A 121,896-nucleotide genomic window follows, 5' to 3' on the forward strand; every position below is an offset into this window, starting at 1 on the left:
GACCGAGCAATAAACCGCTAAAGTTGTGGAGTGCCGATTTGTAAAAAAGGGCCTGGTCACTAGGGGGGTATAAACCTGTGGTCCTTAAGTGGTTAAGATCCAACAATGTAAAATATGATTTTTTGCCATTTTTCAAGTGGTCTTAAACTTTTGATCAGGACTGTACAAGAGGAATACAGATAATATAGCATATATAGGGGGAACAAAAAATCCACCAGGATAATCAAATTTACCAATACTAATTAGTGAAGCATCAACTATACAAAAGAAGGTATGAAGACCCTTAAAAAATGTGTTGTGCCAAAGTGCTGAGTGCCAAAAAAGTGCGACAGTGCAAAAAGTGATAAGGTCCAATCACACGTATAAGTCCTCAAATCAAGTGTCTCCAGGCTTTTAAATCTAAAACAAATAAGATTAGTGATGAGTGATTCCTGAATCTAATCTGTTACTCTCCCTTGGGTTAGTCTCAGAGTAGGAATCTACGTATAGAAGCCAGTGAAAGTGAATTCCTCATTAAGGCCCCGTGGAACCTGTAAACCCAGATTAAATATCCACCTAGATTCGGATCGGCGCAGTCTCTGAGAGACCTGTGTGCCCCTAATTTTGCCTTGAATTAAATCCAGTCCAAGAAGTGAGCCGCCACCGATGTGAGAGGTTTGTCCCCTCTGCTTCTATCTCGTGCTGACAACCAAATGTTGGATGTGTGCTGTTGTACTCTCTTCCTCAACTCCTGCATGGTCTGGCCCACATATGTCATTTCTTCAGATGAGTCGGGTGAAAACTTGCATAATGAGGTATGCTGTTGGTTGCAGTACGTTCTCGGAAAAGAGATGTCACAATATGGCAATCCTTCAACCCAATTCGGAGATCCAGAAAATCAACCTCTGATTCAGAGATTTTGTGTCTCATTGAAATAGCCAATAAATTGCTCACAGACCTCCCTTGATCCCAGGAAGGTGTGGTGGGCTGGGTCGCCAGTGGCTGAGTTGGACAAAAAAGATTTGGCAGCAGCCATCCCATCGCTATGGGAGATATTGGAGTAGAGTGACTCAACATCACATGTAACCATCAAGGTGCCAGGCGGCAAAACAATGTCTTTTAATTCCTCAAAAAATTGAAGTTCCTGCTTGATGATAATCCTCATGTCAAAGGCCCTTTTAAGGAGCTGATCCAATTTTTTCTTGAACGTGATGGTAGGATCTTTGTCCGCTTCTTTGATCAGAGTCTTCGATATTAGGCTGAAGGGAGCTTGGCCATGGTCGGGACAGGGCATCTATCCACACACAACTGATGAAATAATTGAGGATTTAGGGACCACTCTCCCTCTTTCAGAGTCTGACGGCTGAGGAAGTCGGACAAATAATTTTCTTCTCTTCTGACATGTAAGGCCATAAAGGAAACAAGGTTCCTCTCTGCCCAGAAGATGATTTTTTCGCTTACAGCTGCTAGGGAGCGACTCCTGGTTCCTTGTTTGTTTTAATAGGCGACCGCAGTAGTGTTGTCTGAGAAGACTTTTATACTTTTTGGTGATGTAGGCGTAAAGAGAGCGACCATGACGTTGTATACTGCTGAGTTCCCTTAAGTTGGAGGAGGCTTCTAGCAGATCCATTCCCCAGGTGCCTTAGACCACACTTCCGTCTGAGTGACCTCCCCAACCTGTGCTGCTGGCATCTGGTTATGATCATTTGATCTCCAGGAAACTCCCGTCTGAAGGTGTTTTCGGATTCTCCACCACATAAGAGATATATTTACTGACTTCGGGATTATCACTCGCTTTTCCAGGGCCGAGGAGGTGCCATCCCAGGACGATAGGAGGAACGCCTGAAGCGGTCTTGTGTGGTATTGGGCCCACCTTACTGACTGGATTGTTGATGTAAGGAGACCCGGGATGGTCATGAGGTTTCTCACCGTTGTCAATTTTTGGCTGCAGAATAGCGAGACTTTTTCCTGGAGCCCGATCTGTTTGTTCTGTGGAAGAAAAGACATTAATCGGTGGGAATCTAATGATACCCTCAAAAAGGTCTTCCTTTGTTCCGGATTTAAGTCAGATTTTTTTGAAATTTATGATCCACCCTAGAGTGGTAAAACATTCCTGAACGTCTGCTAGGTGGGACAGAAGGGTCTCTGCAAAGGGAGCGGCTACCAGAAAATCGTCCAGGTAAGGTATAATTTGAATGCCTCTTAGGTGAAGGGTTTTGACGACCTCTGCCATAATTTTTGAGAATACCCTTTGAGCTGAGGAGAGTCCGAATGGGAGGGCTGTGAATTAAAAGTGACACAGACAGTTTTTTTTATAAAGACAGCAATTATTAAGTACTTCTGATGGGTCATAACAATTGGGACGTGGTCGCCATGAAGCAGTCTTGAGGCAGGACATTTATGGCGGATTTCACTTACCATCTTGAAGCGCTTGTAAACAATAAACTTGTTTAGGCCTTTTAAGTTTACAATCAGTCGATAGGTTCCGTTGGGTTTCTGGATTAAGAAGACAGGGGAGTAGAACCCCCTGCCCTGTTCTTCCACAGGAACCTGACAAATTACGCCTTTCTGAATTAGAGACATCATTTCTGACTCTAGGCAAGATTGTTTCTCTTGTTGAGGCAGTATTTTGTTGATCATGAAACGTTCTGTCAGTACTGAAAGAAACTGTAACCTTAGGCCTTGACTTAAGGTGTCTACCACCCAAGGCGACGCTCCCATATTTTCCCAAACTGAGGAAAAGCGGATTAGTCTGCCCCCCACCTGACCTCTGGCGTCATTGCTTTGAGGATAAGGCATTTTCAGGGTTGAAGAGAAACCCTCTACCCCTACCTCTGGAGGGCTGCCATCTCTTTGAACTCTTTCTTATTAGGATCCCCTTTGGGCTTTCTTTGATTTTGAAAATAGCGGTTCTACATGGTGAAACCCTTCTTTTTGTCCGTAGCTTTGTCCAGAATATTGTCTAAGGCGGAACCAAATAATCTATCGCCTTCACACGGGATGGAACATAGGCGGTTCTTTGAGCTCGCGTCCCTGACCAGGTGGGGAGCGAGACAGCTCTTCTTGTGGCATTTGATAAGGCTGCCGATCTGGCAGAGAGTTTCACTAAGTCCGCTGATGCATCAGCAAGAAAATGAGACGCTTTCTTGAGATATGGCAGGATAGCCAGCATTTCTTGTCGTGGGGTACCAGCCGCCAGATAATTTTCTAGCTGGTTCAGCCAAACTGAAAGTGTTCTTGCAGTACTTGTAGAAGCTATACCTGGCCGTAGCATAGCTGTGTTAGTCTCCCATGATTTTTTTAAAAGGCTTTCGCACTTTTTGTCCATGGGGTGTCACCACCAGACATCTGAGAAGCTCTGACAGATGTTCTCCAGAACCTCCTGCTTGAAGTTCCTTTCGTTTTGCTTTCGTTTTCTCATCTCGTTAGCCTCTCTCAGCCGTCATGTAGTTGCACTGATTGCATCCCTTTAAATCCCTTCCCATACTGCATCACTTTGCGGTTTATACAACTTCCTGGAGTGTGCTGATGCTAGAAGCTGTTACTACTGCATCCACAAGATAAATCTGTTTTCTTTATTTCTGTTTGCCTGTGGGCTTGATCCTAGGTGACCCTGACTCCCTCCGTATTAAGTGTAGGGAGCCGGTGGTCGTGTCCCCTCACTATTATAGGGTGTTCAGGTGCATACAGTCGAGGAACGAGGATATGCGATTTTCTACCATTGAGATTTTTGCATAGGCTGAGCAGTAAGGGAGAGTGCTAGGGCTCTTAAAGGGCTTACCCTCCTGTTCCTTAGTTTTGGATCAAGTCAGTTCATTTGTGTCTTCTAGTTTTCTGTAACACCATCCGTGACATGGGGTCCATGAGGAGGCCAGTATCCTCAAAAGGTAGCGAGGTTCTTTTAGAGATCAGAACTACTGGTACATCCACCTTTGTTTTTTTTTCCCACAGGTTCGAATCAGAGTCATCAAAGGGGTATTTGCGTTTAAAGGAGCCTGATATAGCAACCCTTTTTTCTGGATCTTTCCATTCCTTCGCAATAAGAGACTTGACATTATTGTGAATGGGAAAGGTTATTTTATTCCTTTCACCTAACCCTTGGTACATTTGGTCCTGTACAGAATAAGCCTCCTTCACCTCCTCAATATTCATAGTCGCTCTGATAGTTTTTAAGAGCCCATACGTTTCTTCCGGCTGAAAGAGAGGTTTCCCCGAGCCGTCATCAGAAGAAGAGGAGTCTGACCCGGAAAATACTTCCCCTTCATCCAATTCAAACCCGGTGTCAGAGGCTAGAGATCTTTGAGAGGTGGATGGTCTTGGGGATGACGGCATTCTTAGGTCTACTGCCGCATTAACTTCTTTTATTATTGACCTCGAAGGGAAGGAGATTCATGAGACAATCTTTTGTGTGCATTTGGGGCACAGAGGTTTTTTAGATTTGGAGGAGTGCTTTGCGACAAATGGCACATTTTTTCCGCGCCAGGTCTCCACCAGGCGGTTTTTGGGTCGAGGTCTCTCTGGCCTAAAATCAAACAAAAAAAAAAATAGGGAGCAAATTTAGAGACAAGCAAAAAACTATTTGAGAGGCCAGACCCTTCACCGGCTGTGGAAAGCAGCAGGCACCAAGTGCAGCAATACAGAGCATAGTATAGCATATACAGCTTAAGCATATCTCTCCTCTGGGAGGAGGCTTACCGGGCTGAGGCAGAGGGATCCACGGGCTTTTTGGCGGTGTCCATGTCTCCAGGGGCCAGCATGGTACCAGTGCAGCACGAGGACGCCACCACTGAACCTTTAAAGGGGTTGTCCCACTTCATTAAATATGTTTTATCTAATTTATTTACCCCCACAGAACATATCTTCCTATCTATGTCATTATCAAAAAGCTACCTTTCTTTCAATAAATCCAGATATGCAATCCCTTTGTTTATTTCAGTATCCCATGGATACTGCCTCTTCTGGCCGGCCGCATGGCTGTGCCGCGCCTGCGCACAACCGCTGAACACAGTCATCGGGCCGCCTCTCTATTCGTACGAGTACGCGCACGTCCGCAGTTTATCCTGTGTGTCGGAGATAGCGCTGCGCATGCGCGAACACCCGCCAATAAGAAGAGACATGGGAGGAGGAGGGGAGGGGCTGTGGCCACTGCGCCACCAATGATGATAACTGACCTGTAATACAAATACAGGAGGCGGGTGCCGGAATCAAATAGCCGGCACCCGACCTCTATGGTTAACTGCCGCTGATCGCAGCCCCCTATCATAGAGGTCGGGTGCCGGCTATTTCACTCCGGCACCCACCTCCTGCATTTGTATTAACATTGGTGGCGTAGTGCGCCCCCCCAACACCCCAGTATAATAAACATTGAGTGTGGGGCCCCCCCAGTATAATATACATTAAGTGCGCCCCCCCAGTATAATATACATTGAGTGCGGCCCCCCCCCCCAGTATAATAAACATTGAGTGCGCCCCCCCCCCTCCCCCCAGTATAATAAACATTGATCGCGCAGCTGCCGGTCTCCTGTACTTGCTTCAGGACCTGTGGTGACGTCACTGAGCTAATCACATGGTCTATTACCATGGTGATGGATCATATGATGTACCATGTGATGACCACAGTGATGTCACCACAGGTCCTTTGACAGGTCCTAAAGCAAGAACAGGAGACCGGCAGCTGCGCGATCAATTGGTGGAGGTGAGTTAATTTTTTATTTATTTTTTTAACCCTCATTGGCACTTCCCACTGCGCCACCAATGTTTATTATACGGGGGAAGGGGCGCACTCAATGTTTATTATACTGGGGGGGCCGCACTCAATGTATATTATACTGGGGGGGGCCGCACTCAATGTTTATTATACTGGGGGGTCCGCACTCAATGTATATTATACTGGGGGGGCGCACTCAATGTTTATTATACTGGGGGGGCGCACTCAATGTTTATTATACTGGGGGGGCGCACTCAATGTTTATTATACTGGGGGGGGGGGCGCACTCAATGTTTATTTTACTGGGGGGGGGGGGCCTCACATACATTGTCGGCTCCAGAAGGATGACTCATCCACATGAACGAGCACGCAAGGACTGAGCTCTCAGGGTGAGTCATGAGGAGGCGTGGCCAGCCTTCACTCAACTACAGGAGCCAAACCAGGAAATTATCAGGACATCTACTGCTGGTAAGATTGAAAAAGCAAAGTGGGACAACCCCTTTAATGGAATTTTTCAATTCTGCGCCGCTGGAGCTCTGCCTTCTCGCGAGATTCTCTTGCCCAAGGAGAATCTCGCCCGCTGATGTCAGACGTTGGATTCCGCGATAGTTAGGCCGCAAAACTATTGCGCGCACCTGGGGATACCTACAAGCAGGGCTTATTCCAAGGAACAGGAAGGGAGGCCATGCGTCCCCGAGGACCCGTTCCCTGCTCCAGCCCTTCCACATAAGCGTGGGGAAGGACCCCAAGGGCTGAGGCGAGGATGGGCGAAAAAGAAGGGTTTCTCCTGGCACTCCAGGAGCAGCTTCCACGTGCATCCGAGGACAGGAAACAACGACTGACTAGGCAAGGGGGAGGAGGCTCCTAAATCTTCTGCTTCTACGTCGTTGTTTCCTGTACGGGGGGCGGGGACATCCTCCTATGAGTGTCGTTGTGGAGGCGTCGGGGAAAATATAAGTTATAATATAAATAACTCATTAAAAAAAAAGTCCCATAACAATCTCCTGGCACCCTGACCGGGTACCTCAGTCGATAGATGCTCCTAGTGCTTTCCGAGGACTGCAAGCACTCCACTTGACACCATACACACTGCAGACCCCACGTACCGCCGAAGCTTGGTCGAGGTCTCACCGTCTCCTTCCCACCCTGGACCTACGACAAGGCTCCAGGCTCCAGTGGGTGAACCTCTCCTACATCCAGAGAGCAGGAACAGTTCTTACAAGAGCTAGTAGTTATGCCAGGGGAGTATAGCAAATCTTCAGCGTATAGCAATCCCCCAGTGTCAATCAGTTACCCAAACACCAACATCATCTTGGTAAAGGGTAAAACAGGAACTCTTTATTTGAACACACAAGCATTGATTTATACACATCTTCCAACAAGGTTACCACCCACAGGGTTTTGCAAAAACAGCCAATAACCACGTACAATACACTCAGATACTCCCACACAAAATCCTCCCCTCTGCCTGTGATGCAATCAACAAAATACAATGATCATTGTCTGAGAAGCAATGAACTAACACACTGGCGTCTGAGACGCAATCAACAAAATACAATTACCAACAACACAAAGGATACAACCCACCTAGAATCCTCCCCTCTGCCTGTGATATAATCATGGTACAATATGGTTAACATAATCATCACAGGCTGGCGAATACACAATTATCTCTCAGGACAAAGGGACATCGCCAATACACACAGAGACAATGGAACAGACCTCACTACTCAACATATACAATGTCCCACCCTTTACAATACACATAGACATTTAACATCCCAAAATGGCATGAATTAGATCAGGGGTACAAGTTAGTACAAGTCCATTGTAAACAAAGGAAGCCTGGCTGATGAGAGGGCCCATAATCCTGGGGCAAGAGGCTAGCAAACAGGCCTCTCCAAAACCCAGTGGCGAGGTTGGTTTCGCCACACAGCTCCCCCTCCCAGGGAAGACTAGCCAGGTACCTGCTTTCATGCTGGTCGGTACCTGAGTTAGTCTGGCAGTCCACCCACAACCAAATACTGGACCTGTTGAATTTTGGGGCCTGGCTCTGTTCTGTACATCCCCAGCTGTTGAGTGGGCATTTGCTACTCCTTGCTTCCTTGGTGTTTTCTAGCTTGGAGCTGTAGGTACTTGGTGGGCAGAGGCCGACTGCGCTCTGCCCGGATGCCAGCTCTTCCGATACACAGATAACCAAATAAACAAGTATCTAGGTGAGATGCTGGGGAAAGGTCACCTCCTAGCAAATCCCTGACTTCTCTCCCTACGCTGCTAAGCCCACATTCAGACCTTGAAGGTAGGAATAATGTGTCCTTGTGCCTGGACTGCAAGTACCCTAGAATCCCTGAGATGGTGAAAGGGAAGAAGGGGCAGAAGACACACAAACAGCCTAGACTGCAAATAACAAAAACAGAAACCAAACTTATCTGAGCTGGAACAGAAAATCCTTCCTTCCTTCCTTGAATCCAAGGCCAGACTGAATTCTATAACCCGCACGGCCCTCTGGGAGTGAAAGCAATTTAAGCCAATGACCCCACCCAGAGCACCTGAAGGAAGGCGGATCCAGCATGATTCCAAAACAAAACAAATTATTAGACACGTGCTGCCAATCTGACAGACCACCGCAGACCGTCCGAACAGGGCATGGCAGTACCCCCCCTTCTACGGGTGACCTCTGGGCACCCTGGACCAACCTTATATGGGTGGGCTCTGTGAAAAGCCCTAACCAGTTGGCTGGCACTGACATCCAGCGCCGGAACCCACATCTTCTCCTCAGGGCCGTATCCCCTCCAGTGTACCAGGTACTGAAGGGAACCCCGAAGAACTCTAGAGTCAAGAATCCTGGAGATCTCAAACTCTAAATTTCCATCGACCAGAATAGGAGGAGGGGGCAATGGCGATGGTTCCACCGGTTATTTTTTTCAATAAAGATCTATGGAATACATCATGGATCCTCCAAGTCTGCGGAAGATCCAACCAAAACGCTACTGGATTAATCAGCACAGATATTTTGTACGGGCCAATAAATCTTGGAAGCAGTTTCCAAGATAGCACTCTCAATTTAATATTTTTTGTGGACAACCACACCAGATCACCCACACACAGGTCCGGACCAGTCACACGTCTCCAGCCATTCGGCCAGTCAGTAGGTCTCCAGGTTCTGATTAGTACGCTCCGTCTGTCCATTCGACTGCGGATGGAAAGCCGAAGAGAACGAAAGTTGAATGCCAAGCCAAGAGCAGAACGCCCTCCAGAACCTGGAGACAAACTGCGTACCCCTATCAGAAACCACATCCGAAGGAATACTATGCAATTTCACGATATTATCAACAAAAATTTGCTCAAGAGTCTTGGCATTAGGCAGACTAGTTAACGATATAAAATGAGCCATCTTGCTAAAACGGTCAACTACCACCAAAATTACATTTTTCCCGGAGGAACTCGGTAGATTCGTAATAAAGTCCACGGACAAGTGCGTCCAAGGACGAGACGGAATAGATGAAGGAAGGAGTGAACCAGCCGGTCGAGTATGAGCAACCTTAGATCGTGCACAGGTTTCACAAGCTGCCACGTAATACTCAATGCTCCTATGTAACCCGGGCCACCAGAACCTCCGGGACTCAAGGTCACAGGTGGACTTACCACCAGGATGTCCGGCAAGGACAGTATGGTGATGTTCCTTGAAAACATTTGTATCACAGTTCTTCGGGAATAAACAACCTCCCTGGGGGACAAGAACCAGGAGCCGCCTCCTGGGCTCCCAACATCTCCATCTCCAAATCAGGATACAGGGCGGAAACCACAACCCCATTAGCCAAAATCAGAGCAGGATCCTCTGAATCACCTCCCCCAGGAAAACTGTGAGAAAACGCATCTGCCTTGATGTTTTTAACTCCCGGACAAAAAGTAACAAAAAAATTGAACCTGGTAAAAAACAGTGACCATCTGGCCTGCCTAGGGTTCAGACGCTTGGCAGATTGCAGGTAAGCCAAATTCTTATGATCCGTATAAAACAGTAATGGGGTGAGAAGCCCCCTCCAACCAGTGACGCCATTCTTCAAAGGCCAATTTTTTAGCCAGTAACTATCTCCCACATCATAGTTCCTCTCGGCGACCGAGAGCTTATTGGAAAAATATGCACATGAGACCCACTTGCCAGGAGAAGAACCCTGCGACAGCACCGCTTCCACCCCCACTTCTGATGCATCCACCTCCACCACGAATGGCTGAGACACATTGGGCTGCACCAGAATGGGAGCAGACGCAAAACACTCCTTAATAGTCGAAAAAGCCTGCAATGCCTCCTCCGACCAAACAGAGACGTCAGCGCCCTTCTTTGTCATATCAGTCAGAGGTTTAACAATGGTGGAATAGTTCAGAATACATTTTCTATAATAATTAGTAAACCCCAAAAACCGCATCAAAAGCTTTCTGATTCTCTGGTCGGTCCCATTCCAGAGCCGCCCGGACCTTTTTGGGGTCCATACAAAATACCAGAGTCGGAAAGCAGATATCCCAAAAACGAAAGCTCCTGCACAGAAAACACACATTTTTCCAATTTGGCATATAATTTATTCTCCCGAAGGATCGTCAAAACCTGTCTCACATGATCCTGATGGGTCTTCAGATCAGGAGAGTAAATTAAAATGTCATCTAAGTAAACTACCATGAACCTCCCCACCAAGTGATGAAAAATGTCATTGACGAATCGCTGAAATACCGCTGGCGCATTTGTCAACCCAAAAGGCATAACCAGATTCTCAAAATGACCCTAGTGCGTATTGAAGGCCGTCTTCCACTCATCCCCTTCCTTGATTCTGATCAGATTTTAGGCCCCCCCTTAAATCCAACTTGGAGAACACCCTGACACCAACAATCTGATCAAAAAAGTCTGAGATCAAAGGAAGGGGATACGGATCCCGGACCGTAATACGGTTCAATTCCCGAAAATCAAAACACGGTCTCAGCGATCCATCCTTTTTCTTAACAAAGAAAAAACCTACTGCCACTGGAGACTTAGATGGCTTAATATGACCTTTTGCCAAACTCTTGGCGATATACTTTCACATGACCTCTCTTTCAGGTTGGGAAAGATTGTAAAGGCGAGACTTAGCCCCTGGGATGAGATTAACTGGACAATCATAGTCACGATGAGGGGGCAATTCCTAGGCCCCACCCTCTGAAAAGACATCCGCTAAGTCTGAGAGATACTGAGGTAGAACCGCAGTGGACACACCAGAGAAAGATGTGCCAAGACAATTTTCCGAACAAAATTCTCCCCAACCAATAATTTGTCTTGCCTGCCAATCTATAATTGGATTATGTTTTGTCAAACATGGTAAACCTAAGACTATAGGAGCAGGCAAATCCCTCATGACAAAACAAGACATAAATTCTACATGTGAATCACCCACCCTCAACTGAATACCATGTGCAATATGAGTGAGACTCCTTTGAGAAAGAGGTGAAGAATCTATTGCAAACACCGGAATCTCTCTTTCTAAAGTGCACGTACTTAGACCCAGATTTTGAAGAAAAAGAAAGTCAATAAGGTTTACCCCAGCACCACAGTCAATGAATACCTCAACAAAAAAAATTCTTGAGTCTAGCGCCACCATAGCTGGAAGGAGAAAACGAGAATTACAGGGAGCTTGCATACCTGCTTGTTCCACTACTCCATTCACGCTACCAAGATTCAGGACGGTTTCTTTCTCATTATCATGCGGTTTAACAAAAGGACAAGCAAAAACAAAATGACCACTTTTTCCATAGTAGAAACATAGTTTATGTAATCTCCGAAAGTTTCTCAGAATGGAAAGATATCTGACCCAACTGCATGGGTTCCTCCCCTACCCCAGAGCTATAAGTAGTATCACCCTGGGCAGCAGGTGAGACGAAGCCACTCGCAGAAGGGATCCCTTGCGCGGAGGGAGCCTTACTCCTCTCTCTGATAAGTCTATCTAACCATATAACCAAAGACATAGCATTCTCTAAAGTATCCAGGTACTCATGAAAAGCCAGGGCATCTTTCAACCTCTCAGATAACCCCTGACAAAACTGACTACGTAACGCGGGGTCGTTCCACTCTGACTCAGTAGCCCATCTCCTAAACTCTATGCAGTAAACCTCTGCAGTATGTTCACCCTGTAATAAGTTACGCAATTTAGATTCTGCCATCCAGACCCGATCTGGGTCATCGTAAATCAATCCCAGGGCTTTGAAAAATTCCTACACCGACCGGAGCGCCAGAGATTCGGGCGGTAGAGAAAAAGCCCAGGATTGCGCGCCCCCTTTAAGCAGAGACATATTAATTATACCAACCCTCTGACTTTCATCACCTGACGAGAATGGACGCAGTCGAAAATACAATTTGCATGATTCTTTAAAGCGGATAAAATCATCCGCACCCCCTGTAAATTTCTCGGGAAGAGCGACTTTAGGCTCCCCACCAATTTGACCTGCACCTGATGCCAGAACACTCTGAAACCGTGTGACCGAACTACGCAGATCCGCAACCTCTAGGGATAATCCCTGCATGCGGTAAATCAGTGCATCAAATGACGCCATCACAAAACCGCTGAGTAATGGCAGTCACAGTATGGCGGGTTATAATGTCACGGTGGACTGGATCTCAGATACACAGACAACCAAATAAACAAGTATCTAGGCGAGATGCTGGGGAAAGGTCCTCCTAGCAAATCCCTGACTTCTCTCCCTATGCTGCTAAGCCCACATTCAGACCTTGAAGGTAGGAATAATGTGTCCTTGTGCCTGGACTGCAAGTACCCTAGGGAGAAGGGCAGAAGACACACAAACAGCCTAGACCGCAAATAACAAAAACAGAAACCAAACTTATCTGAGCCGGAACAGAAAATCTTTCCTTCCTTCCTTGAATCCAAGGCCAGACTGAATTCTATAATCCGCACGGCCCTCTGGGAGTGAAAGCAATTTAAGCCAATGACCCCACCCAGAGCACCTGAAGGAAGGCGGATCCAGCACGATTCCAAAACAAAACAAATTATTAGACACGTGCTGCCAATCTGACAGACCTCCGCAGACCGTCCGAACAGGGCATGACAGGTAGCCAGTGGGGAGTCAGCCTCTGGACAAGAGGATAGGGGAGGGCAGAGGCCGACTGTGCTCTGCCCAGATGCCAGCTCTTCCACTGGGGCAGCCTGTGGGAAGTCCAGCTCTGGAGAAAAGAATAGGGGAGGGCAGAGGCCGACTGCGCTCTGCCCAGATACCAGCTCTTCCACTGGGGTAGCCTGTGGGAAGTCTGGCTCTGACGAAAAGGATAGGGGAGGGCAGAGGCCAACTGTGTTCTGACCAGATGCCAGCTCTTTCGCTGGGGGAGCCTGTGGGAAGTCAGCCTCTGGAGAAGAGGATAGAGGAGGGCAGAGGCCAACTGCGCTCTGCCCAGATGCCAGCTCTTCCGCTGGGATGGGGTCAGGGAATCCTACCCCCAGGACCTTGTTGCGGATCAGCTGTGGAGAGGAGGGATCGTTTACCTCCTCCTCCTGGCATTCCTGCGGGGTTGGTTGGACTCTGTACCGGCCGTCCAGCCTCCCAGTAGGCCTGGTGCAGAGACTGCGGTCCCATCTGCATTATTGGAGTTAGGGGTGCTGTCCCCCTGTGACCAGTTGTCTCCTCTCCCTTCAAAGTACACTGCCGCTGGGGAGCAGGACCAACTGTCCCTACTCCCTGAAACTCCGGGTGCCGTTGGGGATCTGGGCCGACTGCCCAGCATCCCTGTAGGGCCGGTGGAGAGATCTCGGTCCCATCTCCACCTGCCATATGGGTTTCCCCCCAGGACCAGTCTATGAGGTCCCCTACCTCTGTAGCTGGTACTGAAGCAGGGGATACTTCAGTCGGGTCTTCCCAGCTGTAGGGTTGTAGGTCTGGGACTGCCACCCAGCTCTCTGTCAGTGTATATTGGGACCGAATTGAGCTCAGAGGTATTGGTAATCCTGCTCCAGCTCCCACTCCTTTGACACTAGAGATGCCAGGTCTTGTCTCACCTCTCTTGCTGTAGCCCAATCATGCAAAGCCTCCCTGTAGTCATAGATATCCCAGAACCGGGACTCTCCAGCATCTCTGAACTTCGGTTCTGCGAAGGCCTCAAACAACAGGCCAGGGCCATTATAATCCTGACCCTCGGGTCTGTCGCGCTCAGCCATCCAGGGGGAGTGCCGAATCACATCCCAACAGAGTGCCTGGTAGGCGTTGTCTAGCCAACGCTCCTTCCATACCAGGCTCTCCAGTTCTGTCATCCACTCATCCAGGGACTTCTCTCCCAGAAGGGGCATTCGCAGGGCCACTCGTATCCGCAACTGTTGCTCCTCACTGGGGAGACTCTCACCTCGCCGCCGCTGGGCATTTTCCAGGGCATCATACCAGACTTCCTTTCTGTCTGCATCCCTGTAGTCCGCGGCTGCCTCCCCCTCCTCGTCATGGAACGCTGTCCAAAGACTAGTTGATTCCATCCCGCTGTATCCAGGGGCGCTGTACGGATACTAGTGTTGCCCTCAATTTTGTAAATCCACAAACAGTGTCTACGAGCTGCTTCTTCTCTTAATAGGACGGCATCACAATGTTGCTCCTGGCACCCCAACCGGGTACCTCCGTCGATAGATGCTCCTAGTGCTTTCCGAGGACTGCAAGCACTCCACTTGACACCATACGCACTGCAGACCCCACGTACCGCCGAAGCTTGGTTGAGGTCTCACCGTCTCCTTCCCACCCTGGACCTACGACAAGGCTCCAGTGGGTGAACCTCTCCTACATCCAGAGAGCAGGAACAGCTCTTACAAGAGCTAGTAGTTATGCCAGGGGAGTATAGCAAATCTTCAGCGTATAGCAATCCCCCCAGTGTCGATCAGTTACCCAAACACCAGCCTCAACTTGGTAAAGGGTAAAACAGGAACTCTATTTGAACACACAAGCATTGATTTATACACATCTTCCAACAAGGTTACCACCCACAGGGTTTTGCAGCCAATAACCACGTACAATACACTCAGACACTCCCACACAAAATCCTCCCCTCTGCCTGTGATGCAATCAACAAAATACAATGAGCATTGTCTGAGACGCAAATAACTAACACACTGGCATTGTTTGAGACGCAATCAACAAAATACATTTACCAATAACACAAAGGCTACAACCCAACCTAGAATCCTCCCCTCTGCCTGTGATATAATCATGGTACACTATGGTTAACATAATCATCACAAGCTGGCGAATACACAATTATCTCTCAGGACAAAGGGACATCGCCAATACACACAGAGAGACAATGAAACAGACCTCACTACTCAATGTATACAATGTCCCACCCTTTACAATACACATAGACATTTAACATCCCAAAATGGCACGAATTAGAGGTTCAAGTTAGTACAAGTCCTTTGTGAACAAAAGAAGGCTGGCTGATGAGAGGGACCATAATCCTGGGGCAAGAGGCTAGCAAACAGGCCTCTCCAAAACCCAGTGGCGAGGCTGGTTTCGCCACATGCGTGTACATGCATCCATATGCGAACAAATGCATCCTCACTTTATATCAAAGAGATAGACTGCTTTCAATGAAGAGTGTAGGTTAGGATGTGATAAAAAAATACAAATAGACATGTAAAAAAACTATGGACAAATGTGTGTACTTGCATTCCCCTTCCGGTCAAAAATATGAACTGATTGCAGTGAAATATAATATAAGAAAATTTAGACTAGCATATCCAAAATCACAGGTGCACATTCATAAAGCTAGAATGCAGACAGCAAACAAAAAATATATGGCAGCACACCATTACACATGCAAACATCAGAACTAGAGATTATTCTGGATTACTAAACATACTAAACATGAAAAATGGAAGCTCTTTGTGGACATTTTTGATCAAACGTGTGTTGGGCCCATCTACCGGCGTCAAGGTAGCTTCTGCAGATTGGTACCTAACATTAACAGAACTGCCTCTCCTGGGCCTAACCTAAACCTGCAATGTTCAGGGTGGTGTAGGAACAACTTTGTATGTGGTAGTCTAAATTTTCATGACGTATGTTTAGAGGGTAGCTCCTTTAGATTGAGCACTTCCCACCCATCTGCCCAGGGCTTCCGAGTAGAGTATAGATATAGTTGGTTCATACACCTCCCTGAACATTGTAGGCTTAGGTTTGTCCCAGGAGGGGCAGTTCTATTAGTGTTAGGAACCCATCTGCAGAAGCCACCGTGATGCCTGTAGATGGGCCCGACACACGTTTGATCAAAAATGTGAGCAAAGTATAGTAGGTATAGTACCACTTTTTAATCCAGAATAATCCCTAGTTCTTTTGTTTGCATGTGTAATGGTATGCTGTGATGCAATGAAATACTGTATAATTTCATTGCATCTGTTCTGTTGAAAATAAGCTGCTTACATTGAGGAGTACAGGTTGTGATAAGTAGGAACCAGGGCACATCTATTTACTGGAAAATACAGTTTGGCACATATGTAGCCATGGTTAATCAACCCACCCCAACTAGAGTCCATCTTAGACATCTTGGCAATGTAATCACCCCCTCTCCAGTGTTTTCTTCCTGTTTATAATGCATCCTGTTTATAACACATTTAAAAAAATTGGGATTCTATTCTTTTATGTAACATCTATCAGAAGATAGTAGCAAGATGTAGTTTTATTCTCAATTCTAGATGTCAACTACAGGTGGCTGATTAATGTACCAAGTGAGTTCAGACATTTAACCTGTAGGATACCAGCGCCCAGGCTCGGACTGGCCCACAGGGGTACAGGGGAATACCACGGTGGGCCCCTAATCTCCCACCCCCTGCACAAGTGGCAAATAACACATTAGATTTAGTACACTACATACGTATATTCAATGTACAGCACATCAACCAGCTTATATTCATATAAAAAAAAATTATTTATTATATTTGAATGTATCCGTACAGTGGGCCCCCAAAATAAATTTTACTGGAGGTCCCTAGGTACCCCAGTCCGACATTGCCAGCGCCGTACATGTCGGGTGCTGGAAAGTTGGTCAAAAATCCCAGCGTTGTACAGCTACGGCACTGTGTACACCCGATCCCTGAGTGAAATAGCTCGGTAACCGGGGTACGATGGCTGCTCTGCACAGCAGGCAGCCATCTTTCCTATGGGCACAGGGAGGTTTTTCCGTTCCCCCCTGCAGCCCCAATTGCTGCCATTGGCTGGTTTCTGCAGATTGGCTAATCGCAGACTGGCCATCGCGCTGCCTTCCGGTGACGAGCCTGTGAGATCCAGCCCCCTGGGTCTCACAAGCCAGAAGCTGTATGAGTAATACACACAGTATTAGGCCGAATGCACATGGCCGTTTTTCACAGCCGTGAGCGGTCCGTGGAACCGCGGCCTGGATTCCTGCTGAGAGTAGGAGCGCACGGCGTCATTGGTTGCTATGACGCCGTGCACTCCCTGCTGCCGCCGCACTACAGTGATACACTGGTTTGATCTATACCAGTGTATTACTGTACTGTGGCGGCAGCAGGGAGCGCACGGCATCATAGCAACCAATGACGCTGTGCGCTCCTGCTCTCAGCAGGAATCCAGGCCACGGTTCCACGGACCGCTCACGGCCGTGTGCATTCGGCCTTACTCATACAGCCAATGCATTCCAATACAGAAGTACTGTAATGCATTGTAAAGGATAAGACCCCCCCAAAAGTTCAAGTAAAGTTTTCCCCCAAAAAAATTTAAAGTTTCAAGTAAAAATAAACAAAAACGTAATTTTCCCCAAATAAAGTTAAAAAAAATTGTAAACATTTGGGGGGGAAAAAAGTATACATATTAGGCAATTGCCGCGTCCGTATCGACAGGCTCTATAAACATATCACATGACCTAACCCCTCAGATGAACACCGTAAAAATAAAAACTGTGCTAAATAAACCATTTTTTGTCACCTTACATCACAAAAAGTGTAATAGCAAGCGATCAAAAAGTCATATGCACCCCAAAATAGTGCCAAACAGTCATCTCATCCCGCAAAAAATGAGACCCTACCTAAGATAATAGGCCCAAAACTGAAAAAACAATGGCTCTCAGAATACGGAGACACTAAAACATGAATTTATTTTTATTTTTTTATGATATTGTGTTAAACTTACGTATTAGGTATGGTCGCGTCCATATCGATCGGCTCTATAAAAATATTACATGACCTAACCCCTCAGATGAACACCGTAAAAATTTTTAAATAAAAACGGTGCTAAATAAACCATTTTTTGTCACCTTACATCACAAAAAGTGTAATAGCAAGCAATAAAAAAGTCACACGCACCCCAAAATAGTGGCAATAAAACAGTCTCATCCTGCAATCTCCCAAAAACTGAAAAAATGATGGCTCTCAGACTATGGAAACACTAAAACATGATTATTATTTTTTTGCTTAAAAAATGAAATCATTGTGTAAAACTTACATAAATAAAAAAAAAATAATTTTACATATTAGGTATCGCCGCATCCGTGACAACCTGTTCTATAAAAATATCACATGATCTAACCTGTCAGATGAATGTTGCCAAAACAGCTATTTTTTGTTATCTTGCCTCATAAAAGTGTAATATAGAGCAACCAAAAATCATATGTACCCTAAACTAGTACCAACAATACTGTCATCCTATCCCGTAGTTTCTAAAATGGGGCCACTTTTTTTGGAGCTTCTTCTCTAGGAGTGCATCAGGGGGGCTTCAAATAGGACATAGTGTATAAAAAAACAGTCCAGCAAAACCTGCCTTCCAAAAACCGTATGGCATTCCTTTCCTTCTGCGCCCTGCCATGTGCCCGTACAGCAGTTTACGACCACATATGGGGTGTTTATGTAAACTACAGAATCTGGGCCATAAATATTGAGTTTGGTTTGGCTGTTAACCCTTGCTTTGTAACTGGAAAGAAAATTTTAAAATGGAAAATCTGCCAAAAAAGTTACATTTTGAAATTGTATCTCAATTTTCCATTAATTCTTGTGGAACACCTAAAGGGTTAACAAAGTTTGTAAAATCAGTTTTGAATACCTTGAGGGGTGTAGTTTATAGAATGGGTCATTTTTGGGTGGTTTCTATCATGTTAGCCTCGCAAAGTGACTTCAGACCTGAACTGGTCCTTAAAAATTGGGTTTTTAAAAATTTCTGAAAAATTTCAAGATTTGCTTCTAAACTTCTAAGCCTTGTAACAGCCCCAAAAAATAAAATATCATTCCCAACATGATCCAAACATGAAGTAGACATATGGGGAATGTAAAGTAATAACTGTTTTTGGAGGTATTACTATGTATTATAAAATGGATCCAATAAACAACAACACACATATACGTAAATAACAAAATATTTTATTAATTCATCACATAAAGGACAAAAACCGTAGACATGAACTAGATAAATAGATAGCAGCAATAAAGTGGCGACACTGCATGTCAGCGCCCCACCAAGGTTACAGTGCGGGTGTATCCCCCAAGCGCACGTCACTTACTAGCCTGTGCCAACCACATGGTTAAAACGAGAACATTGTTCTCATACACCGGCCAGGTAGAAACGTGGGCTCAAAATAACAATATAATTGTTGCCATGCTAGCTGTAATAGGAATATGAAATGGATGCAGTGTGTGGAAATTCACCCCAACAACAGCACCATAGCGTGCAAAAATGCATCAAACATATAACACTGAACTGCCAGCATGGAAAATACATATAATATCAAGTGAAGGGGAACCAACCTTGAGACCCTGGTGAGCGCACCCCTGACGCGCGTTTCGCTCAGCTTCTTCAGAAGGGGCAAGTCTATTCAGTACAGCTACTCCACTTTTAAATCCCACCACAGCTGGGAGATTGCCCCGACCACCTATCACACTATACCTAACTTGCTTGCCTATTACATCGCCTCCGCCCATCCCCCCTGCAGCAATCAAACCGCCGACGTCACCACTACATCACATCCGCTTCGTCATATCCGCCCAAAGTTGCCGGCACCAAGCCTGTTGAGCACATCACTTCCGCCCATCCTGTCAGTAGTCAGGTCCATACTCGCGCTGTCAGTGGTCAGATCCGTACTCGTATCTCATCGCCCCATCTTACATCCTCACACCCGGTCCCAATTAATATTGAAACACCATTTATTAACTTAATGGCAGATATTGTGGGGTAAACTAACACTACTATATCCTTAACCCTGACGCCCGTCACCAACCCCAAGGTTCATTCCCCAGTACATAAATGCAGATACACAGTGGTAAGACTGCAGGAATATTGATAATCATAACTCCATCACAAGTATCATACATAGTATATGCAATAAATATTGATTATTAAAAATATATATATATAGTGGATATTAGGCATATATTACAAGGTGATTAGTGCAGCATAATGAATAATTGCACAATTCATAGGTGTGTGCAAACACCACCAGATTTTTGCACAGGACCCAATCACTAATAGCTAACCTCAATAAATTAACTTAATTAGAATAAATAAGTACATTATGACCTTTACACACATACACAACATATCCACACATCCACACTCATACCACCTGGTATGAAGCCACATATACATATATGTCAATCCTTTCTTTTTTCTTTTTTGTGACCACATATCCACCTATACACCAACCTAACCCTAACCATAAATATAATACCATGCCTCATACATGGTTATTTTCTTATGCGCCATCTTACTAGATGAAGCATTTCTGTTATTTTTGTACACAAATGTGAATCAAAACCCTAAAATAAAGTGGAAAGTGAAAAGTGCTCAGTGCGCATGCCGTGACGTGCAAGAGTGAAAACTAAGAAAAATAATACGTAATAATAAATAAGAATAATGATTATACCAAAGTCATTATAAATGCAAGTACATGTGACATAAATACCTAAAATTGCATTCCTCCAAAAACACAAAATAAAATATAAACTACATAGGTGAATAACCATCTGTGAAAATATACGACATATTGATCACACTATGACATATCCGCTATCTTTATACGGGTACCAGTATAAAGTGGTCACTACAGTCCCAAAAGTCTTGAGATACAGGCAGGGCATCGGTGGTGACAGGAATCGGGTACACATCTCTCAATCTGCAGCATATGAAGTCACGTGGGTACATCCCGAATAGAACACTAAATAAATCAAGACCTGTTAAAATACAAAGAATAAAACCATTAATAATGACAGTTAAAACCAATTAATAAGTCCTGGGTATTGGACCCAGACCAGGAGCAGATGAAACCCAGGAGGCCTACTGGTCCGAGCTGAGGGCACAGAGGAGCACCACACTACAACATGACTAAAGGGGAGGAAAGGAAAAGAGGAAAAAGGGGGGGAGGAAAGGGGGTGAAAAGGGGGGGAGGGGAAATGGGGGGGAGAGGGGGAAGGGGGGAAAGGGGAAGGGAGGGGGGAAAGAAAGAGGGAAGGGGGGAGGGAAGAATAAGATACCACTAAACCAGAGGTCCAAGAGGAGGGAGGAATCGTTATCACCCAAATTGCTTCATCAGAGGAATGGGGCAAAACTATTGTCCTCATTCAACCCAGATGGTGCAACTATATTCAACAGAAATATCCATTTTGTTTCTTTTTGAGCTAGTGTTTTCTGCCAATCACCTCCTCTTGGGGAGATAAGTACACGGTCCACACCTCTAATCCTTAACAATGTCCCATCCGAGTTATGTTTCTCTTTAAAATGTCTCGGTAAGGTCTTCAATTCTGTGACATCTTGTTCTTCTCTTGCTGCCTCAATGGAAAGGACATGTTCCCTCACCCTTCTTCTTAACTGCCGGGATGTCAATCACACATAGATGAGATTGCAAGGACAAATTGCCCAATACACAACACCTATTGTTGTGCAGGTGATGGTGTGTGTGATCTTAAACACCTTATCCCCTGCCGCATTGTGGAAGTGGGTTGCTCGGTCAATATTGGCACAGGCAACACACCTCCCACATTCTTTGCTCCCCCAAGGTGGCCCTTTACTGCCAAACAGCCTCATTTCCTTGCGGACATAATGGCTGCGGACCAGTTGGTCCCGCAGATTTTTAGACTTCCGGAAGGTTATTGTAGCTGGGGATCCGATGTCAACATACTCCAATATTTATTTAACACCGTGTTTACCTCTTTCCACTTGCTGGTAAATCCTGTGATGAACCTGATCTGTCCCGAATCCTGCCGAGTATACTTCTTATAGAGTAGATCACTTCTCTTAGATAGACAAGCTCTCTTGTAGGCCACCTCTATGCACCGATTCCCATACCCTCTCTCTCTGAATCTTCCTCTCAGGTCCTCAGCCTGTGTCTCAAATAGCCCATCTGACGAACAAATTCTGCGAGCTCGCAGGAACTGCCCCACAGGTATGCTTTTTATCAAGTTTCCTGGGTGTGACGACCCTGCATGTAACAATGCGTTCACAGAGGTTTCTTTACGGTATAGGTTGGTGCCTAGATGGCCGTTGGTGTCCACCTGAAAAAACACGTCCAGGAACTCAATATCCGTGCGAGCTACCTTAAAGGTAAGTTTTATATTTTTATTGTTGTTATTCAGTAACCGGATATAGTTCACAAATTCATCCTCAGTCCCATGCCAGATAATCAGTATATCATCAATATACCTACCCCAGTATTGGACCTTACTGGACTCTGGCAGGGGACTAGATTGGAGGATGTCCCTCTCCCGCAGTCCCAGGAACAGATTTGCATATGAGGGTGCACATGCTGCCCCCATAGCCGTACCCTGGAGCTGTAGGTAGAAGGACCCCCAAAAAGGAAGAAATTATGGGTGAGGACATAATTAAGAAGAGTTAGAATAAAATTACACATCTCCTTACCCATAGTCGTGGTCTTCAAAAAGAACTCTGTAGCTTCCAACCTGTCATGATGTTTAATTGACGTATAAAGCGACTCAACGTCGCATGTAGCTATCAACATGTCATGTTCAAGATGTATTCCCTCTATTTTCCTCAAGATATCCGTTGTGTCTTTTAAGTGTGTGGGTAACCCCTCCACCAGCGGCTTTAAAAAATGATCGATGTACTTACAAACAGCATCATTTAGACCATTCACCCCTGACACGATGGGCCTACCAGGGGGCTTCATTGGGTCTTTGTGGATCTTAGGCAACAAGTACAGGGTTGGGATCACAGGATAGTCTGGTAGCATATGGGAACTCTGTTTCGCAATAGTTTTGCCCCATTCCTCTGATGAAGCAATTTAGGTGATAACGATTCCTCCCTCCTCTTGGACCTCCGGTTTAGTGGTATCTTCTCCTTCCCTCGCTATTCCCCCCCCCCCCCATATTCTTCCCTCCCCCCCCCCATATTCTCCCCCCCCCCCCCCCTTCTTGTCTGGGTCCAATACCCAGGACTTATTAATTGGTTTTAACTGTCATTATTAATGGTTTTATTCTTTGTATTTTAACAGGTCTTGATTTATTTAGTGTTCTATTCGGGATGTACGCACGTGACTTCATATGCTGCAGATTGAGAGATGTGTACCCGATTCCTGTCACCACCGATGCCCTGCCTGTATCTCAAGACTTTTGGGACTGTAGTGACCACTATAGGGTCTGGTACCCGTATAAAGATAGCGGATATGTAATAGTGTGATCAATATGTCGTATATTTTCACAGATGGTTATTCACCTATGTACTTTATATTTTATTTTGCGTTTTTGGAGGAATGCAATTTTAGGTATTTATGTCACATGTACTTGCATTTATAATGACTTTGGTATAATCATTATTCTTATTTATTATTACGTATTATTTTTCTTAGTTTTCACTCTTGCACGTCACGGCATGCGCACTGAGCACTTTTCACTTTGCACTTTATTTTAGGGTTTTGATTCACATTTGTGTACAAAAATAACAGAAATGCTTCATCTAGTAAGATGGCGCATAAGAAAATAACCATGTATGAGGCATGGTATTATATTTATGGTTAGGGTTAGGTTGGTGTATATATGGTCACAAAAAAGAAAAAAGAAAGGATTGACATATATGTATATGTGGCTTCATACCAGGTGGTATGAGTGTGGATGTGTGGATATGTTGTGTATGTGTGTAAAGGTCATAATGTACTTATTTATTCTAATTAAGTTAATTTATTGAGGTTAGCTATTAGTGATTGGGTCCTGTGCAAAAATCTGGTGGTGTTTGCACACACCTATGAATTGTGCAATTATTCATTATGCTGCACTAATCACCTTGTAATATATGCCTAATATCCAATATATATATATTTTTTTAATAATCAATATTTATTGCATATACTATGTATGATACTTGTGATGGAGTTATGATTATCAATATTCCTGCAGTCTTACCACTGTGTATCTGCATTTATGTACTGGGGAATGAACCTTGGGGCTGGTGACGGGCATCAGGGTTAAGGATATAGTAGTGTTAGTTTACCCCACAATATCTGCCATTAGGTTAATAAATGGTGTTTCAATATTAATTGGGACCGGGTGTGAGGATGTAAGATGGGGCGATGAGATACGAGTACGGACCTGACCACTGACAGCGCGAGTATGGACCTGACTACTGACAGGATGGGCGGAAGTGATGTGCTCAACAGGCTTGGTGCCGGCAACTTTGGGCGGATATGACGAAGCGGATGTGATGTAGTGGTGACGTCGGCGGTTTGTTTGCTGCAGCCGGGGATGGGCGGAGGCGATGTAATAGGCAAGCAAGTTAGGTATAGTGTGATAGGTGGTCGGGGCAATCTCCCAGCTGTGGTGGGATTTAAAAGTGGAGTAGCTGTACTGAATAGACACGCCCCTTCTGAAGAAGCTGAGCGAAACGCTCGTCAGGGGTGCGCTCACCAGGGTCTCATGGTTGGTTCCCCTTCACTTGATATTATATGTATTTTCCATGCTGGCAGTTCAGTGTTATATGTTTGATGCATTTTTGCACGCTATGGTGCTGTTGTTGGGGTGAATTTCCACACACTGCATCCATTTCATATTCCTATTACAGCTAGCATGGCAACAATTATATTGTTATTTTGAGCCCACGTTTCTACCTGGCCGGTGTATGAGAACAATGTTCTCGTTTTAACCATGTGGTTGGCACAGGCTAGTAAGTGACGTGCGCTTGGGGGATACACCCGCACTGTAACCTTGGTGGGGCGCTGACATGCAGTGTCGCCACTTTATTGCTGCTATCTATTTATCTAGTTCATGTCTACGGTTTTTGTCCTTTATGTGATGAATTAATAAAATATTTTGTTATTTACGTATATGTGTGTTGTTGTTTATCGGATTAATTTGAGTTTTGCTCACACATGGTTTTCTCACTGTTTTTGAGAAGCTTTTCGGTTATAATATGTATTATAAAAGTAGAGAAATTGAAACTTGGAAATGTTCAATTTTTTACAAATTTTTGGTAGATTTGGTATTTTTGTATAAATAAAAATTATAATTTTTTTACTTCATTTTACCAGTGTCACGAAGTACAATATGTGACAAAAAAACAATCTCAGAATGGCCTGGATAGGTCAAAGCGTTTTAAAGTTACCACTTACAGTGACACTGTTCAGATTTGCAAAAAATGGCCGGGTCTTTAAGGTGAAATAGGGCTGAGTCCTTAAGGGGTTAAAATTTATTACAAGCTCCTTCATGTGTGAAAACACAACATACACACCTCTCACACTAAATAAAGGTTTACAAATTTTACATGTCACACTCTAATAATATAAAAACGGCCCGTCCACCCGAACGAGTATACTCAGCTGAAGAGGCATACGATATGCTTGCCTCCAATACAGAGTCTGCCAGTGAGGGAGAAGAGGATGCCACTTTCCTCTACCCCCATCATCATCATCAGCTGAGGAACCATCTAGAAGGCACCCCAGAACAATAGCTGAGGCAGCCCCCAAGAATGAGCCCACATGGACCTCAGATCCAATTTGTGGGCAACTCAGGAATTCAGATAGATTGTGCGGGCTTCAGAGAAATTGATTTTAAAAATCTTTTTCTCTGAAGATTTTATAAATTTGATGGTAGCCCAAACATATTTATACGCCCAGAACCTCAATGCCATACACTTGACCCCCAGTAAATGCAGCAGAGATGATGGCCTTTTGGGGGCTCTTGCTGCATATGGGCTTTGTAAAAAAAAAACTAATATTAATCAGTATTGGAGTGCGGATGTCTTGCACCACACTCCAATTTACAGTAATACCATGGCCCATAATCTATTCCAATCAATACTTACATTTTTGCATTACAACAATAATGCACAGTGGCCAGAATGACCCCGCATTTGATCGCCTGTTAAAAATTATGCGTGTCCGTCAAGGACACGCAAAGTTCAAAACGCAAAGTTTTCAGAAGTGTACATCCCAGAACAAAATGTCTGCATTCCCATTACTTTTTAAAAGGAGGGTAAGATTCCACCAGTATCTGCCCAGCAAGCGGGCAAAGTATGGCATAAAACTTTATAAAATCTGTGAGAGTAGTTCTGGGTACACTCACAAGTTCCGGGTTTATGAAGGGAGGGACAATGGGATTGAACCCCTAGAATGCCCCCCCCCCCCCTTCCCCGTCCTAGGAGTTAGCGCACCCACTGCTAGATAAGGGTTACAACCTATACATGGATAATTACTACACAAGTCTACAACTGTTCCGGTCAATAAGTTCCAGAGGTACTGTGGCGTGCAGCACAGTACGCAAAAATCAGAAAGTCCTCCCTTGATCCCTGGTAGTGCAACCACTAAGAAAAGGAGACAGCCATGCACTTCTCAATGAGAACATGTTGGTGATTAAGTACAAGAGGGATGTCCTTTTGCTGACCACCATTCACAGTAAAACCACCTCCCCTGCCCCTAAATGTGGTACAACTACCCGTCCCCAAACCAGACTGCATTCTGGGCTACAACAGGCACATGAGTGAGGTTGATCTTTCAGATTAAGTTCTGAAGCCCTACAGTGCCACATGAAAAACAAAAGTGTGGTACAAAAAGCTGTCCGTAGACACATTGTACAGATGGCACTGTACAATGCGTACGTGCTACTTAGATCTAGAGGCCAGACAAGAACATTCCTACAATTTCAAGAGGTGGTAATAAAGGCCCTTATTCTTCCAAACCGAGCAATTGAGGGCCCCAGTACTTCTGCAAGTTACAGTGCCCAAGTTGTACCAGGGCAACATTTCCCTGGTGAAGTTCCCAAAACACCGAGGAAGGGAAGGACCCAAAAAAGATGTAGGGTGTGTTCCAAAAAAGAAACCTTTTACCATTGCAAAATCATATTTTGCACTTTGCCTCTAGAGCCCTGCTGTGCGCCTATACAGCAGGCTACAAGCACATATGGCGTGTTGCCTGAATGGGGAGAAAATGAGGAAGACATACTGGGGTGCATTTTCCCCTTTAACCCCTTGTGAAAGTGAAAACAATGAGGTCTGCTAGTCATTTTTCATTTTCACAAATGTGTGGTTTGAAATCCTTTAACAAGTGTTTCTGCCTTCTGAGAGACACCTGTTTGCTGAAAAGTACCCTTTCCACCACTTAAAATGTTCGCATGGGGGTGCTCTTTCCAAAATAGGGCCACTTCTTGGGGTTTTTAATTTCTGGGGACCTCAAGAATTTTTTAACATGTGAGCATGGCACATAAAATCCATATCTGTTTATTCAAACCTGCAAAAACCATATTTTGCACTTTGCCTCTAGAGCCCTGCTGTGCGCCCATAGTGGGGTGTTGCCATATTCAGGGGAAAATTGGTAACAATGTGGGGTGTATTTTGTCCTGTTACCCCTTGAGAAAGTGAAAAATGTGGGTGTAAAGCAACTTTTTCTGGGAAAAAAATGTATTTTTCATTTTCACAGCCAAGTGTTCCTAATTCTGTGAAATTCTGTGAAATGCTTGGTGAGTCAAAGTGCTCACTACACACCTTAAAATACTACTTGAGGAGTGAAGTTTCCGGAATGGGTTAACTTTTTGGGAGTTTCCAATGTAGGGCCACCTCAGGGTGTCTTCATATGCGACATAGCTCCCAAAAGCCAATCCTGCACAATCTGTCTTCCAAAAGCCCTATGGCGTGCCTTCCCTTATGAACCCTGCCATGTGCTCATGGCATCCATTTCTGAGTACATGTTGCCATATTCAGGGGGAAATTGGTAACAAAATGTGGGGTGCATTTTGTCCTGTTAGCCCTTGTGAAAGTGAAAAATGTGGGTGTAAAGCAACTTTTTCTGGAAAAAATTGCAATTTTTCATTTTCACAGCCAAGTGTTTCCTAATTCTGTGAAACGCTTGGTGGGTCAAAGTGCTCATTACACACATTGAAATACTCCTTGAGGGGTCTAGTTTCTAGAATGGGGTCACTTTTTGGGGGTTTCCACTGTAGGGGTACCTCAGGGTGTCTTGTGTTTTCATATGTGACATAGCTTCCAAAAGCTGGTACTGCAAAATCTGTCCTTCCCTTTTGAACCCTGCCATGCGCTCAGAATCAGGGTAATAAATAGTGAGGTTAATTTTTCTTTTAACCCTTGCAAAATTTAGAAATTTTAACTCAATTTCCTGTTAATTCTTGTGGAACACCTCAAGGGTTTAGAAAGTTTGTAACATCAGTTTTGAATAATTTGAGGGTGCAGCTTCTAAAATTAGGTAATTTATGGGTGATTTCCATTACATAAGCACCTGAAAATCACTTTATAACTTAATTGGTGCTTAAAAAAATGGTTTTGGAAATTTTGAAAAATTGCATATAAAATTGTAAGCCTTCTAACGTCCTAACTAACTGAAATGACATTTTACAAAATGAAGCCAACATAAAGTAGACCTAGGGAAAATGGAAAGTAACAACTATTTTGTGAGGTACAACAAACAAAATGCACAGCCAGAATCCATGTTTTGCGGATCCGCAATTTGAGAACCGCAAAACAGGAAATGGTCATGTGCACGAGTCCTTACTTATTACTCTGCAATCAGTTCATATTTTTTTTTTTTTTTTTTTACAGGAAGGGGGATGCATGTATGCACCTATGGATGCAAGAGCGCACATTAGTCCATAGTTATGGAGTTTTCTTCTATGATATATTTATTTGTATTTTTATACTATGCCAACCTAGACTGCTTGCAATAAGGAGTGTATCTCTTTGATATAAAGTGGGGATCCATGTGTGCACATATGGATGCATGTACACACGTCCATTGTTATGAAGCTATGATTTATGGACTTATTTATACTTTTACTTACGGTATATTTCACCGCAATCAGTTCATATTTTTGACAGGAAGAAGGGGGTGCATGTATGCACATATGGGTGCAAGCGCACATATCTGTCCATGATTATGGGGTTTTCTTCCATAACCATTTCTCCATTTTTATATTTATCCTTAGGAATATGTTTCACAGACAAACATATACAATGAGATTAAGTTTTCCAGAAACAAATAACTATTTTTAAACATGTTCATGTATTTTTGAACAGCCCCATCTTGTAATTACATACGGTAGGTCTCTGGTCCCTTTATAAATAGGTATATAGTATATTATCACTTTAGCCAATGAGGAGGTACCGAACCGTGTTTGACGCTAGAAGTATGAACACTGTATCCAAAAATCGATCAATAACACTGTGGAAAGTACATGGAGTGAAATCGCTAGACCATAAAACTCTGGGAATCCTATTCAGCTCCAAAGACATGTGGAGCGAGGAGACATCGGCTGTAGCGGTCTGGAGTGCAGAGACACACAGAGCACAAGCACCACTTAGGGTGAATTATTTTTTTATAACGGATCCTGTGCATCAGTTATGCACATTTGGCATCCGTTTGAGCCATTTCTGCCTAAGATCAGTTTTTTGGGACACTGACACTGAAAAAAAAAAAAAAAAAAAAAAAAGTCCTGTATGTGGTACTCCCCCCCCCCCCCCCCCCATATCTAAAAAACTGATCTCAGATGGAAATGGCTCAAACAGATGACAAATGTGCATCACTGATCCACATAATTTGTTCCTTTACAGGATGGTGATGTGAGCTCTCACTTAGGGCTCATATGAACATGAGTATGTGTGTCCTGTGCTAATCAAAACAGCAGGTCCGCAATATACAGGAAACAGACTCATTGACTTAGAAAGAAAGAAATAAAATTTCCCCCCATCAATCTGCATTAAATACCCCACAAAGAAATTGAAAACTGAATTTTAGAATTATTTGTAAATTTATTGAAAAGGAAAAACTAAAATTTCACGACATAATTATTCAGAGCCTTTGCTATGACAAATTTAGCTCTGGGGTCTCCCAAAACTCAATCATCTTTGAGATTTTACTATACCTTCACTGGACATAATTTGGAAAGACGCACCCCTGTGTATGAGGTCTCACAGCTTCACAATGCATATAAGAGCAAAAACCAAGCAATGGGGAGGAAAGAACTGCCTATAGAGCTCAGAGACATGACTGTGTGGAGGCACAGATCTCAAGAAAGGTACAAAAACATTTCCCCTTCACGGAAAGTTCCTAAGAGCACAGTGGAACAGTGAGGTCTTCCTATAACAGGCTGTCTGAACAAACTAATAAGAGGTGCAGGGCCTTGATAAGTAGGATGACCAAGAACTTTGGTCAGAAACATCAGAACAGAAAGATCCTGTGTGCAGATGAGAAAAGCCTCCAGCTGGATAAACTTCACTGCAGCACTTCACCAATCTGGGCTTTATGGCCAAACAAAAAAAAAGCCTCTCCGTAAGGGCTCATGCACAGAACGTATTTTTCATAGGTTTTTTTTTATGACCCATATGTGAAACCATTCACTTCAATGGGGCTGTGAAAAAACGGAAATGACTGTGAATTCCATGTCCATATGGCCATTGCAGGAAAAATAAAAATAGAACATGGGATATTATTGTTCGCATTATGGACAAAGATAAAACTATTCTATTAGAGGCCAGCCCGTCGGTTTTGTGGACCACAAAATACATACTGTCGTGGGAATGTACCCTGAAAGACACATAAAAGCATGCATAAAACCACCTATAAGACTCAGAATGTAAAGAAACAAGATTCTCTGGTCGGATGAAACCAAGATTGCACTTTTTGGCCTTAATTCTAAGCGTCATGTCTGGAGGAAACCAGGTGCTGCTCATGAACTGCCCAATACCACCCATACATGGAAGCATAGGGGTAGCAGCCTAATGAAATCGAGGTGTTTTTCAGTGGGAGGGACAAGGAGACTGGTCAGGGTTGAGGGAAAGCTGAATGAAGCAAAGTACACAAATATTCTTAATGTAAACCTAGTTTAGGGTGCTCTGGACATCAGATTGGGATGAAAGTTCACCTTCCAACAAGAAAATGACCCTAAGCCAAGACAGGAGTGGCTTAGGGACAACTTTGTGAAAGTCTCTGACTGGTCCAGCCACATTGAACATGATTCCTGATCTGTATAAATTATAAAACGATAGATTGCTCACTGTGGGCTTATGAATCAAGTGACACAATGATTGTGATAGTTGCCAATCATTGCCCACGGGACCCCATATGCATAGAATGAGCTGGATGTAAATGAAAAAAGTTATGCTCAATGTTTTTTTCACATGACTCCAATTTTCTTAGCATGTTCAACATGTTCTCTTCAAATACAAATGCAGGATTTAATTAAGGCTACATTCACATCAGCGTTCAACATGGCAGGCTGTTCCGGTTCACCGTCTCTGGCATAACCGCATGATGCTGGAAACCACTGGATCCCCATGTATGCAGTGGTTTTAGTGCATTTATGTTGGAACAGGCGGCCCAATCTCCTAATGCTACTGTGGACCTAGTAGCTGAATGCATGACAAGACGGACTGGACTATCTAGTATTGCAGTTCTACTCCGTTCACCGTAATGGAAATGGATACACAGACTATGGAGGAATATGATGCATTTTCTGATTTAAAAAAATAGCATTAATCTAATATTCAACAACCAATTTAAACTTGTTTTAATATTTCTAAGAAAAGGTCTCAACCTCATATAGGACTGCAAAAGTTTTATAAAGAAACAAGTAATTCATCTGCATTTTCTTGCAGAATCATTGACGTATATGAAAATTCTATTTAATATACAGTATATTCCAGGACAGTGTCATGGAGTTCAGTTCATGTCTTCAGCCATGCAGTCAGGTTTCCCTTCTCCATTGTCTATATATCCTTAGCTGGAGATAGAGCAGAGACGAATTGAAGATATCACAGTTTCACTTTATAAACAAGACATAGAAGGCCATGGCAAAACAGGACAGAGCAACCGGCAAGTGCAGACGAGATCCAATTACGGCAGCTGGAAAAGAAATATAAAGCATTAGAATATTATAATTTCTTTTTTATGTTGTCTATTGGAGAGGGGGTGGTAGGGTAGTTTTAAGTTTAAGAGAGGGTTGTTGGTGTTAGGAATAAAATTTTATTTTTATGACTTTTATATCTTCCCAGAAAGAGCCGAGTCCTTACACCATTGAACTCTATATTCCACATTACCACCAATAAGTCTCCTTCTTCATCTGGTAGCTGTAAATATAGCCTACAATAAATCTCTTTCCTCTTCTGGTAGTCAAATATAGTATCCATGGGAAGAGTGACAAGCATGGGTCTCTAACAGCACAACTCAACAGGCCAAAGTGGACACTGGTGCCACCTGGTATTCAAAGGGAATATCATACTATAAAAAAAAAGTTTAAGTGTCTGTCTGATGGTTTGTAAAATCTGCAGGGGAAAAGCCAGACTTAGAAAACTAAGAAAGAAGCTGAGCTCACCAGTAAAGGCTGGTCCAGTCACTGTGTCTGGACCAAAGGGGTCTTTAGCAGGTAAGTTCAGCTTTTTTGTTTTATAAGCAGCCTGCTCGCTCCACTGAAGATTTTACTAACTGTCAGAGAACTCCTTTAATAACTTTCTAAGGGTACTTTTACACTAGCGTTAGTGTTAACCCGGGAGGCAGTTCCGTAGTCGGAGCTGACTGCCGGATCCGCCGATCAGTGCGACAACTGACAGCATTTGTAGACGGATCCACAAATGCATTGCAAGAACGGATGCGTCTCTCCGCTTGTCATGCGGATGGACGGATCCGTCTTGCAGTCTTTTTCACAGTTTTCCCGGTCTGCGCATGTGCAGACCGGAAGGGCGCATCCGTCCTTCAGTTGTTTTGCAATGCCGGATCCAGCACTAATGTAAGTCAATGGGAATTAATGCCGAATCTAGCATTCCGGCGACTGATCAGGCATTTTGGACGGACATAATACCGCAGCAATGCGGTATTACGTCTGGCCAAAACACCTGACAGTGACTGAACGGAAGGCATACTGATGCAAACTAAACTGATTTCTATCCATTCAGAATGCATTGGGATATGCCCGATCAGTTCTTTTCCGGCATAGAGCCCTTTTGACGAAATTGTATGCCGGAAAAGAATAACGCAAGTGTGAAAGTACCCTTAACCACTTCCAGACCGGGCCATTTACCCCCTTCCTACCCAGGCCTAAATTTGCAAATCTGACACGTGTCACTTTATGTGGTAATAACTTTGGAACGCTTTTACTTATCCAAGCCATTCAGAGAATGTTTTCTTGTGACACATTGAACTTAATTTTAATGGTAAATTTGAGTCAATATGTTTTACCTTTATTTATAAAAAAGAAAATCCAAAACCTAACGAAAATGTTAAAAAAAAATTCACTGTTTTCTAAATTTGAATCTCTCTGCTTTTAAGACAGATAGTGATGCCTCATAAAATATTTATTAATTAACATTCATCATTTTGGTAATGTCATTTTATTTTTTTAGGACACAAAGGTTTAGAATTTTAGAAGCAATTTTTGACATTTTTAATGTCAGTTCAGATCTGAAGTCTCTTTGTGGGGCTTACATAGCAGAAACCCTCTATAAATGACCCCATTGTAGAAATGACACCCCTCAAGTTACTCAAAACTGATTTTACAAACTTTTTTTTAACCCTTTAAGGTGTTCCACAATTATTAACCACCTCAGCTCCCCTAGCTTAGGCCTCTTTCACACTTGCGTTGTCCGGATCCGGCGTGTACTCCACTTGCCGGAATTACACGCCGGATCCGGAAAAACGCAAGTGTATTGAAAGCATTTAAAGACTGATCCGTCTTCAAAATGCGTTCAGTGTTAGGCTACTAGCGTTCGGGGCTCCGCTTGTGAGTTCCGTTCAAAGGCTCTCATAAGCGGCCTCAAACGCTTCCGTCCAGCCCTAATGCATTCTGAGTGGATGTGGATCCGCTCAGAATGCATGAGTCTGGCAGTATTTGGCCTCCGCTCCGCTCAGCAGGCGGACACCTGAACGCTGCTTGCAGCATTCGGGTGTCCGCCTGGCCGTGCGGAGGCAAACGGATCAGTCCAGACTTACAATGTAAGTCAATAGGGACGGATCCGTTTGAAAATTGAGCCATAGTGTGTCATATTCAAACGGATCCGTCCTCCATTGACTTTCAATGTAAAGTCTGGATGGATCCGTCTGAGGCTACTTCGACATTTTTACAATATAATGCAGACGGATCCGCTCTGAACGCAAGTGTGAAAGTAGCCTTACTATGGCAGCCAGGACGCTATTAAAGTCCTGGTTGCCATAGTAGTAGTGGGGAGCGGGGGAGCAGTATACTTACAGTCCGTGTGGCTCCCGGGGCGCTCCAGAACGACGTCAGAGCGCCTCATGCCACCTCATCCATGTGCGTGGGGCGCCCTGACGTCACTCTGGAGCACCCCGGGAGCCGCGCAGACGGTAAGTATGCTGCTCCCCACTACACTTTACTATGGCTGCCAGGACTTTAGCGTCCCGGTAGCCATGGTAACCATTCAGAAAAAGCTAAACGTCGGATCCGGCAATGCGCCGAAACGGCGTTTAGCTTAAGGCCGAATCCGGATTAATGCCTTTCAATGGGCATTAATACCGGATCCGGCCTTGCGGCAAGTCTTCAGGATTTTTGGCCGGAGCAAAAAGCGCAGCATGCTGCGGTATTTTCTCCGGCCAAAAAACTTTCCGGTCCGGAACTGAAGACATCCTGATACATCCTGAGCGGATTTCTCTCCATTCAGAATGCATTAGGATAAAACTGATCAGGATTCTTCCGGCATAGAGCCCCGACGACGGAACTCTATGCCGGAAGAAAAGAACGCAGGTGTGAAAGAGCCCTTAAACCCCTTAATGACCAGACCACTTTTTATAATTCTGCACTACACTACTTTCACGGTTTATTGCACGGTCATACAACTTACCACCTAAATGAATTTTACCTCCTTTTCTTCTCACTAATAGAGCTTTCATTTGGTGGCATTTCATTGCTGCTGACATTTTAACTTTTTTTTGTTATTAATCGAAATTTACCGATTTTTTTGCAAAAAATGAAATTTTTCACTTTCAGTTGCAAAATTTTTCAAATAAAACTACATTTCTATATAAATTTTTCTCAAAATTTATTGTTCTACATGTTTTTGATTAAAAAAAATGCAATAAGTATATATTTATTGGTTTGCACAAAAGTTATAGCGTTTACAAACTATGGTACAAAAATGTGAATTTCCGCATTTTGAAGCAGCTCTGACTTTCTGAGCACCTGTCATGTTTCCTGAGGTTCTACAATGCCCAGACAGTAGAAACACCCCACAAATAACCCTCAATTCGGAAAGTAGACACCCTAAGGTATTCGCTGATGGGCATAGTGAGTTCAAAGAAGTTTTTTTTTTTTTTGTCACAAGTTAGCAGAAAATTATGATTTTTTTTTTCTTCTTACAAAGTCTCATATTCCACTAACATGTGACAAAAAATAAAATTTTACATGAACTCGCCATGCCCCTCACGGAATACCTTTGGGTGTCTTCTTTCCAAAATGGGGTTACTTGTGGGGTATTTATACTGCCCTGGCATTTTAGGGGCCCTAATGCGTGAGAAGTAGTTTGAAATCCAAATGTGTAAAAAATGCCCTGTGAAATCCAAAGGTGCCCCTTTGCCCACCTAGGCTGCAAAAAAGTGTCACACATGTGGCATCGTCGTACTCAGAAGAAGTAGAGCAATGTGTTTTGGGGTGTATTTTTACATATACCCATGCTGGGTGAGAGAAATCTCTCTAAAAGTCAACTTTTCCCATTTTTTTTATACAAAGTTGTCATTTTAGATATATTTATCTCACCCAGCATGGGTATATGTAAAATGACACCCCAAAACACATTGCCCAACTTCTCCCGAGCACGGCGATACCACATGTCTGACACTTTTTTGCAGCCTAGGTGCGCAAAGGGGCCCAAATTTATTTTAGGAGGGCATTTTTAGACATTTGGATTCCAGACTTCTTCTCACGCATTTGGGCCCCTAAAATGCCAGAGCAGTATAAATACCCCACATGTGACCCCTATTTTGGAAAGAAGATACCCCAAGGTATTCCATGAGGGGCATGGCGAGTTCATAGAAGATATATTTTTTTGGCACAAGTTAGCGGAAATAGATTATTATTTTTTTTTCTCACAAAGTCTCCCTTTCCGCTAACTTGGGACAAAAAGTAACATCTTTAATGGACTCAATATGCCCCTCAGCGAATACCTTGGGGTGTCTTCTTTCCAAAATAGGGTCATTTGTGGGGTGTTTGTACTGCCCTGGCATTTAAGGGTCTCCACAATCATTACATGTATGGCCAGCATTACGAGTTTCTGCTATTCTCCTTATATTGAGCATACGGGTAATGATTATTTTTTTTTCTGTTCTGGGCTGAAAGAAAAAATGAACGGCATAGATTTCTTCATTCGCATCGATCAATGTGGATGAAAAAATCTCTGCCCAAAAAAAAAAAAGGAGGGGAAAGGCGTCTGCCAGGACATTGGAGCTCCGCCCAACATCCATGCCCACTCAGCTCGTATGCCCTGGCAAACCCGATTTCTCCATTCACATCAATCGATGTGGATGAATAAATGATTGCCGGGATTTATTTTTTTATATATACATAGTGTTTGCCAAAGCATATGAACACCGCCCCTCAGCTCATAAGCCTCGTCAAACATAATCTTTTTTTTTACTGCAGAGGAGAAATCTCGTCTTACAGTGCCGCATACACCGACTTTTGTGTAATCTGACAGCAGCGCAATGCTTCTGTCAGAATGCACATCAGTGCTGCAGCTGGTTCAATCGGTTGGTCCACCTAGAAGGTAAAAAAATAAAATAAAAATAAAAAATAGGCCGCAGCGCAATACATTTATTAACATTAACTTTTATAAACTTTATTGAACTTTTGGAACAGAACATTAACTTTTTTGCTTACTGGTGATTTTTTTTTTTGTTTTGCTTTTTTACATTTATAGGACAAACCTCTCCTTCCCCATGGGACAATGTGCAAAGCGCAAATCACCCAGAGATGTGGCGAAGTACATTATGCACTTTGTCCCAGGTGAAAGGAGAGGTTTGCAGCAGCAGCGAGTGAAAGGGCCCTAAGAGCCCTGTGTGCCTGTACTGTGTAACGCAATCCCTATGCTAAGTGTCCCTGTGTGTGGTACTTCCGGAAACACTCCCCTAACCATAGGGCAGGGTGGTCAGGGCAGTCAGGAAAGAAATAGCGGGCGTCACGCCTTATTCCACTCCTGCTACAGACACAACATTTTTTTCGGGGTGGCGGATGGTTTGAGGTACCAGCAACGACATTGGGGAAAAGTCGCTTGTGTAGACGGCTCACTACACTGGTGGTTGGGGCCACGGAACCTTCTGAATACAGGAGGTTCTCGATGATCTCTTCCTGAAATTTGAGGAAGGATCTTGTTCTCCCAGCCTTACTGTAGAGAACACCTTCTTCTGCGGGAAAGTAAATAGGGAGCCAACATTTGGTCATTGAAGTCCACCCCTCCCATGAGCAAATTATAGTCGTGGACCAAGAGGGGCTTTTCAATGACACTGGTTGCCCGTTCAATTTGGATTGTCGTGTCTGCGTGAATGGAGAAGAGCATGTAAACGTCACGCTTGTCTCTCCATTTCACCGCAAGCAGTTCTTCGTTACACAAGGCAGCCCTCTCCCCCTTGCAAGATGGGTGGTAATAAGCCGTTGGGGAAAGCCCCGGCGACTAGGTCGCGCGGTGCCACTGTTCTAAAAACAAATGCCTGAAGAGGGGCACACTTGTGTAAAAATTGTCCACATAAAGATGGTACCCCTTGCAAAATAAGGGTGACACCAAGACCCAGACTGTCTTCCCACTGATCCCTAGGTAGTCAGGGCAACCGACCGGCTACAGGGTCTGATCTTTACCCTCATAGACCCGAAATTTGTGCGTATAGCCTGTGGCCCTTTCACAGAGCTTATACAATTTGACCCCATACCAGGCGCGCTTGCTTGGGATGTATTGTTTGAAGCCAAGGCGCCCGGTAAAATGTATACGGGACTCGTCTATGCAGATGTTTTGCTCAGGGGTATACAAATCTGCAAATTTGGTGTTAAAGTGTAATATGAATATTCTGCTCCTGATGAAGGGGGTATTATGACCCCTGAAACGCGTTGAGCCGTATATTTTACCAATAAAGATGATTGATTGCGCACTTCTGGATTTGTCTGCTGCTTTACCAACCAGGCTGTACACCCAGAGCGTATACGTCAACCTCTAACAACTTACACATGATCTTGGCTTAGGGGGGTGACTTGCCACAGGTGTCTTGAGTTTATCCTGGTGGCAACCCCCCTGTGAAGTGAGTGGATTTTTACCAATGATTTTACTTTTATTATTATCTCTATGTTTTTAACATTCCTGAAGAATTGATTCCTTTTTATGCATCTATAACTATAGATGCAAAAAAAGGAATCAATTCTTCAGGAATGTTAAAAACATAGAGATAATAATAAAAGTAAAATCATTGGTAACATTTTAGTGTTGCACGATTTTATAATTGACCTAATACTATTACAAGCGTCAGCTTATTCTTGTACCTTTTACCAACCCACCACTGTGCCCTACTTACCAGTTTCTAGCACCTGTGGTTGGTGAATTTTGATTACCTCATCGATTAACTAAGACCATCACTTACTTATACTCTGTCTTTTGGGAGTTGAGCGCCAAACTCATCTACTTTTATACAGTGACCGGTGTGACACTCTAGGTGGGTGACCACCCCCTGTTCCCTACCCGCTACTGATCTATTTCGACTTACAAATGGGAGGCTAGTGAAGTACCGGAAGGCGCTGTGATTGATAAAAAATATCAAAACTGATTTATTTATTTTTTTATCGCCACAGCGTTTGTAAAGTGATTGTGCATTGATTTAAAAAATAATAATAATAATTTTGTCTCTGTGGCGGGGCGGGCGTGGGTTAACGCACGTGTGGGTGACCGATCAGGCCTGATCGGGCAAACACTGTTTTGGGTGGAGGTCGAGCTAAGGTGACACTAATACTATTATAGATCTGACTGATCAGTTCTGATCACTTACAGATACTATAAAAGTACCAATGCCGATTAGCGATACGCTAATCAGTGAATCAGTGACTGCGGTGCTGTGGGCTGGGCGCTAACCGATGCTAACTACCTAACAAAGGGGCCTAAACTATCCTAAAACCTAACCGTCAATAGTAGTGGAAAAAAAAAAAAAAGTGACAGTTTACATTGATCGCTTTTTCCCTTACTAGTGATTGACAGGGGTGATCAAGGGGATCATATGTACAGTGCTATGGAATGAATGGCGCTTAAATAATAAATAATAATAATAATAATTGGGGTGATGGGGGGGTGATCTGGGGGCTAAGTGTAGTGTTTGGTGTACTCACTGTGATGTGTGCTTCTCTGCTGGGACCTACCGACGAAAAGGACCAGCAGAAGAGCACAGAAGCCATTTAACACCTTAAGGTGTTATATGGCTTCCGATTTGATTTTTTAAAAGTCACCAGCCTGCCAGCGATGATTATTGGCTGGCAGGCTGGTGACGAACTTATGATCTAACGATTCCCGGCCCACACTGCACATGTGCGGGCCAGCTCTGCCCGTAATATCGCGTCTCGCGAGAAGACGCATTGGCGCGTCTAGGAGGAATAACAGGGCCGCCGCCAGGACGCAATACTGCGTGCGGCGGTCCTGTAGTGGTTAAAGGAAAATAGAGATGAAATTTCTAAATTTCACTTTTTTGGCAGATTTTCCATTTTAATCAATTTTTTTTCTTTAACACATCGAGGGTTAACAGCCAAACAAAAGTTTAATATTTATTACCCCGATTCTGTGGTTTACATAAACATCCCACATGTGGTCGTAAACTGATCTAAGGGCACACGGCAGGGTGCAAAAGAAAAGGAGCGCCATATGGTTTTTGGAACTGGTTTTTAGATGCCATGTCCCATTTGAAGCCCCCCTGATGCACCCCTACAGTAGAAACTGCCAAAATGCGACCCCATTCTGGAAACTAGGGGATAAGGTACAGTTTTATTGGTACTATTTTGGGGTACATATGATTTTTAATTGCTCTATATTATGTTTTTTGTAAAGCAAGGTAACAAAAAAAAAATTTGCTGCAGTTATTTTTTTACAACTTTCATCTGACAGGGTAGATCATGTGCTATTTTTATAGAGCAGGTTGTCACAGACACAATGATATCAAATATGTCTACTTTCTTTTTTTGTTTCAGTTTTACATAATAAAGCATATTATTTTTTTTTTAAGTCTGTTTTTGTGTCTCCATTTTCTGAACGCCATATTTTTTTATTTTTCTGAAGATGGTCTTGTGCAGGGGCTCGTATTTTGCAGGAAGAGTTGAAGTTTTTATTGGTACCATTTTGCCCCATTTTATTTTTTTTTACACTTTATGGGGCAGGGTGACCCAAAAAAATAAATTGAGGTTTTAGCACAGTTTTTATATATTTATTTTTACAGCGTTCACCTGAGGGGTTAGGTAAAAAATAAATTGAGGTTTTAGCACAGTTTTTATATATTTATTTTTACAGCGTTCACCTGAGGGGTTAGGTAAAGTGACATTTTTATAGAGCAGATCGTTACGGACATGGCAATACCTAATATGTATACTTTTTCTTATTTATTTAAGTTTTACACAATTTAAACGGAAAAAGTAGGAGACGATTTGATTGGTACTATTTTGGGGGGGCATACGCCTTTTTGATCGCTTGGTGTTGACTTTTTTTGTCACCTTACATCTCAGAAAAAAATTGGGTACAGTTTTTATTTATTTATTTGTTATGGCGTTTATCGGACGGGGTGGATCATGTGATATATTTATAGAGCTGGATGTCACGGACACGGCAATTCCCAATTTGTCTAATTTATTTATTTTCATTTTTTTTAAATTACTTACTCAGGCGCGTACACGGAAATGGCCGGTGCATGCGCAGTGAAACGATAGCAGCCGGTTTTTATAAAGTATGCAGCAACCGATGGAGGAATGAAACACATAATTATGAACAGACTGGGGGCTACTGTAAGGTAATGTCGGTTTTATGTGTGTTTTGGAGGTGACAGGTTCTCTTTAACCACCTCCCGACCGTATAACGCACGGATGTGTCCGGGAGGTGGTTGATTTACTCCTCCTGGACGCATCCGTGCGTCATCTCGCGAGACGCGAGATTTCGGTCACAGCTGGCCCGCACATGCGCATCGCGGGCCGGCAAAAGTTCAAGGAGCATTTCGTTAGCAACCTGCCAGCCAATTATCGCGGCTGGCAGGTTGCCGATTTAAAAAAAAAACAAACAATGATATGCCAGATAGCAGATCATATTAGTAAATATGATCTGTTATATGGCTTCCCTGCTCCTCTGTTGGTCCTTTTCGTCGGTTGGATCCAGCAGAGGAGCAGGCTACACAGTGAGTACACCAAACACCACATACTAGCCCCAGATCACCCCCCCTGAATCCCAATTAACCCTTTGATCACCCCTGTCAATCACTAGTGAAAGGAAAAAAGTGATCAGTGCAAACTGTCACATTTTTTTTTCACTGGTATTGACCGTTAGGTTTTAGGTATAGTTTAGGCCCCTTGGTTAGGTAGTTTAGGGATCAGTTAGCGCCCAGCCCACCGCAGTCCGTTATTCGCTGATTAGTGTATCTCTAATCAGCATTTGTACTTTTAGAGTATCTGGAAGTGATCAAAACTGATCACGGTCAGATCTATAATTGTATTAGTGTCACTTTAGTTCGCCCTCCACACAAAACGCAGTGTTTGCCCGATCAGGCATGATCGGTCGCCCACACGTGCGTTCACCTACGCCCTCCCCACCGCAGTGACAACATTTTTTTTTTTTTATCACTGCACATTCACTTTACACGAGCTGCGGCAATAAAAAAATCAGTTTTGATCTTTTTTATCAACCGCAGCGGCCTCCGGTACTTCGCTAGCCTCCCATTTGTAAGACAGGCTTGCTTTTTTTCTTGGGTAGTCTCAGGGAATACCCCTAAATTTAGTTGCCCAAATGTTAAACAGGGGGTATTCTTCTGAAGAGGCCTACAGGCTTCTGATCCAGTCGGATGAGGAATGGGAACCCTCATCTGATGAATCTAGGGGGTCAGAATATGAACCTGTAGAAAACAGTGGCTCTCTGACCCAAGGTTCGGACGAGGAGGCTGAGGTCCCTGATACCACCAGGCATACCCGGCGCCGTGTCGCTAGACTGCAGGTTGCGCAGGATCCGCTTCAACAGCAGCAGAGTGGGGCTGGTGCTGTCGGATTATGTGGTGAGGCATACACCAGCAGCGCAGCCCTTCCTGGACCTAGTACCAGCACTGCCGTAGAACATGGTGAAGTAGCGAGCACCAGAAGGTAGAGCCCCTAGAATCCCTGAGGTGCTGGCAAACCCTGATTGGCAGTCCCCAACTTCAGCCGCACCTGTAGTTCCCCCTTTCACCGCCCAGTCTGGAGTTCGGGTTGAGACAGCTCAGATCGGTTCGGCCCTGGGATTTTTTGAGCTGTTCTTGACTGCGGAGCTCTTAGACTTAGGGAGCATTCACACGACCGTGTTGGTTTTGCGGTCCGTAAATCACGGATCCGTGTGTTCCGTATGTCTTCAGTTATCTTTCCTTTTCCGTTCCGCAAGTCCGTATAATACGGACGTGGTGTTTCCGTGTGTCATCCGTTATTCACGGTCCGCAAAAAAAACGGATGGGTAATGAAATGGGGTTTCCTAGAATGTTTTCAGTCCAAGGGTCCGTTAAAAACGGATGACACACGGATGCATTTCCGTGTGCTATCCGTTTTTCACGGACCCAATGACTTTCTATGGGGCCACGGACTGCGATTTGCGGCCAAGTATAGGACATGTTCTAAAACACACGGAACGGACACACGGAACGGACAGCACACGGATGAGAATAAAAGGCATACCGCAATTTTCACGGACCCATAGAAATGAATGGGTCCATGCATTGTCCGTCAAAATTGCGGAACGGACACGGAACGGACACGGAAGAAAAACACGTTCGTGTGAATGCTCCCTTAGTTGTGGCAGAAACAAATCGGTATGCCACACAATTTATAACCGCTAACCCGGGAAGCTTTTATGCCCAGCCTTTCCGGTGGAAACCAGTCCAAGTTTCCTAAATGTACATTTTTTTGGGCCTTATCCTCAACATGGGTCTAACTAAAAAGCATGAATTGCGGTCATATTGGTCCACGAACCCAATTCATCACATGCCCATGTTCTCTGCTGCTATGTCCAGGACACGATTTGAGACCATCCTGCGTTTCCTGCACTTTAGCGACAACACCGCCTCCCGTCCCAGAGGCCACCCAGCTTTTGACCGGCTCCACAAAATTCGGCCCCTCATAGACCATTTCAACCAGAAATTTGCAGATTTGTATACCCCAGAGCAAAACATCTGCGTAGACGAGTCCCTGATACATTTTACCGGGCGCCTTGGCTTCAAACAATACATCCCAAGCAAGCGCGTCCGGTATGGGGTCAAATTGTATAAGCTCTGTGAAAGGGCCACAGGCTATACCCACAAATTTCATGTCTATGAGGGAAAAGATCAGACCCTGGAGCCGGTCGGTTGCCCTGACTACCTGGGGAGCAGTGGGAAGATAGTCTGGGACTTGGTGTCACCCTTATTCGGCAAGGGGTACCATCTTTATGTGGACAATTTCTACACAAGTGTGGCCTTCTTTAGGCATTTGTTTCTAGAACGGATTGGCGCCTGTGGCACCGCGCGAACTAGTCGCACGGGCTTCCCCCAACGGCTCGTTAGCACCCGTCTTGCAAGGGGGCAGAGGGCCGCACTGTGTAACGAAGAACTGCTCGCGGTGAAATGGAGAGACAAGCGTGACGTTTACATGCTCTCCTCCATTCACGCAGACACGACAATACAAATTGAGCGAGCAACCCGTGTCATTGAAAAGCCCCTCTCAGTCCACGACTATAACCTTCACATGGGAGGGGTGGACTTCAATGACCAGATGTTGTCTCCGTATTTAGTTTCCCGCAGAACCAGACGCTGGTATAAGAAGGTGTCTGTATATTTGATTCAATTGGCTCTGTATAATAGTTTTGTTCTCTACAGTAAGGCTGGGAGAACACGATCCTTCCTCAAATTTCAGGAAGAGGTTATCGAGAGCCTCCTGTACCCAGGAGGTTCCGTGGCCCCATCCACCAGTGTAGTTAGCCGTCTACACGAGCGACATTTCCCCAATGTCGTTGCTGGTACCTCAACCCAACCGTCACCCCGAAAAAGATGTCGTGTCTGTAGCAGGAGTAGAATAAGGCGTGACACCCGCTATTTCTGTCCTGACTGTCCTGACCACCCTGCCCTATGCTTAGGGGAGTGTTTCCGGAAGTACCACACACAGGTACACCTAGAATAGGGATCATCTCACCAGGACAGGTACACAGGGCTATTAGGGCCCATTCACTCACAGCTGCTGCAAACGTCTCCTTTCACCTGGGACAAAGTGCATAACGCACTTCGCCACATCTTTGGGCGATTTGCGCTTTGCACATTGACCCATGGGGAAGGAGAGGTTTGTTCTATAAAAGGTTAAAAAAAAAAAAAAAAAAAAAAAAGGTTAATGTTTAGTTCAAAAAGTTAAAGGTTATATGTTCTGTTCCAAAGTTAATAAAATTATTGCGTTGCGGCCTGTTTTTTTTTTTTACCTTCCAGGTGGACCAACCGATCGACTAGCTGCAGCACTGATGTGCATTCTGACAGAAGCATTGCGCTGCTGTCAGATTACACGCAAGTCGGTGTATGTGGCGCTGCAAGACGAGATTTCTACTCTGCAGTAACAGATACGTTTGCCAAGGCATACGAGCTGAGGAGGAGGCGGCGTTCGTATGCTTTGGCAAACACTTTGTATATAAAAAAAAAAAAAAAAAAAATTCACGGCAATGATTTATTCATCCACATCGATTGATGTGAAAGGAGAAATCTGGTTTGCCAGGGTATACGAGCTAAGTGGGTATGGATATTGGGCAGAGCTCCTATGTCCTGGCAGACGCCTTTCCCCTCCTTTTTTTTTTTGGCAGAGATTTTTTGCAGCCTAGGTGGGCAAAGGGGCACACATTCCAAAGAGCACCTTTTGGATATCACCGGTCATGTTTTAAAGATTTTGATTGCAAAGTACTTCTCACACATTTGGGCCCCTAAATTGCCAGGGCAGTATAACTATGCCACAAGTGACCCCATTTTGGAAAGAAGACACCCCAAGGTATTCCGTGAGGGGCACGGCGAGTTCCTAGAATTTTTTATTTTTTGTCGCAAGTTAGTGGAATATGAGTCTTTGTAAGGAAAAAAGAAAAAAAAATCATCATTTTCCGCTAACTTGTGACAAAAAAAAAATTCTAGGAATTCGCCGTGCCCCTCATGGAATACCTTGGGGTGTCTTCTTTCCAAAATGGGGTCACTTGTGGCATAGTTATACTGCCCTGGCAATTTAGGGGCCCAAATGTGTGAGAAGTACTTTGCAATCAAAATGTGTAAAAAATGGCCTGCAAAATCCGAAAGGTGCACTTTGGAATATGTGCCCCTTTGCCCACCTTGGCTGCAAAAAAGTGTCACACATCTGGTATCGCCGTACTCAGGAAAAGTTGGGGAATGTGTTTTGGGGTGTCATTTTACATATACCCATGCTGGGTGAGATAAATATCTTGGTCAAATGCCAACTTTGTATAAAAAAATTGGAAAAGTTGTCTTTTGCCAAGATATTTCTCTCACCCAGCATGGTTATATGTAAAATGACACATTCCCTAACTTCTCCTGAGTACGGCGATACCAGATGTGTGACACTTATTTTGCAGCCTAGGTGGGCAAAGGGACCCACATTCCAAAGAGCACCTTTCGGATTTCAACGGTCATTTTTTACAGATTTTGATTGCAAACTACTTCTCACACATATGGGCCCCTAGAATGCCAGGGCAGAATAACTACGCCACAAGTGACCCCATTTTGGAAAGAAGACACCTCAAGGTATTCCGTGAGGGGCATGGCGAGTTCCTAGAATTTTTTATTTTTTGTCGCAAGTTAGTGGAATATGAGACTTTGTAAGGAAAATAAATAAATAAAACATTCATCATTTTCCGCTAACTTGTGACAAAAAATAAAAAGTTCTATGAACTCACTATGCCCATCAGCGAATACCTTAGGGTGTCTACTTTCCGAAATGGGGTCATTTGTGGGGGTTTTCTACTGTTTGGGCATTGTAGAACCTCAGGAAACATGACAGGTGCTCAGAAAGTCAGAGCTGCTTCAAAAAGCGGAAATTCACATTTTTGTACCATAGTTTGTAAACGCTATAACTTTTACCCAAACCATTTTTTTTTGCCCAAACATTTTTTTTTTATCAAAGACATGTAGAACAATAAATTTAGTGAAAAATGTATATATGGATGTCGTTTTTTTTGCAAAATTTTACAGCTGAAAGTGAAAAATGTCATTTTTTTGCAAAAAAATCGTTACATTTTGATTAATAACAAAAAAAAGTAAAAATGTCAGCAGCAATGAAATACCACCAAATGAAAGCTCTATTAGTGAGAAGAAAAGGAGGTAAAATTCATTTGGGTGGTAAGTTGCATGACCGAGCGATAAACGGTGAAAGTAGTGTAGTGCAGAAGTGTAAAAAGTGGCCTGGTCATTAAGGGGGTTTTAGCTAGCGGGGTTGAAGTGGTTAATACATTACAAATGCAGGCGGCAGAAACACATTGCCGGCACCCTGCCTCTGACAGAGCGCTGTGATCCGCAGCAATTAACCCCTCAGGTGCTGCATCCCCCATAGTATTAAAAACATTGGTGGCGCAGTGCGCCCTCCCCAGTATTAAAATCATTGGTGGCAGTTGCCACAGAGTCCCCTCACCTCCTCTCAATGGTGGTGCAGTGGCAACCTCTGACCGCAGCTTAAGCAGAGTAATTACGGGGCTCCAATCATGGTAGCCAGGACACTACTGAAGCCCTGGCTGTCATGGTAATTTCCCTGCTGCTGTGTGTACTATGCACAGGGGCAGCAGGGAGAGATGTAAGATGCTATTTACCCTATATTAGGGTGAATAGAAAAGGGATTAAAAGATCCCAGGTTCTAACCCCTAAGGGGAGAAATAGTTATTAAATAAACTGTAAAAAAAAATTAAAATAAAATAAAAAACAAAATATTAAGTATAAATCACCCCCTTTCCCAATTTTACATATAAAATATATAAACAAATAAAATATTACATAGACACGTCCGAAAAGATCAAACTATTAAAATATAAAAAAAATCTCTCCTATGCGGTGAACGCCGTAAAAGAAAAAAAGATTTAATAAAAACTGCGTTGTTTGCTATTTTTTTTATATTTTTTGGGGTCACCTTGTCCCCCCAAAAAATAGAATAGGACTGTTCGATTATGGGCCGGACGTTGCATAAATTGCGGAATGCACACGGCTTTTTTTGGAGTTTTATTTTTTCTGCGTGGTATCGAGTATCGCAATAAGTTTTTTATGGTATCGAAACAACCCTAGAGTAAATAGCAAAAGTTGTATTATTGTTAAAGAGGTTGCTCATGGTTTAGATTTCAGCTAAGGCCTCATACATACGACCCTATGTATTTTGTGGTTTGTAAACCGCAAAATACGAATACTGTACACGTGCATCCCGCAGTTTACTCTGGGCCTATTCTCAAAATGTCAATTTTTGTCTGCAAAGAATAGGACACGTTTATCTTTTTGTGGGACAGACATGTGGAACCTTTGAAATGAATGGGTCTGCATTCCATCTGCAAAAAATGTGTATCTCATGCGGGAAAAATGACAGGGGTAATTTGTACGGATCGACCGATATAGATTTTTTTTTTTTTTAGAGCCAATACTGATAAACTGTGAACTTTCAGGCCGATAGATAATTTATACTGATATTCTGTGAATTTTCATTATTTGTTGATATTCTGTTATTTTTTTTATTTTTTTCATCCTACGCAAATCTGCTGAAAATAAACATGTTTATTGTTAACGTGTAGGTTTTTGCAAATCTTTCTTTTTTATTTATATTTAATATTTATTTTTCTTTACTAACTTTTAGCCCCCTTAGGGACTAGAACCCTTGTCCTATTCAGCCTGACAGAGCTCTATCAGGTTGAATAGGACCTCACACTGTCCCTGCTGCCCTGGGCTCTGTACACACAGCAGCAGGGAGCTGAATATGGCAGCCAGGGCTTCAATAGCATCCTGTCTGCCATGGTAACCATGGGAACTGCCACTGAGGAGGAGGAGGAGACAGGGGACCCTGTGGCCACTGCCACCAATGATTAATACTGGGGGGCTTGGTGGGGGGGCGCGCAATGCACCACCAATGAAAATAACTCTCTCATTAATTCATATACAGGAGGCGGGAGCTGGCTGCAGAATCACATAGCCGGATCCCGACCTCTATGAGCGGTAGCTGCGATACGTGGCAGTTAACCCCTCAGATGCAGATCGCATTTATAGAGGCCGTGAGCCGGCTATGTGATTCTGCAGCCAGCTCCCGCCTCCTGTATATGAATTAATGAGAGAGTTATCTTCATTGGTGGCGCAGTGGCCTCCTCTTGTCCTCCCTCCTCTCATTGGTGGCAGCAGCACAGGGGGTGGGAGACACTGCTTCCTTCTTGCCTGTGCTGCTGCGGGAACACGGATTGCGCTGAGAGCAGCGCGATCCTTGTTCCCGATTAGTTATCTGAATATCGGCAAAATAGATGCAGATATCGATAACTTTCAAAATCCTGAATATCGGCCGCAAATATCGGTAAAACCGATAATCAGTCGATCCCTAGTAATTTGTTAAACAAACAGGGGCAATTTGTTATACTGAAATATTCCTAAATTAGGTGCATTTCTGGCCCAGATTGTGGCGATTCAATCTGCGAATATTCACCACTCACACCAGGTCTAAAAACGTGGGTATGGTGTGGAACGGCCAGCAGGCCCGTCTCATTCATCATTTTCTACTCCTGTTTAAGGCTACTTTCACACTGGCGTTTTGGCTTTCCGTTTGCGAGATCCGTTCAGGGCTCTCACAAGCTGTCCAAAACGGATCAGTTTTGCCCTAATGCATTCTGAATGGAAAAGGATCCGCTCAGAATGCATCAGTTTGCTCTGTTCCATCTCCATTCCGCTTTGCTTGCAGCGTTTTGGTGTCCGTCTGACGAAACTGAGCCAAACGGATACGTCCTGGCACACAATGTAAGTCAATGGGGACGGATTCGTTTTCTATGACAAAATCTTGCACAATAGAAAACAGATCCGTCCTCCATTGACTTTCAATGGTGTTCAAGATGGATCCGTCTTGGCTATGTTAAAGATAATACAAATGGATCCGCTCTGAACGGATGCAGATGGTTGTATTATCTAAGGCTCCATTCACACATCCGCAAAATGGGTCCGCATCCGTTCCGCAATTTTGCAGACCGGGTGCGGACCCATTCATTCTCTATGGGGACGGAATGTGCTGTCTGCATCCGCAATTGCGGAGTGCGGCCCCCGATCTTCGGGTCCGCAGCTCCGCAAAAGATAGAACATGTCCTATTCTTGTCCGCAGCTGCGGACAAGAATAGGCATTTCTATAGAGGTGCTGGGCGGGTGTGTTGTGGACCCGCAACACACCACGGACATGTGAATGGAGCCTAAACTGATCCGTCTGTGCAGATCCATGACGGATACGCACCAAACGCGAGTGTGAAAGGAGTCTTGGTGTAGGAAATGGTGTAAATGTAAGACGGCTCGAAAGCTATCTTACATTTAGAAGCAGCGCTGGATCTGACAAATAATGTAGAGGTGCAGACCTCTTCATACCACTGGTGGATCTACTGCCAATGCATGGCTTTAAGGCCGGCATGAAACAATGGTTTTAATAAATGTGCCTCTATGTTCGTGTGCATGAGGTCTATATGAAAAGTGGAAGGTACCCAGCCCCGAAGTGGCAGTTATATAGCGCTGGCATTTTCTGTAGTGCTTTACAGACATTAGTATTAAGCTATTCCCAATGAGGCTTACAATCTAAGTTCCCTAACAGTATGTCTTTGGAGTGTGGGAGGAAACTGGAGTACCTGGAGGAATCCCACGCAAACATGGGGAGAACATACAAACTCCATGCAGATATTGGTTGGATTCAAACCTAGGACCCCAGTGCTGCAAGGCAGTGCTAATCACTGAACCACTGTGCAGCCCAATCAGTAAAGTTATATACCAGTTCCAGACCGTCTCCGTCTTTAACATCTGCACAAAAAAACTGCATACCGGAAACTGTGTGGTATAAGTTTACATGGCCGAGCAGCTGCATGCAAGCCTTACATTACCAAGCACAATGCCAAGTGTCGGATACAGTGATGTAAACCATGCTTCTATCGGATTTCCTGAGACCTGCGGAGCCTGGAGATGATGTCATGATGTCCGGCCCCACCCCCAGCGTCTGACATCATGCGCCGGCGGCAGGAGGGAACGCATCTCAGTGTCGCTCTGGCTTCCGTCTTCCTTCCCCTCTGCATGAAGCCCGCCTGGACCGCCGCAGGGGAATCTTTGCATGGGATCTCAACAGTTTGCGCCCGTGCACAGGCCACCAGAAGAGGAGGGAGAGACGCACTGCGGATCCGACCTCGGCCTGCATATATGCCTTACAGGTGGGCCCCAAAAGAGCCTCCATGCACCTCTCCTGCTTCCTATCCTGGTACAACAGGAAAAACACTGGTGGGGTGGGATTTAAACCTCTCTGTGTTTTTCCTTTCCTATCAGAAGAAGCCAGTCTCAGGATGTGGTATCATGGAGACGACTAGGGAAATTCTGCCCTCAACCCAGGGAAATTAGACTTTTTAAAATTCAGTGTTTTTGCTCAGCCTGAGAGAGTTTGCTTCTTATAGTTTAGGGGGAATATAATTATATTGTGGTCACTATAACCTAGTGTTTCTTGAACAGTAACATTTCTAACCAGCTCTGAATCATTCGAGATTATCAGATCCAACAGAGCATTGCAACGAGTGGGAGCTTCTACAAACTGGCCCATAAAGTGCAGCAAATTGAGGAATCTTCTCCCCTTTGAGGTTGAGGCAGAACCATGACCCCAGTCAATAGGTGGGAAGTTACAAATCTTGCAATATGACCACTGTACCAGCCTGTGCCGCCTGCTCTATTTGATTATAAGTCAGAGACAGGGTGAAGAAAAAAAGAGGGTTAGTCACTGGGCCTTCAGAACGATGGTCCAGGGATAACTTCGCAGGGCGCCAAAGGTGGGGCAGAATAAGTGTAATTCGATTACACCTGAATATTGGAGAAAAATATATATGTAAATTGACAATAGTGGAACAGAGAAGGGCAGGCTGCCAATGGTCTCAACCCACCCTGATGCCCTCAAGGTGGGTGATTGGAGAGAAAACAGTGGGGTTGCGTGGAGACGCTAAAAAGGACCACAGAGAGTCACCAGAATCCTTAGTATCTAGGATTGTGATGGTATATAACCCAAAGATAGAAGCTTATGTTGTTAGGTATATATAAGTGGGGTGGCAATACTTACACACTCACCAGATATTATTGTTCTTAGGGTTAAGTAATATATGGTAGGCAAATAGTAAAAGCAATGGTAGGCAAATATAAAATAAAAATTTTAGTGACTCACTTCACCCAGGAGGTTAATGTGGGATAAAGCTCAAGACACCCACATCACACCTCCTGCGCCTGGATCGTCAGTAGAGTCTCAGAAACGAACAATGATCACTCAGGAGTCCTTGTTCTTTCTATTGTTCCTTTATTCCAAAGCCAGGGTGGGGGAGTGAGCAGCTTGACGTGTTTCGAGGTCTCTTAGTGGGTCCCCTTCATCGGGAGCATATACAGTCATAACACAATACAATGGGGTTTAAATAGCAGATAAAACAGAAAAAAGACCGCCAAAAACTTAAAATTCGGAAGTGACGTCCTATTTGCCTCTAGGTTGTCAGTTTTACAAACGGTAGATAAACATAAAAGTACAAAAAAATGGTTAGTTCTGAATACATGCAGGGCCGGTGGGGGGTTTGGTAACACGTCCTCACCGTTCCCGGGTATTTCTGTAGGATTGTGTCCCTCTCTCTGGTGCGCCCACAGTGAAACGCATCTCGGACTTCCGGTACGCTCCACAGTGGAGCGCACCCAAACCGGAAGTGCGCCTCTAGCCAGGAGTATCTGTTTTAATAGGCGAAAGATGCGGAAAAAAAGGGGGGGGGGGGGTCCCTTGGCAATAAGCTTACACTAAGCCTAAGAATGCGGATTTTATGAAAAAAATACGGATTTTGTACAAAAGTATCTTTAAAGAGGAGGGGTAAGAGTGGAGTCACATGATTGGCTCCCTAGTCACATGATCAGGATTACATTTCTATGGTTTAGAGCTGTTAGCAGGATCAAATATGTGTTTATATGCATTATTCTGCATCTATATTTCAGTTCAAGGGAGTGGCTAGTCATAGTGTGACTGATAAAAACGGGGGAGTATTGTTAATAGTTAATAAATGAGAATAATAATAATACTGGTAATCAATTAACAATATTGGTTAGAATAATGTATAGTATATATTGACAATAATTAATAAGAGAATAATATTAACAATTAATAACATCAATAATGAAAAATTAAATAATAATTTATCATAAAAAATATAATAAATAAAAAAATCATAAATGCAAAGTAGAAAATGAAATAAATCAATAAAAATATTAGTGGGCATATGTATCAAGATGTACACATAGTAGTAAAGTTGTCCCATAGAGGGCAGATACAAGATATGGCAACGATACTCCTTTAGTAATTGGAATATTCTAAACCTTCATTGAAGCCGAAAGGGGATAGAGTATTTAGTGTGAATATCCAGTACATTTCCTTCCGGCAAAACTGTTGATATGATGAGGTGATGGTTTCTAAAGGAGTAACTGTGAGACCGGTTATGGAACCCTCATGTCGTTCAGAGAAATGGCGTGATACGCTGTGTGTCTGGACTTTACGTTTGATGTTAGACCTATGTTCGCACATTCTTTCCCTAAGGGTTTGAGTAGTCCTACCGACATATTTTAAACCGCAGGGGCATCTAAGAAGATATATGACATTTCTTGTCCCACAGTTTAGGTCTTCTTTTATTGTCCAAGGGCCCGAGGGGCCTCCTGTTTCAATGGCCCTAGTGTCATGTGTAATCATCGCACAGCATTTGCATTTTTTTATGCCACATTTAAAGCACCCTTTTCTTATTAACAGTGGAAAGATGGTTATAGCCCCGTCCTCCCCCAAACTCAAAGCCCCTACAAAAACCATCTTTCCACTGTTAATAAGAAAAGGGTGCTTTAAATGTGGCATCAAAAAATGCAAATGCTGTGCGGTTTAAAATATGTCGGTAGGACTACTCAAACCCTTAGGCCTCTTTCACACGGGCGTCAGTTTTTTTGGGACAACTTTACCACTGTGTATACATCTTGATACTGTACGCATGCATCCCGCAGTTTAAATTTATAAAATATATAAACAAATAAAATATTACATAGACACGTCCGAAAAGATCAAACTATTAAAATATAAAAAAAATCTCTCCTATGCGGTGAACGCCGTAAAAGAAAAAAAGATTTAATAAAAACTGCGTTGTTTACCATTTTTTTTATATTTTTTGGGGTCACCTTGTCCCCCCAAAAAATAGAATAGGACTGTTCGATTATGGGCCGGACCAGTGGCGTAGCTACAGGGGTCGCAGCGGTCGCAATTGCGACCGGGCCCCTGAGCCAGGGGGGCCCACGGCCCCCCCACCGCCTCCTATTCAAAATGGGATCTAATAGTGCCGGGGGCAGTGCGCACGGCGCAGCGCAGTAGGCAGCTCACGTGTGTCAGAGGGGGCGGCCGCGGAAGCAGACATTGAGTGAGGTCTGAGTGAGGAGGAGCCGCCCGGAGGCGTGGTTTCCGCGCATCTCCGGCTCCCTCCCAGTCAGACACTCAGAAGCAGCAGCCGGAAGTGACTGAGCGGACGTGCGGTGGCTGGCGGCGCGAGGTGAGTTTTGAATAGCCTCTGGCCGGGCCCTCTACAGTACTAATACAGATGAAGGTCGCAGTCAATGGGGAGGTGTGGAGACTAACGTCGGGGGAAGTTTTAGTAAACAGGGATGAATTGGGATTAATGACTGAACTGTGCTGAGGGAAAATAGCCCTCAAAAATGAACATAGGCTCTGAGGGAAAATGTTCTATCTGTGAGCTGTGGAAAATTTTCTTCAAAAATAAAAGTTCAAAAATAATAACCAATGACTATGAGTCTTAAGCAATATGTCCGCCATTACTGCGCGCAAAAAAGTGGTCACCCTCCTTTCCAAGAACACCGAATGGCAAATATCAAATGCCGCTTTCCTGAGTGCCCCCGTGGGCTTCATGTATTTCAGCAATGGCCTGACACCGCATATTCCTCCCAATTATCGCTTTCATTATATATATTTGAAAGCTGTGTGCATGAGCCCTAACCGCCATCATATCATGCTCCTGGCTAGAACTCGTTGGGGGGGGGGTAAGGGCAGACCTGTCACAGACCCTACATCAGGGGTCAGCCACCTTCGGCACCCCAGCTGTTGTTGAACTGCAATTCCCAGCAGTTTTAAGAGCAGAGCAATTATGACTGCTGGGAGTTGTAGTTTCACAACAGCTGGAGTGCCGGAGGTTGCCTACCCCTGGGGGCCGCCCGAGCCCTCCTCACAGCCGTTGGATGGGTACATAACACTCTGGTGCTCTCAGCATTATTTAATGCTAGGAGCACCAGGTGCCCTCCTGAATTCTACCGCAGTGGGGGCGGCAGTATTTTGTGCCGCACTGTGGTATCACTGGCCCCTGACTACCTGTTTTGCCCTTGCCTTCTGTCAAGTTGGATCCGCTTACACAGACTCGGACTGGCCCTTTGCTTGCATGCCTATATTGATAATCACATAGTCAGGGGCGTAGCTATAGGGGGTGCAGAGGTAGCAGTCGCTACCGGGCCCAGGAGCCTGAGGGGGCTCAAAGAACGTTGTGGTGCATAAGAAGACACTGGTATTATAGAAAATGCATGCTGGTCAAGTTACACCTCTGGCTGGAGGGGAGTGGGAGTGCGCAGCGTCAAGACTTTGTGCTTCTCTACCCCTTGCCACAAAGCAATGAGGAAGGGGGGCCCAAGCTGAACTTTTGCACCAGGGCCCATGAGACTTTAGCTACGCCCCTGGGCCGGACGTTGCATAAATTGCGGAATGCACACGGCTTTTTTTGGAGTTTTATTTTTTCTGCGTGGTATCGAGTATCGCAATACGTTTTTTATGGTATCGAAACAACCCTAGAGTAAATAGCAAAAGTTGTATTATTGTTAAAGAGGTTGCTCATGGTTTAGATTTCAGCTAAGGCCTCATACATACGACCCTATGTATTTTGTGGTTTGTAAACCGCAAAATACGAATACTGTACACGTGCATCCCGCAGTTTACTCTGGGCCTATTCTCAAAATGTCAATTTTTGTCTGCAAAGAATAGGACACGTTTATCTTTTTGTGGGACAGACATGTGGAACCTTTGAAATGAATGGGTCTGCATTCCATCTGCAAAAAATGTGTATCTGATGCGGGAAAAAAATTACAGGGGTAATTTGTAGGGATCGACCGATATTGATTATTATTTTATTTTTTTTGAGCCGATACTGATAATCTGTGAACTTTCAGGCCGATAGATAATTTATACTGATATTCTGTAAATTTTCATTATTTGTTGATATTCTGTGATTTTTTTATTTTTTTTTATCCTATGCAAATCTGCTGAAAATAAACATGTTTATTGTTAATGTGTAGGTTTTTGTAAATCTTTCTTTTTTATTTATATTTAATATTTATTTTTCTTTACTAACTTTTAGCCCCCTTAGGGACTAGAACCCTTGTCCTATTCAGCCTGACAGAGCTCTATCAGGTTGAATAGGACCTCACACTGTCCCTGCTGCCCTGGGCTCTGTACACACAGCAGCAGGGAGCTGACTATGGCAGCCAGGGCTTCAATAGCATCCTGTCTGCCATGGTAACCATGGGAACTGCCACTAAGGAGGAGGAGGAGACAGGGGACCCTGTGGCCACTGCCACCAATGATTAATACTGGGGGGCTTGGTGGGGGGGGGGGGGGGCACACTGCACCTCCAATGAAGATAACTCTCTCATTAATTCATATACAGGAGGCGGGAGCTGGCTGCAGAATCACATAGCCGGATCCCGACCTCTATGAGCGGTAGCTGCGATCCGTGGCAGTTAACCCCTCAGATGCAGATCGCATTTATAGAGGCCGGGAGCCGGCTATGTGATTCTGCAGCCAGCTCCTGCCTCCTGTATATGAATTAATGAGAGAGTTATCTTCATTGGTGGCGCAGTGGCCTCCTCTTGTCCTCCCTCCTCTCATTGGTGGCAGTGGCAGCAGCACAGACGGTGGGAGACACTGCTTCCTTCTTGCCTGTGCTACTGTGAGAACAGCTCGATCCTTGTTCCCGATTAGTTATCTGAATATCGGCAAAATAGATGCAGATACCGATAACTTTCAAAATCCGGCCCCGCATGTATTCAGAACTGACCATTTTTTTTGTACTTTTATGTTTATCTACCGTTTGTAAAACTGACAACCTAGAGGCAAATAGGACGTCACTTCCAGTGCGTTCCACTGTGGAACGCAATGCAGACACCGGAAGTGACAGCATTTTAAGCCGTTTTGGGCGGTCTTTTTTCTGCTTTATCTGCTATTTAAACCCCATTGTATTGTGTTATGACTGTATATGCTCCTGATGAAGGGGACCCACTAAGAGGCCCCGAAACGCGTCGAGCTGCTCACTCCCCCACCCTGGCTTTGGAATAAAGGAACAATAGAAAGAACAAGGACTCCTGAGCGATCATTGTTCGTTTCTGAGACTCTACTGGCGATCCAGGCGCAGGTGGTGTGATGTGGGCGTCTTGAGCTTTATCCCACATTACCCTCCTGGGTGAAGCGAGTCACTAAAATTTTGATTTTATATTTGCCTACCATTGCTTTTACCATTTGCCTACCATATATTAATTAACCCCAAGAACAATAATAGCTGGTGAGTGTGTAAGTATTGCCAATGCCATCCCACTTATGTATACCTAACAACGTAAGCTTCTATCTTTGGGTTATATACCATCACAATCCTAGATACTAGGGATTCTGGCGCCTCTCTGTGGTCCTTTTTAGCGTCTCCACGCAACCCCACTGTTTTCTCTATATGATTATATGCGTTTCTATCTCCTCTGTGATGTTAGGGGGTCTATAGATTACACCAAGTATTATTTTTTCAATATTTATATCCCTTTGAACTTCCCCCCATAAAGGTTTCTACATCCTCACCCACAATTGCCTCTTTCACACTTATCTTCAGATCACGCCTCACATACACCACCACCTTTTCTATTGACCGTCTTTCCTAAATAGTGTAAAACCCTCAATATTAACATCTCAGTCACGTGAAAAATTCCAACCATGTCTCAGCCACACCAACTACATCTATGTGTTCTTCTAGTACCATAGCCTCCAGCTCCCCCATTTTGATTGCTAGATTTCTGGCATTTGTGAAAAATTACCATTATCTGTAAAGTGATTATCTGGGATTTTTTGGTTACCTTGGTTAATTTTTGTATGTAACAGGTTCTTGTTACCAGCAGTTCTATTTTTCATAAATGTATACGGTAGTTATGCCAAGTTTTCTCCCCATTTTCCTCGCTAACCCCAGCCCCCCCACAAAATTCCCACTGTCCTCTTCTATAACCCACTCTCTATCTACACTATCTACCCCCTTGTTAGTATGACACCTCCCCTCCCAGATCCTAGTTTAAAAGCTCCTCCAGCCGTCTAACCATTTTTTCCCCCAGGTCATGGAGCGATCTCTTGAGAAACCGAGGGAGTAGCCACTCGCTGCGACCTTCTGACCCCAGGCACATAGGTTGTGACACCCTTGTGACAAAAACATCATTTTTTTTGTTTCAAAAATGCTTTTTTATTGTGTAAAACTTAAGTATAAAAAAAAAAAAAGTATAAAATATTAGATATTGCAACGCCCGCTCTATTTGGTTATACAGTTGCATTTCAATCTCCTCTGTGTTGATAGAGGGATCTATAGATTACACCAAGTATTATTTTTAGGGCTTATATCCCTTTGTAATTCCACCCATAAGGTTTCATCATTCTCACCCACAATTGCCTCTTTCATACTTGTGTTCAGATCACTCCTCACATCCTTTTCTATTGACGATGTCTTTCCTAAATAGTGTAAAACCCTCAATTTTAACAGCCCAGTCATGTGAAGAGTCCAACTATGTGTAACCAACTACATCTGTGTTCTTCTAGTTAGTACCATATCCTCCAGCTCCCGCATTTTGCTAGCTAGACTTCTGGCATTTGTGAAAATACATTTTAAATTACGGTACTATTAGGGTACACTAGCGTTTTTGTTTTCTGGTATTGAGTTCCGTCACAGGAGCTCAATACCGGAAAAAAAGAGATCAGTTTTATCCTAATACATTCTGAATGGAGAGCATTCCGTTCAGCATGCATCAGTTCAGTCCAGTCCCTCTTATGTTTTTTGGACGGAGAAAATACTGCACAGCATGCTGCAGTTTTCTCTCCGGCCAAAAATACTGATCACTTGCCGGAATGTCGAATCCAGCATTAATTTAAATTGAAGCGTACTAGCATTAAGTACTTAGCATTAAGTGTTCTGGCAAAACGTATCCTGCTAAGGAGCAGAGCGAGCAACATTGCGCTGGGTGCCTGCTGTTTCATACATAAATGATGACCCAGGATATTTAACCCCTCAGATGCTGTGGTCACATTTGAGTGCTAAAACCCAGACATGCGCAGTTCTGGGTCAGGAGCACTTTTCCCCGGCGGAGATCATGGGAAAACATCCTTTGCTGAGTCTTAGGCCTCATGCACACGACCGTTGTGTGCACACGTGGTCGTTGTGCCGTTAGACGTTTTTTTTCTGCGGCTCCATTGACTTTCAATGGGGCCGTTGAAAACTCGGCTTGTGCACCGTTTTTACACCGCGCCCGTGACCCGTGTTTCGAGGCCGTGAAAAAAATATAACCTGTCCTATTTTTTTCACAGCCAACGGTTCACGGGCCCATTCAAGTCAATGGGTCCGTGAAAATCACGGATGCACACAAGATTGTCATCCGTGTCCGTGATCCGTGTCCGTTTTTTCCTATCATTTCAATGGCAAACTTGACTTAGATTTTTTTTTCATCTTTCATGTCCGTGGATCCTCCAAAAATCACGGCAGACCCACGGAAGAAAAAAGGGGCACGGATCACGGTACAACGGAACCACGTTTTGCGGGACGTTAAAAAATACGTTCGTGTGCATGAGGCCTTAGGCTACATGCACATGAATGTTGTTTGTTTCCGTTCAGTTTTTTTTTGCGGATACGCATGTAGCCTTAGTCTGTACTAGGCTTCCAGGCTTATTATTAGTATATTCCAGTTCAGGCTTGCAGGTGGCAGCACTGAACTGGGATATAGCAATTTCTATATAGAAAAATTGTGCAAATTCCATTATTCTATACAAGTTGCAATGTGATGATCATAAGTTGGGGACCTAAAAAAAAAAAGTTTTTAAAAATATAAAAATAATAAAAAATAAATATATATATATATATATATATATATATATATATAATAAATAATCAAAAGAAACAAATTTAAAAAAATTACATAATGGGCAGTAGTGTGCAAAAATGCGCGTACTATTGATATATATAAACACTTTTGATATGGTGAATGGCATAACGGAAAAAATATAAATGGCCGTTTCACAGTTTTTTTTATCACTTTACATTACGTCCCGAAAAATCAAAGAAGTGATCAAAAAGTCATACACATGCCGAAATGGTATTAGCAAAGACTACAGATTGTCCTTAAAAAAAATTAGCCCTCTCATATCTCCGTTTACATAACTAAAAAAGTTATGGGGGGGGGGGGGGGGTGTAAGAATACAGTATTTAACCGCCTTAAGGACGATGTGCATGCACGTCATATCTGAACGTGACTTAAGGTCCAGCGACGAACATGTACTTCATGCCGATCGGGCGGGTGCAGGAGCTGCGGCCACCTGATCAGCGGCAAGGACCCGGCAGTCACTGACAGTCGGGTACCTGCTGCATACGCCGGTATCTGTGTTTTCACCGATGACGGCGCATTAACCCTTGCACTGCCGCGGTCAGCGCTGACCACGGCACGTGCGGTATCCTGTCGGGTGTCCATCGAGTCCCCACGCTGCTGTGACGGGGGCGCAATGCCTTCCTTAGGCATCGTGGTTGCCCTCCCGTGAGAGCCTGTGAGATCCAGCCCCCTGGATCTCACAGGCAGGAAGCTGTAAGTGTATTAGAGTGGTAAAGGTATTGTAAAGGGGATCAGATCCCCAGAAGTTCCAGAGTGGGACAGAAAAGAAAAAAAAGAAAAGTGTTTTTCATAATAAAAAAATAAAGCTTCAAGTAAAAAAAAATGCCCCTTTCTCAAAAAAGCCATTTCTTGTCACCTTACATCACAAAAAGTGTAATACCAAGCATTCAAAAAAAAAGTCATACGCACCCCAAAACCAGGGAGGCGGCGGCTGAGGAGCCAGCACACAGCGGGTATTTACTACATTTATGTTTTCTCCACATGCCACTTTTGCTCTTTCCTTTTCCTTGGGTTTTGTCTGGGAGTTTCATACACCTTATAGACAGGTGAATGTGGATGCCTGCTTTTTTTCATGCTGTTCGCAGTGTCCCGTATGTGCTGACCCCTCAGCCTCCTCCTTGGTTTTGTGTCCTCCATTTTGTTATGGCTGCTGTTCAAAATAATTATCTATGTACTGTATTGTAATATTTTACCTTTAATAAAGTTTGTATTTACAGTGTGGCATTGCCATTTGTTTGTGGCACCCCAAAACAGTCAAACTGTCATCTCATCCCGCAAAAAATTAGACCCTACCTAGGACAATCACCCAAAAAATAAGAAAACTATGGCTCGCAGAATATGGAGACACTAAAAATGCTTTATTATGAAAAACCAGTGGGGGGGCATCTACTGAGGCCACAAAGGAGTATTTTATATGGGGGGCTCTGTACAGGGGCATATTATGATGGGTACTATGGGGAAGGGGAGAGAGGAGTACTATGGGGGAACTAAGGGGTATTTTATACGTTTATACTTGCAAATTATGGGGGAAACTGAGGGCATCTACAGGGGCACTATAAATGGGCCTTTCTATACTGGTACATTATGGGGGGCACTATGAGGAAGGGGGGAGAGGAGCACTATGGGGTTATTTTATACTGGCACATTATAGGGGCACTATAGGGGACATTAAAGGGGGGATTTTTTGCACTGTCACATTATAAGGAGAATTATTACTGCTGGGGCGCATTATGGTGGGCTTTATTACTACTGGGGGTCTAGGGGGAACATGAATACTAGTATGGGCGCTATGGGAGCATTATTACCTCTGGGGCACAGTGGGGACATGTTGGGGGCACTGTAGGATCACTATTACTACCATGTGTGCTCTAGCATAGAATTATTCCTATTGTTGGGACTTTTGGGAGCACTATTACTGTGGTGGCACCTTGGCACAGTATCAGCTTACCACAATTCTTTTTGGGGGACGTTATGTTGACACTATTAGTGTCAGGGGCAATATTTGCTGGGTGCAGTTATTTTAGGGCACTGTGTGCCAATAATTATTAAAGGGCACTATCTGCATGGTACTACTATTATCAGGGGGTTTATCTGTTTCTGCAGTATAATATTGGGGAGCACAGCAGGCAGAGTATTGGGGATGGTAGGATGATTTGACCAGAAGATGGAAGGATGATGGAAAAGTAGTAAACTAATTTTTTTTTGTCAAACTGCAGAGACGAGAAATGGCTGAAAAAAAGTGCTAGTTTTGGTGTCCGCCTGCAAAGCGGAATGGAAACGAAACTGAGGCAAACTGATGCATTTTGAGTGGATCCTTTTCCATTCAGAATGCATTAGGGCAAAACTGATCCGTTTTGGACCACTTGTGAGAGCCTTGAACGGATCTCGCGAAACGGAAAATAAAAACACTAGTGTGAAAGTAGACTAAGAGGTATGAGGCGCTGTATTAGGCCTCATGCACACAACAGTATTTTTTCATGGTCCTCAAAAACAGGGTCCGTAGGTCCGTGACCGTTTTTCCGTCCGTGGGTCTTCCTTGATTTTTGGAGGATCCACGGACATTAAAAAAAAGTCGTTTTGGTGTCCGCCTGGCCGTGCGGAGCCAAACGGATCCGTCCTGAATTACAATGCAAGTCAATGGGGACGGATCCGTTTGACGTTGACACAATATGGTGCAAATGCAAACGGATCCGTACCCCATTGACTTTTAATGTAAAGTCAGGAGTCCCTTTTATACCATCGGATCTGAGTTTTCTCCAATCCGATGGTATATTTTAACTTGAAGCGTCCCCATCTATGTTAGAATATACTGTCGGATATGAGCTAGATCATGAAATTCAGATCCGACAGTATATTCTAACACAGAGGCGTTTCCATGGTGATGGGGACGCTTCAGGTTAGAATATACTAAAAAACGGTGTACATGACTGCCCCCTGCTGCCTGGCAGGTGCTGGGGGCAGACCCCCCCCCCCCCCCCGACTCTTTTTAACTCGTTGGTGGCCAGTGGGCCCCCCCCCTCCCTCCCCTGTAGTTAACTCGTTGGTGGCCAGTGGGCCCCCCCCCTCCCTCCCCTGTAGTTAACTCATTGGAAGCCAGTGGGCGCCCCCCTCCCTCCCCTGTAGTTAACTCGTTGGTGGCCAGTGGGCCCTCTCCCCTCCCTCCCTCTCCTAATTAAAATCTTCCCCCCCTATCATTGGTGGCTGTGGAGAGTACCAATCGGAGTCCCAGTTTAATCACTGGGGCTCCGATCGGTAACCATGGCAACCGGGACGCTACTGCAGTCCCGGTTGCCATGGTTACTTAGCAATTTGTAGAAGCATCATACTTACCTGCGAGCTGCGATGTCTGTGTCCGGACGGGAGCTCCTCCTACTGGTAAGTGACAGATCATTAGGCAATGCACCGCACAGACCTGTCACTTACCAGTAGGAGGAGCTCCCGGCCGGACACAGACATCGCTGCTCGCAGCTAAGTATGATGCTTCTACAAATTGCTAAGTAACCATGGCAACCGGGACTGCAGTAGCATCCCAGTTGCCATGGTTACCGATCGGAGCCCCAGCGATTAAACTGGGACTCTGATCGGTACTCTCCACTGCCACCAATGATAGGGGGGGAGATTTTAATTAGGAGGGGGAGGGAGGGGAGAGGGCCCACTGGCCACCAACAAGTTAACTACAGGGGAGGGAGGGGGCCCACTGGCCACCAATGTGTTAACTACAGGGTGGAGGGGGAGGGGGGGGGTCTGCAGCAGGGGGCAGTCATGTACACAGTTCTTTTAGTATATTCTAACTTGAAGCGTCCCCATCACCATGGGAACGCCTTTGTGTTAGAATATACTGTCGGATATGAGTTTTCACAAAGTGAAAACTCAGCTCTGAAAAAGCTTTTATGCAGACGGATCTTCGGATCCGTCCATATGAAAGTAACCTACAGCCACGGATCACGGACACGGATGCCAATCTTGTGTGCATTAGTGTTCTTTCACGGACCCATTGACTTGAATGGGTCCGTGAACCGTTGTCCATCCAAAAAATAGGACAGGTCTTATTTTTTTGACGGACAGGATACACGGATCACGGTCTCGGCTGCAAAACGGTGCATTTTCCGATTTTTCCACGGACCCATTGAAAGTCAATGGGTCAGCGAAAAAGAAAACGGCACAACGGCTACAGATGCACACAACGGTCGTGTGCATGAGGCCTTACCCTGTATGTTCTGTAGTGATGGGAGGGTGGATATAAAATTTGGCCCACCACTGTAGCAGCCTGTCCCCAAACTTCAGGTCACACTGTGTGTCTGAATTCTGGGGGCTCACACCCATCTACTACATTATCTGTACACAGAGTTATCACCGTGTTATCTGTGGTGTTACATAGGACTGCAGGTGATATCTACTGCATTATCTGTATGGCCACAGGTCAGAGGAGGGGGCGCAATATTTGGCTTGCAACCCACGCTGCGCCACTGAGTAAAACTGAAAAACAACCAAAAAGTCATATTTGGTATCGTCATGTCCGTAACAACCTACTCTATAAAAGTACCACACGATCTAACCTTTTAGATGAACATTGCAAATAACAAAAAATAAAAAAACAGTGTGAAACAGCTATTTTTTTTGTTAACTTACCTCACAAAAAGTGTACTATAGAGCAACCAAAAATCATATGTACCCAAAATAGTACCAACAAAACTGCCACCTTATCCCGTAGCTTCCAAAACGGGGTCTTTTCTTTTTTGTTTCTACTCTTGGGGTGCATCAGGGGGTCGTCAAATGTGGCATGGCAACTTAAAATTATCCCAGTGAAATCTGCCCTCCAAAAACCATATGGAGTTCCTTTCCTTCTGTCCCCTGCCGTGGGGCGTTTCTGTAAACTACAGAAACAGGGCAACAAATATGGAGTTTTGTTTGGCTGTTAACCCTTGCTTTGTTAGTGGAAAAAATGGATTACAATGGAAAATGTCAAAAAAGTGAAATTCTGAAATTTCATCTATATTTTCCTTTAATTCTTCTGGCACACCTAAAGGGTTAACGAAGTTTTTAAAAATCTGTTTTGAATACCTTGAGGGGTGTAGTTTCTGCAATGGGGTCATTTATAGGTGTTTTCTATTATGCAAGCCTCACAAACTTCAGACCTAAACTGGTCCTTAACCCCTTAAAGGGACACTGACAGGCCCAATTAGCATATTTAGGTATATATATGTCAGTACAGGTCTTCTAAAGTCTATTAAAATCATCTAAGTAGCCCCCCTGTCCACCTTATAAATACCGAAATATAAAGTTTTATAACCTGCTTGTCCGGTCACCAATCAGCCCAAGGGGCGGCGTTTCATGTCAAAATGCGCCCAGCCAGCCGCTCCCAACTGTCGTTCTGAAGCCCCGCCCAGCTCATCAATATTCACTTCGCTGGGCGGCGGCTACAACTCTCCCGACTCACGATCCTGCGCATGGCCCATTCAATCCTCTGGGCACGTCCTCCGTCCAATCTTCAGCGCATGCACCCTGGCCGGGGTCACATCGTGCCTGCGTACAGAGCGCTGCAGCCTCTGCTTTATGCACATGCGCCGGGCACTTGAGTCGGGAGAGCTGTAGCTGCCGCCCAGCGAAGTGAATATTGATGAGCTGGGCGGGGCTTCAGAACGGCAGTTGGGAGCGGCTGGCTGGGTGCATTTTGACATGAAATGCCGCCCCTTGGGCAGATTGGTGACCGGACAAGCAGGTTATAAAACTTTATATTTTGGTATTTATAAGGTGGACAGGGGGGCTACTTAGATGATTTTAATAGACTTTAGAAGACCTGTACTGACATATATATACCTAAATATGCTAATTGGGCCTGTCAGGACTCAGCCCTATTTCACCTTAAGGACTTGGCCATTTTTTGCAAATCTGACCAGTGTCACTTTAAGTGCTCATAACTTTAAAACGCTTTGACTTACCCAAGCCGTTCTGAGATTGTTTTTTTCGTCACATATTGTACTTCATGACACTGCTAAAATTGGGTCAAAAAAGTAAATTTTTTTGCATATAAAAATACAAATTTTTACCAAAATGTTTGAAAAACTAGCAAATTTCAAAGTTTCAGTTTCTCTACATCTGTAATACCCCCAAGATTTGTGATGACTTTACATTCCCCATATGTCTACTTCATGTTTGTAGCATTTTGGGAACTATATTTTAGTTTTTGGGGATGTTACAAGGCTTAGAAGTTTAGAAGCAATTTTTGAAAATTTTCTGAAATCTTCAAAATCCCACTTTTTATGGACCAGTTCAGGTTTGAAGTCATATTGTGAGGCTTAGATAATAGAAACCTCCCAAAAATGACCCCATTCTAGAAACTACACCCCTCAAGGTATTCACTGTTTTTTCAAACTTTATTTACCCTTAGTTAATGGCAGATTGAGAAACAATTTAGAAATTTCAATTTTTGGGAAAATTTTCCAATATAATCAATTTCTTCCAGGAGTAAAAGAAGGGTTAACTGCCAAACAAAACTCAAAATGGGTTGCCCCGATTCTGTAGTTTGCAGAAACACCCCAAGTGTGGTCGTAAACTACTGTTTACGGGAGGACATAGAAGGAGGGGAACACCATATGGGTTTTGGAAGGCAGATTTTGCAGGACTGGTTTTGTTTATACCATGTCCCATTTGAAGCCCCCTGTTGCACCCCTAGAATAGAAATTTCAAAATAGTGACTCCATCTAAGAAAGTACACCCCTCAAGGTATTCAAAGCTGGGTTTACAAACTTTGTTAACCCTTTAGGTGTTCCACAAGAGTTAATGGCAGATGGAGAAACAATTTTGAAATTTCTAATTTTTGGAAAATTTTCCATATTAACCCTTACTTTATTACTGGAAAAAATGGGTTAACAGCCAAATAAAACTCAAGATGGGTTGCCCCGATTCTGAAGTTTGCAGAAACACCCCATATGTGGTCGTAAACTACTATTTGGCTAAACGGCAGGACATAGAAGAAGGGGAACGTCATATGGTTTTTGGAAGGCAGATTTTGCTGGACTGGTTTATTTACAACACGTACCCTTTCAAGCCCCCTGATGCACCCCTAGAGTAGAAACTCCATAAAAGTGACCCCATCTAGGAAACTACGGGATAAGGTGGTTGCTGTTTTGGAACTATTTTAGGGGTAATTACTCTTTTTTGAGGCAATGTAACAAAAAAATTAAATTCTAAAATTGTTTCTACATTCGATATTTAGTTTTGTGGAACACCTAAAGGGTTAACATAGTTTGTAAAGTAACTTTTGAATACCTTGAGGGGTGTAGTTTCTTAGATGGGGTCACTTTTTTTGGAGTTTCTAGTCTAGGCTACATCAGGGGGGGCTTGTAATGGGACATGGTGTTAAAAAAAAAAAAAAAAAAAAAAAAAAAGGGGTGTTTCTGCAAACTACAGAATCGGGGCAATAAATATTCAGTTTTGTTTGGCTGTTAACCCTTGCTTTATTAAGGCAAAAAGGATTCAAATGGAAATTTTGACCAAAAATTGGTGTTTTGGCACCGTTTTTATTTAATATTTTCAACACCGTTCATCCGAGGCATTTGGTCAAAAGTTATTTTTATAACGACTTTTACGCATGCGTTGATGCCCAATATGTATGGCTCTCAGACTTTGGAGACACTAAGCAGGCATCCTAAAACTGCGGCCCTCCAGATGTTGTAAAACTACAATTCCCACCATGCCCTGCTGATGGCTGTAGGTTGTCTGGGCATGCTGGGAGTTATAGTTTTACAACATCTGGAGGGCCGCAGTTTGAGGATGCCTGCACTAAAACTAATATTTTTGGGGGGGGGAAAAATTGGTTCCGTGTCTCCAAAGTCTGAGAGCCATAGTTTTTTATGTTCTCTAGAGGACTGTTATAAAAATGTTGTACTCCATGGAAGTGTGATACTCCCTGAAGCAATCGATAACGCAGAGGCCCGGATGGTCTGGGCACGTGTCGCACTGAGTGGTGGTGTCCTTCCGTATCCCCCTCCTGCGACACACACTGCACTTTTTGGGGGTTCGTCCCTTCTTTCCAGTATGGGGGACCACACCTGGAAAGTGTTGGCCAGGGACGATCCGGGTGCCTACAGTTCCCGAGGTACTCCGGCCTGCTCTTTCCCGGTCCGAAAAGATCAGGGCCTTGAGGACTGCCTCATAGAACTGGAGGAATGTCCCTGTGCTGCCAGCGCTTCGGGATAGTACAAAAGAGCTGTACATGGGAACCTGCACCAAGTAGACCGTAACTTTTTTGTACCATGCCCGGGTTTTGCACATGGCGTTATATGGCTTGAGGACTTGATCAGAGAGATCAACTCCTCCCATATTCCGATTGTAGTCAACGATACAATCGGGCTTGAGGACCGTTGCCGTGGTACCTCGCACAGAGACGGGGGTGGTGCTGTTACCGTGGACAGCATAAGGCCATCCCTCTTGTCCTTATACCTGACCAGCAACAGGTTTCCACAGGTAAGTGCACGGGTCTCACCCCTGGGGATAGGTACCTGGAGGGGGTAGGCAGGGAGGCCGCGTTGATTTTTCAGCACGGTCCCACAAGCAAACGTGGATCTGGCGGCAAGGGACCTGAACAAGGGAATGCTGGTATAAAAGTTATCCACGTACAAGTGGTAACCGTTATACAGCAGTGGGTACATAAGGTCCCAAACGAGTTTCCCGCTAACACCCAGAGTGGGGGGACATTCTGGGGGTTGAATACGGGAATCTCGCCCCTCGTACACATGAAATTTGTAAGTGTACCCTGAGGTACTCTCACAAATTTTGTATAGCTTCACGCCATACCTCGCCCGCTTTGTGGGAATATATTGGCGGAAACTGAGTCTCCCCTTTGAACGCAACGAGAGACTCATCAACCACGACCTCCCTTCCAGGTACGTAGGCCTCCATGAATTTGGCCCCAAAGTGATCGATGACCGGCCGTATCTTATACAGACGGTCATAGGCAGGATCACCTCGGGGGGGACATGCTGCATTATCGGAATAATGCAGACATTTCCGGATGGCCTCAAACCGGGGACATGTCATGACCATACTGTACAGTGGGGTCTGGTATAGGATGTCCCCACTCCAGTATTGCCCGACACTGGGTTTTTGGACTAGACCCATATGCAGCACGAGGCCCCAAAATGTCCTCATCTCGGCTTAACTGACCGGGGTCCAGCCACCAGGTCTAGCCAAAAATGAGCCTGGGTTTTGAGCGACGAACTGTTGGGCGTACAGATTCGTCTGCTCCACCATCAGATTCACCAGTGGGTTACTGAAAAAAATAATAAAAAAATAGTCAATTTCAGTAAACCCCACTGCGGGAATATGGATTACAGGATTGCCAGCAAAATCCGGAATCTCAGGCTCAAAGTCCACTGGGGTACACCAACTAAGTTCATCGGCAGGGGGCTCCGGTGGGCTTATTTGGTGGGCCGGGAAACCAGTACGATCCCCAGGGCGGCTTGTACTAGGGTGGGCCACAGGATCCCTAGCATGTGGGGCCCCTGGCTCTGCCTGGCGGCGTCTCCGTCGCCTTGGTGGCTCATCGTTATCCGATGATGATGAGGAGGATGCGGATGACAAAAGGAATGTGGGGGTCATCCTCATCCTCACTGGGTATGCCTCCTCGGCCGAGAACATCCGGCGGGCCATGGGTGTGTGTGCGTGTGTGGAAAACTTTATTATATGTGCTTGTGTGTGCGGGCAAGAGGTGTTCACGTACTAAAAAAGGCAAAAAAAAAAAGTTCAAACTTGCTGATCAGCGGTGGGGCGGGCGATGCGCTAACAGTGGACGGACGCTAAAAAGTGCCAGCCAGTCAGTGCACGCAGAAAAAAAATAATAAGTGGTTGTAAGGGGGCTGGTGGGGGGTGTTGTCTGGGGTCTAATAGATGGATCAAAGAAAGTTTTGAATAAAAGTGCTTTTTTTTCCTAACTGTTCCCTTCTTTCCCTGCCTAACGGTGCCTCTCCCTCACTGACCCTAACCTACCTGGGTGGCATTGGGTGCAGGAGGGTGATGGATGGCGATTAGGGGGGCGCAGGAGCTGGTGCTGGACGATGCTGCCGGGTGCGCGTGCAGAACAGGAAGAGGAGGGGAGAGAGGAGCGCAGGAAGTTTGAATCTCGCGCCTCTCTCCCCTGCACCAATCAGCACCTTGGACAGCAGTGTTCAGCACCAGGGCCAGCACCGCCTCTCCAAATCTTCGTACTGCGAATGGTGGTGTGTAATCACGCCATGATTGCAGTCTTTTTCCGGTTCATCGGGTCACAGGACACCCGAATGGACCGGAAACGCAGAAAACCGCAGGTCTGAATTGACCTGCGGTTTTCTGCGATCGCCGATACGGGGGGGCTCAAATGACCCCCCCTCTGCGTTGTTACGGGATGCCGTCTGAATGATTTAAAGTTAGGACGTACCGGTATGCCCTGAGTCCTTAAGGACTCGGGAAATAGGGCATACCGGTACGCTCTGCGTCCTTAAGGGGTTAAAAAGTGGGTTTGGGAAATTTTCTGAAAAATTTCAAGATTTGCTTCTAAACTTCTAACTAGGGATCGACCGATATGGATTTTTTAGGGCCGATACCAATACCAATAATTTGTGAACTTTCAGGCCGATAGACGATAATTTATACCGATATTCTGGGAATTTTCATTTTTGAAAAAAAAAAAATAATAATAAATTCCTACACAAATCTGCTGAAAATTATTGTTTATTGTTAATGTGTAGTTTTTTTTGTAAATCTTTCTTTTTCATTTATACTTAATATTTTGGTTTTATTTTTATAACTTTTTTTTGTTTTTTGTTTTTTTTTACTAACTTTTAGCCCCCTTAGGGACTAGAACCCTTGTCCTATTCACCCTGATAGAGATCTATCAGGGTGAATAGGAGCTCACACTATCCCTGCTGCTCTGTGCTTTGTGCACAGAGCAGCATGGAGCTTACTATGACAGCCAGGGCTTCAATAGCGTCCTGGCTGTCATGGTAACCGATTGGAGCCCCAGCATTACACTGCTGGGGCCCCGATCGGAGGAGCAGGGGAGAGGGGATCCTGTGGGGGGGGCGCACTGCGCCACCAATGTTTTTAATACCGGGGTGGGGGGGCGCACTGCGCCACCAATGCTTAATACTGGCGGGGCTTTGGGGGGAAGGGGGGGCGCACTGCGCCACCAATGTCTAATACTGGGGTTGGGGGCGGAACTGCACCACCAATGTCTAATACTTGGCTAGGGGGGGGCGCACTGCGCCACCAATGAAGCTTAATCTCATTTATTCATATACAGGAGGCGGAAGCTGGCTGCAGAATCACATAGCCCGACCTCTATGAGCAATAGCTGCGATCCGCGGCACCTGAGGGGTTAACTACCGCGGACCGCAGCTATTGCCCATAGAGGTCGGGAGCCGGCTATGTGATTCTGCAGCCAGCTCCCGCCTCCTGTATATGAATAAATGAGAGATTAAGCTTCATTGGTGGCGCAGTGGCCACAGCTACTCCCCTTCTCTTCTCCTCCCTCCTCTCATTGGCGGCAGCAGCACAGGGGGAGGAGACGCTGCTTCCTTCTCCCCTGTGCTGCTAAGGGGAACACGGAGAGCGGAATATCGGCAAAATAGATGCCGATAGCGCTCAAAATCCTCAATATCGGCCGATAATAATCGGTGAATCCGATAATCGGTCGATCCCTACTTCTAACGTCCCCAAAAAATAAAAAGGCATTCACAAAATAATCTAGACATAAAGTAGACATATGGGAAATGTAAAGTAATAACTATTATATGAGGCATCACTATCTGCTTTAAAAGCAGATACATTTTAATTTGGAAAGTTGCAAATTTTTCATTTTTTAGTTGTAAATTTTGTATTTTTTTTTAAAATAAAAATGAAAAATATTGACTGAAATTTACCACTATCATGAAGTACAATGTGTCACGAAAAAACAACATTTCCCAAAAAACGGCCTGATCCTTAAGGTGAAAAATGGCAGGGTCCTGAAGGGGTAAAGCGCAAGAAAAACTATACATATTTGGTATCACCGTAATCATACTGGCTAGGAGAATAAAGAGCACAAGTCAATCTTACTGCATAGTGAATGCCGTAAAAATAAGACCTGTAAAACGAAATAGTGTTTTTTTTTTATTTCACCGGTTTTGGAATTTTTTCCACACTTTCCACTACACTGTATGTAATATTAAAAGGGGTCATCCAATGTCTCCAACAGCCCCCCCATGTTCCAGGCCCCTCACAGGTAATATACTTACACCACTCCCTGCGCCGCTCCTGGCCCCCGAACCGCCGCTGCTGCTTCTCCCTGTAAACAAATGAAAACATCAGGTGTTGGGGGGGGGGGGGGGTTAGCCAATTACAGGCACGGACGAGCCTCCCTAGTGTCACCTGCGATGCTAGAGAGGCTCGTCCCCATCCCTGCCTGCCATTTGCTGCTCCCCTGACACCAGATGTTTTCATCCGTGTACAGGGAGAAGCAGCAGCAGCGATGCGGGGACCAGGAGCACAGGAGCAGCACAGGGAGTGGGGTAAGAATATTACCTGTGAGGGGCCCGGCATATCGGGGGGAGCTGTTGGGAGACATTGGATAACCTCTTTAAATCATGGTATTAGAAAGTACAACTTGTGCCGCAAAAAACAAGCCCTCATGTAAACAACAAAATAAAAAAATTATGGCTCCGGGAAGGCAGGGAGAATTATTTTTATTTTATTTTTTACTCAAAAAATGAAAATCTTCTATTAGTCCATCTGTACGTAATAGTATTACTTTATGGTATGGAGGCTGTAACAGTATGGAGAAAAAAAATTATAATTTGCAATTGTGGTAAAGGTAGTTGAGAGGATTATTGGAGCTTCTTTGCCTAGCATTGAGGCTGAAAGAAGAGTGGCTCAGAAAGCAAGAGATATTACTGGAGAATCATCGCAACCTGCCAGTCTGTTTAGGTTCTTGCAATGAAACACAAATTGGTATATAAATAATTTTTATCCGACTTGTCTCTTGTCTTGTTGTATGGGATATTAACTGGTACAAAAATGGTTTTCTGTACTCCTGATATTGATGGCCAATCTTTTGGTATCTTAGTAGTAGTATTGGTAGTATTACTACAGTGTATGGTAAAATCGATCAAAAGATCACTTGTTCAAGTCCCATAAGAGAACTATATGGTTATAGTGGCAAACACAATCCTGTTCCTACAGAAGTTGACAGACCTGACTGGAAGTTCAGAGGCAAGGAGTGGGAATGGAGCAGCTAAAGGGGTTTTCCGGTTATATTAAGTTATGGATAGGGTATAACTATTAGATCGGAGGGGGTACTACTGTCGGGATCCACACACCCCCTTCAGCCCAGATTTCTTCACAAGTACTGATGGGTGGTGGTGGAGGGAATTAAGAAAAATAAAAATCCTGGAAAACTCCTTTAAAAGGGTTGTGCAGAGGCTTAATACTGATAGCCAATATTCAAGATAGGTAATAAATATTAGATTGGCAGGGATCCAACCAATCAGCCGTTTAAAGGGGTCACAGGGATTGTGCTCTGCTTCTTCATATTTACTTGCATGCCGTCTCCTTTGTAGTTACAACTGTACATATGACGGCATGCAGGTAAACTTTTAAGAGGAAGCAGCGCTCGCACAATACCTGCAACCCCTTCAAAAGCTGATCTGCAGGGGTGCCAGGAGTCGGAGCTCCGCCGATCTGATATCATGACCTGACCTGAGGATAGTTCATCTGTATTACACCCCTGCACAATTCAAGAGATTAATTAAACTGCTGTCTTACAGACTGTATTGAATATCTGCACTATGAAATCCTGCAGTCTGTCCCGGCGGAGTTTACCATATCCAGCGTAGCAGGATACCACCGCGCACTGCCCGATCCCTATTCGATGCAATGGAATCCGACCCATTTTTAGTATATATGCCAGCTTTCGGCCAGATAAAATATGGTTTGTGTACTATTTTTTGTTCGGCTGAAAGCCAGCATATGAACTGGATACAGTGACCGGATTCAGTGCCGGAGTTCACAAGCGCAGATGTGTGAACGCAGCCTAACCTTGGCAACAAAAGTTACATTTGACAGATAACTTGAAAGGGTTTTTCTTTTAAATTCAGTTTTCTCTGCAAAAGTGATTTAGTATGATGTGTAACCCAGCCTGTACACAAGGTGGCTCCACATGCGGATCACATCTACAGTCAGGTCCATAAATATTGGAACACCGACACAATTCTAACATTTTTGGCTCTATACACCACCACAATGGGTTTTACATGAAACAAACAAGATGTGCTTTAACTGCAGACTGTCAGCTTTAATTTGAGGGTATTTACATTCAAATCAGGTGAACGATGTAGGAATTACAACAGTTTGCATATGTGCCTACCACTTGTTAAGGGGCTTCTCAGCTGTTCCATGGCCAGGTGTGTGTTATTCCCTCATTATCCCAATTACAATGAGCAGATAAATGGTCCAGAGTTCATTTCAAGTGTGCTATTTGCATTTGGAATCTGTTGCTGTCAACTCTCAAGATGAGATCCAAAGAGCTGTCACTATCAGTGAAGCAAGTCATCATTAGGCTGAAAAAACAAACCCATCAGAGAGATAGCAAAAACATTAGGCATGGCCAAAACAACTGTTTGGAACATTCTTAAAAAGAAGGAATGCATCGGTGTGAGCTCAGCAACACCAAAAGACCTGGAAAACCACTGAAAACAACTGTGGTGGATGACCAAAGAATTCTTTCCCTGGTGAATTAAACACCCTTCACAACAGTTGGCCAGATCAAGAACACTCTGCAGGGGGTAGGTGTGCGTGTCAAAGTCAACAATCAAGAGAAGACTTCACCAGAGTGAATACAGAGGGTTCACCACGAGATGTAAACCATTGGTGAGCCTGAGCCTCGAAAACCGGAAGGCCAGATTACAGTTTGCCAAACGACATCTAAAAAAAAGACTTCACAGTTCTGGAACAACATTCTATGGACAGATGAGACCAAGATCAACTTCTACCAAATTGATGGGAAGAGAATAGTATGGAGAAGGAAAGGAACTGCTCATGATCCTAAGCATACCACCTCATTAGTGAAGCATGGTGGTGGTAGTGTCATGGCGTGGGCATGTATGGCTGCCAATGGAACTGGTTCTCTTGTATTTATTGATGATGTGACTGCTGACAAAAGTAGCAGGATGAATTCTGAAGTAAGTGTTTCGGGCAATATTATCTGCACATATTTAGCCAAATGCTTCAGAACTCATTGGACGGCGCTTCACAGTGCAGATGGACAATGACCCAACGCATACTGCAAAAGCAACCAAATAGTTTTTTTTAAGGGAAAGAAGTGGAATGTTATGCAATGGCCAGGGTGGATAAAAATCAATGATTTAAAAAAAAATATATATATATATAAAAATATCGATTTTTTTTTAAATTTAAATCAGATTTTTTTTTATATAAAATGCTCTTTGAGGAAATATATTACCATCCAAAGCTTATTTCATTATAAAATAAAGATTACTTTTTTAATTATGTAGAATAAGGCTGTATATGTTAAATTTTTTGTTAAATTCCATTAATCCATTCACAATGTCATGCTCTGTTAGAGGTTTTTGTAAGATTACTGGGTAGTTTCTCTGCCTACAAGATATTATCACAGATGCTTGGTTTAATTTTGGAGTTCTCAAAACTGAATTTATAACATGAAAAAAGTTGAGGAAAAAGATCTAAATCCTAACTTCTACAAACCTATAAATACAGAAGTTTAAAGTTCCGTGAATAGAATATAAACAATATTTTTCTGATTGTTTGGAGTGGAATAGATCTGCACAAGAAGAAAGTGAAACTAAGTGTAAGGAGGTCCCATTACTTTTGGTTCCTTAACAAGTGGGAGGCACATATGCACTTTTGGTCTTCCTTTCCTGGGGCGGTCCGCATGTGAGCAAGTTTCTTTGTAGCGCTTGATGGTTTTTATGACTGCACTTGGGGACACTTTCAAAGTTTTCCCAATTTTTTGGACTGCCTGACCTTCATTTCTTAAAGTAATGATGGCCACTCGTTTTTCTTTACTTAGCTGCTTTTTTCTTGCCATAAATTCTAACAGTCTATTCAGTAGGACTATCAGCTGTGTATCTACAACGCAACTGATGGTCCCAACCCCATCTAAAAAAAAATCCACTTACTAAACCTGATAGGGCACACCTGTGAAGTGAAAACCATTTCAGGTGACTACCTCTTGAAGCTCATCAAGAGAATGCCAAGAGTGTGCAAAGCAGTAATCAAAGCAAAAGGTGGCTACTAGGGATGAGCGAACTCGAACTGTATAGTTCGGGTTCGTACCGAATTTTGGGGTGTCCGTGACACGGACCCGAACCCGGACATTTTCGTAAAAGTCCGGGTTCGGTGTTCGTCGCTTTCTTGGCGCTTTTGTGACGCTTTCTTGGCGCTTTTTGAAAGGCTGCAAAGCAGCCAATCAACAAGCGTCATACTACTTGCCCCAAGAGGCCGTCACAGCCATGCCTACTATTGGCATGGCTGTGATTGGCCAGAGCACCATGTGACCCAGCCTCTATTTAAGCTGGAGTCACATAGCGCCGCCCGTCACTCTGCTCTGATTAGCGTAGGGAGAGGTTGCGGCTGCGACAGTAGGGCGAGATTAGGCAGATTAACTCCTCCAAAGGACTTGATTAATCGATCGATCTGCAGCTGTGCATCATTGAGCTGCTGATACTCAATTGCTCACTGTTTTTAGGCTGCCCAGACCGTTTGTCAGTCACATTTTTCTGGGGTGATCGGCGGCCATTTTGTGTCTTGTGGGGCGCCAGAACAAGCTGCGACCAAGTGCATTTAACCCTCAATGGTGTGGTTGTTTTTTGGCTAAAGCCTACATCAGGGTGAAGCTGTCACACCAAGTGCATTTAACCAGCAATAGTCTGTTTATTTTTTGGCCATATACTACATCAGGGGCAAGCTGCGCCTGTCACCAAGTGAATTTAACCCTCAATGGTGTGGTTGTTTTTTGGCTAAAGCCTACATCAGGGTGAAGCTGTCACACCAAGTGCATTTAACCAGCAACAGTCTGTTCATTTTTTGGCCATATACTAAATCAGGGGCAAGCTGCGCCCGTCACCAAGTGCATTTAACCAGCAATAGTCTGTTCATTTTTTGGCCATATACTACATCAGGGGCAAGCTGCGCCCGTCACCAAGTGCATTTAACCCTCAGTAGTGTGGTTGGTCAAGCTGTGACACCAAGTGCATTTAACCAGCAATAGTCTGTTAATTTTTTGGCCATATACTACATCAGGGGCAAGCTGCGCCCGTCACCAAGTGCATTTAACCCTCAGTAGTGTGGTTGGTCAAGCTGTCACACCAAGTGCATTTAACCAGCAATAGTGTGGTTATTTTTTGCCCATATCCCAGTCTAATTCTGTCACTAAATCCATACCGGTCACCCAGCGCCTAAATACTAGGCCTCAAATTTATATCCCGCTAAATTTGTCGTTACCGCTGTCCTGTTGTGGCTGGGCAAGTTATTTAGTGTCCGTCAAAGCACATTTTTTGTTCAGGGTTGAAATACAATTCCCAATTTAGCAATTTCATAATTTAGTGGTTTCTGCTATATCAGAGCTATTTGAAATCTATCCCTAAAAGGGCATATAATATTCAAGGTGCACATAGGGTCATTCAGAATAACTTCACACACACGCTACTGTGCATTTCCAAGTCCAATTCTGTTAGTAAATCCATACCGGTCACCCAGCGCCTAAATACTAGGCCTCAAATTTATATCCCGCTAAATCTCTCGTTACCGCTGTCCTGTTGTGGCTGGGAAAGTTATTTAGTGTCCGTCAAAGCACATTTTTTGTTCTGGGTTGAAATACAATTCCCAATTTAGCAATTTCATAATTTAGTGGTTTCTGCTATATCAGAGCTATTTGAAATCTATCCCTAAAAGGGTATATAATATTCAAGGTGCACATAGGGTCATTCAGAATAACTTCACACACACGCTACTGTGCATTTCCAAGTCCAATTCTGTTAGTAAATCCATACCGGTCACCCAGCGCCTAAATAGTAGGCCTCAAATTTATATCCCGCTGAATTTGAATACAATACATTGGGCCAAATAATATTTTTGTTGTTGTGGTGAACCATAACAATGAGGAAAACATCTAGTAAGGGACGCGGACGTGGACATGGTCGTGGTGGTGTTAGTGGACCCTCTGGTGCTGGGAGAGGACGTGGCCGTTCTGCCACATCCACACGTCCTAGTGTACCAACTACCTCAGGTCCCAGTAGCCGCCAGAATTTACAGCGATATATGGTGGGGCCCAATGCAGTTCTAAGGATGGTAAGGCCTGAGCAGGTACAGGCATTAGTCAATTGGGTGGCCGACAGTGGATCCAGCACGTTCACATTATCTCCCACCCAGTCTTCTGCAGAAAGCGCACAGATGGCGCCTGAAAACCAACCCCATCAGTCTGTCACATCACCCCCATGCATACCAGGGAAACTGTCTCAGCCTCAAGTTATGCAGCAGTCTCTTATGCTGTTTGAAGACTCCGCTGGCAGGGTTTCCCAAGGGCATCCACCTAGCCCTTCCCCAGCGGTGAAAGACATAGAATGCACTGACGCACAACCACTTATGTTTCCTGATGATGAGGACATGGGAATACCACCTCAGCATGTCTCTGATGATGACGAAACACAGGTGCCAACTGCTGCGTCTTTCTGCAGTGTGCAGACTGAACAGGAGGTCAGGGATCAAGACTGGGTGGAAGACGATGCAGGGGACGATGAGGTCCTAGACCCCACATGGAATGAAGGTCGTGCCACTGACTTTCACAGTTCGGAGGAAGAGGCAGTGGTGAGACCGAGCCAACAGCGTAGCAAAAGAGGGAGCAGTGGGCAAAAGCAGAACACCCGCCGCCAAGAGACTCCGCCTGCTACTGACCGCTGCCATCTGGGACGAGCACCCCAAAGGCAGCTTCAAGGAGTTCCCTGGCATGGCACTTCTTCAAACAATGTGCTGACGACAAGACCCGAGTGGTTTGCACGCTGTGCCATCAGAGCCTGAAGCGAGGCATTAATGTTCTGAACCTGAGCACAACCTGCATGACCAGGCACCTGCATGCAAAGCATGAACTGCAGTGGAGTAAACACCTTAAAACCAAGGAAGTCACTCAGGCTCCCCCTGCTACCTCTTCTGCTGCTGCCGCCTCGGCCTCTTCCTCCGCCTCTGGAGGAACGTTGGCACCTGCCGCCCAGCAAACAGGGGATGTACCACCAACACCACCACCACCACCACCTCCGTCACCAAGCGTCTCAACCATGTCACACGGCAGCGTTCAGCTCTCCATCTCACAAACATTTGAGAGAAAGCGTAAATTCCCACCTAGCCACCCTCGATCCCTGGCCCTGAATGCCAGCATTTCTAAACTACTGGCCTATGAAATGCTGTCATTTAGGCTGGTGGACACAGACAGCTTCAAACGGCTCATGTCGCTTGCTGTCCCACAGTATGTTGTTCCCAGCCGCCACTACTTCTCCAAGAGAGCCGTGCCTTCCCTGCACAACCAAGTATCCGATAAAATCAAGTGTGCACTGCGCAACGCCATCTGTAGCAAGGTCCACCTAACCACAGATACGTGGACCAGTAAGCACGGCCAGGGACGCTATATCTCCCTAACTGCACACTGGGTAAATGTAGTGGCAGCTGGGCCCCAGGCGGAGAGCTGTTTGGCGCACGTCCTTCCGCCGCCAAGGATCGCAGGGCAACATTCTTTGCCTCCTGTTGCCACCTCCTCCTTCTTGGCTTCCTCCTCCTCTTCTTCCACCTGCTCATCCAGTCAGCCACACACCTTCACCACCAACTTCAGCACAGCCCGGGGTAAACGTCAGCAGGCCATTCTGAAACTCATATGTTTGGGGGACAGGCCCCACACCGCACAGGAGTTGTGGCGGGGTATAGAACAACAGACCGACGAGTGGTTGCTGCCGGTGAGCCTCAAGCCCGGCCTGGTGGTGTGTGATAATGGGCGAAATCTCGTTGCAGCTCTGGGACTAGCCAATTTGACGCACATCCCTTGCTTGGCGCATGTGCTGAATTTGGTGGTGCAGAAGTTCATACACAACTACCCCGACATGTCATAGCTGCTGCATAAAGTGCGGGCCGTCTGTTCGCGCTTCCGGCGTTCATATCCTGCTGCTGCTCGCCTGTCTGCGCTACAGCGTAACTTCGGCCTTCCCGCTCACCGCCTCATATGCGACGTGCCCACCAGGTGGAACTCCACCTTGCACATGCTGGACAGACTGTGCGAGCAGCAGCAGGCCATAGTGGAGTTTCATATAAATCCAGCAAAATCAATGAACATTGATATATGGGGGTAAATGTATTGTATATGTATCCAGCATGGTATTAATTAGACCCCTAAAATAATATTTTAATTGGTATACATTAAAAAGATCCCTAAAGGATCCACTTATTTAAACTATAAGACATACATACAAAAAGTGACCATAAACCACATCCAAGGAAGATTGTTAAATGGGGTATGGGGAGACCACTGTCCCTAAATCTACCCCTGTCCTAGAGCCCTTAGCCCAGGGAGGGCTCCTGATGGTGGAGACCCCCTGTCCGCGTGCCTATGCTGCTAGCCCTTCCTGCTCCCTATAAGAGGTGAAAAAAGGCATGTGGACTGGTTATATAGGTAAGGGATTAGGATGTTAAATTTGTCAGCTATATGAATAGACTGGATGGGAATTAAACGGATAGAGACACAACAGTGATACAGACAAACACAAAAATACAAAAATACACAAACATACACTTATTCAGTGTTGGTATTATAACCATACACTGTATAGGGTTGACGTTATAGTCAAACACCTCACTTGCCTCGACGCGTTTCACCCACGTGTAGATTGTGGGATCATCAGGAGGTGTAATTATATATTACATGTGCAAGCCATTATATGTGACTAAAAAGTTGCCAGTATAGGGCTGGGTCACATGGAATCGGTGCTCAGAGATATATGCCGGCTTAAAAGCCTGAATGCACTAGTGAAAAGGAGACGCTCTACCAGGGGTGAGGACACAAAGATATATTCATATCGATAATAATACTTATGCCTGTTTAGGACTCCATCACGTGTAGATACTGATATCCACATCGGTTTGGTGGGTATAATTGACCTCTGTTGGTCCCCTGTCATGGTAGCTTGACAAGGCACACAATGGTGGAGTCTCTGCTGTGATCCATGTCCCCCCTGGTAGGCCTACCAGGGGGGACATGGATCACAGCAGAGACTCCACCATTGTGTGCCTTGTCAAGCTACCATGACAGGGGACCAACAGAGGTCAATTATACCCACCAAACCGATGTGGATATCAGTATCTACACGTGATGGAGTCCTAAACAGGCATAAGTATTATTATCGATATGAATATATCTTTGTGTCCTCACCCCTGGTAGAGCGTCTCCTTTTCACTAGTGCATTCAGGCTTTTAAGCCGGCATATATCTCTGAGCACCGATTCCATGTGACCCAGCCCTATACTGGCAACTTTTTAGTCACATATAATGGCTTGCACATGTAATATATAATTACACCTCCTGATGATCCCACAATCTACACGTGGGTGAAACGCGTCGAGGCAAGTGAGGTGTTTGACTATAACGTCAACCCTATACAGTGTATGGTTATAATACCAACACTGAATAAGTGTATGTTTGTGTATTTTTGTATTTTTGTGTTTGTCTGTATCACTGTTGTGTCTCTATCCGTTTAATTCCCATCCAGTCTATTCATATAGCTGACAAATTTAACATCCTAATCCCTTACCTATATAACCAGTCCACATGCCTTTTTTCACCTCTTATAGGGAGCAGGAAGGGCTAGCAGCATAGGCACGCGGACAGGGGGTCTCCACCATCAGGAGCCCTCCCTGGGCTAAGGGCTCTAGGACAGGGGTAGATTTAGGGACAGTGGTCTCCCCATACCCCATTTAACAATCTTCCTTGGATGTGGTTTATGGTCACTTTTTGTATGTATGTCTTATAGTTTAAATAAGTGGATCCTTTAGGGATCTTTTTAACGTATACCAATTAAAATATTATTTTAGGGGTCTAATTAATACCATGCTGGATACACATAGTGGAGTTTCAGCTGCAGCACGCACGGGTCAGTCGCACTACAGAACAGCACCACTTCACCACCAATGACTGGGCCTCCATGCGAGACCTGTGTGCCCTGTTGCGCTGTTTCGAGTACTCCACCAACATGGCCAGTGGCGATGACGCCGTTATCAGCGTTACAATACTACTTCTATGTCTCCTTGAGAAAACACTTAGGGCGATGATGGAAGAGGAGGTGGCCCAGGAGGAGGAGGAGGAGGAGGAAGAGGGGTCATTTTTAGCACTTTCAGGCCAGTCTCTTCGAAGTGACTCAGAGGTAGGTTTTTGGCAACAGCAGAGGCCAGGTACAAATGTGGCCAGCCAGGGCCCACTACTGGAGGAAGAGGATGATGAGGAGGAGGTGGAGGAGGATGAGGATGAAGCATGGTCACAGCGGGGTGGCACCCAACGCAGCTCGGGTCCATCACTGGTGCGTGGCTGGGGGGAAAGGCAGGAGGATGACGATACGCCTCCCACAGAGGACAGCTTGTCCTTACCCCTGGGCAGCCTGGCACACATGAGCGACTACATGTTGCAGTGCCTGCGCAACGACAGCAGAGTTGCCCACATTTTAACCTGTGCGGACTGGGTTGCCACCCTGCTGGATCCACGCTACAAAGACAATGTGCCCACCTTACTTCCTGCACTGGAGCGTGATAGGAAGATGCGCGAGTACAAGCGCACGTTGGTAGACGCGCTACTGAGAGCATTCCCAAATGTCACAGGGGAACAAGTGGAAGCCCAAGGCCAAGGCAGAGGAGGAGCAAGAGGTCGCCAAGGCAGCTGTGTCAATGCCAGCTCCTTTGAGGGCAGGGTTAGCATGGCAGAGATGTGGAAAACTTTTGTCAACACGCCACAGCTAACTGCACCACCACCTGATACGCAACGTGTTAGCAGGAGGCAACATTTCACTAACATGGTGGAACAGTACATGTGCACACCCCTCCACGTACTGACTGATGGTTCGGCCCCATTCAACTTCTGGGTCTCTAAATTGTCCACGTGGCCAGAGCTAGCCTTTTATGCCTTGGAGGTGCTGGCCTGCCCGGCGGCCAGCGTTTTGTCTGAACGTGTATTCAGCACGGCAGGGGCGTCATTACAGACAAACGCAGCCGCCTGTCTACAGCCAATGTGGACAAGCTGACGTTCATAAAAATGAACCAGGCATGGATCCCACAGGATCTGTCCGTCCCTTGTCCAGATTAGACATTAACTACCTCCCCTTAACCATATATTATTGGACTCCAGGGCACTTCCTCATTCAATCCTATTTTTATTTTCATTTTACCATTATATTGCGAGGCTACCCAAAGTTGAATGAACCTCTCCTCTGTCTGGGTGCCGGGGCCTAAATATATGCCAATGGACTGTTCCAATGTTGGGTGACGTGAAGCCTGATTCTCTGCTATGACATGCAGAATGATTCTCTGCTGACATGAAGCCAGATCCTCTGTTACGGGACCTCTCTCCTCTGCCTGAGTGCTGGGCCTAAATTTATGAAAATGGACTCTTACAGTGGTGGGTGACGTGAAGCCTGATTCTCTGCTATGATATGAAGACTGATTCTCTGCTGACATGAAGCCAGATTGTCTGTTTCGGGACCTCTCTCCTCTGCCTGGGTGCTGGGCCTAAATATATGCCAATGGACTGTTGCAGTGGTGGCTGACGTGAAGCCTCATTCTCTGCTATGACATGCAGACTAATTCTCTGCTGACATGAAGCCAGATCCTCTGTTACGGGACCTCTCTCCTCTGCCTGGGTGCTGGGCCTAAATTTATGAAAATGGACTGTTGCAGTGGTGGCTGACGTGAAGCCTCATTCTCTGCTATGACATGCAGACTAATTCTCTGCTGACATGAAGCCAGATCCTCTGTTACAGGACCTCTCTCCTCTGCCTGGGTGCTGGGCCTAAATTTATGAAAATGGACTCTTACAGTAGTGGGTGACGTGAAGCCTGATTCTCTGCTATGACATGAAGACTGATTCTCTGCTGACATGAAGCCAGACTGTCTGTTACGGGACCTCTCTCCTCTGCCTGTGTGCTGGGCCTAAATATATGCCAATGGACTGTTGCAGTGGTGGCTGACGTGAAGCCTGATTCTCTGCTATGACATGCAGACTAATTCTCTCCTGACATGAAGCCAGATTGTCTGTTACGGGACCTCTCTCCTCTGCCTGTGTGCTGGGCCTAAATATATGCCAATGGACTGTTGCAGTGGTGGCTGACGTGAAGCCTCATTCTCTGCTATGACATGCAGACTGATTCTCTGCTGACATGAAGCCAGATTGTCTGTTACGGGACCTCTCTCCTCTGCCTGGGTGCTGGGCCTAAATATATGCCAATGGACTGTTGCAGTGGTGGGTGACGTGAAGCCTCATTCTCTGCTATGACATGCAGACTAATTCTCTGCTGACATGAAGCCAGATTGTCTGTTACGGGACCTCTCTCCTCTGCCTGGGTGCTGGGCCTAAATTTATGAAAATGGACTCTTACAGTAGTGGGTGACGTGAAGCCTGATTCTCTGCTATGACATGAAGACTGATTCTCTGCTGACATGAAGCCAGATTGTCTGTTACGAGACCTCTCTCCTCTGCCTGGGTGCTGGGCCTAAATATATGCCAATGGACTGTTGCAGTGGTGGCTGACGTGAAGCCTGATTCTCTGCTATGACATGCAGACTAATTCTCTGCTGACATGAAGCCAGATTGTCTGTTACGGGACCTCTCTCCTCTGCCTGTGTGCTGGGCCTAAATATATGCCAATGGACTGTTGCAGTGGTGGCTGACGTGAAGCCTCATTCTCTGCTATGACATGCAGACTAATTCTCTGCTGACATGAAGCCAGATCCTCTGTTACGGGACCTCTCTCCTCTGCCTGGGTTCCGGGGCCTAAATATCTGAGAATGGACTGTTCCAGTGGTGGGTGACGGGAAGCCAGATTCTCTGCTATGGGACCTCTCTCCAATTGATTTTGGTTAATTTTTATTTATTTAATTTTTTTTTTAATTCATTTCCCTATCCACATTTGTTTGCAGGGGATTTACCTACATGTTGCTGCCTTTTGCAGCCCTCTAGCCCTTTCCTGGGCTGTTTTACAGCCTTTTTAGTGCCGAAAAGTTCGGGTCCCCATTGACTTCAATGGGGTTCGGGTTCGGGACGAAGTTCGGATCGGGTTCGGATCCCGAACCCGAACATTTTCGGGAAGTTCGGCCGAACTTCTCGAACCCGAACATCCAGGTGTTCGCTCAACTCTAGTGGCTACCTTGAAGAACCTAGAATATGACATATTTTCATTTGCTTCACACTATTTTGTTATGTATATAATTCCACATGTGTTAATTCATAGTTTTGATGCCTTCAGTGTGAATCTACAATTTTCATAGTCATGAAAATAAAGAAAACTCTTTGAATGAGGTGTGTCCAAACTTTTGGTCTATACTATGCATATATATATATATATATATATATATATATATATATATATATATATATATATATATACATACACATATACATATACATACACACACACACACATACATATACACACACACACATATATATATTCTTCCGGACACTTCAATCCTGATTGTGGTTTGCAGTTATACTGACACCCCAGTGGCTTATTCACCATTAGCCCCCCAGGTGTAGAATTACGAGGATTTTTATTATCTTATGTGTTTTATGCATTGGTACCTACTACTAGTTTTATTGTATTTGAATGTTCATATGTAAAACGATTATTGGACAATTGGTCCTATTAACCACTTAAGGACCACAGGTTTATACCCCCCTAGTGACCAGGCCCTTTTTTACAAATCGGCACTCCACAACTTTAGCAGTTTATCGCTCGGTCATGCAACTTACCACCCAAATGAATTTTACCTCCTTTTCTTCTCACTAATAGAGCTTTCATTTGGTGGTATTTCATTGCTGCTGACATTTTTACTTTTTTTGTTATTAATTGAAATTTAACGATTTTTTTGCAAAAAAATGACATTTTTCACTTTCAGTTGTAAAATTTTGCAAAAAAAAACCACATCCATATATAAATTTTTCGCTAAATTTATTGTTCTACATGTCTTTGATAAAAAAAAATGTTTGGGTAAAAAAAAAATGGTTTGGGTAAAAGTTATAGCGTTTACAAACTATGGTACAAAAATGTGAATTTCCGCTTTTTGAAACAGCTCTGATTTTCTGAGCACCTGTCATGTTTCCTGAGGTTCTACAATGCCCAAACAGTAGAAAAACCCCACAAATGACCCCATTTCGGAAAGTAGACACCCTAAGGTATTCGCTGATGGGCATAGTGAGCTCATAGAAGTTTTTATTTTTTGTCACAAGTTAGCGGAAAATGATGATTTATTTTTTATTTTATTTTTTTCTTACAAAGTCTCATATTCCACTAACTTGCGACAAAAAATAAAAAATTCTAGGAACTCGCCATGCCCCTCATGGAATACCTTGGGGTGTCTTCTTTCCAAAATGGGGTCACTTGTGGGGTAGTTATACTGCCCTGGCAATTTAGGGGCCCAAATGCGTGAGAAGTACCTTGCAATCAAAATCTGTAAAAAATTACCGGTGAAATCCGAAAGGTGCACTTTGGAATATGTGCCCTTTTGCCCACCTTGGCTGCAAAAAAGTGTCACACATCTGGTATCGCCGTACTCAGGAGAAGTTGGGGAATGTGTTTTGGGGTGTCATTTTACATATACCCATGCTGGGTGAGAAAAATATCTTGGTCAAATGCCAACTTTGTATAAAAAAATGGGAAATGTTGTCTTTTGCCAAGATATTTCTCTCACCCAGCATGGGTATATGTAAAATGACACCCCAAAACACATTCCCCAACTTCTCCTGAGTACGGCGATACCACATGTGTGACACTTTTTTGCTGCCAAGGTGGGCAAAGGGGCACACATTCCAAAGTGCACCTTTCGGATTTCACCAGCCATTTTTTACAGATTTTGATTTCAAACTACTTCTCACACATTTGGGCCCCTAAATTGCCAGGGCAGTATAACTACCCCACAAGTGACCCCATTTTGGAAAGAAGACACCCCAAGGTATTCCATGAGGGGCATGGCGAGTTCCTCGAATTTTTTTATTTTTTGTCGCAAGTTAGTGGAATATGAGACTTTGTAAGGAAAAAAATAAAAATAAAAAAAATCATCATTTTCCGCTAACTTGTGACAAAAAATAAAAAATTCTAGGAACTCGCAGTGCCCCTCACGGAATACCTTGGGATGTCTTCTTTCCAAAATGGGGTCACTTGTGGCGTAGTTATACTGCCCTGGCAATTTAGGGGCCCAAATGCGTGAGAAGTAGTGTGAAATCAAAATCTGTAAAAAATGGCCTGCGAAATCCGAAAGGTGCACTTTGGAATATGTGCCCCTTTGCCCACCTAGGCTGCAAAAAAGTGTCACACATCTGGTATCGCCGTACTCAGGAGAAGTTGGGGAATGTGTTTTGGGGTGTCATTTTACATATACCCATGCTGGGTGAGAGAAATATCTTGGCAAAAGACAACATTTCCCATTTTTTTATACAAAGTTGGCATTTGACCAAGATATTTATCCCACCCAGCATGGGTATATGTAAAATGACACCCCAAAACACATTGCCCAACTTCTCCTGAGTACGGCGATACCACATGTGTGACACTTTTTTGCAGCCTAGATGCGCAAAGGTGCCCAAATTCCTTTTAGGAGGGCATTTTTAGACATTTCGGTCCCAGACTTCTTCTCACGCTTTAGGGCCCCTAAAAAGCCAGGGCAGTATAAATACCCCACATGTGACCCCATTTTGGAAAGAAGACACCCCAAGGTATTCAATGAGGGGCATGGCGAGTTCATAGAAAAAAACATTTTTGGCATAAGTTAGCGGAAATTGATTTTTTATTTTTTTTCTCACAAAGTCTCAATTTCCGCTAACTTGGGTCAAAAATTTAAAACTTTCATGGACTCAATATGCCCCTCACGGAATACCTTGGGGTGTCTTCTTTCCAAAATGGGGTCAGTTGTGGGGTGTTTGTACTGCCCTGGCATTTGAGGGTCTACGCAATCATTACATGTATGGCCAGCATTAGGAGTTTCTGCTATTCTCCTTATATTGAGCATACAGGTAATGAGATTTTTTTTTCCCGTTCAGCCTCTGGGCTGAAAGAAAAAAATGAACGGCACAGATTTCTTCATTCGCATCGATCAATGTGGATGAAAAAATCTCTGCCCAAAAAAAAAAAAGGAGGGGAAAGGCGTCTGCCAGGACATAGGAGCTCCGCCCAACATCCATACCCACTTAGCTCGTGTGCCCTGGCAAACCCGATTTCTCCATTCACATCAATCGATGTGGATGAATAAATCATTGCCGGGATTTTTTATATTTTTTTTATATATACAAAGTGTTTGCCAAAGCATAGGAACGCCGCCTCCTCCTCAGCTCGTATGCCTCGGCAAACATATCTGTTACTGCAGAGGAGAAATCTCGTCTTGCAGCGCCGCATACACCGACTTTTGTGTAATCTGACAGCAGCGCAATGCTTCTGTCAGAATGCACATCAGTGCTGCAGCTGCTTGATCGCTTGGTCCACCTAGAAGGTAAAAAAAAAAAAAAAAAAAAAACAAACAGGCCGCAACGCAATAAATTTATTAACATTAACTTTTATAAACTTTTGAAACAGAACAATAACTTTTTTGCTTACCGGTGATTTTTTTTTTACCTTTATTGAACAAACCTCTCCTTCCCCATGGGACAATGTGCAAAGCGCAAATCGCCCAGAGATGCGGCGAAGTACATTATGCACTTTGTCCCAGGTGAAAGGAGAGGTTTGTGGCAGCTCTGTGTGAAAGGGCCCTAAGACCCCTGTGTGCCTGTCCTGAGTACGCAATCCCTATGCTAATAGTGTACCTGAGTGTGGAACTTGCGGAAACACTCCCCTATGCATAGGGCAGGCTGGTCAGGACAGTCAGGACAAAAAAAGGTGGTGTCACGCCTTATTCCACCCCTGCTACAGACACGACATCTTTTTCTTGTGGAAGGTTGAGTTGGGGTACCAGGATAGACAGACGGGAAATGTCTGCCATGTAGCCGGCTCACTACATCAGGGCCTTGGGGCACGGACCCTCCTGGATACAGGATTTCCGAAATGATCTCTTCCTGGAATTTTAGGAAGGATCCTGTTCTCCCAGCCTTACTGTAGAGAACAAAACTATTGTACATCGCCAATTGGATCAAATAAACAGACACCTTCTTATACCAGCGTCTGGTTCTGCGGGAAACTAAATAGGGAGCCAACATCTGGTCATTGAAGTCCACCCCTCCCATGTGAAGGTTATAGTCGTGGACAGAGAGGGGTTTCACAATGACTCCAGTTGCCCGTTCAATTTGGACAGTCGTGTCTGCGTGAATGGTGGACAGAAGGTAAACGTCCCTCTTGTCCCTCCACTTCACCGCGAGCAGTTCTTGGTCACACAAGGCAGCCCTCTCCCCCCGTGCAAGTCGGGTACTAACGAGCCGTTGGGGGAAGCCCCGGCGACTAGGTCGCGCGGTGCCACAGCATTGAATTCCGACTAGATGTAAGTGCCGAAAGAGGGCCACGCTTGAGTAAAAATTGTCCACGTATAAGTGGTACCCCTTGTGGAGTAAGGGTGACACCAAGTCCCAGACAATCTTGCCACTGCTCCCCAGGTAGTCAGGACATCCGACCGGCTCCAGTTTTGAGTCTTTTCCCTCATAGACCCTAAAACGATATGTATAGCCTGTGGCCCTTTCACAGAGCTTATACAGTTTGACCCCATACCGGGCGCGCTTGCTGGGGATGTACTGTTTTATGCCAAGGCGCCCGGTAAAATGTACTAGGGACTCGTCTATGCAGATGTTTTGATTAGGGGTATACGCATCTGCAAATCTGGATGACAAATGGTCTATGAGGGGCCGAATTTTATGGAGCCGGTCATAAGCAGGGTGGCCTCTTGGATGACAGGTGCTATTGTCCGTAAAATGCATAAAGCACATGATGGCCTCAAAACGTGCCCTAGACATTGCAGCAGAGAACATGGGCATGAAATGTATTGGGTCTTTAGACCAATATGACCGCAATACATTTTTTTTAGTTAGACCCATGCTGAGGAGAAGGCCCAAAAAAAATTTAAACTCGGAAACAGTGACTGGTTTCCACCGGAAAGGCTGGGCATAGAAGCTTTCCGGATTGGCGGTAATAAACTGTGTGGCGTAGCGGTTGGTTTCTGCCACAACTAGGTCATAGAGATCCGCGGTGAAGAACAGCTCAAAAAACTGAAGGGCCGATCCTAAATGAGCCGTCTCCACGCGAACTCCAGACTGGGCGGTGAAAGGGGGCAATACGGGTGCGGCGGAATCAGGGGATTGCCAATTAGGATTTGCCAGCACCTCTGGGAGACTAAGGGTTCTACGGGCCTGTGAACGCGGTGGCTGCGACGGGGGAGTTATTGCACGTGCCACCGTACCAGCTGGAACTGCCCTTCTGGTGCTCGCCACTTCACCAGGGAATACGGCAGTGCTGGTAGAAGGTCCAGGCTGTGCTGCGCTGCTGGTGTATGCCGCACCATAAACAAGATCAGCGCTAGCCCCACTCTGCTGCAAATGAGGATCATCATGCAGGGTAGGCAGAACTCTTACATGGGATCGGGTACGTCTGGCCGTAGCAGGGACCTCTACCTCGTCATCCTCACTAGCCGTTAGAGTGCCACTGCTGTCTACAGGTTCATATTCTGAACCACTGGATTCAGCGGATGAGGCGTCCCCATCGCTTTCATCCATCACGGCCAGAATCCTGTAGGCCTCTTCAGCGGAATACCCCTTGTTTGACATTTTGGGTTCACTAAATTTAGGGGGTATTCCTCTGAGACTACCCAGGAAAAAGAGCAAACCTGCCTAGTAAAAGGGAGTGCTTGCGAAGTAAAGCTGCGATCGCTAATAAAGATCCAAAAAGCTCAAAAGTGATCTTTTATAGCGCCGCAGCGATTTTACGGTGTTTTTGCAGTGATCAGAAAAAAAAAAATTCTGTCACTGCGGTGGGGCGGACTGAACGCAAGTGTGCGCACAAGATCAGGCCTGATTGGGCGAACACTGCGTTTTTTGTAGAACCTAAGGTGACCCTAATGTACTTATATAGATCTGATTGCGATCAGTATTGATCACTTACAGATACTATATAGTACTAGTGCTGATTAGCGACAGCGATGACGCTAATCAGCGACTAATCGGTGACTGCGGTGCGGTGTGGTGGGCGCTAAACTACCTAGCAAGTAGCTAACTACCTGGCAGGGGTGAGGGACCCTTACAGGTGGGGTGATCAATGACAGGGGGGTGGACAAGGGATCAGGGTGATCAGGGAGTCTAATATGGGTGATCAGGTGCTAAATAAGGGGTTAATAAATGACAGGGTAATATCTAATGTGTAGTGTGGTGTTTGGTGCTACTTACTGAGCTGCCTGTGTCCTCTGGCGGTCGATCCAAGCGAAAGGGACCACCAGAGGACCAGGCAGCAGTTATATCAGACGCTATTTTCAAAATAGCGTCTGACATAACCATTTCATTGGACGATTCAAAAATCTACAGCCTGCCAGCCAATGATCGCGGCCGGCAGGCTGCAGATGAACTTGTGCACTATGCGTTCCTGTGAACGCGCGCTCCTGTGTGCGCGCGTTCACAGGAAATCTCGGCTCACGCGAGATGACGCCAATCGGCGTTAGCGTAGCCTGGGAGCGCCGCAGAGATGACGCCTTTCGGCGTTAGAGTAGCGGTAAGTGGTTAAACTAATATGTCCTTGTACCTTATGGTCAAGATGGTGTGAGTGCTCACGCCTTTCTCTTTTTTCCAACACACATATATATATATATATATATATATATATATATATATATATATATAACACACAGGGGGCACTATGGCGCCATATATACAGGGGGACGATGGGGGCCATAAGATGTCTTGAGGACACTGTGAAGGCATGATTAAAAAGGGCACTGCAAGGGTAGTTTATTTATTTAGTTATTTATTTACGTCAATGAAGTTCATCCCTCTTTAATGGCCATGAAAAACGGACAATGTATCAGTTTTTAACAGTTAGTATATAAAAAAAAAAACACTGCAGTACCCTCAGTGTATATGTGTGTGTATATATATATATATATATATATATATATAACAAGAAAAAACACCGCAGCACATCGGATGTGCTGCGGTGTTTTTTCTTGTTTTATATCATACTCATCGGTTTGATACTAGGTGTGCTGCCCTGATTCTACATAGTCATATATATATATATATATATATATATACACACATATATATACATATATATATATATATATATATATATATATATATATACACATACACACATACATACATATACATACACATATATATATATATATATATATATATATATATATATATATATATATATATAGACAATGCCCCTATCATGCCCCAGTATTATAAATTGCCCCTTTAGTCCAGACAAAAAAATAAAAAAAATATATAAAAAATATTCACCTCAACCACTTGCATGCTCTGAAACATTCGCTCCTCACTTCAGGCAGCAGGACCTGCGCGCCCATCATGATCATGTGACATCACAATGGGAGCACAGGTCTTGCCTCAGGAGCCAGTGTTCTGGCACATTCAAGTGTTTTTGTTTTTTTTTAACCTCTGAAAGGTCCATTTTCACACAGTGTACAGCTGTTAAGATGGGTGCACTCCTGTATAAGCGGCCATTAACCACCTCCCGACTGCCTAACGCACCGATGCGTCCGGGAGGTGGTTGATTTGTTCCTCCTGGACGCATCGGCGCGTCATCTCGCGAGACTACATCGCGGGCCGGCTTTTCGCAGCAGAGTATTTCGTCAGCAGCCTGCCGGCCACGATCATTGGCTGGCAGGTTGCTGATTTTTAAAAAATCCAATCAGCAGTCAGATAACCCATCATATTAGTAAATATGATGGGTTTATATGGCTGCTGTGCTCCTCTGCTCCTTCTTTTGGTCGGTTGGTTCCAGCAGAGGAGCACACATCACTGTGAGTACCCACTACACCACACTTAGCCCCCAGATCACCCCAATTAACCCTTTGATCACCCCTGTCAATCACTAGTGAAAGGAAAAAAGTGATCAGTGCAAACTGTCACTTTTTTTTTTCACTGGTATTGACCGTTAGGTTTCAGTATAGTTTAGGCCCCTTGGTTAGGTAGTTTAGGGTTCGGTTAGCGCCCAGCCCACCGCACCGAAGTCCGTTATTCGCTGATTAGCGTATCGCTAATCAGCATTTGTACTTTTATAGTATCTGGAAGTGATCAAAACTGATCACGGTCAGATCTATAATTGTATTAGTGTCACTTTAGTTCTCCTTCCACCCAAAACGCAGTGTTTGCCCGATCAGGGATGATCGGTCGCCCACACGTGCGTTCGACCACGCCCGCCCCACCGCAGTGACCAAAAAAATTTTTTTTTTGATCGCTGCACATTCACTTTACACGCACTGCGGGATAATATTGAGAATATTTTTTATCAACCGCAGCAGCCTCCGGTACTTCGCTAGCCTCCCATTTGTAAGACAGGCTTGCTTTTTTTTTTCTTGGGTAGTCTCAGGGAATACCCCTAAATTTAGTTGCCTACAGGCTTCTGACCCAGTCGGATGAGGAATGGGAACCATCATCTGATGAATCCAGCGGGTCAGAATACGAACCTGTAGAAAGCAGCGGCTCTCTGACCCAAAGTTCGGACGAGGAGGCTGAGGTCCCTGATAGCAGCAGGCGCAGGATCCGCTTCAAGAACAGCAGAGTGGGGCTGGTGCTGTCGGATTACGTGGTGAGGCATACACCAGCAGCCCAGCCCTTCCTGGACCTAGTACCAGCACTGCCGTAGAACATGGTGAAGTAGCGAGCACCAGAAGGGCAGTTGAAGCTGGTACAGTGGCACGTGCAGTAGTGACCCCGTCGCAGCCACCGCAAAGACGTGCCCGTAGAGCCCCTAGAATCCCAGAGGTGCTGGCAAACCCTGATTGGCAGTCCCCAACTTCAGCCGCACCTGTAGTTCCCCCTTTCACCGCCCAGTCTGGAGTTCAGGTTGAGACAGCTCAGATCGGTTCGGCCCTGGGATTTTTTGAGCTGTTCTTGACTGCGGAGCTCTTAGACTTAGTTGTGGCAGAGACAAACCGGTATGCCACACAATTTATCACCGCTAACCCGGGAAGCTTTTATGCCCAGCCTTTCCGGTGGAAACCAGTCCAAGTTTCCGAAATTAAAACTTTTCTGGGCCTCCTCCTCAACATGGGCCTGACAAAAAAGCAGGAATTGCGGTTATATTGGTCCACGAACCCGATTCATCACATGCCCATGTTCTCTGCTGCTATGTCCAGGACACGATTTGAGACCATCCTGCGTTTCCTGCACTTTAGTGATAACAGCACCTCCCGTCCCAGAGGCCACTCTGCTTTTGACCGGCTCCACAAAATTCGGCCCCTCATAGACCATTTCAACCTGAAATTTGCAGATATGTATACCCCAGAGCAAAACATCTGCGTAGACGAGTCCCTTATACATTTTACCAGGGCCAGGGCAGTATAACTACGCCACAAGTGACCCCATTTTGGAAAGAAGACACCCCAAGGTATTCAGTGAGGGGCATGGCGAGTTCCTAGAATTTTTTATTTTTTGTCTTAGTAAGGAAAAAAGAGAGAAAAAAAATCATCATTTTCCGCTAACTTGTGACAAAAAAAATAAAAAATTCTAGGAACTCGCAGTGCCCCTCACGGAATACCTTGGTGTGTCTTCTTTCCAAAATGGGGTCACTTGTGGGGTAGTTATACTGCCCTGGCAATTTAGGGGCCCAAATGTGTGAGAAGTACCTTGCAATCAAAATGTGTAAAAAATGGCCTGCGAAACCCGAAAGGTGCACTTTGGAATATGTGCCCCTTTGCCCACCTTGGCAGCAAAAAAGTGTCACACATCTGGTATCGCCGTACTCAGGAGAAGTTGGGGAATGTGTTTTGGGGTGTCATTTTACATATTCCCATGCTGGGTGAGGGAAATATCTTGGCAAAAGACAACTTTTCCCATTTTTTTTATACAAAGTTGGCATTTGACCAAGATATTTTTCTCACCCAGCATGGGTATATGTAAAATGACACCCCAAAACACATTTCCCAACTTCTTCTGAGTACGGCGATACCAGATGTGTCACACTTTTTTGCTGCCAAGGTGGGCAAAGGGGCACATATTCCAAAGTGCACCTTTCGGGTTTCGCAGGCCATTTTTTACACATTTTGATTGCAAGGTACTTCTCACACATTTGGGCCCCTAAATTGCCAGGGCAGTATAACTACCCCACAAGTGACCCCATTTTGGAAAGAAGACACCCCAAGGTATTCTGTGAGGGGCATGGTGAGTTCCTAGAATTTTTTATTTTTTGTCGCAGGTTAGTGGAATATGAGACTTTGTAAGAAAGAAAAAAAAAATATAATCATTTTCCGCTAACTTGTGACAAAAAATAAAAAGTTCTATGAACTCACTATGCCCATCAGCGAATACCTTAGGGTGTCTACTTTCCGAAATGGGGTCATTTGTGGGGTTTTTCTACTGTTTGGGCATTGTAGAACCTCAGGAATCATGACAGGTGCTCAGAAAATCAGAGCTGTTTCAAAAAGCGGAAATTCACATTTTTGTACCATAGTTTGTAAACGCTATAACTTTTACCCAAACCATTTTTTTTTTTTGCCCAAACATTTTTTTTAATCAAAGACATGCATGTAGAACAATAAATTTGGTGAAAAATTTATATATGGATGTCGGTTTTTTTTTTGCTAAATTTTACAGCTGAAAGTGAAAAATGTCATTTTTTTGCAAAAAAATCGTTACATTTTGATTAATAACAAAAAAAGTTAAAATGTCAGCAGCAATAAAATACCACCAAATGAAAGCTCCATTAGTGAGAAGAAAAGGAGGTAAAATTCATTTGGGTGGTAAGTTGCATGACCGAGCGATAAACGGTGAAAGGAGTGTAGTGCCGAAGTGTAAAAAGTGCTCTGTCATGAAGGGGGTTTCAGCTAGCGGGGCTGAAGTGGTTAAAAACAGTCCTCTTGATTTTAATGAGGTCCATCTGGTTATGGAAACAGAAAGAATAGGACATGTCCTATTATGTCACAGCTGCTATTCACTGGCTGTTAAGGGAAAGAAATAGCCATGTAGATAGCCCCATAGACTTCGACTGTCTCTAAAAATGGCCATGCAATGGCCATTTATCACTGTCGTGTGAATGCGGCCTAAAACTGGAATACCATACGATGTCCATAGACAGGTGTGGTGAGGTTTGGGGGCTCTTTATCCAAATCTGCTGGAAAACCCTTTAAGATGCAGGTGGTCAATTTCAAGAAATAGTGATTTCAAATAAAAATCCAAACACTTACCTTTATAGAAAACTCCCCATAATCCTTTCTTCTCAGACAAAAGCCAAGAACGTAAATTTGGAACTTTCTTGAAATAAGCACAGGTACAGACAAAAAGCAGAGCAAAGACCAGAAGTCCATCCAAGGTGTAGGCTAAAAGGCAGTAAACAAAATGTAATCAATAATGAAAGTTCTAAAACTGAACACTACCTTCCAGAGCAATTTCCTTACATACACCTTCAGGCACATTTTACACCAAAATGTATTGCATTTTGAGGCATCTGTTGTGCTCAAGGCCTCCCCCCCTCCCCCCTCCCCATCTAAAATAATGGATCTCTGATGGAAGTTACAAAAAAGGAAGCAAAATGAGCACAATGGATGCTTAAAAGGGGTTATTCAATTCTAAAAATAGCCCCCACAATGCCCGGGCCCCTCAAATATATCATACTTACCGTACTCCCTGCATCACTCCAGAATGGATCCCTGCACGATCTCCCTTTCGCCGGATGTTTTCATCCGTGTGACAGGAAGATGCAGTGGCGGCCGTGCAGAGATCAGGAGTGACGGGGAGTGGAGCAAGAATGATCTATAGGAGGGGCCCGGGCATTGTGGGGGCCATTTTTAGAATTGGATAACCCCTTAAAAATAAAAGATTTATTTTTCTGTTTCTGTTCTAGAACAGTGATGTGAGCCCAACCTTAGGCCTAAAGTTACATGCACATATCTTCATAAAATCACCAAACTGGGAAAGACTAAAAATCTGGTTTTAAGGTGGACATTTTTTAACCCCTTTAGGACACCGCCTTATTTCACCTTAAGGATCAGGCCATTTTTTGCTAATCTGACCGGTGTCACTTTAAGTGTTGATAACTTTAAAACGCCTTGACATATCCAGGCCATTCTGAGACTGTTTTTCCGTCACATATTGTACTTCATGACACTGGTAAACTGAAGTAAAACAAAATATTATTTCAAAAAAAAAATACCAAATTTAGCAAAAATTTGTAAAAAAAAATTGCAAATTTCCAAGTTTCAATTTCTCTACTTCTAAAATACATAGTAATACCTCCAAAAATAGTTATTCCTTTACATTCCCCATATGTCTACTTCATGTTAGGATCATTTTGGGAACATTTTATTTTTTGGGGATGTTACAAGGCTTAGAAGTTTATTTTAAGTTTATTTTATTTTTCAGAAATTTTCAAAAACCCAATTTATAGGGACCAGTTTAGGTCTGAAGTCACTTTACATAATAGAAACCACCCAAAAATTACCCCATTCTAGAAACTACACCCCTCAAGGTATTCAAAACTGAATTTACAAATTTTCTTAACCCTTTAGGTGTTCCACAAGAATTAATGGAAAATATGGGATTACACTTACCGGTAATCGTTTTTCCTTGAGCCTATGACAGCACCCGCCTAATTCCCTCCCCCCAAAAAATAATAATAATAATAATAAAAAATAAAAATAAAAAAAGAGATGTGTATATATACGTGTGTGTTTGTATGTACTTCTATTTACACACGGATATAAGCATTTGTTCTGTTGTAGATTTGTGGTGTAGTTTTTGTCTCCTTAGTTCTTGGAATAGGACTGGCATGATGGGGGTTGTCCCTCCCTTTTGAAGAGGCTGTGCTTCCTGTTTCCTGCCCTGAGGAAGGGGGCGGATGCTATCCATGGGTGCTGTCATAGGCTCAAGGAAAAACGATTACCGGTAAGTGTAATCCCATATTTCCCCCCTCGCCTACGACAGCACCCATGGATATCTAGGCGAGATTTATCTAGGGTGGGACAATTGCTTGGAGGACTTTACGCCCAAACCCTAAACCTTCCTGCGAAGGAAGCTGCAGCCTATAGTGCTTAAAGAAGGTATGAGCAGAACTCCATGTAGCCGCTCTGCAAATCTGGTCAATAGAAGCGGAAGCTCTTTCTGCCCAGGATGTAGACACTGCTCTCGTTGAGTGTGCTCCAAACCCGGCAGGAGGAGGAACCCCTTTAGAGGAATATGCCAGATAGATGGCCTGTTTTATATACCTGGCAATGGACTGAGAGGAAGCAGGGGAGCCCTTCTTCTGTCCCTGAAAGGAAACCACAAGCTTAGAGGACGACCTCCAGTCCTGAGTGGCCGAAAGGTATTGAATTAGACACCTTCTAACATCGAGGCAATGAAATTCCCTCTCCTTCTGATTCTTGGGTGAGGAACAGAAGGAAGGTAAAACTATATCCTGAGACCGATGAAAAGATGATGAAACCTTTGGAAGGAAGGCAGGGTCAGGAGATAAAATAACCCTATCTACTAAAATATTAAGATACGGTTTCTCGATAGAGAGGGCCGAAATCTCACTCACTCTTGTAGCAAGAAAACTAATTTATTGGTTAAGATCTTAATCGAGATGTCCTCAATGGGCTCAAAGGGATCTCCGGTTAAGGCAGACAGGACTAGATTTAAATCCCAGGGGGGGAACTCTGGATTTCTGGACGGGAGCAAGTCTTGAAATTGCAACTACAAATCTTTTAATCCAGGGGTGGTCTGCTAACTTATACTCAAAGAGAGCACTTAAGGCAGAGATATGGACCTTTAAAGTACTAGGCCTCAGTTTCTTATTCCAGCCTTCCTGGAGGAAGCTCAGGACTAGAGGCAACTCCGGGTGTTCCAAGACATTAACTGGCTTGTTTGCAAATCGAAGGAAGGCCCTCCAAACCCTCAAATAGATCTTAGAGGTAACAGCTTTTCTGCTGGACAAAAGGGTGTCTATCACCTCCCCGGAAAGACCCTTCATGTCTAGGATCTGCCTCTCAACAGCCAGGCTGTCAAGTGCAGGCTCTCCAACTGTGGATGAAGTAATGGCCCCTGAACTAGTAGCCCGGGAAGACGGGAAGTACCCAGGGGTCTGCTACCGACATCCTCCTTAGCCAGGAAAACCAGACCCTCCTGGGCCAAAAGGGGGCTATAGTAATTACTAGGGCCTTCTCCTCCCGAATCTTCTTCAGGACTCTCGGGAGTAGCTTTATAGGAGGGAAGGCGTACAGGAGGCCTACTCTCCATGACTGGGCCAAAGCGTCCACTGCCGTGGGCCGCTCTAGTGGGGATAGAGAGAAGAACCTTTTCACTTTTCTGTTTTCCCTTGTGGCAAAGAGATCCACCACCGGGAGACCCCAAAGAGCCACAATGTCGCTGAAGACCTGTTGATCTAGGGACCATTCCCCCTGCCGAACACAATGCCTGCTCAGAAAGTCTGCCGTCACATTCTCCCTTCCCTTTAAGTGTACTGCCCTGATCGATGGAAGGAAACCCTCTGCTATCTCGAAAATCTCCCTGGTGAGAGACATTAGATCTTGAGATCTGGTCCCCCCTTGACGATTGATATGGGCTACTGCCGTCATGTTGTCGGAGTCGATCAAAACATTTCTGCCTTTTAAAAAGGTGGAGGTTCTTTTTCAAGGCCATGAGGATCGCTAGAAGTTGCGAGATTTGGGAACTATCTCCTGATTCCACTGTCCCTGCAGAAGTAGAGAATCTGTGTGAGCTCCCCAACCCCAAGGACTTGCGTCTGTAGTTAGAGAGAGGGGATCCTGCCTTGACCAAGGGACTCCTCTTTGAAGGTTGGAAGGTACCGTCCACCATTCTAAATCTTTTATCGTTTGAGTTGAAAGGGAGAAGAGAGAATCCAAGGATAGGGGATCTTTGTCCCAAACTCCCAGGATCTGCAGCTGAAGTGACCTCGAGTGGAAGTGGGCCCATTCTACCCCCGGGATTGGAGCCGTCATTAGGCCCAGAACTGCCTCTCTTAGAGAGATGGAACGGCGAGTCACAATGTCCTGAACCCTGGAGACTAGCAGAGAAACCTTCTGTGTTGGGAGAAAACACATTTGCTTCTGGGAGTCCAGGAGCAGCCCCAGAAAGGTGCATATCTGGCTTGGCACGAGATTGGATTTCTGGAGATTTAACTCCCAACCCAACTTCACCAGCACCTCCCTGACCCAGGCAATCCCTTCGATTAATTGCCCCGGTTCCCGAGAGAGAATGAGGAAATCCTCTAGAGGGAATGACAATCAGATCCTTCTCCCTCAGATGAGCCATCATCTCTGCTACAATCTTCGTGAAAAGCCTGGGTGCCTGAGACAACCCAAACGGCAGGGCCCGAAACTGTACGTGTAGGAGTCTGTCCGGGAACTGAACTGCTACTCTCAGGTACTTCTGGTGACTGGGATGGATTGGGACATGGTAATAAGCGTCCCTGAGGTCCAGGGTCGCCATGTAGCAGCCCAGGAATAAATTTGAGATTATGGAACTGATAGTCTCCATACGAAATCTCTCGTACACCAGGTATTTGTTGAGCAGCTTCAGATTTATTATGGTACGGAAGGTGTCATTCGGCTTCTTTACAAGAAAAAGCGTCGAATAATAGCCCCTCTCCCTCTCTTGAGCTGGAACCTCCTGCAGGACCCTTTTCTTTAGTAAATCTGAAACTTCCAGACGCAATGCTTCTAGCTTTTCTGGGTGGAGTGATAGTCCGTCAAAACGAACCTTTCTGGAGGAGCTCTCAGGAAGTTCAGGCAATAGCCCTGTGAAATGATTGAAAGGATCCAGGAGCTGTTCGAGATCTTCCGCCATTGCTCTGTGAAGAGGGAGAGACGACCTCCAACCGGGGATCTGGCGTCATTGCCGAGGCTTCTTAGAGGCCTCTCCACCTGAAAAAAGAAAACCTTTGCTCCTTCTGGGCGCATTACCAGACTGCCTGGGAGTTTCTCTTCTCTTGAAGTTAAATCTGGCAGACTGAGAACGAAAGGGCTTCTTAGGAGGCTGCTGATGAATAGAAGGGAAACCCTTTTTTTCTGTCAGAAGCCTTTTCCAGCAGATCATCCAACGTGGGCCCGAAAAGAAATTCCCCCTGACAGGGAATAGCACACAATTTCGCCTTCGACCCTGCATCTCCTTTCCAATCGTTTAGCCAAATCGCCCTACGGGCGGAATTTGAAAGAGCTGCGGCTCTCGCCGACAGCTTCAGGGAGTCCACTGAGGCATCCGCTAAGAAGTCAATGGCACTGTACAGAGTTGGGAATGACGAGAGGAGTTGTTCCACGGGCGCTCCCTTCTTCATCTGTTCCTCCATCTCTTTCATCCAGACCTTTAAAGACCTGGCAACAGAAGTGGCGGCTATAGCGGGCCTGAAAGAGCCAGCCGTCGCCTCCCAGTTCTTCTTAAGGCCCCATGCACACGGCCGTTGTTCACGGCCGTGTGCGGGCCGTGGAACCGCGGCCTGGATCCCTTCCTGTGAGCTGGAGCGCACGGCGTCACTGGTTGCTATGACGCCATGCGCCCCCTGCTGCCGGCACAGTACAGTAATACACTGGTATAGATCGTACCAGTGTATTACTGTATTGCGGCAGCAGCAGGGAGCGCACGGCGTCATAGCAACCAGTGACGCCGTGCGCTCCAGCTCACAGGAAGGGATCCAGGCCGCGGTTCCACGGCCCGCACACGGCCGTGAACAACGGCCGTGTGCATGGGGCCTTAAATAGACCTCGGCTCTTCTGTCCATAGCATCTTTAAGAGTTCCCGAATCTTCAAACGGGAGGGCTGCTCTCTTAGAAATCTTCGCTACCGGAGCATCCAACTTTGGGGCTCTATCCCAATCAGCAGAGGCTTTGTCCTCAAAGGGATACTTCCTTTTTAAGGCAGAAGGCACAAAAGATTTTCTGTCCGGCCTGCTCCACTCATTCTTAATAACCGAAGTTATGTTTTCATGCACATCAAAACATTTTAGTCTTCTGGGACCTAGGCCCTCGAACATGGAATCCCTCATAGACTGGGGTTCTGCTTGGTCATCAAGCCCCATAGTTGCCCTGACGATCCCGACTAGGGAATTAATGTTCTCTGGGAGGAACAAGGGTCTCCCTGCCAGCTGCTCGTCCTGGGAATGATCCGAGGATGGAAGTTCTCCCTCCTCCTCTAATCCCGATAACAACTCCTGATCGCTTGAAGCGGGAATAGAGACCGCAGCGGAAGTACTAGGGCGATCTTCAAGCAGATTACTCAAGGATTCTTTCACTGATTCTTTAACTTCATCCTTGATAATCTTCTTTAGGCTTGATAAGATAGAGGGGGCCTCATCCTCCAATAATTTGCCTACGCAGGCCTGACATGCAGGTTTGCCCCAACCGGACGGTAGCTGTCTCTTGCAAATAGCGCACCCCGCTCCTTGGACCTTGACCCCCTTCTCTCTTTGGAAGTCTAAACACACAAAACAAAGACAACCATCAGGATCTGAGATAAATGGAAAAGGCAGGGCATTCGCCCCTCTTACCCCCACCAGTACCAAGGATTCGTTGGTGGTTTCAGTGGGTTCTGCGCGCTGTGTGGGCTCCATTTTCTGCCACTGGCTCTCATCCATGGAGATCACTGCAGGCCAAAACACCAGCCTGCAGTGAGAGCTGGCTGGTTTTGAACTTGCCGAGCGCGCGCCGGCACCCACCCCTTCCGGTCCAAGGCCACGCCTCCTCCCACTGCTGAAAGCCGGAGGCCAGGATCCGGCGCCGACTAATGACGTCAGCGCCGGCCTGACCTACCCGGAAGTAACTGCGCCGCGCCGCACCCCGCGCGAACGCCAGCGGCAGCCGAACATACGGCACGGCCGCAGAGGTTCGCCAAACCGGGGATACCGAAGCAGCCCCGACCGGGGAGTGACCAGACGAGAGGGGAGTCCAAAGGGTCCAGACTTCAGCAGCGGCTTCCGAGGAAGACTTACGCCGCTCAGGTAGGCCCTCCTCCCACGGGTATCAACCAAGGGGCTCCCGCAGCTCCGCTCTAACTGCTGTGCATCCACCCTGTGCCTTAGGACAGGAAACAGAAACTGGCATGATGGGGGTTCTACCTCCCTTTTGAAGAGGCTGTGCTTCCTGTTTCCTGTCCTGAGGAAGGGGGCGGATGCTATCCATGGGTGCTGTCATAGGCGAGGGGGGAAATAGAGATACAATTTCAAAATTTCACTTTTTTGGCAGATTTTCCATTTTAATTTTTTTTTTCCAGTTACAAAGCAAGGGTTAACAGCCAAACCAAACTCAATATTTATGGCCCTGATTCTGTAGTTTACAGAAACACCCCTATATGTGGTCGTCAACCGCTGTACGGCACACGGCAGGGCGCAGAAGGAAAGGAATGCCATACGGTTTTTGGAAGGCAGATTTTGCTGGACTGCTTTTTTTTTTTACACCATGTCCCATTTGAAGCCCCCCTGATGCACTCCTAGAGTAGAAACTTGAAAAAATTGGCCCCATTTTAGAAACTACGGGATAGGGTGGCAGCATTATTGGTACTACTTTAGGGTACATATGATTTTTGGTTGCTCTATATTAGGGATCGACCGATTATCGGATTTACCGATATTATCGGCCGATATTCAGGATTTTGAACGTTATCGGTATCGGCATTTATTTTGCCGATATTCCGATAACGTCCTGGGAACACAGATCGCGCTGCCGACAGCGCTCTCCGTGTTCCCTCAGCAGCAGCACAGGGGAGAAGGAGCAGTGTCTCCTCCCCCTGTGCTGCTGCTGCCGCTCCAGCCAATGGGAGGACAGGGGACAAGAGGAGGGGAGGAGCTATGGCCACTGCGCCACCAATGAAGCTTAATCTCACATTAATTCATATACAGGAGGCGGGAGCTGCAGGATCACATAGCCGGCTCCCGGCCTCTATGAGCTGTAGCTGCGATCTGCGGTAGTTAACTCCTCAGGTGCCACGGATCGCAGCTACAGCTCATAGAGGTCGGGAGCCGGCTATGTGATCCTGCAGCCAGCTCCCGCCTCCTGTATGTGAATAAATTAGAGATTAAGCTTCATTGGTGGCGCAGTGCGCCCCCCCAAGCCCCCCAGTATCAGACATTGGTGGCGCAGTGCGCCCCCCCTCCCCCCCAATATTAGGCATTGGTGGCGCAGTGCGCCTCCCCCCCAAGCCCCCCCAGTATTAAGCATTGGTGGCGCAGTGCGCCCCCCCTCCCCCCAGTATTAAGCAGTGGTGCGCCCCCCCCACCCCAGTCGCAGTGCGCCCCCCACAGGATTCCCTCTCCCCTGCTCCTCCGATCGGAGCCCCAGCAGTGTAATGCTGGGGCTCCGATCGGTTACCATGGCAGCCAGGACGCTATTGAAGCCCTGGCTGTCATGGTAAGCTCCATGCTGCTGTGTGCACAAAGCACACAGCAGCAGGGACAGTGTGAGCTCCTATTCACCCTGATAGATCTCTATCAGGGTGAATAGGACAAGGGTTCTAGTCCCTAAGGGGGCTAAAAGTTAGTTTAAAAAATAAAAAGTAATAAAAATAAAAACACCAAAATATTAAATATAAATGAAAAAGAAAGATTTACAAAAAAAATAAAAATACACATTAACAATAAACATTAATTTTCAGCAGATTTGTGGGAATTTTAATTTTTTTTTCAAAAATGAAAATTCCCAGAATATCGGTATAAATTATCGGCTATCGGCCTGAAAGTTCACAAATTATCGGTATCGGTATCGGCCCTAAAAAATCAATATCGGTCGATCCCTACTCTATATTACACTTTTTGTGAGGCAAGAGAACAAGAAATAGCTGTTTTGGCACAGTCCCCCCCCCCCCCCCCCCCCCCCCTTTATTTACAACATTCATCTGACAGGTTATATCATGTGATATTTTTATAGACCAGGTTGTCACAGATGCGGCGATACCTAATATGTATACTTTTTTTTATTTATGTAAGTTGTACACAATAATATAATTTTTGAAACAAACAAACAAAAAAAAGTTTTACTGTCTCCATATTCTGAGAGCCATAGTTTTTTAAGTTTTTGGGCGATTACCTTGGGTAGGGTATGATTTTTGCGGGATGAGATGACGGTTTTATTGGCACTATTTTGGGGTGCGTGTGACTTTTTGATTGCTTGCTATTACGATTTTTGTGATGCAAGGTGACAAAAAATTGTTTATTTAGCACAGTTTGTTTTAAATTTTTTACAGTGTTCATCTGAGAGGTTAGGTCATGTGATATTTTTATAGAGCCGGTAGATACGAACGCAGCGATGCCAAATATGTATACTTTTTTTTTTTATGTAAGTTTTACACAACAGCTTTTAAACACCCCCCCCCCCCCCCCGCGCATTTAGCCCGAGGTGCCTGCTCACAGGCACCTTGTTCCGATCACCACCCGTAGAGGGTTAAGTGTATTACTTGCTGTAATACACTTCAGCCTACTTTCCTGTGGGATTCAGGGGGCTGGATCTCACAGGCTGTCACGGAAGGCAGCCACGACGTCTAAGCAAGGCATTGGGCTGCCTTACCTGCCATCGGATCTCCGTCACAGCAGCGTGGTGACCTGATGGACACCCCGCACACGTCTGAGGTCCGCACGTGGCGCAGTCAACGCTGACTGCGATCGTGCAGGGGTTAATGCGTACAGCAGGGGTCCGGCTATCAGTAAAATCTCCGGCCCCTGCCGCAGATTTTATTTTTTTGTTCTTCTTTTGATGGAGTCTGCAATGGAGTCTCCTTATAAAACCTGTGACCACATCTTGATAGGTGGCATTTCCATTTTAGTCTGCATCAAATGTAGAAAGTTGTCCCCTTGTATCTTATCAGCCCCCGTCCCCTATGAACCAGATGGCATACTTTCTCTCTGATTGTGACATATAGAGGAAGGGGGTGTCTTTACTTTTCTGGGAAAAAAAAAAAAATTAATGAGAAGATGAGTACTTAATCATTTAACCCCTTAATGCCCAATGCTGTACATGTCGGGCGGGTGCAGGAGCTGCGCACAACATGATAAAAAAAAAAAAAAAAAGTCACCTACCTTGACAGAACCCATAATAAATCAATGGGGTCCATCACCTCTATTGGTAAGATTATATAGATGTAACAGTGCTACTTGAATTCACCATACAATGAAGGAGCAACTTTTCTTAGAACTTGGTGTTGTGCTTCATTATAGTGATGCCAGTTAGTCGTTATTACACCTATCAGGAGAGTCCTCATTAACCGCCTCCGGACCGCCTCACGCAGGATCGCGGTCCAGAGGCGGCTCTCCCAGGCAGAGATGACGCGATGCACATGCGCATCGTGGGCCGGCAATAGTTAGAGGGGGGTCGGGTCATCAGCTTGCCAGCCAATGATCGTGGCTGGCAAGCTGATGATTAAAAAAAAAAAAACAACAACAATCAGAAGCCAGTTAACACATTATATTAGTACTGTATATTCCTGCGTATAAGACTACTTTTTAACACATGAAAATGTTCTCAAAAGTCGGGTGTCGCCTTATATGCCGCTATACAGCGTGCTGAAACTTAATTTCTAGCAAGACTGGAGAAGCTGTCCTTCTCCAGCTTCAGGGACAGGCGCCCTCTAGCTGAGCCACCGTGTGCTGCATCCCGGCCAGCCGCTCCTGAAGCAGCCCCCTCTTCCTGCTCTCAGTGGTTTTCTCATGCCGGCAGTATCACATTGCGTACTACCGCTCAGATCGTCTTGAAAACAGGGAGGGCTGGGCAGGCAGGGAGAGCTGACCCACCCAATCCAAGCAGGCTTTGTATGCAGTGTGCACAGAAAATACCGGTACATCGCTTGCTATGATTGGCTGGTTGTTGTATACTGGGTTGGATTGGCGATTCTGAGGGGAAGGCAGGGTGGGAGCAGGAGCATCTGCACTTCAGCCAATTCTAATGTTGGCGGATCTCTAATGAAGATTGGTGTGCATCTTATCTGTGGTGAAAAAATAGAGCCTATCTTGGGAGCAGATACATGTGGTGGTGAATACAGTACAACACCAGTATCTGTACATACAGTACAGCACCAGTATCTGCATCGGTTCATACAGTATAGCACCAGTACATACAGTACAGTATACAAATGGCTAACAGTCAAGACCCCATCATGGCTCTTCCAGCAAGAAGAAAGAAATATGAAGCCAGTTTCAAATTTAAAGTTGTAAACTTTGCCATGGAACATAATAACTGCGCTGCTGCAAGACAATATGGAGTAACAGAAAAGATGGTTTGCGACTGGAAAGCAAATGAAAAGCATTAAAGAGTATGTGTGTGCATTAAGGAGAGGCACCCCATATTGGCCAGAACTCGAAAAACGGTTATGTAGTGACACAAAATAAAATACGTTTGTTTGCACTTCAGTGAGCCAAATCTAACCCAGATCACAGTAACAGATTTAAGGCAACTGCATCCTGGTGTACCAGATTCTTGGAAAGGCATAGTATGGTACTGAGGCAAAAGACGAAAATTGCACAACAATTACCTGCAGATCTTGATGCCAAAGTAAATGTTGTTGGAGGGGTAGTCTTATACGGCGAGTATAGCCCAAACCCTTTATTTCAACTGGAAAAGTTGGGGGTCGTCTTATACGCCCAGTCGTCTTATACACCGGAATATACAGTAAATATAATGTGTTAAATGGCTTCCCTGCTCCTCTGCTGGTCCTTTTGGTCGGTTGGTCTCAGCAGAGGAGCAGGAATCACAGTGAGTAGCACCAAACACCACACACTTCGCCCCAGATCACCCCCCCCCCCCCCTGCACCCCAATTAACCCTTTGATCACCCCTTGATCGCCCCTGTCAATCACCTAGTGAAAGGAAAAAAGTGATCAGTGTAAACTGTCACTTTTTTTTTTTCACTGGTATTGACTGTTAGGTTTTAGGATAGTTTAGGCCCCTTGGTTAGGTAGTTTAACAATCGGTTAGCGTCCAGCCCACTGCACCGCAGTCACTGATTCGCTGATTAGTGTATCGCTAATCAGCATTTGTACTTTTATAGCATCTGTAAGTTATCAAAACTGATCACAGTCAGATCTATAATAGTATTAGTGTCACCTTAGCTCGCCCTCCACCCAAAACGCAGTGTTTGCCCGATCAGGCCTGATCGGTCGCCCACACCCGCCCCGCCGCAGTGACAAAAAATATATATTTTTTTATCACTACACAATCACTTTACAAGCGCTGCGGCGATAAAAAAATAAAATCAGTTTTGATATTTTTTATCAACCGCAGCGGCCTCCGATACTTTGCTAGCCTCCCATTTGTAAGACAGGCTTGCTTTTTTTCTTGGGTAGTCTCAGGGAGTACCCCTAAATTTAGTAGCCCAAATGTCAAACAAGGGGTATTCTTCTGAAGAGGCCTACAGGCTTCTGACCCAGTCGGATGAGGAATGGGAACCCTCATCTGACGAATCTAGCGGGTCAGAATATGAACCTGTAGAAAGCAGTGGCAGTCTGACCCAAAGTTCGGACGAGGAGGTTAAGGTCCCTGATAGCACTAGGCGTACCCGGCCCTGTGTCGCTAGACCACAGGTTGCGCAGGATCCGCTTCAAGGGCAGCAGAGTGGGGCTGGCGCTGTCGGATTACGTGGTGAGGCATACACCAGCAGCGCAGCCCTCCCTGGACCTAGTACCAGCACTGCCGTACAACATGGTGAAGTGGCGAGCACCAGAAGGGCAGTTGAAGCTGGTACGGTAGCACGTGCAATAGTTACCCCGTCGCAGCCACCGCACAGACAGGCCCGTAGACCCCCTAGAATCCCTGAGGTGCTGGCAAACCCTGATTGGCAGTCCCCAACTTCAGCCGCACCTGTAGTTCCCCCTTTCACCGCCCAGTCTGGAGTTCGGGTTGAGACAGCTCAGATCGGTTCGGCCCTGGGATTTTTTGAGCTGTTCTCGACTGCGGAGCTCTTGGACATAGTCGTGGCAGAAACAAACCGGTATGCCACACAATTTATAACCGCCAACCCGGGAAGCTATTAAGCCCAGCCTTTCCGGTGGAAACCAGTCCAAGTTTCCGAAATTAAAACTTTTCTGGGCCTTCTCCTTAACATGGGTCTAACCAAAAAGCATAAATTGCGGTCATATTGGTCCACAAACCCAATTCATCACATGCCCATGTTCTCTGCTGCCATGTCCAGGGCACGATTTGAGGCTTTCCTGCACTTTAGCGACAACACCACTTCCCGTCCGAGAGGCCACCCAGCTTTTGACCGGCTCCACAAAATTCGGACCACTTCAACCAGAAATTTGCAGATTTGTATACCCATGAGCAAAACATCTGTGTAGACGAGTCCCTAACACATTTTACCGGGCGCCTTGGCTTCAAACAATACATCCCGAGCAAGTGCGCCCGGTATGGGGTCAAATTGTATAAGCTCTGTGAAAGGGCCACAGGCTATACCCACAAATTTCGGATCTATGAGGGAAAAGATCAGACCCTGGAGCCGGTCGGTTGCCCTGACTACCTGGGGAGCAGTGGGAAGACAGTCTGGGACTTGGTGTCACCCTTATTTGGCAAGGGGTACCATCTTTATGTGGACAATTTTTACACAAGTGTGGCCCTCTTCAGGCATTTGTTTCTGGAACAGATTGGCTGCTGTGGCACCGCGCGAACTAGTCGCGCGGGCTTCCCCCAACGGCTCGTTACCACGCGTCTTGCAAGGGGGGAGAGGGCTGCCTTGTGTAATGAAGAACTGCTCACGGTGAAATGGAGAGACAAGTGTGACGTTTACATGCTCTCCTCCATTCACGCAGACACGACAATCCAAATTAAGCGAGCAACCAGTGTCATTGAAAAGCCCCTCTCAGTCCACGACTATAACCTTCACATGGGAGGGGTGGACTTCAATGACCAGATGTTGTCTCCGTATTTAGTTTCCCGACGCACCAGACGCTGGTATAAGAAGGTGTCTGTATATTTAATTCAATTGGCTCGGTATAATAGTTTTGTTCTCTACAGTAAGGCTGGGAGAACACGATCCTTCCTCAAATTTCAGGAAGAGATCATCGAGAACCTCCTGTATCCAGGAGGTTCCGTGGCCCCATCCACCAGTGTAGTTAGCAGTCTACACGAGCGACATTTCCCCAATGTCGTTCTGGTACCTCAACCCAACCGTCACCCCGAAAAAGATGTCGTGTCTGTAGCAGGAGTGGAATAAGGCGTGACACCCGCTATTTCTGTCTTGACTGCCCTGACCACCCTGCCCTATGCTTAGGGGAGTGTTTCCAGAAGTACCACACACAGGTACACCTAGCATAGGGGGTCACATCTCACCAGGAGAGGCACACAGGGCTATTAGCGCCCATTCACACACAGCTGCTGCAAACCTCTCCTTTCACCTGGGACAAAGTGCATAATGCACTTTCCGCACATCTTTGGGCGATTTGCGCTTTGCACATTGTCCCATGGGGAAGGAGAGGTTTGTCCTATAAAGGTAAAAAACAAAACAAAACAAAAAAAAACACCAGTAAGCAAAAAAGTTAATGTTCAGTTCCAAAAGTTAAATAAAGTTTATATGTTCTGTTCAAAGGTTATTATAAAGTTAATAAAATTATTGCGTTGAGGCCTGGTTTTTTCTTTTTTGTTTTGTTTTTTTTTTACCTTCCAGGTGGACCAACCGATCGACTAGCTGCAGCACTGATGTGCATTCTGACAGAAGCATTGCGCTGCTGTCAGATTACACACAAGTCGGTGTATACGGCGCTGCAAGACGAGATTTCTCCTCTGCAGTAAAAGATACGTTTAACATAGTAAGATAGTAACATAGTACATAAGGCCAACAAAAAGACATTTGTCCATCCAGTTCGGCCTGTCATCCTGCAAGTTGATCCAGAGGAAGGCAAAAAAACCCTGTGAGGTAGAAGCCAATTTTCCTCACTTTAGGGGTATAAAAATTCCTTCCTGACTCCAATCAGGCAATCAAAATAAATCCCTGGATCAACGATCTCTCTCTAGTAGCTATAGCCTGTAATATTATTACGCTCCAGAAATACATCCAGACCCCTCTTGAATTCCTTTATTGTACTCACCATCACTACCTCCTCAGGCAGAGAGTTCCATAGTCTCACTGCTCTTACCGTAAAGAATCCTCTTCTATGTTTGTGTACAAACCTTCTTTCCTCCAGACGCAGAGGATGTCCCCTCGTCACAGTCACCGTCTGGGAATGAATAGATGATGGGATAGATCTCTGTACTGACCCCTGATATATTTATACATATTAATTATATCTCCTCTCAGTCGTCTTTTTTCTAAAGTGAATAACCCTAATTTTGATAATCTTTCAGGGTACTGTAGTTGCCCCATTCCAGTTATTACTTTAGTTGCCCTCCTCTGGACCCTCTCCAGCTCTGCTATGTCTGCCTTGTTTACAGGAGCCCAGAACTGTACACAGTACTCCATGTGTGGTCTGACTAGCGATTTGTAAAGTGGTAGGACTATGTTCTCATCACGGGCATCTATGCCCCTTTTGATGCAACCCATTATCTTATTGGCCTTGGCAGCAGCTGCCTGACACTGTTTTTTGCAGCTTAGTTTGCTGTTTATTAAAATTCCTAGATCTTTTTCCATGTCAGTGTTAGGCCTCATGCACACAACCGTTGTTGTGTCCCGTGTCCGTTGTTCCGTTTTCCGTGATTTTCTGCGGACCCATTGACTTTCAATGGGTCCGTGGAAAATTCGGAAAATGCACCGTTTGTCATCCGCGTCCGTGATCCGTGTTTCCAGTCCGTGAAAAAAATAGGACCTGTCCTATTTTTTTCACGGACAACGGTTCGCGGACCCATTTAAGTCAATGGGTCAGTGAAAAAACACGGATGCACACAAGATTGTCCTCCGCGTCCGTGATCCGTGTCCGTTTTGTTTTCCTATCATTTGCAAGGAAAAATTTTTTCACTTTCCTTCATGTCTGCTGAACCTCCAAAAATCAAGGAAGACACACGGAAACAAAAACGGATCACGGAACAACGGAACACCGTTTTGCGGACCGTGAAAAAATACTGTCGTGTGCATGAGGCCTTACTGAGTATTTTCCCATTTAATAAGTACGGGTGACTTGCATTACTCCTTCCCATGTGCATAACTTTACATTTGTCAGTGTTAAACCGAGGCATGTGAGCTGAGGAGGTGGCGGTGTTCATATGCTTTGGCAAACACTTTGTATATAAAATTGTTGTAAATGGAAAAATCGGGTTTGCCAGGGCATACGAGCTAAGTGGGTATGGATGTTGGGCGGAGCTCCTATGTCCTGGCTGACACCTTTCCCCTCCTTTTTTTTTTTTTTTGGCAGAGATTTTTTCATCCACATTGATCGATGCGAATGAAGAAATCTGTGCCGTTCATTTTTTTCTTTCAGCCCAGAGGCTGAATGGAAAAAAAAATAATCTCATTACCTGTATGCTCAATATAAGGAGAATAGCAGAAACTCCTAATGCTAGCCATACATGTAATGATTGCGAAGACCCTCAAATGCCAGGGCAGTACAAACATCCCACAAATGACCCCATTTTGGAAAGAAGACACCCCAAGGTATTCGCTGAGGGGCATATTGAGTCCATGAAAGATTGAAATTTTTGTCCCAAAATAGCGGAAAGTGAGACTTTGTGAGGGAAAAAAAAATAATTAATGTCATTTTCTGCTAACTTATGCCAAAAAATAAAGAAAAATTCTATGAACTCGCCAGGCCCCTCATTGAATACCTTGGGGTGTCTTCTTTCCAAAATGGGGTCACATGTGGGGTATTTATACTGCCCTGGCTTTTTAGGGGCCCTAAAGCGTGAGAAGAAGTCTGGGATCCAAATGTCTAAAAATATCTCACCCAGCATGGGTATATGTAAAAAGACACCCCAAAACACATTCCCCAACTTCTCCTGAGTACGGCGATACCACATCTGTGACACTTTTTTGCAGCCTAGGTGGGCAAAGGGGCCCACATTCCACCTTTCGGATTTCACAGGCCATTTTTTTTACACATTTTGGTTGCAAACTACTTCTCACGCATATGGGCCCCTAAAATGCCAGGGCAGTATAACTACCCCACAAGTGACCCCATTTTGGAAAGAAGACACCCCAAGGTATTCCGTGAGGGGCATGGCGAGTTCCTGGTCATTAAGGGTGTTTCAGCTAGGGGGGTTGAAGTGGTTAAAGGAGTCATGTAGTGAGACTTGGGCAGAGTAAGGCTACTTTCACACTTGCGTTCGGGGCTCCGCTTGTGAGTTCCGTTTGAAGGCTCTCACAAGCGGCCCCGAACGGATCCGTACTGCCCCAATGCATTCTGAGTGGATAAGGATCCGCTCAGAATGCATCAGTCTGGCGGCGTTTGGCCTCCGTTCCGCTCAGCAGATGGACATCCAAACGCAGCTTGCAGCGTTTTGGTGTCCGCCTGGTCGTGCGGAGCCAAACGGATCCGTCCAGACTTACAATGGAAGTCAATGGGGACGGATCCGTCTGTCCTGGCTCCGCTTTGACACGGATCCGTTTGAAACCGTCCACGTTTCTGCGCATGCCCAGTAACTTCCTGTCCCTCCCCCTCATCGTCGGCCATTTTGGATTATCGACTTGGTGAGACTGGTAAGTATATGAAGTTTTGTCTGTTTGTCCATCTTTCTTTTTTTACTATCCATCTCTCTCTCTCTCTATTTCTAGGGTGGGGGGGCTGCTGGCACTTGGGAAGGGGTGTGTGTGTCTGGAACAGTGGGAGCTGCTGGCACTGGTGGTGTGGGTTGCCTTTATGGGGGGCTTCTGGCACTGGGGGGGGGGGGCATGTGTGGCTGGAACTGGAGGGGGTCTGCTGGCACTGCGGGGGTGTTTGTGGCTGAAACTGTGGCTGCTGCTGGCACTGCGGGGGTGTTTGTGGCTGAAACTGTGCGGTGCTTCTGGCACTGCGGGGGTGTTTGTGGCTGAAACTGTGGCTGCTGCTGGCACTGCGGGGGTGTTTGTGGCTGAAACTGTGCGGTGCTTCTGGCACTGCGGGGGTGTTTGTGGCTGGACCTGTGCGGTGCTTCTGGCACTGCGGGGGTGTTTGTGGCTGGACCTGTGCGGTGCTTCTGGCACTGCGGGGGTGTTTGTGGCTGGACCTGTGCGGTGCTTCTGGCACTGCGGGGGTGTTTGTGGCTGGACCTGTGCGGTGCTTCTGGCACTGCGGGGGTGTTTGTGGCTGGACCTGTGCGGTGCTTCTGGCACTGCGGGGGTGTTTGTGGCTGGACCTGTGCGGTGCTTCTGGCACTGCGGGGGTGTTTGTGGCTGGACCTGTGCGGTGCTTCTGGCACTGCGGGGGTGTTTGTGGCTGGACCTGTGCGGTGCTTCTGGCACTGCGGGGGTGTTTGTGGCTGGACCTGTGCGGTGCTTCTGGCACTGCGGGGGTGTTTGTGGCTGGACCTGTGCGGTGCTTCTGGCACTGCGGGGGTGTTTGTGGCTGGACCTGTGCGGTGCTTCTGGCACTGCGGGGGTGTTTGTGGCTGGACCTGTGCGGTGCTTCTGGCACTGCGGGGGTGTTTGTGGCTGGACCTGTGCGGTGCTTCTGGCACTGCGGGGGTGTTTGTGGCTGGACCTGTGCGGTGCTTCTGGCACTGCGGGGGTGTTTGTGGCTGGACCTGTGCGGTGCTTCTGGCACTGCGGGGGTGTTTGTGGCTGGACCTGTGCGGTGCTTCTGGCACTGCGGGGGTGTTTGTGGCTGGACCTGTGCGGTGCTTCTGGCACTGCGGGGGTGTTTGTGGCTGGACCTGTGCGGTGCTTCTGGCACTGCGGGGGTGTTTGTGGCTGGACCTGTGCGGTGCTTCTGGCACTGCGGGGGTGTTTGTGGCTGGACCTGTGCGGTGCTTCTGGCACTGCGGGGGTGTTTGTGGCTGGACCTGTGCGGTGCTTCTGGCACTGCGGGGGTGTTTGTGGCTGGACCTGTGCGGCGCTTCTGGCACTGCGGGGGTGTTTGTGGCTGGACCTGTGCGGCGCTTCTGGCACTGCGGGGGTGTTTGTGGCTGGACCTGTGCGGCTGCTTCTGGCACTGCGGGGGTGTTTGTGGCTGGACCTGTGCGGTGCTTCTGGCACTGCGGGGGTGTTTGTGGCTGGACCTGTGCGGCGCTTCTGGCACTGCGGGGGTGTTTGTGGCTGGACCTGTGCGGCGCTTCTGGCACTGCGGGGGTGTTTGTGGCTGGACCTGTGCGGCGCTTCTGGCACTGCGGGGGTGTTTGTGGCTGGACCTGTGCGGCGCTTCTGGCACTGCGGGGGTGTTTGTGGCTGGACCTGTGCGGCGCTTCTGGCACTGCGGGGGTTTTTGTGGCTGGACCTGTGCGGCGCTTCTGGCACTGCGGGGGTTTTTGTGGCTGGACCTGTGCGGCGCTTCTGGCACTGCGGGGGTTTTTGTGGCTGGACCTGTGCGGCGCTTCTGGCACTGCGGGGGTTTTTGTGGCTGGACCTGTGCGGCGCTTCTGGCACTGCGGGGGTTTTTGTGGCTGGACCTGTGCGGCGCTTCTGGCACTGCGGGGGTTTTTGTGGCTGGACCTGTGCGGCGCTTCTGGCACTGCGGGGGTTTTTGTGGCTGGAACTGTGCGGCGCTTCTGGCACTGCGGGGGCGTTTGTGGCTGGAACTGTGCGGCGCTTCTGGCACTGCAGGGGCGTTTGTGGCTGGAACTGTGCGGCGCTTCTGGCACTGCAGGGGCGTTTGTGGCTGGAACTGTGCGGCGCTTCTGGCACTGCAGGGGCGTTTGTGGCTGGAACTGTGCGGTGCTTCTGGCACTGCAGGGGCGTTTGTGGCTGGAACTGTGCGGTGCTTCTGGCACTGCAGGGGCGTTTGTGGCTGGAACTGTGCGGTGCTTCTGGCACTGCAGGGGTGTTTGTGGCTGGAACTGTGCGGTGCTTCTGGCACTGCAGCGGTTTTTGTGGCTGGAACTGTGCGGTGCTTCTGGCACTGCAGGGGTTTTTGTGGCTGGAACTGTGCAGTGGCACTGCAGGGGTGTTTGTGTCTAGAACTTTGGTTGCTGCTGGCACTGCGGGGGTGTTTGTGGCTGGAACTGTGGGGGCTGCTGGCATGGGGGGGGGCTGAGGGCACTTTGGGAAGGTTGTTTGGAACTGGGGGCCTGATGTCATTGTGGGGGGCTTCTGGCACTATGCGGGGCTGCTGTCTCTGGGGGTGTTTATGGCACTTGGGGGGATTATTGCTCCTGTCGGATTCATTTTTTGAATAATTTTATTATTAGGGACGTTCCAATAAAACCAATTGAAAGATACATCTGCGGTGGGCAAGCCCAGATCTATATTTTAAAAAGTAAGTACCGTATTTAAAAAAAAAAAATGGTGATATATGAGGAAATAGTGCTCTACAAGTTCCTTTAACGTTATCTGCATTTTGTCTGGTATTCTGTTGCATACAGATGTCCTCAAAGAAGACAACCATAGACTGGAGTAACCCACCCAGAAGGCGCCGCCGTATCCAGTGGCCGGTAAGTAAAAAATCAACACTTGGAGTTTTAACTGTTTGATTTGTTGCATTAATCAGTATGTGCTCTTATTATAGATTTCTTCATCATCTGCTGAGGGCTCTCCCGAAGTGGCCAGCGCCAGCTCACCAGCGTCCAGGGGAGGTGGACCAAGCCTGGACCGGGGCTGTCAAGAAGTGTGTGTGTATATATATATATATATATTGTAATTTTTAAAAAAAAATTAAGTACAGTCTCCAAAAAATGTTATTTGTTTTTAGCAATCTGCACCTAGAGCCGCCAGCGAGGATCCCCCAGTCGCCTCCAGAGTCCGCGGGAATGAGCGTGGCTGTCGTAGACGTGTAAGTATTGAATTAAGTAGTTTTAATTAGCATTTTGTATTAGGATTTACATAAAATTTTGAATTTCCTTTTTTTCAGGGTTCAGTAGGCTCCACCAGGGAAGATGAGGAGTTCGGGGTTCCGAGCATAGATAACCTGCTCCTCATCCAACTGGTGGAGGCGTGTCCAGCATTATGGGACCACTCCGACCGCCACCACGCCGATCATCGTCGTACCCAGCGGCTCTGGAGGGACATCTGTGCTGAAGTTTTTGAGACCTGGGGGGGGATCTAGATGCGGCGGCTCAGGAGAAATATGGTAAGTAAAACAATATGTATTTTAATACATTAAAATATTGTTATTTTCCTTTTATCATGCTGATTTTAGTATTTATTGTTTTTTTCGATAGTCAAACTGGTTATAACGCGTTGGCGATCTATCCGGGACCGCTTCAGGAGGGATTACAACAAGGAGGTTCAGGCCCCGAGTGGCTCCGGAGGAACCTCAGGGGCCACCTACATCCATACGGCGGCCCTGGGGTTCCTACGAAAGGCAATGGCACCAAAAAGGTAAATATATATAACAACTGTTAAAAAAATAAATTGTAAAGGGGCTGTCTGAGACAGGGTAGCGTTTGGCTCCCCTGTTTTGGCCAGCCCCCCACAGTCAGATGGACAACTGTTCTCTCTGTCTGACTGTAAGGGGCTGTCTGAGACAGTGGAGCGTTTGGCTCCCCTGTTTTGGCTAGCCCCCCACAGTCAGATGGACAACTGGTCTCTCCGTCTGACTGTAAGGGGCTGTCTGAGACAGTGGAGCGTTTGGCTCCCCTGTTTTGGCCAGCCCCCTATGGTATACGGTAGACATAGCATAGAACATGGATGTTTTATTTAAAGAACAATTCCTAACTTCCCCTTTTTTTTTTCCTACAGAAGTGCCAGCAGCACTCGGGAGCCTGACCAACCTCCTGAGGCGGAACCTCAAAAGCTCAGGATAAACCGGGTCCCTACGCTCAACAGAGGCTCTTAGGTTTTCATCGCCAAAGCAGTTGCATGAGTTTAAGATCATGCTAGAGAACGGGTCATGGGAAATCATGCACCTCCCCCAACCCCCATCCCCATCCCCATCCCACACCAGTGGCCAGTACCGCCAACCTTTCCCTTCCCACCCCCCAAGCATGTGTTTCCTTCTGCTTCTTTTTCTTCTCCTGCCCCGTATTTTCCTCCTAATTCTTTTTAACCTCCCTCCACCTCTACACATGCTCGGGTCCCCTCCTCCTCAGACCCTTCCTTTCTCCACACCCCACAATTACGCCCTGCATTCTTTCCTATGGCCCGTAGTTTAACCTCAGTGGCTCGCCAGGACAGGGGGGCTACCATTGCCAGCCCCAGACCATCAACCCCACGACAGTCCACCTCCCCTCACAGTTATGAAAATTTATAACAAAAAAAAATTAAGTTTTCTTATATTTATTTTATTTATTTTCAATATTAAAAAAAAAATTAAAAAAAAATTATACTTTACTGCACTGTGTCTGTGTTTTTATTGTCCTGTACAGGGAACCTTGGCACTATAGCTGTGTTGAAATTAAAACTACCCTAGTCTCACTACTGTGCATTTATTACAACACCCTTGGTAGTTTTTATATCAAAACAGCATTAGTGCCAATGTCGTAAGATCCATTGAAACCTGACCATCAATAATGAGCTATCTTTTGGCTCTTTATTGATCGTAGACCCTATGATTGGCACATGAGCAAGCAAATGCTTGTTCATTGTTCAATCTTGTGCCCTTTCATATGAGCCCTTGTGGGAGTCACGGTCCATCAGCATCATCAGGAATTCATTAATAAATTGTGATTTTAACGTTTAATGATTTCCCGATGACGCCAATATAACTAGTGTGATTACCACAAGGGACATACAGTTTTTAAAGGGGTATTCACATAGACAATGGGGGGATTTCACTTGAATATGCCCCCATTGTCTGATAGGTGTGGGTAACATTGGTAGGACCCGCACCTATATTGAGAACGGAGCGGGGAGCACTGTTGCTGTAGGACAAGAAATTTCCCATGGTATGTCCACCACCAAGTTCTAATCCCCGCCTCTCCCATAGAAATGAATGGAGGGTGGCAGCACAGTGCGACCTACTTTCTTGGCTGCGTTCTCAATATATGTGAGGGTACCATCCGTGGGACCTGCGCCTATAAGACAATGTAGGTATATCTTAAAGTGGTATGCCCCCATTGTATGAGATGAGAAAACCCCTTTAAGGCCTCTTGCACACGACTGTATGCCCCAAGAGACATACGGTCCGTGAGCGGGCCATTTGTCCCATAGTGGCATTGATCGTACACAGCATCATAGTATACAATCATCCTGTGCAAGTTGAGCTGCCCGCGGGGATATAGTCTTGCACTAATAGATCATATGAGTGCGGGACAATAGCCCAGTTTGCGGCACAACATGGTCAGCATCATGATGCTCTGTACTCCTGTACGTATTATCAATGATGATCAGGGACATATGGCCCGCTAACGAACACTATACATCTTTAAGTGCATGTAATCATGTACAAGAGTCCGAAAGGTGTGGTCCATTATCAAAGTCGGACCAGATTTGGAACTTCAACAAGATAGCCATGGAGAAATATAGGAGCATTACAACCCTATAGATCTCAATACATGAAGATGGAACCTAGAAATGCTTTTCCTTCCAAAACGGATGACAAAACGGAAACCAACGTGACAAACGGATCCATACAAACGGATCCGTCTGAATGGCTTCCGTTTGGCTCCGTTTTGTCAGTTTATTGACGGATGCGTTTGAAATGCTCTTCAAACGGATCCGTGAAACGCTAGTGTGAAAGTAGCCTAAATGATTACGATTTAAAGGTCAAAATAACTTGTTACCAGTTTTCATTTTGTTGTCACTGTGAAGGTATAAACAGAGCAGAGGGATCTTGGGCCTGGGGAACATAGAGGAATCAGTCATTATCCTAACATCCCTAATGTCTGCCAAATGACTTCTGGATTTACTTTACAGGGGTCCCAGCTACTCCCAACAGGAGTAGATCACATAAACCTGCTGTTACATACTTGATATAGTTCTTTTGATTCCTTCTTCACCTCAGGCCTCATACACATGGCCCATAGAAATGAACGTGTCCGCATGCAAAATACGGTCGTGTGAATGAGGCCTAACGTATCCGGGAACTGGTAGGAAGCCATCCTCTAGTGCACTGAATCTTATCGACTGCTTTGCAAAATAGGACTAATTACTCTGAGCGCATGCACAAGAGGGTGCTGAAAATAGGACTGAGCATGTGTGACCAGTTACTGTCCCGAGAGAGAATCAACAGGACAGGTGATGTCACAGGTTCTGCAATTAAAGGGTTTATCCAGATGACAACCCATCCCCTAAACATCAGGCTCTCACTGTGACAGAACAACGTCATGGCCATCACAGGACTGAACAGCGCCGGCCGCCACATGACACAAACGGCATTCTCCACGCTACAGAGACCGGCTTACCGTTAGTCATGGTACTCAGCCTTCTTTTCCTGCTCCACTGACAAACACACCGATGACGTCAGACAGACACGTCAGCGCAGACTAGTACGGAAAGCAACTAAGTACAAAGTTCCTGCGCTTGCGTCTCTGGCGTTTTATTCTTACTGTTCTAACGTTCCGTGTGTTACCATACTGGTCTCTCTCCTCTCTGCCCAGCCACACAATCGGTACGATTGTGTGGATTGGATTGTGTCCGATTGGAGCTGCACACAGTTCTTAGTTCAGTCAGTCCTGGGATGTGCTATTTATCTGACTATGCCTGTATGAAACTGATTGTAAATATAGACTATGCACATTTTTGGATTCTATAACCATTTGTTGGTGGTGTGTTTACAAGATGCAGATGTGCTGTGCTGCAGCAAATTTCTGGAACAAAAAAAATATTTTTTTTTCGTCCAATTAAATTGGATTGTTATGTTTGTGAAATTCTGAAGTACACAAACATGACCAAAGGACACTTTTCTCAATGGCGCCCTTTGGATATGTTTTAGGGTACTTTCACACTTGCGGCAGAGGATTCCGGCAGGCAGTTCCATTGCCGGAACTACCTGCCGGCTCCGAAAATCCAGATGCAAAGGGATGTCATTTGTCAGACGGATCCAGATGCGTGAAAAAAAATATATATGGATCCGGTATTAATTTTTTTCACAGATTTAAAGGTCTGCGCATGCATTGACCGGAAGAACAGATCCGTCAATGCGGCAATTTTAATGCCGGATCCGACCCTAATACATTTCAATGGAAATTCATGCCGGGTCCGGCATTCCGGCAAGTGTTCAGAATTTCTGGCGGAGAGAAATGCAGCATGCTGCGGTAATTTCTCCGGCCAAAAAACGTAAGAGTGAGACTGAACTGATGCATCCTGAACGGAATGCTCCCTATTCAGAAGGCATTAGGATAAACTCAGTTTTTTTCCGGCTTTGAGCCCCTACTCAATACCGGAAAAGAAAAACGCTAGTGTGAAAGTACACTTAATCCTTTGGGACCTTGTGATTTTCCATTTCTGCATTTTCGTTTTTTTTCTCCCCGTCTTCCTGGAGTCATAATGTTTAGCTTGTTATTTGCTGGACAAATTGCACTTTTTTTAAAATCCTTTGATACCGGAGGTTTTTCTTCCCTATCTTCCTGGAGCCATAACTTTTTTAGTTTTCCATTCACATATCCATATAAGGGCTTGTTTTTGCGGGGCAAGTTGTACTTTCTAATGCCACCATTTAATATGGCATACAATGTAGTGGGAAGCAGGAACAACATTCTCAATGGGGTGGAATTGGGGGGAAAAAACGCAATACCTTCAACTGTTTTACGGGTTTTGTCCCTACGGAGTTCCCTTTGCAGCAAAACTGACCCATGCCCTTACTCTGGGTCAGTAAGATTGCAAAGATACCACATATGTATAAGTTTTATATATCTAAATACTGTAAAAATAAATAAAAACTTTGAAAAATTATTATCTTTTTT

At 45.4% G+C, this 121,896-nt stretch overlaps 1 protein-coding gene across 1 annotated transcript; it reads right to left on the reverse strand.

The window, feature by feature from the left end:
* Nucleotides 1–29,849: 29,849 nt before the first annotated feature.
* TMEM167B (transmembrane protein 167B) lies at nucleotides 29,850–120,493 on the reverse strand. The gene is made up of 3 exons (XM_044285461.1): nucleotides 120,397–120,493; nucleotides 96,347–96,478; nucleotides 29,850–31,961 (listed from the first exon to the last, which is right to left on the reverse strand). Exons 1-3 carry the CDS (start codon nucleotides 120,404–120,406, stop codon nucleotides 31,879–31,881), a joined length of 225 nt encoding a protein of 74 aa, XP_044141396.1. The 5' UTR covers nucleotides 120,407–120,493; the 3' UTR covers nucleotides 29,850–31,878.
* Between the last annotated feature and the right edge of the window lie 1,403 nt (nucleotides 120,494–121,896).

The sequence above is a fragment of the Bufo gargarizans genome, chromosome 3 (assembly GCF_014858855.1).
Source record: "Bufo gargarizans isolate SCDJY-AF-19 chromosome 3, ASM1485885v1, whole genome shotgun sequence".
Taxonomy (NCBI): Eukaryota; Metazoa; Chordata; class Amphibia; order Anura; family Bufonidae; genus Bufo; species Bufo gargarizans.

Bases quoted from the DNA above. Each gene is read 5' to 3' on its own strand.
- TMEM167B (XM_044285461.1), bottom strand. The intron at 31,962-96,346 runs GTAAGTGTTTGG...TTTCTTTTCCAG, and splicing joins ATGGGGAGTTTTCTATAAAG to CTGCCGTAATTGGATCTCGT.